The 142327-nt window shown below is 32.1% G+C and overlaps 1 pseudogene across 1 annotated transcript; it reads left to right on the top strand.

Moving 5' to 3' along the window:
• Positions 1 to 38147: 38147 nt before the first annotated feature.
• On the top strand, positions 38148 to 141344 carry LOC143229803 (spectrin beta chain-like; annotated as a pseudogene). The gene is made up of 49 exons (XR_013016078.1): positions 38148 to 38285; positions 40648 to 40805; positions 43506 to 43657; positions 46551 to 46724; positions 47320 to 47492; positions 58422 to 58537; positions 63153 to 63266; positions 64164 to 64351; positions 67241 to 67423; positions 68238 to 68495; positions 69641 to 69779; positions 69970 to 70371; positions 71232 to 71432; positions 73412 to 73528; positions 74722 to 74799; positions 80802 to 80966; positions 81424 to 81626; positions 82756 to 82852; positions 83577 to 83705; positions 88234 to 88284; positions 89984 to 90049; positions 90913 to 91188; positions 91450 to 91617; positions 95215 to 95387; positions 96286 to 96376; positions 96928 to 97074; positions 97774 to 98037; positions 101106 to 101236; positions 103463 to 103649; positions 104430 to 104630; positions 105095 to 105303; positions 109573 to 109777; positions 110877 to 111140; positions 111974 to 112084; positions 112422 to 112666; positions 114260 to 114398; positions 118830 to 118914; positions 119317 to 119408; positions 121141 to 121245; positions 121520 to 121624; positions 126534 to 126667; positions 128720 to 128805; positions 130498 to 130551; positions 131386 to 131505; positions 136515 to 136608; positions 136717 to 136792; positions 137339 to 137442; positions 138991 to 139033; positions 139741 to 141344. The product of XR_013016078.1 is annotated as a spectrin beta chain-like (transcript).
• Positions 141345 to 142327: the final 983 nt, after the last annotated feature.

Genomic DNA, 142327 nt, shown 5'->3' with positions numbered 1-142327 from the left:
ACAAATTAGTAGTGTTAATTGTTGGTCAATTTAATATCTAATTTGATCAACATTACAAGTAGCCAGGAACAAATTATTAGTGTTAACAGATGGTCAGTTTAATAACTATTATGATTAAAAATACAAGTAACTGGAACAGTATTAGTAGTATTAACTGTTGGTCAATTTGATATCTAATTTGATCAACAATACAAGTAACCAGGAACAAATTAGTAGTGTTAACTGATGGTCAGTTTAATAACTAATTCGATCAACATTACAAGTAACCAGAATCAAATTAGTAATGTTGACTGTTGAACAGTCGACTGATGTTATCAACAATACAAGCAGCTATGAACAATAATAACAGTATTGGCTGTTAGTCATTTAACCACCACCACAAATGTTCATGAATCAGATTTGTAGTGTTAGCTATGAATCAGCTTATCAACCATGAATCACATTAATAGTGTAAACTGCATGTCAGCCATTTCACCAATGAATATAGACAATAACACAAGAGCCATGAACACAATTACTAGTATTAAAAACCGTAAATTTTACTACCGAGTGTCAACTGTCTGTCACTTTTGTTTAAATATAATACTTCTCTTCGAAAACTGTTGTGAAAACAATAAGGTTAATTGCTTTCAGCGTACTCTGTTAATATACATATTGTATTACGTGAAGTTAGTGGTAATATTTGTAATCTTGAATCAGATTAACAGTGTTTATTGTAAACGTCATTACAACACTAAGAGTTGTAGGGCGATCGATTAAATTAAAAAGTAATCTATTTTAAGTGTTTTTAAACGAAATACATTGAAAAAAATTTTGGTTTGTTTGATTGTTTAAATTAAAAAAACATGTTTGTGCAATAAGACAAACGTTCATAAAATAGAGAAAAGTGTTTTATGTTTCGAATAATAATAAAGGACGAAGCAAGCTACACAGCAAGCAATATCAGAGAAGACTGGTTGTTTTGTTTTTCTTTTCGTAAATAAACAATATTTATGTTTGTATGTTTCCTTATACTTAGTTTGAGCACAAGTGACTACCAGTGCTCTGCCACCACGGGTATTGAAACCTTGTTTTCTAGCAGACATGCCAATGGGAGATTCGCAAGATTTATGACATCTTCTGTTATTTAATACATTTTTATTCAACTAATAGCGGCCACTGTCGGTCATATGCGCACCAGTTGTCTCACTTTCATAGTTGAAATATTCCCAAGCGAGTAAAGTAGTAAGTTTACGAATTTTTAACGTTAAAATTCGGGGATCGATTCCCCGTGATGAACAGTGCTAACCTATTGTGTGGCTAAAATAAACAATAGGCATAACAGCTGAATTTTTTTAAATAATAAGTTACATGTTAAATTAAGTTACAGTAAAAGTTCTCAAACTTATATATAAAAAAACAATTAATTACGAAGTGTTGAGTGTTATTTTAAAACGAAACGTTTCCCATTAGAGAGTCGAAGGGAAGTAATACTGTGAGCCTTAGATGGAATAAATGGCTACCATACAGTAAGAAAACCACGTAATGCAAGAAGTTTTGTGATGTATTGGTTGAACTATAGTATATCTATTAACACATTTTCTAAAGTATCTTTCCGCTTGTTTTTAAATAGCGTTAACGTTAGATATTATCCCTCGGTTGGACAGCGGTAAGTCTGTGGATTTAAAACTCTAAAATCTGGGGTTCGTTTTCCGTGGTGGAAACAAGAGGTGTCCCATTGTGGCTTTGCTTTGTTAAACAACAACAACGTTAAATAATATATGTTATAAACTACTAGACATTCTCCTTCGTTGCAAGTTTAAACAAATAAACGTACTTCCAATTATTCTACTTTGAGTGTATTCATTCTAACAACCGCTGTCGAGAAGCGAAAAAATCACGTAGTAGAAACATGCGCATATTTTTATATTGACACAAATTTATAGATGCTCAAACTAATTTCCGAAATTTGTTTTTAACGTTAAAAATACCTGTTTACTGTTAGCAGACGATAGGATTGTATAAATAAAAATACGAGAGTTTCCTATTCTTCTTTATTCTACCTGACAACGTTCTCCAATATTTCTCAGATTAACGTAATGAACGCTTAAAAGGTTTTATCTAATCTTACAGACAGTTCAAGTTGACGACGCACGAGGGCCTTGTAGTGCACGTGGTGTAACGAGACATTTCGGTACATTAGCAGTGTTTCGAAGCACGATAGTTATTTGTGATTCAGTTCCGGTGTTTACTGAGAAACATGTATACGGTGGGTTATTCAGCTAGTATTTTTATATTGTCCACCGTAATGTAATGTACTGTTGAATATTACAGTTTGTCGGGAAAAATGGTCAAAGTGCTGAAAAGTAAATTAAATAAAAGATGTTTTTTTTTTATTTACTGGATAAACCAAATAGAAGTTGGCCCCGCATGAGCAGGTGATTAAGGCACTCGACTCGTAATCCGAGGGTCGCGGGTTTGAATCCCCGTTGCACTTTCAGCCGTGGGGGCGTTATAATGTAACGGGCAATCCCACTATTCATTGGTAAAAGAAGAGCCCAAGAGTTGGCGATAAGTGGTGATGACTAGCTGCCTTCCCTCTAGTCTTACACTGCTAAATTAGAAACGGCTAGCACATATAGCCCTCGTGTAGCTTTGCGCGAAATTCAAAACAAACCAAATAAAAGTTTTTCTGCAAGATAAACGTTGTGTGCGGATGCTATGTATCTTTCACTGTTTACATTACTCAGAAGATCCTCCAATACAGTAGATTTCAAGAAATAATGGTAATCAAAGCAGGAGAAGGGGTGGGTATATGAACTACAACATGCATACTTTAAAGGGATAGACGTTTAATACAATATCAACTCCGAAAAACAACAACAACAACAGAACGTTTAGCATCACACAAAAATTGTTTCCTTATGGTACATACAGGATAGCAAGTTCCTCTATAGAATTCCCAGTACATAGCAGTATATCTGCGAATTTATAACGGAAGAACTCGTGTTTCGATACCAGTGGTAGCAGACTACAAATATCTCATTGTACCCAGCTTTCTTCTTAACTTTAAACATACAAACAATCCTGTGTAAATAGATTTATTTACATTAAAAAACTTTACAGGTAATTTTATGATGCAAATAAGATCTATTATTCGACAGCGCATATGAAATTAAAACACAGTTGATTACAATTCATTGAAATATTTAAGTATATCCGGGTTCGGAGCTTCCTCTTATAAGAATTACGTTTTGTTCTTTCTTCAACGTTCGACCCATGTGCTGGCATGGCCAAGCGCGTAAGGCGTGCGACTCGTAATCTGAGGGTCGCGGGTTCGCGCCCGCGTCGCGCTAAACATACTTCTAGCCGTGGGGTGTATGTCAATTCGTTGGTAAAAAGTAGCCCAAGCGTTGGCGGTGGGTGGTGATGACTAGCTGCCTTTCTTCAACGTTCGACCCATGTGAAATAAAGGAAAGCCAGAAATCCTAAACACGTGTACTTTAATCTGTGGGAGTTGAAGCAAATTAAATTCGCGTAAAGTTCCATGTCTATTGATCTCGAAGTACAGATGAAAAATGACAATTTTTTTCTTCTAAATATTTTGACCTTTGGTCCTTGTAAATAGTAAGAAACGCACTATTTCAAATCTGTGTAATTCAGTCTGTAAGAGTTATCGTAAGGTATCATTGCGTGCAGTATCATCTAGATTGTTCATAATATAAAGTAATGACAGGACAAAATTCTTAACTTTACAAACTGTTAAACTTTAATCTCTGTCAAGTCACAAGAAGAGAACATATAATTCTGCATAGGCGATGGAACTGCGGAGTCACTGGAAATACGTGATCTTTTAAAATGGTAGCGAAGAACTTCAATAGGGATTATACTTTAAATGAATAATTACAGGGGAAGTCACAGCTTCAATACTTTAAATGAATAATTACAGGGGAAGTCACTGCTTCAATACTTTAAATGAATAATTACAGGGGAAGTCACTGCTTCAACTTTGAATTTAACGTTCACAACTAATGCGTTATATAAGTTGCTCCCAAAATTAATTTTTTTTCTACCACGTATGCCAGTTTGTCTTCTTTAGACTGTGGGGGTTGTCCAAAGATATCTTTGTGCCAAATCTCATTTGGAACGATGAAAATGTCATAAGATTATAGATCATAAATATATAGTTTTGTAATATTTGTTTTTTACCATGAAAATCGGAGTGGGTGACTAAATTATTTTTTAAAAAAATAAAAAAGTGACTGGGCACATTTGACGAAGCTATATACCATTGAAGTTTCAAGAAAATCACCCCAGAGGTAGAAGAGAGGCGCACAGATATAGAAAAAAAAGTTACACACTCTACGAATGTTTCTGTTTTAATAAGTTGCATTTGTGTGTGTGTGCTCTCTTATACCAAAGACACATCGGACTATCTGCTGAGTTCACAGAATCGAACCTCTGATTTTAGCGTTGTAAGTCCTTAGACTTACCGCTGTACCAGCGGGGAACAAACTATATTTGTCTCTTAAATAAAATACTTTATCACAGCACACAGATAAAGTCACGACTCGAGTGCTACTCTCGGAAATATTGTAGGTGATTTATTTTATTAAAATTACATAAGGTTTGTAGGTCTGAATTTAAATAAATAACCGCTTCCAACGTTAGATCATTACCATATGGGATTTCCAAGCTGTCACAAAGGAGTTTCGAGACAGCACATTCATTTAAATAAATATTTGCTTTATATATGCGATATATTTCACTCTGATAATATTGTATACAGTGTCCAGGGCTTTTTTTATTTATCGTATCTGATTTAGAGAACGTGTAATAAAACAAACATTATACATATGTATACGTGGTTATCTCGTGTACGGTTGGAACATGAAGAAACAACATTTTTGACGATTTATTGTTTTAACTCTTGCTAACGCAAACACACACGCATACCAAAAGAAGAAGATATGTTAAAAGAGATATCATGTCACACAATATCGTCAAAGAAGATTTCAGTTGTGTAAATGTAGGGTTGTTTCTGTACTTTTTAACCCTTGACTGTTTGATAAATATGGATTTCCTATACAGATAAATAGTTATTATAGTTGTGATTTAAAAATACATGTACAATATTTTTGCACAGGTATTATACATGAATAATATTATAAACAGATATTATATGCGAATAATATTTCACAGACATATTACACGTGAATAATATTTTACAGATATATTATACGTGAACAATATTTTACACAGATATCGTATATGAATAGTATTTACACAGATATTATATATGAATAATATTTCACATATATATTATACGCGATTACTATTTTACAGAGATACTACACGCGAATAATATTTTACACAGATATTGTATATGGATAGTATTTTACACTGCTATTATACGTGAATAATATTTTACATGTATAATATTTTACACAGACATTATATGCGAATAATATTTCACAGAAATATTTTATATGTATAAATTTTACACAGATATTATACGTGAATAATATTTTACACTTTTACGTGTATAATATTTTAACAGATAGTTTGAACAGTGTTATGGTTTTATTTTACCTGAAAAATAGGATGAATAATGTTTGGATACATTTTTGTGAAATCGATCACTTACATCGTACTAGCCAATATCTCATTTAATGCACGAAGAAGGCATGGGGCTCAAAGCTGACACAGAGAGAACAAATCAAAATAAAAAATCTCATCCTTTCTACCCTTCTCCACATTCCAAGGTTGGTTGGAATCACTAGAATAGAACAGGGAACTCATAAGGGCCCTATGGGGTGACAACGATCTTACGTCATTCCCCGAGAGTCCTTAGGGTACATGGCTGGTTTAGTGACAATTTGTTTGTTTGTTTTTGAATTTCGAGCAAACCCACACAAGGGCTATCTGCGCTAGCCGTCCTTAATTTAGCAGTGTAAGCCTAGAGGGAAAGCAGCTAGTCATCACCAGCCACCGCCAACTCTATGACCACTCTTTTACCAATCTTGGGATTGATCGTAACATTATAACGCCCCCACAGCTGAAAGGGCAAGCATGTTTGGTGTGATGGGGATTCGAACCCGCGACCTTCAGATTAGGAGTCGAGTGCCTTAACCAACTTGCCATGGCGGGCCTTGGTAACAACTGGTCCAACGATTCGTCAGTTATAAGGGGCACACAAACACAGATTTCTCAATTTTTAAAGATGAGAAGGTAAAAGAAGTACAATATTTGAGACCAAGGTTACTAAGACTATTATAAGATCTCCTGGTGGAAAACGTTATATGTTTATTGCTCTTTAATTTTGGTTCCAAAAATATACTTTTCTTTGTTCTCAATTTTTCGCAAAGCTCTATAAGAGTTATCTGCGCATCTACTAGACTAGACTCACTACAGCAAAGTCAAAACCAAGTTAAATGCATCCATCACGACTCTAGTTTGATTTTGCTGTCATTTATAAGGAGGGTGAAGGGACAGGAAATTAAAAAGCTGAAATTGATCTAAATGTTTAATAATTGAAGCAAATAAAATGTAATAGCGTTTATAGAAGTTTAATTTTATTTTTAAGTAATACAGAACGAATTTACTATACATAAAAGCTGAAAAATATTATGTGACCGATTTGCCTAGAATTTTCAAGGGAGATGGACACCCCTTTTGGCTACGTCTCTGGTTTAAGCTTAAATTTGTAAAGTTTGTGCAGAAAAAAACAAAACAAAAAAAAAACATAGCTCTGTTGATGTCCAATTCACAATCTAGAACTTATTGTTTTGAATTAAGCACAAATACCGCTGAGCCACTGGGGGGCCGATCTAGAATTGTCAATATTTTTATAACAGAACTATTATCTAGGAAACCGTGAGAAACTATTTTTCTGTTAAACATTTATTGTTTTGATATTATGAGTATAAAAGAAACAGCTGTGTTACGAGGATGAATTGTTTGAAAATCTGAAGGGTTTTTTTTTACTATATAACTTCATATATTTTCAGGTGTGGTCTTGAAGTTAACGTGCCATCACTGTGAATCCGAAGGCTCAATGTTCGTGTTCTATTCTCCCAAAAACTACGTTCCACATAATATGGCCCGGGTTGAGCTATAAAAGTAACAGTTAAATCACACTGTTCGGTCACCTAAGAGAAATTCCAGATTTGGGAGTGGTTTGCTGTCTTCCTTCTAGGGATGAATTTAAGGAAATACTTCTGGGAAGTTCTACAAACTTCTAAGAAATGTATGTATCATTGTTATATAAAACTTACAGTTAATAAATACTTGAAGTGACTATTAGAAAAGTTGTTTAAATTTATGGTAAACTTATGCGTTGTTTGTTTGTTTGTTTTTGAATGTCGCGCTAGTAGTCCCTAATTTAGAAGTGTAAGATTAGAGAGAGGGCAGCCAGTCATCAACACCCGCTACCAACTCTTGGGCTAAATCTTTTACCATTGAAGAGTGGGGTTGACTGACACATTATAACACCACCACGGCTGAAATGGCGAGCATGTTTGGTGTGACAGGGATTCGAGCCCGCGATCTTCAGATTATGAGTAGAGCGCCTTAACCATCTGGCCATGTCGGGCCTATATGCGTTGTTAATAAATGTAATACAAATAATTGCATCTACATGATGATATAAAAACTAGCCTTGTCAAATTCCCGTAGATGTTATGAAGTGTTTTGCAACTGGAAGTGATCTGTAGTATCATCTTCCAGGCTAGGAAGTCCCTCATCCCTAATCTCCTGAATTATTAATTCCGAATTTTAATTTCGAAGTAGCGCAGGAGACTTTCGTAGGAGCGAAAATGAAAACATAACTGAGAACTTGCCTTAGCTTCGAAATCTTCTCTGTAGGGGTCAGCGTTGTACAATAATAAATGTGTACGACAACAAATGTAAAAGATTTAATACTTGAACGCGAAAAACGAGTGATTTATTAGTACAAAAAAGTTATCTATCTATAAATGCTAACCAGTAATACTTTTGTGTGTGTATGTGTGTGTTAAAACTAGATATATTGATACTATTCTCAATACTACGGCTAGAGTAGTTTTGGTTAGAATAAGCCGATCATAGCCTTGTTTTTGTTTGTTTAGAAGTTAATAAATAGTATGAGGTAAGGGATTTGTTGTTGTTTTAAGTTACCTACATGGCTCATGCAATTATAAGCATTGTATCATACATATATCAGGCTGATGTCATTATAAACGTTGTACCATATATCAATCAGGCTGATATTATTATAAACGTTGTATCATGTATCAGGCTGATGCTATTATAAACGTTGTATCATATATCAGGCTGATGGAATTATAAACGTTGTATCATATATCAGGCTGATGCTATTATAAACGTTGTATCATATATCAGGCTGATGTTGTTATAAACGTTGTATCATATGTCGAGTGCCTTAATCATCTGTCCATGCTGGGCCTAGAGTGAAAAGAAAGCCAGTGATTGGCAGGATCTACATCCGGGTAGTAAATTACTTTTATAAGTATCTGTAAACGAACTCTATTTATTATCTAGCTTTGAAATACAGTATGTTTAGAGATACAAATTGTAATTTAAATTGTTACGCTTTTTCTTAACTTACCTTTTTTACACCAATTTACGTTCACACAAAAGAAGATCCTCTCCAGGGAATTATGAACTTTATTTTTATTAGATTGACCGTAATAACTTTCATTAAAAATATTTCCTTGTCATCTCGTCGTGTATATCCCGGCTACTATTTAACTCACTTTTCATTATCATATTATGCTTCAAATAACCATTTGCAATCATTGCAACTTTTAAATTTATGAGACAATTAGAGAAAGTGAACAATTATGTTGCTTATAAATATTGTACATAAAATGATCACGTGGCACATTTCTCATTTATCACGTGAACGCTGCTTCATCAGTGACGTGCATAGATAGGGGAGGTGTGTTGGTGGACTCAAGCCTTTTTTCTCTTATCTCCCACAAGTTCCATTCTTTCTCTGTCATACAAATTGTCAACAACTACTAAGACATATAGATTATTCTACGCGTCTCTTACTGTAAGTTATTAGGAAAGAAAACATTATTTAAGCTTCAAAATAAATGAATCACAGGATCATGTTGAAGTTTATTGTCAAAAACATAATTATAATATGCTTTGTTTGAAATTAAGCACAAAGCTTCATGATGGACTATCTCTTCTCTGCCTAGCAAGGGTATAGAAGTTCGGTTTTGTCACATCGGCCCAGTAGATTATTTGTAGTTAAGCTCAAATATGTGCCCTGCCCATCACGGGTATCGAAATCCTGTTTCCAGCGTTTTAACTCAATAAACTTACCGCTTTCTCACCAGGGGGCACCGGCCTGTTAGATTATTTGTTTATTTGTAGCTAAACACAAAGCTACACAAAGGGCTATCTGTGCTCTGCTCACAGCGGGTATCGAAACCCAGTTTCTAGCATTCTAAGCTCGAAGACATACCGCTGGGCCACTGAGAGACGAGTAATGCATTGCTAAGTGTTAATGTAATAAAATAACTTTAGTTTTAGATCTCTAACGTATTTATAAGAGCAATTAAATAGCAATAAAAGATGACCTGTCTGCTTCTTATGGATTTTTACCCTGTTGTGCCAAAGGCAATCCACAATCCCCATGGTCTTCCCCAAAAGATTGCCTTACGATTCTTAAGAAAACCCCCTTTTTTACACGAACCCCTATTATTTGAATACTCTTTCAAATTACTGTGTTTCAAGGAACTTTAACTTCTGTAAGATTTATCACTTTATTAGTATTTCATGATGCTTTAAGTTCTGCTGATACATGTATTATGTGAATAATGTTTTATGTTTTTATGTTTTAAGTTCTGCTGATACATGTATTACGTGAATAATGTTTTATGTTTTAAGTTCTGCTGATACATGTATTACGTGAATAATGTTTTATGTTCTGCTGATACATGTGTTACGTGAATAATGTTTTATGTTTTAAGTTCTGCTGATACATGTATTACGTGAATAATGTTTTATGCTTTAAGTTCTGCTGATACATGTATTACGTGAATAATGTTTTATGTTTTAAGTTCTGCTGATACACGTATTACGTGAGTAATGTTTTATGTTTTAAGTTCTGCTGATACACGTACTACGTGAATAATGTTTTATGTTTTAAGTTCTGCTGATACATGTATTACGTGAGTAATGTTTTATGTTTTAAGTTCTGCTGATACATGTATTATGTGAATAGTGTTTTATGTTTGACTGTCTTGTTCTTGCAGTCAAATAAGTAAATGTTTTATATATTTAAAATATATTTGCTTTATTCACAAAGAAAGTAAAAAGGGCTGGGCGTTATATTGCGGTTCACGTGCAGGTTTGTGTTATTGTACCGTCCAACACTGGAAACTTCATACTAATGATTCAGATGTGAGTACACAGGAGCGACAGATATCAGCTCAGGAGCAGATTCTTGATGACGAGAAACCCACTTGAAATAAAAATATATCTCAGAACGGCTGGTATGGATATTAACTAGGTCATCGTCAGGTTAAGATGTTGTTCTCTCCTTATCAGTAAAATTGTTAATACCCATACCAGCCGTTCTGAGATACATCAAGGGCAGATTGTCTACCCTTCCTCAGGTCAGTATTAGGAACGGACAAATCAGAATTTGACTATATCTAATTCCAGAGTATCGCTGATGCGGTATTTTAGTCATTCTACTCACGAGGTGTAATTCACGTTGAGAATATCAATGGCAGTTGAAAACAAACAAACAAACTTAGTTTCTAGATAATTTGAAAAACGCAAACAAATATTATTACTAGTTTAAAATAAAGTGGGCTAGACTACGCTTCTACATAATATCAGCTTTCTCAGTAAATTAATGCACATTTCATATTTTGTTTCCATTATTAGTTTGTAAATAATTTTAGTCTGTTATCGAATCATTAAACTATTTTTATAATTTCCTTCTTGAAGGTTAGTTAAACCGCTTTTATGTTTTGTTTATTACTGTGTGTTTCTATCTCAGAAGTCTCTCAATAACTCACTTATTAAAGAGGACAAGCTGGTCTGGGAAGAACAGATTTCTTTTACCTAAGTCCTATATCAACTGTAATTTCTTCCTATGCAATTAAAGTGTCGCTAGTTTTGAGAAAATGCAGGTTTTCTTAAACTGAGACACTTTAGTGCGTCACATTTATCGAGAGACCAACTTAATTTTTTTGCTGTTCTCATGCGTGTCTTAAATGCCATTTTAATTTAATACAAGCATTCAAAGGTTTGTCAAATACTAAGATGACGAGGTTAAGATTAGAGTTGAAGTAGAAATAATGGAAATACAGGTATTCATTTTATACTAAAACTTAATGGACCATTCGCGAAAGAATGTCAGCTAGTACGTTGAACAATAAATGAAACATAATACACTTGATGGTATAATGTTTTGCACACAGATTACAGAAAGTTGGAACCATTATTAAAAAAAGAACTCAAAATACGTGAAAGACAAAGTACTTGAATCTGGAAGGTTATGTTTATTGGAGTTATCCACAACTAGTATTAAAGGTTGGGACTCAACAACATATGAAACATGGAACTTGAAACTGAGTTGTTACCTTTACTACAGAAGGTAACAACCGATACAAATTACATGGAGCTCTACAATACACGAAACGCTGAATCCCTAATATTGAAATGTTGCGTTTACCGCAGAAAGTCACAACCCATATCTAGAACTAGAAGTTCCACAACACAGCGTTTTTGGTATCACAGAATGGCCATTAGTCCTTTCGCAACCGGTCAAGGGTCAAAGACCATGTCATCACATTTGTTGACTTCCATTCAAAAGTTTATTGAACTGTTATATTATGAATTTATGTCAATAAGTTTGGAATCAAAATATAGATTATAATTCAAACTTTAAATAATATGCATGATTTAAGTTCTAGAACTAAATATTAAAATAGCACATAAATACAGATTTCGTGAGTCACGTACAATTTTGAATGCAGCACTGTTTAAAATTAGATGTTTGTGATGTCAACATACTAAGCCCATATTGACAAGCTATAATATAAAGTAAAAAACCTCACGTGTTTTTATTTTGCTGAGATATGGCTTGTGTACAGAATCAAACACGATGGCCCTGTTCAACTCATTCCATTATTTGAAACAGTCCTGTATATACTCTTACTGCAGTATACGACGTCTGAATAACCAAACAATAGCTCAGAAAGTCCCTTTCGATCCAAGTTTTCAAGGTTGTGTCTTTATTGTGTTCGAAATTTCATTTTTTTTAAAACCTAACTAAATCTTAATTACTGGGTTTAATAAATTGTAGTGAAGTTTCATGGTATCAGTGTAGTTATTTATGATTTTTTTATTATTCAATTGTGTGTATATATATTTAAGTTATATATATATAACTTAAAATAAAGTTAGTTTGATATCCTACACGGGCGAAATTTTAAAAGGCTAAGCAACCTGCACCCAACAACAACCGAGTGCAAACATCGTATTGAGAAGAAATTGTTTGCTGGACTTCTTAATTTACTGTTCCATATTTTAAAAAAAAATGTTTAATAATTTATTTCTGAATAGTAATAATCTCTCTCTCTCTCTCTCTATATATATATATATATATCACATATGATAATTGAAATGTGACTGTAACAAGCGTTTTTTACTTTAATAATACCATTTGTTACGTTAACGCGTAGACCTTATTACTACAGTAACAATTAGTTATTATTTCTCCAAATCTTCGAGCCTGGCATGGCCAGGTGGTTTAGGCACTCGACTCGTAATCCGAGGGTCGCGGGTTCGAATTCGCGTGGCACCAAACATGCTCGCCCTTTCGGTTGTGGGGGCGATATAATGCGACGGTCAATCTCACTATTCGTTGGTAAAAGAGTAGCCCAAGAGTTGGTGGTGGGTGGTGATAACTAGCTGCCTTCCCTCTAGTCTTACACTGCTAAATTTGGGACGGCTAGCGCTGATAGCTCTCGAGTAGCTTTGCGCGAAATTCAAAACAAACCCAAATCTTCATCATTAACACTAACATTGCTATCAAATTACAAGTGTACTCATCCAGTAGCCAATCAAAGAGAAATAATTTGAGATTTTGTGACAACAGTTGTTTTTGCTTTTGCTTGATTTACTGTTATATATTTTGAGAAAAATAAGTAATAATTTATTTCCAAATAGTAATAATCTATATACAGATATATATAATGTATAATAATAGAAATCTGACTGTATGTTACAAAATACTGGTCCACTACAACGTAGCTAAGACAGGGAAGACAAAAGGTCAATTTTATATTACTGGATACTGACCTGAGTACACATGCACCGTGTCAATGGAAGTTGTGCAACAGCATAACTGGAAGATCAATATAGTGTCATGAGACTTAAGCTACTTGGATTAAACATATGAATTTTCGTGTTAAAATATGTTGTTATTCTAGCATAAAAAAGCATAATTTATATTTATTTCGGAGCTTTTCATGATGGTTACGAGGTTGCTTAAGCGATAGACCCCACACAGTTAGCAGAAAATGAAACATAAGGTCTAACTGAAAACAAACATTTGAAATGTATTTGGGAGATCTTAGATATTACGCAAATAATGTTTGAGACTTTTGGGGTGAAGAATATTTTTAATCATAACATGAAATCACTTTGCACTCAGACTAGTGACAAAACAGACTTTTATTCACAAACAAATCTTTAGTAAAAATATTTCACTAAACAAAGCTGATTTTTTGTGTACGAAATACTTCTGATGTTTACTAAAAGTATACCACATTTTGTGAAAATACACAAGCTATATCAAAAAGTTATAGTGAAGAAAATGGGCCCGGGATGTCCAAGCGTGTTCAGACGTGCGACACGTAATCTGAGGGGCGCGGGTTCGCATCCCGGTGGCGCCAAACATGCTCGCCCTTTCAGCCGTGGGGGCGTTATAATGTGACGGTCAATCCCACTATTCGTTGGTTAAAGAGTAGCCCAAGAGTTAGCGGTGGGTGGTGAAGACTAGCTGCCTTCCCTCTAGTCTTACACTGCTAAATTAGGGACGGCTAGCACAGATAGCCCTCGAGTAGCTTTGTGCGAAATTCAAAAAACAAACTACAGTGAAAAATATTTAACGTATTTAACTCGTGTATTTTATAACGAACCCGTAGCGACACTTTACATTTGTATCAAACTAGTTCTTCATATGAATCAAATACAATAGTATAAATAGTTAAACTGCTTTATTTCTAACAGCATTCGAACGCGCAAAGAACGGCTTTGAGAGAGTATTTGTTTGTTTATTTCCCGTAAAGTTACTAGAGGGCTATCTGCTCTAGTCGTTCCTAATTTTGCAGTGTAAGACTAGAGGGAAAGCACCTAGTCATCCCCACCTACCGCCAACTCTTGGGCTATTCTTGTACCAACAAATAGGGGGGATTGACCGTACATTATAACACCCTCACGGCTGAAAGGGCGAGCATGTTTGGTAAGACGGGGATTTGAACCCGCGACCTTCGGATTACGAGTCGAGTGCCTTAACCACCTGGCCATGGGAGAGTAATTGTTAATTTTGGTATGTAACAAATTTCTAAATTTTGATGTTTAGATAATCGAATCGTTTCCGTTAAAGCTAAAGTTTGTAGTACAATTACTTTCTACCACATGCTAGGAAGTAATAGTGATACATTTCAAAACATTTAATCACATAATATTTGAATAAATAAAGATGCAACTGCTTAATTTGACGTGTGTTTTTCTTATTGCAGCTACAAGCAGTGAGTGAACTGGTAATTCACAACGACTGTATTATACAAAGCATCTATTGTCTGGTATAATTAATGTTCCATTACATTCAGCAGGTTGTCTCTTTTATGAATCAGTCATTTTATAGAGTGTTCACACTTTTAAAATAAGCCATCATTTTCCTCTGTGTTTGTCTGGTTTCTAACAGTTTAACAGCTCTGACAAAGTAACAGTTTATAATTCCAAACCACAGACAAGAACAGGCCACGTAACTATCCAAAAAACAATAAATTATCAAATCTAAAAACATAGTGGAACACTGTCTTTCGAGGTCGTGTGTTTTCACAATAGGACGCTTAATACATACATATAACTAATTTAATCAACATTTCAGAAAAAAATAATCGAATATTGTTGTTTTTTTCCAAGTCGTTTGAAATGTTTGCCAACTAATTTCTTTGGCAAGTGCGTAATGACCAAGCCTAAAATATGATGAATCTACCGGAAACTAAACATCATATTTAATTCTTAAACTATACGAAACATGATAAATTTGATCAAAATAAAATATCATATACAAATAAAAAACAACAACTTAACAAGTCTCGAATCCATGCGACAAAGTGTGCACTGAAGAAACGTAAAAACAAAAGTCGAAAGTACGAAACGATGTAAGATTAACAGCAAAAAGTCGAAAGTACGAAACGATGTAAGATTAACAGTAAAATGCCGAAAGAGTGTTATTCTTATACCAAAGCCACATCGCGCTATCTGCTCAGCTCACCGAGGGGAATCGAACCCCTGATTTTAGCGTTGTAATCCGGAGACATACCACTGTACAAGCGGTGGACAAGTCAAAAGAACGAAACGATGTAAGATTAACAGCAAAAAGTCGAAAGAACGAAACGATGTAAGATTAATAGCAAAAAGTCGAAAATACGAAACGTTGTAAGATTAACAGCAATGCTTCGAAAAATTTCAAGCATTTTCATGTTAGTCAAAATGAAACGGTAGAACATTACAGGATAACATATTCCAAAAAAACTTCAGGTAATTCAAAAGGCCAGAAAAGTTAACATTCACCAACGTGAACTCATCCAATATCACAAGTAGATGTAACAATACACAAAAAAATACACTGTTATATATCATGATGTTACAAAATATCTACAACCGGGACAGAAAACCACAGTTCATCTGTACCTTATTACTGTAGCTCTTAGTAACATGATGACACTCAAACACTACAAGGTGGCTCTGCCTGGCCAGGTGGTTGGAGTAATCGACTCGTTATCTGAGGGTAACGGGTTTGAATCCCTGTCACACCAAACATACTCGTCTTCAAAAACGAATAAACGTGGTATTATTACGAAACTTATTTGGGAGAGGAGAGCCCATGATAGCCCTCGCCTAAAAAGAAATATAGTCGAAAACTATTACTTTTCTTCTGTTTGTTTATTTTTGAATTTCGCACAAAGCTACTCGAGGGCTATCTGTGCTAGCCGTCCCTACTTTAGCAGTGTAAGACTAGAGGGAAGGCAGCTAGTCATCACCACCCACCACCAACTCTTGGGCTACTCTTTTACCAACGAATAGTGGGATTGACCGTCACTTATAACGCCCCCACGGCTGAAAGGGCGAGCATGTTTAGCGCGACGGGGATGCGAACCCGCGACCCTCGGATTACGAGTCGCACGCCTTAACGCGCTTGGACTTTTCATCTGATATTTACACATACGGAGACTTAATTAATCGTACGTAAGATACTAAATTATATTAATCAAATTTACCTTACAACGTATTTTAATTAAAATATTATTTATCATAAAATGATGTTTATATTATTCATACTATAAACACAAACGAAAAATGCGTAAAAATAATAGTATTTTGCATTGACTGAATTTTTAAAAATAAAATATGTTTTCAGATGCATAGCTACGAATACAAAAACGTTTGTATTCACACCTCCACGGCTGAAAGGACGAACATGTTCTATGTGACGGGGTTTCGAACCCGCGACCCTTGGATCACGAGACGAGTGCCTTATCCTCCAGCCATGCCTGGTCGTTTTCAATTTGTAGATGTTGTTGATGTCAGTAAGCATTGTTAAGATAACAGTTTAAGCAATGGTCTTTATTCATTTCTTTAAATTGAAAAAGGATTGAAAGTGTAGAACTTATTCAGCGACATCAGTCTCGAACCCCGGTTTCGATCTGGAGCCCGTCCCGCAAACCATTAGGTCATGATAAACCGTAATTCCTCTCTGTCTGTCACTGAGATAATACTCAACAATCAGCTATGTATATATATATATATATATATATATTTCTGAATTATGTTGCTTTCGAGAACACAAATGAGTTTTGTCCAGTTATAGAATAGACCACTCGTTTTTCATACATAGATAAAATTAGAACTTGTGCAAGTTCTTGGGTTCCATTTAACTACTGGGAGAAGTGAACATAGTAACGATAATATTGAACAGACCATCAAGTGTTATTTTTCCACGAGTTTTTAAGCTGTCGACAAATCGTGATCAATCAAAAAGAACCCCAGTATCGACAAAGAAATGATTAGGTATCAAATCACATTATATATCGTTTAAAGTGTGAGTGAATTAAAACATAAAGCAATGCCGATATAATTAAATTGTCCTTCTTCTAAAGAGCATATGATTTATTTTTTTCAACGATGTTTAGGCACAGTGGTATGTTTGAGGGTTTACACTGGTAGAAACCGAGTTTCGATACTCGTGATGGGCAGAGCACAAATAACTCATGGTGTAGCTTAACTAAACACAAACAATAAAGTTATAAAATTGGAAATATAAAGAGCAAACTTTACACACAATGTCTGCTGCGCTGTATTAACATTTGATCTTCTGTTTTTAATTTGTGAAATATTTTGTAAGATAGAGTAAACCATCTCATCAACAAAACCAGTTATTTACGGTAAACTATTTTCTGACTGGTGCATTTTGATTTGATTAATATATATACGTACACGTAAAGTATTGTACGTCAAGTTCTCCCGACTCGTGGAATTTAACCGCCATAGCACATGCATCAGCTAGCGCAACCCATAACGCATGCGTGAAATTTAGACGTCATGGTGTTGTGAATATATATCACACAATAAACAAGCGAATTCTATCGAGTAGAGACGCGAGAAGTAGGCGGGGCTTTACTAAGTGTGTGAGTAAATTTCAGATTATTTTCGCCGTGTCTCACTTTTCGTGATATGGGTGAGGTCAGGCAAATACGCTTGGGAAAATTCACGTGTAATGAGTGTGATGACATATTCAGGAAGCTGTAAACCACGTGCTTTCCCATGTACGTTAGACGAATTTAAATACAATTCTAATATGACGCATTTCGTATATCCTTCTAATACCTGGTTTTATCAAATTTAATAAGCCAGACTTTACTTAAACACGCTATGTCAACATAAACAGTAGGAAATCCTCAATAGCTGCGGCGGTAATTAGATCTCATATCGATTAAGAGATGGGCTGTGAGTTAAAAGATTGTACTTGAAAAAGTAAAGAAGCAAATAAAACAAATACAATATCAGATTCATTCTTGAGCCCGTGTGTCTCAGCTAAAAATAAAGTAAAAAAGAAATCTGTTGGCATTTGTAATGACACATATTTTTCTTAATCTTTCTATTCCAGACCCTAAAGACAGATTGACAAAGTTACACGAGAACTATCCGTTCTAGCCGTCCCTAATTTAGCAGTGCAACTTTAGAGGGAATGCAGTTGGTCATCACCGCCCACCGCCAACTCTTGGGCTACTCTTTTACCTACAAATAGTGAGATTGACATTTACATTATAACACCCCCACGGCTGAAGGGGCGATCATGTTTTGTATAACGGGGATTTTGGTATGAATTTCATTTCTATCTTAGCAATAGACGTTGGGACTCGTCTTCAAGCCTGCTTGTGTACGTATTGTTTTGTACTTACACTAATGGTTTTTATTTATACAGAATTAGCAATAGACTCGTCTAACATTTATTTCTTATAGCTCTTTACACTTCTGTATCTCTCTTTGTTTCTATATATTAAACCTTGTTGCTACTTTTAAAATCATATAACAATAATCGTTATTAAATAGACGTCAAAATTGCTGATTAACATTTTTATTTAATTGTTTATTAATCTGCTTTAACTATCGATTCAACAAATGCCTTATACCTGCACGTTTGAGGAAATAACATTCTATAAAATAAATAATAAATTACTAATATTTCAGTTTTTTTTAAGTTTAGTTTTAAAGTAAAAGTTAAATTCAAAGTACTTTGATTGAAGTACAAAGAATAATAACCCTGCTTTATTTTGTAACAGGTACATTATCCGTAAACTTCGTAGAATAACCGCTGTGTTTTGTTAATGTGTGGTTCATAATATTGTTGATAACATTCGAAAGCTAGCGATTTGGTTTGTTTTTGAATTTCATGCAAAGCTACACGAGAGCTTTCTGCTCTAACCGTCCGTAATTTAGCAGTGTAAGTAAGACTAGAGATTGGTTGTTTTGAATTTCGCGCAAAGCTACTCGAGGGTTATCTGCGCCAGCCGTACCTAATTAACAGTGTAAGACTAGAGGGAAGATAGCTAATCATCACCACCCACTGCCAACTCTTGGGCTACTCTTTTACCAACGAATATTGGGATTGACGGTTACATTATAACGTCCCCACGGCTTGAAAGGGTGAGTATGTTTGGAGTGATTCGAACCCGCGACCGTCGGATTATGAGTTTAGTGCCTTAACCACCTGGTCATGCCGGGCCGAAAGTTAGCAAATCAATATAAGTATTTTCTTACCGAAACCCTATGTGGTATTTAACAAAACTTACCAAGCATAATTTAACTATACTTAGCAAGCAGAAGCAAATTCTACGTGCTGTTGAAGTAGTATCAAGATAAGAAAGTACATAATTTATGACAAAAGAAATAAATTGATAACTAAAGATTTCGTAATGAATTTAATTTAGCTTTCCCGTTTTTCAACATACTTAAGTTTATTTTAATACAAAAAATGTCCTCCAGAGGGTCGGCAAGATGCCTCTGGACTTGTAATGCTAAAATCACCTGTATTTCGATTTCCCCGCGATGGATAACCCATTATCAGCAGATAGCTTGATGTGGCTTTGCTATAAGAAAACACATGCACATACACATAACCCATTATAAATATTTTCGATAAAAAAAAACAAATAACAACATTACTGAAAAAAAAAGTATAAAAATATGTTAGAAACTGATAGATCTTTCTAAACATGTGCACACATATTTAAAATTGTCATTCTTTGTCTTGATTTCGTTTAGTAAGATATATGGAATTATTTCGCGTCAGCGCGATACCTCATCACAAGTAATAGGTGTTCGGTTGCCATTGGCCAGGTGGTTAAGGCACTCGACTCGCAAGCTGAGGGTCGCGGGTTCGAATCCCTGTAACACCAAATCTGTTCGTCCTTTTAGCTGTGGAGGCGTTATTATGTTTTAATCAATTCCACTATTCGTTGGTTAAAGAGTAGCTCAAGAGTTGGCGGTGGGTGGTGATGACTAGCTGCCTTCCCTCTAGCCCTACACTGCAAAATTAGTATCGGCTAGCGCAGATAGCCTTCGTGTAGCTATGCTCGAAATTTAAAACAAACCAAACCGTTGTCACTATGTTGTTGGGACTCGAATTATGTGGGTATACGTAATTATCCACTGATTGAACGTTATCATTTTAAAAACATTTTCTGAACGATAACTTTCATTTCACCAAAACATTCATTTCGAAACAGATAAAAAGACAAATAAAATCAATTTCAAAATATTATGTAAGTGAAGGATCAATCATAAATGCTTAAAAAATTGTTACTAAACCCATCTTCATGTTCCCCGCTGGTGCTATACGGATTTACAACACTAAAATTAGGAGTTCAATTCCTCCGGTGGACTCATCAGATAACCCAATGTGGCTTTGTTACGAGAAAAACGCACACACACTCATCTTTATAGCAATTGGAATTTATTATATATGTAGGTGTACCTTAAAGAATGTGATTGTGTGTAAAAGAGCAAACTCAGTTCTCTCACCTGTTCTTGGAGTTAGCATGATTTTATATAAGGAATGTTTGGAGACCGGTGAAAGTTAAAATAAGGTTCGTCAGAGATGAAAAGTAAAAACAATACAGGTATTTTATTTCGTTCTCCAGAGTCACAACGTTAAAATCCAGAGTTCGAATCCACGCCGTCGACTGAGAGCAGATAGCACATTATGTAGCTTTTTTATGAAAAATTATAACAGTATATTTTACTGCTGGATTATTCGCGGGCGCTATCTTCAAATCCAATATTGTAATCTACAGTAAATATGGATTTTGTATGGCAACTGTACGTGAATGTATTTCGAGCATTCAACTATTATTATTTTTAAATTTTGTTGTAAAGATTTGGGAGTTTTTTCTTTATGATTTTCTTCTAGAACGTTCGAGTTAATCTCTAAACAAATATACAGTTATGTCTTAGTGTTAGAAGAAAATAAGAGTTACATTAAACAGTAGAATAAAAAAATGTATTATGAAGCCACTTGACAAAGTCCATTTTAAATTCTGATTAGAGATAGCTTTGCCATCTAGTGTTAAAGGTAGTTACTAATTTCTGACATTAAAATTAAGTAATGGAAGATGTCTTTTTAAAACTCTTTAGCTTGTCAACTTTCTGTAATTGTTACCTATCTATTTATTTATTTTTTTCACAATGTTTTCTCCATTTGGTCTGCTTCACTAATGTACTTAACCAAGTTTTTAATGAGAAAAATTATTACTCAATTAATCAAATACTTAAGATTGTAGAAATATGCAATAGTAGAAATAATTATAGGAAAGGTGATGAAAATAGAACAAAATGCAAATACTACAAGAATGCTGACACTTAATTGTGTGAAAACGATCTTCACTAAAGTACAGTCGCATGTAGATAGCTTACAATATGATTGATCATACTATTTCTGGTAATAGTAATGGTGTGAATCCAGCCATGACAAGATCGTATAGGTCAAAGTTTTGAGTCGAAGACAATACTTCATATAAAACAAAGATTACAGCAGATCTCCATGTTTCAGAAGGAACTGCAAGCACGTATGTTATAACTTCTATCATGAAAGTTAATAAATATGGAGAATAAAAACAGTTAATAAATAATCTTAGTCACGAGTAATAGGCAAACGACAAAAAATTTCTTCCACCGTTCTGAAAAGGGTACTTGAAATTGTCATTTTTAATAAACGTAGTTTCCAGAACTGATGTTAATTATCTCTAGATATGACTCTTTTTTGCGAGACAGACGACACTCTAATGCAGTCAGTCCCTCGCTGGTGTAGCGGAAAGTCTACGGATTTACAACGCTAAAATCAGGGGTTCGATTCCCCTCGATGAACTCAGCAGATAGCCCGATGAGGCTTTGCTATAAGAAAACACACACACTAATGAATATATTGGCACTGATTTCACTGTAAATATAGGTGTAAAAAATAAGATACACATTAGTGCGAAATAGTCTCAATGGATTTGTAGCTCCTCAAAAACTGCTATTGTGAAGTTGTAACCACATCAAAAGGATGAACTAGGGATCGAACAATGAAACGTATATTGGAAAAAGTGTCAGATAAATCCAAGACTGTATTGTTCAACAATGACAAGACGTTAGAAGGTGAAGATAATAATGATACTATGGTGCAAAACCAGTGTAACATAGTTGGTGAACTACACAAAACTAATGACACCCTTCAACTGACTACTTACACAGTTAGTGAACTACACAAAACTAATGGCACCCTTCAGTTGACTACTTACACAGTTGGTGAACTGCACAAAACTAATGGCACCCTTCAGCTGACTACTTACACAGTTGGTGAACTACACAAAACTAATGGCACCCTTCAGCTGACTACTTACACAATTGGTGAACTACACAAAACTAATGGCACCCTTCAGCTGACTACTTACACAGTTGGTGAACTACACAAAACTAATGGCACCCTTCAGCTGACGACTTACACAGTTGGTGAACTACACAAAACTAATGGCACCCTTCAGCTGACGACTTACACAGTTGGTGAACTATACAAAACTAATGGCACCCTTCAGCTGACTAATTACACAATTGGTGAACTACACAAAACTAATGGCACCCTTCAGCTGACTACTTACACAGTTGGTGAACTACACAAAACTAATGGCATCCTTCACCTAACTAGTACAGGAAAATCCATCAAGTTATTCCTTCAGAAACACGATTCATATTCCAACAAGACAATAATCTCAAGCGCACAGCAAATGTGGTGAAACGTTATCTCGATGGTAAAGAGACCGATGAAACACTCATAACCGTAGTTTGGCTTGCACATAGTTTGGATACGAAAATCCGTGAAACTTTATGAATTCATGTTAAAATAAGAAGGTCAAAAGGCAATCAAACAACTTAGCTGATATTTTCGGAATGAAACGAGATATTGTCACAAGTGGCAAAATGTTTGTGTCCACTTCTAACTGGCGATCCGCTGGACTGAATATCATTAAACGTGGTATGTGCTCTTAGGATCCATGGGGAGTGAAACAGAGTGGTTACCATTCGGATCTGATCTCCGTTATATTACTCCGAAGGACTCCTATGTCTTCCCTTTGCATTGCATGGGAAAACTAAACAGTTACGAAAATTTGACTTTAAAAGTGAATGAAGAAAAGGTCGTATATAAGATTCTTATTTATATTATTATCGTGCAAAAGATATAAAAGGGAAATTAGTGAGTAGTACTGTTTCTTTATAATTAAGCACAAAGCTAAACACAGGTATTGATACCTCGCATTGTAAGTCTGCAGACATACTGCTGTGCAACTGGGAGGGGGGTAGTGAGTATTAAGAAATGATTAAATATGTTGATAACATCAAACAAAGAATGTTCGCTTGTTTTGAATTTCGCACAAAGCTGCACGAAGGCTATCTGAGCTAGCCGTCCCTAATTTAGTAGTGTAAGACTAGAGGGAAGGCAGCTAGTCATCACCAACCACTGCCAACTCTTGGTCTACTCTTTTACCAACGAATAATGGGATTAATCGTCACATCATAACGCCCACACGGCTGAAAGGGCGAGCATGTTTGGTGTGACGGGGATTCGAATCCGCGACTCTTGGATTACGAGTCTAGTGTCTTAACCACCTGGCCAGGCCGGGCCCAAGCAAAGATAAACAATAACTTATATAGTGATTTGATATTGAAACTTCTGTATCCAAACGGCCCGGCATGCCCAGGTCGTTAGGGTGTCTGACTCATAATCCGATGGTCGCGGGTTCGAATCCCCGTACCCCCCCAAACACGCTCGCCTTTTCAGCCTAGGGGCGTTATAATGTGACGGTCAATCCAATTATTCGTTGGTAAGAGAATAGCGGTTGGCGGTGGGTGGTGATGACTAGCTACCTTCCTTCTAGTCTTACATTGCTACACGAGGGCTATTTGCGCAAAATTCAGAACAAAACAAAAACTAGATTCACCTTAAAACCCTACGTTGTGGATATATAATTAAAACTTTATCTGTTGCTTTTAAACTATTTATACATACGTGATTCAAACAACTCCAAGTTCGTTGTTTTAAAACTGACGCAGAAATATTTTCTTTATGTTGACCCAGAAACAAGACCTTGTTCCACATCATATATGTCGATTCTGCTATAATGAGTCAGAAACTAAAATAGAAGAATTGGATTATTTAAATACTAATTGTGGGGAAACAGAAATATTTCCTTGTGTGTACATATTTATCACATGATCTAAAACAAATACGGTTCTGCCTCATTAGTTATTAAAACTCTTTCCGTTTGAAATTAGTAACACATAAATACTTCAGCATCCACTTAAGTAGGACTAACGAATGGCCAGATCTGTCACTCGTGTTTTATAAAAAGACATTAGGCCAAGAAAGATCAACATGTTGATTGAAGACGTTATAGAAATATTCAGTTTGTAAAACTATTTGTCGTCATTGTATGAGCCAAGTTTTCTTTACACCGTTTTATGACTAAAAAGTTATAATTTCTGTTATTTTTTTACATTTACTTTTAATAATGTGGAAATCAGCTCCGTATTATTTTTTGTAGTTGTTTTACTTGAGCATTTATGTGACAATATAATGTTGTTTTCAATCCTAAAGTTTGAACGAAATGTAGAGCGTCGTAAAGTAACCTTGATTTGAGATTCATTTTAATATTGGTGCTATACAAAAACTGCTTAACTTAATAATATATGTGTTTTCCTATGTTTCATTAGAAAAAAAAACACATAATATTCCGTTATGTGACTTCTAATCTTAGTTTGTCACCAGTAGCCAGAGTTCTATAGATTTGCGACGTTTGGACTTCTTCCAGAAATCCTGGAATAGAAAGCACAGACCCTGGAAACATAGAGTCAAGCCGATGGCGTCAACTTGCAGCTTAAAATGATTGGTTGTTATGTAAAACAGGAAGCAACCATTTCAATTCAAAGGGTTTGAATAGTAAAGGACAGTTGAGAATGCTACGTAGTCTGAAGGAAATGATGGTTTTAAAAACGAAAGATGCATTTGATTTTAATTCCTCGTGTGTCGGTGTGAATACAAGTAAATAACCACGCTGCACTAAACAGTGCACTCAATACGTACAGGAAAACGATTATGTCAAAGAACAAAAATCAGAAAACGATGACACAGTAACAGAACTAATTACGATGGTGACAGTGTTTGTTTACAGAAAGGAACACGCTGTGTTACAGACTTCTAGATCCAATCGTTGTTTACATGAATGTCTTTCTGAGCAGACTGTGTGCGTAAGCCGATGTAACAAAAATGGCTCGATGGCCAGGTAGTTAGGGAGCTCAACTCGCAGTCTGAAGGTTGTGAGTTCGAATCCTCGTTCCACCAAACATGATCGCTCTTTCAGCCGTGGAGGCGTTATGATCTTACGACCAATCCCACTATTCGTTAGTAAAAGAGTAGCCCAAAAGTTGGTGGTGAGTGTTGATGACTAGCTAGCTTCCCTCTAGTCTTACACTGCTTAATTAGAGACGGCTAGCGCAGATAGCCCTCGAGTAGCTTTGCGCGAAATTCAAAAAACAAAACAAACAAACAAAATACTGAAATCTTTATCGTGTAGTTCACCCACATATAAAAACACATAGAGCCATATATATATATAGATACATACATATGCTTCTGTTTGTATTTAAGCACTAAGCTATACAATAGGTTATCTGTGCTGTACCCACCGAGGGTATCTAAACCCGGTCTGAAGTGTTACAGACCTTCGAACTTTGCCACGACCTATGTGTTGCTCTCTTTATCTTCTTGAAGTTCAACATTATACCCCCTCTAGGACACTTCAGATTAATCAGATTGTTTTATAGCCGTAAAAAATACAACTACGAAAGCTATCTTATATAATCAGTCGTTTCTAATCTTTAAAAACTGTCGTAAATACTTGTACAATCAAAGGGTTAGGAACATAGCAGTAACTAGCTATGGAAACACTGAGGTCGAATCTTTTGTTGGATTTTTATTTTCTTTCACTAACTCTTAAACACACACGAATGTATGTATAATTAGAAGCTTTTGCATCAGATCTACGTTTGACTTCGACAGGATATTGATGCGTTCCCCAGTGGAACATCGGTATGTCTTCAGACTTACAATGCTAGAAACCGGAATTCGATACCCGTTACAGACAGAATGCAAATAGCATAGATAGCGCCCATGATGTAGCTTTGTGCTAACTACAAGCAAACACACAGAATATTATTAGCTCTAATTGCGGTGCTGGTTAGGAAAAAATTGAAGCCACCAGGGGCTTTTATTAAACATTACTGTGTTGCTTGTATTAAAGTTATTTGTCAGTTGATTTTTTGTTTGTTTGTTTTGAATTTCGCGCAAAGCTACTCAAGGGCTATCTGCGCTAGCCGTCCCTAATTTAGAAGTGTAAGACTAGAGGGAAGGCAGCTAGTCATCAGCACTCACCGCCAACTCTTGGGCTACTCTTTTACCAACGAATAGTGGGATTGACTGTTACATTATAACACCCCCACGGCTGAAAGGACGAGCCTGTTTGGTGTGACGGAGATTCGAACCTGTGACCCTCAGATTACAAGTCACGTGCCTTAACCATGTGGCCATGTCGGGCCAGACCCCACAAAGGGAAGAGCACATTGTGTATCTTTCTGCTTGTCACCAAACAAACACATTTACTTATAATTCATTCCTTTATATATAACATTATTTACACAACCACGTGAAGTTGCCACATGATTTATCTTCAAAAAACATCCGTTATGACATTTTCTCTTCCAATATTCCAAATAAGAAAATCTTAATGTTTGCATCATTTCTACTTAATTCAATGACAACATGAACCAAGCCTATCGACTAAACGTATAAACACTAATTACAAAAAAATCACAAGGCCCGGCATGGGCAGGTGGATTAAGGCGTTCGACCCGTAATATGAGGGTCGGAGGTTCGAATCCCGTCACACCAAACATGCTCGCCCTTTCAGCCGTGGGGGCGTTATGATGTGTCGGTCAATCCCACTATTAGTTGGTAAAAGAGTAGCCCAAGAGTTGGCGGTGAGTGCTGATGACTAGCTGCCTTCCCTCTAGTTTTACACTGCTAAATTAGGGATGGCTAACGCAGAGAGCCCTCGTATAGCTTTGTGCGAAATTAAAACAAACAAACAAATAAAGCATTTGCGGGTATCTAAACCCTTTTTGTTTTGTTTTTCAGCGTGAAAAGCCTCTAGGGTTAACTATAATCTTATATTAAAATCCAGTTAGTATAACAGTTAGTCAGTTGACTTGACAATATCTGAAATATCTTGTACATAAGTCACAAAAGTTATTTTTATTAATTAGATTAAGTATTTTGAAGAAATTGGTAATGCTCAGAGAATGGACATGATAACAAACAACAGCTCTTCTGTGGGTATCGAACTAATAATTTGATTACTTTTTATTAAAGTATTGGTGATAATGAAACATTATAATAATTGTTTTATATGTTAAGTTTTTCACAGGAAGAAGACGTGTTTAGTATACTTTATTGTCATGTTATATAAAATGGTCCAAAATTATTTTTCCTGTTTTAAAATTTAATAACTTACTAATCGAAGAAATAAGACCATGTATTTTGCAACATCTTGTAGTCTGTAACAGCCGTGTGTGAAACCCATGAACTAGGTCGTTGGGATCGAGTATACAATCATTATAAAGTTATGTATTTGGAGTTGTGTTGTTGGGGTCGGAGCGTAAAAGACACCAACTTGAGAACGTTTACAAGTGGAGTAAATAACTCACACAGACACAGCTGACTACGTATCAAATAACTTCTTTATTTATACACTGTTGTTCATTTCATTCGTGTCGAAACTCTCAAGGTTAATTTTATGATATTATTATAGATTGAATTCTTCATTTTGAAAGTCAAAGTGTTGGCTAATGAGCCTTTCTATTACGTACAATAACATAGATACAACATTAGCTGTATCAGTTAACTCGGTAAATTCTCTTGGTCATAATTTGAATAATTGTGTTTACAGTTCTTCTAAGATATTTTAAAGTGTTAAACGTTGCCTCACTCATCCAAGTTGCACAGTGGTATGTTTGCTGACGGGCCTGGCATGGCCAAGCGCGTAAGGCGTGCGACTCGTAGTCCGAGGGTCGCGGGTTCGCGCCCGCGTCGCGCTAAACATGCTCGTCCTCCCAGCCGTGGGGCGTATAATGTGACGGTCAATCCCACTATTCGTTGGTAAAAGAGTAGCCCAAGAGTTGGCGGTGGGTGGTGATGACTAGCTGCCTTCCCTCTAGTCTTACACTGCTAAATTATGGACGGCTAGCACAGATAGTCCTCGAGTAGCTTTGTGCGAAATTCCAAAACAAACAATGTTTGCTGACTCACAACGCTATAAACCAGATTTTGAAAATCGTGGTGGGCAGAACACGGAATGTTTTTGTTTAGCTCTGTGTTCGACTACGAACAAACAAACTAAGCATTTTCAAACCTTCTGTTTCTTTAACACAGCTAATGTTCTTCACTTTTCTATCTTTTTATATTATACATCGAGTCCTAAGTGAAACATTGTTAGACTATATCAGGAATAGCATACTTACAGATTCCCTAAACTTCTTAGATAATCAGAAAAACGTTGTGATAACAATGTCGTTTTACCGATCTGAAGGGTACTTACCTTCTTCAGCCCTTATCCAGTTGCTCCAAGGACCTTATCTGACTCCATAACCCACAAGACGTTAAGGAAATCAGCTTTCAAAAGAAGTTTTTTTTTTAATCGATTGATACAAGGAGATCTTCCAGCAATAATTGGACTGCTCCATCAGACTATAACCAAATCCATTTATTTCTGTCTTTATTCTATGTATTTGGCAAAGCCATCCAAGACAATTAACTTGAGACATATAGAGACAAATCTGGTAATGCTCACTAGGAGTCTTTCACCACCGTTCTGTTGACTGTTTTATTTACTTTTTGTGAAACGGACTTATTTTGTTATGCATTTTATTGAATTATTGGAGTTTTTTCAACATACCACGTCTGTCTGGTGCGTCCTGTGAATTCTTGTCCTCTGAGGTCACTACTGGAATGTTGTTTATAGTTTACTCCCACTACGAGCCTCGTCCACGGTTCCTTACAACATTTTCAATCTGATACTTTCACCATACTATACATTATAAAATACAAATGTACTTCTTGAAAACCTTCATGTAATAACTCCATTTATTATTTGTATTCCACAAATAGTTCAAGTCCAACTTGGGCCTGACATGCCCAAATTGTTAGGACACTCAACTTGCAATCTGAAGGTCGCGGGTTCGAATCATTGTCCCACCAAACATATTTACCCTTTCAGCACTGGAGGTATTATAAAGTTCTGGTCAATTCCACTATTCCTTGGTAAAAGAGTAGCCCAAGAGTGGGTGATGGATGGGTAGCATAGATAGCCCTCCTGTAGCTTTTGCGCAAAATTAAAAAGAAACAAACAAATAGGTCCAACTGAAACTTTTTTATTGACATGTCAGTAAACTTCTTTGTGTGCACTAATAGTAGTTCTCAGCGCGTCTGATCGATATTCGATTTCAATTAATGTTCGGTACAACATAACCATAGTTTTAGTGGTGATGGCACTCATTATCCTGGTTGTTTAGCTTCTTGTTGTTTGATACAAGTGTGCGACACACAATATCCTTAACATACCACCGTACGCCTTTCCTCTTTACGCTACACCACAGTCACTTATTTGGTCTCTGCAAGCTAAACCAAGCGTTGAATCTTTTTCTTGCACGGTTGTTATTTTATGGGGTAACACTACTAACTAGAGTGATAAAAACATGATAATAAAAACTATTTGACTTGAGCTACAAGTTGTTGAAAACTACATGGCTGTATTTCGTTAGTCATTTAATCAGTGAATTTTAAAATAGGAAAGACAATTTTGGATCACCTGCTGTTTAAAAACAAAATTCGTTTTAATGTATAACGAATGTGATTAAATAAAAGAGATAATATTTTTATATTTTTTATGTCCAACGATAAAATTTTCTTGCTGTAATCATAATGCCAGTTAGGTTAAGTTCAAACTTTAACTCGAAACAGTGATATTTTGCTCGTTCAACCAAGCTGGAATGAGCAAGAAATTTCATTGGCATTGAGTTAGAAGAGATAAAAGTATGGTTGGAATTATTTCAAACTGCTGTAATACATTCTACCACTTCATTCGTTTCATATATAACATTTGTATAAGCTACGTTGACTTTGATGGAATTAGTTAGGCCTAAGTGCTCAAACAACGTTTCAACACTAGCCCAGCACCAAATTAATAAATAGGCCACTGAGGACTGGCCATACAGAAACCTTGCCAGCCACCCCCAGTGAAAACATTTTAGTTCGTAAAATTAGCAAAATACAGGAAGAAATGAGTTATTACTATTGTTCCCAAATATTACCTGGACCTAGGGCTCTACTAAATCTTAATTCAACCTTGCGTTAACCTCACACTTAAATGTAGGCCTAACCACGAACATAATATGCCAGTATAGACTAAGAAACGGTCCCCTAAAATAACTAGTTTTGTTAGTTCAACAAATACATAATTCACCAAGCAATTGAACAATAGAAAACATGCAATAATCTCACTGAATACTCAATAACTTCTCATTAATATCTGATTCGCACTCAAGAAACTCACTGTTTACTTGTATTTATAATTAATTTATCGATGTCTAAATATTAGTTGAAGTAAGTAGATTCTTGCCATCACTGTCATCGTGAATTCTCCAGGTATTCTAGAATTATTTTTATGAACCTGCAATCTTTAGGAATAATTTGAATTAAAACAATGGGAATAAAGCTTGCGAAATCCCCTTTTCCTAAATTGCGAAATTTCTTAATCAATTCTAATGTAAACATAAAAAGATACACTAAACTGTCCATTTACCAAGTTTTTCTGGTGTTTTTTTTCAGGGGTTATGACATACAGAATTGTTGGCATCTTGTCCTTTTTTTCCCTGTCCCTTGTTAATGGTTTTATAATTATTGATCATCCAGAAGTGGTCTCGAAAGGAGATTCGAAATTTTAGCAGGCTGTATTTCTAATGGTAACTTACCAGATGGCCATTCTTTCACTGGAAGGACTATTCTTTTGGATTCTGTAAACTACATCATTGAACTGTTTTGTATTAATGTACAGTCCTTCCAACGCCAACCTAACTTTGAAGTTCATCCATCCTAGTGATATTATGCCACCTTGAGGAAATCTGATTTTATCAGCGTTAACATCATAGTAACATTTCATTTTATCATTATCTAATTTAAGCCATTCCTGGATAAAATCATATATGGTATTTTTACCCTTTAGATTTCACAAGATCTCTTCCAACCATTAATCCCCATGATATGTTAGGGTATTTGGTATCACTACGCACTAGTTACCAGACGTAAATTTATTATGGTTAATAATGAACTCTAGGTATGGATATTTTGCACATATTCTTTTCTGCAAATCGTTACTGAACAAGAAAAAAATATTGTGATTTAAATTATTATCAGTTTTGTTATCATTTGAAACCACACATACACAAACACACACACTATAACTAGGTATCGAAATTTTGTATGAAAAATACGTCGCGAATGTTATTAATTTTATAAGTTGAAATTGTATGACTGGGTTATATGTGTTTAAGAAAAGTATCACAAGGACCAGGAACAAGAGACATAGTATCTGTATAACTACAATATTGTTTATCTGTATAACTACAACATTGTTTATCTGTATAACTACAATATTGTTTATCTGTATAACTACAACATTGTTTATCTGTATAACTACAATATTGTTTATCTGTATAACTACAACATTGTATAAAATAGGTAGATTTCGAGAATAAATTTCATGCACTAGTTTTCTGTAGCAGTTAAGTCTCGACCGTTTTAAACCACCGACTTAAGACTGGATATTTTTCTACCAACTTTCAACTTTAGACTGTTTATAATTGTTTAGCCATAGAAAATTGGGAGTTGGTCGTTTGTGTTTGTTGGCGCAAGTTTCTTACGGAAATATAGCGTGTTTCGTTTTGCATTGATATTAAATTAATTAGTAAAAAGGTGTGGTTCTGTTTTAATCCGAGTGGCTTATCCCTTGTTCAGTCTTATTTCATTTTTGTTTCAGTATAGTTTTTTTCAGTAAGTTTGTTTCATCTTTTGTGAGATTTAGTCCACTCCAACAAGTGTAGTAGGAAGGAAAAAGCAGAGATAGCGAACATTAAGTAAGGAAGGATCCAAGAAGATAATATATTGTATCTAGTACGTTGATGAGAAGTAGGTCATCTCCCGTTTTAAGTTTTATGTTTATTATGGATCTCTGATGCTCCTGCGAGTGAATACTATCTCATTATTGTTTTTGTGAATAAAATGTGATTCTGATTTTTGTGGATTCGTTTCTTGCTTCATTGCTTGAATACACAGTCGTTCGTCTTTTAATATTGATAACACTTGAAACTCAATCACAGCATTAGTTTATTGCAGAAGCAGTTTATCAGTTTGTACTTGATTAACACCGAATACCAGAAATATAAAATTTCAATCAATTAATGAAGACAAAATTTGGCCATGTTTTTCCTCATTGGAAAAGTATTCATCTTCTCCATTCGGTAAGAAAATTTCTAATGTCAATAATGTTTCTCTACTAATTGCTCGAATGATAAAAGTAAAATACAGTTCATTATTTGTGCTAATTAGGGATTCCAGATGAAGTAAAATATTAAATAAAACATTAGAACGGTTCGGAAGAAAGTGCTAAAGAAGGGTACTGTATATTAAAAACAAGAACAGTCACATAATTGTGAGAAGAAGCGAAGGATATTGTGGATAATGTAAACGTATACTCATGAAACAGAGACAATTTATTCAGACATTTATCTTTGAGATAACAAAAATGGCTGATGGGAAGAAACGAGCTAAGAATTAAAAGGGAGGTTAAAAAATGACGATGATGTTTTATACATTATTCCAGTTGAAAACAATTTCACAATAACAAATGGAAACGAGGAACAGGTTAGCTACAACTTGATTAATATGGAAAGCAGATGAGAAACTAAAGTATATAGTGATATGTATAAGGTCAAGGACGTGACTTTAGGTCAGTAGCTATAAGAAATAGGATAAAAGGCGAAAACGAAAAACGTTAAGTGTAGAAGCGAACCAACTAAGTGTAAGAAGATTTTAAAGGGAATACAGTAAGAAGGAGAAGGAATAACGGTGGACATCAAATAACAAGTTAAGTATCTCACACAATATCACAATCAGTAACAATGAGACGATGTTGAACGTAGATCCTGGACTTAGGAGTTGTTGATTCAGTTGTCTTCTGAGAATAGTAACTTTTATACTCATAAGAATACTACGATTTCAATGTGTATGTGGCTTCAGAGCATGACCTTATAATAAAAGAAATCAAAGTACTCGAAATGTACGTTACCCGATCAGATCTCTGAAAGTAAACAACAACAACAATAAACAAACTAAATACTATTTTTTTATGAAATCACTGTTTATTGTTGTTAGTTTCTACTTATTTTTGTAATTCCTCAAGTTTTATTAGACTGACTATATTCTTTTTTCGTTTATTAAACAAAATGCTAAATGTACAGTATATTGTTAATAAGCTGTTTTTCTGGGTTGTATATTGGATATAATATCTTAGTTACATATTTATGATATTTCATATTCTTAAGCTTTTTTATTTCATTGTAAAGCTTTAAAATGAGTTGTTGTTTTTTTGTCTACCACGGATAATTGAACACAAAATTTTAGTGTTGTTGGTCCAAAAAACTTATTTCCGACCCTGAAATTATCTCATTAGTTCTCTGACTTGTCCCTCTGTAAAAAAGTAATTTTATCTCCGATATCAACATTAGCTTGTGATGTGTGTACTTGGCGTTACATATTTGCAAAACATAGATGATTACGTTTACATTTGATTGTAATGTATGCACTTTGTAACTACAGGCATAGCAATTCGTTTTAATAAAAGTGTCTCTATAAATAATGAAATTATCTAACACAAAAGCTAATATCATACAGGTGTTGGCAAGGTATTATACGTTACATTTACATTTTCTTCTATTACTGAAAATCCTTTATCTCTGAATTATATGGTATTATTTAACCGCTATTGTTATATGTTATTTATTATACAAACCTCACATGACTCGGACTATTTCACTTTTTACTTGAGGTTAGCTACAAAATATTTCTGTTGACCATTACAAAATAAAGCAAAGCATTATTAAGCCATATTATTTTTTTTTTTATTATTTGAGTCAAAACTTGGTGAATGGATCGACTCACCCTGAACACCACACTGAAAAACATATTAATTATATTTCTAATGGACACGCCTTTGTCCACAAAATTTCATAGGAGGTGGAGTAGGGGCTTCATTTTAACGACATATTATCTAATTTTGTAAGGCATGAGGTAGATGTTTTGGTTTCATACATGTTTCCAAAGTAATCAATTCAAACTTTACGTAAATTATAGTTTAACACATTGATCTGTAGTGTAAATGTGAACATTGTTAGGCAGTAATATATGCACACTCTGTGGAGATATCGTGAACTACGTAATAATTAATGATGTTGGGGCAGTTAATTTTTTTTAAATTTCGCACAAAGCTACACGAGGGCCATCTGCGCTAGCCGTCCCTAATTTAGCAGCATAAGACTAGAGGGAAGGCAGCTAGTCATCACCACCCACCGCCAACTCTTGGGCTACTCTTTCATCAACGAATAATGAGATTGACAGTAACATTATAACGCCCTCACGGCTGAAAGGTCGAGCATGTTTGACGCGACGGGGATGCGAACCCGCGACCCTCATATCACGAGTCGAACGCCTTAACCCACCGTAGGTGCAACTGAATAACTGAAGTCGAGATTTTCTATCGGAAATAGTTTTGGTTAATATCGAATACATATTAAGGTATTTTACTGAATCTGCTATAGCTTATGTTATTTATCTGAATTTAAAATGAACTCGCAAAAATATTTATTCGAAGGTTTGTTTCAATAACTATTCGTTTTCAATGTCAGAAATTGGTGCGTCACTATAAACAAAAGAAGTGCCAAAGAAACGTAAACACATTATTGTTGAAGAGTAAGGTTAAGGATATTCATGGGAATTCATGAGAGATGCTGCAAGTTATTTAAATATCAATAGTAAAACAGTGGAACACCATATAGAAAAGTTCAAGAAAGTCGAATCAGTATGGATGATCTGAAACAGTGACTTATTACAAGACAGGTGAGATCAATACATTTATAACACTAAAGATGTTTGAAGAAGTTCCTATTCATTAATTAGTATTTCGTTCCACTTTGCAAACATTAACACATATTCTTGAAATGTTATTTTATATATACAACATTTTGATCTTTTCACGCGTTTTTCTTAAGCCAAAGAGGAGATTCTGGAATGTTTTCTAGTGTCTTTCTTGAAGATGTTTCTCAGCCTCAAATATCTTACAGTTCTATACCTTACTAAGAATACGCGGTAATGCCAAATGGTTGGATTAAAAGTCATAGTGCTGGAGAAGAATGAATGGAGGGTTTATGAAGAGACGAAGGGCTTCTATCTGCAATCTCTAGAAACCACGAGCATAGCACGTGCCCAAAGACTTAACAATGCTGCTGTTGATGATTTTAAACAGAAAAATCGTTTTGAAATGCTCTATTAAAAAAAAAAAATGTTATTTACCAACTTCTATATAGAAACAGACAATCCCCAAAGTCAGCACGCAAAAAGGAATTAAACAAGTTGAGCAAGATGAAATAATAATCAGTGACGTCGAGAAAACCCACTTGTAGAGAAATATATATGTAAAAAACGGCTCGTTTGGGTTGATAAAATATTTTAAGTGGAGGAGCAAACAACGTTTCGACCTTCTTCAGTCATTGTCAGGTTCACAAAGAAAGAAAGAGGTAACAAACATCTAACACCGCCCTCTACATTCCGACACTTAGTTACACAACTCCTTTCAAACATGTGGTCAGCTTCCGGTCAGTTACCTCTTTCTTTCTTTGTGAACCTGAGGATGACCGAAGAAGGTCGAAACGTTATTCTCTTCTCTACGTAAAATATTTTCTCAACCCAAACGAGCCGTTTTTACATATATAAGTTGGGCAAGAGATTACAACCGAGTGTGGAACTCTGAGTACTGTTTGTTTGTTGTTTCCACTGTGTGACGATCACTGCCACTGGTGATAATTTTCTCTTAAGTCAACATCAAAGATTATATGTTGAATGGTGCTCCAACTGGGAAAGCTAACTCGCTAGACGAATGCCGAAGTTTATCAAATACTTCATCGAACACATGAAATACAGCGAAGAAAAGCAGGTCGTCTACTCTACGGACGGAATAGCTAAACGTTTTTTGTTTTCATAGATTTTATAAATAATGATCATTTTTTATTCGAATACCTCTACAAGCTTATGTTGTTGTTTTTTATTCACACTGCACCACTGGTTCAATGAGTCTCAGTTTTTGGATTAAGCTACCCTGAGTCAGGAGCAAGTTAAGTCATTTGCTCTTATTTTTACTTAAGCAAATTATATGTGATAATATTTAAGATATGATTATGAGTTTGAAGTAGTAATCAATAAATATTATTTGTTACAAAATATATAAAAAGTGGCTCAATGTGTTCAAGCTTCTCCACAATGTAAATAGTTTTTAAAATATAGTGTGGTGTGGAGTGAGCTACTAATGTTACAAATATAGATAAGCGCGTAATCACTCAAAGATTTTATCGTCGTACGAAGATAGTGGTACAAACAAGTTCAAGACGATAGTTATAACGTTTTGGGCTAAAATCATAGGTTATATGTATGCTTAATTACAATGCTATCTATTTTGCTGAAAGCTTGTTTACTTCAAGCATCAGTTTAAATATATTTTTATTTTTCAACTAGTGTAGATGAAAGAGATGATTACACATTTTCGTTTGTCTTGTTTTAGTATCTAATTGTAGGCGGGTCAACGTTTTGCAGTTGTCAGCGATTTCGTTTTCGTAATATAACTTATATTACAAATCACACACATTTTGCTAGAGAAAGTTGTTTTATTCAAAATAATATCATTATATCAATAGAAAACATTTAAATAGCTTTATTAATGAACAAGTTGAAAAATAATATAACAGCTTGGTCACGCCTTGCTAATGCGCAATGGACAGTCGTAACCTGAATATTCTATTGCTAACTCAAGGACAGTAAACATCAAATGCCGCTGAGGAAGTTATGACTAACAATTGCATATTTGTATTATCGCAGTACGTATAAGTATGTATTACATCTTTTTTATTTTAAATAACCGCTTGTATTAGTACAAATTGGAATAATGTATAAAAATGCTGTAGTGATTTGCATAATACTTTATTTATTATGTATATACAGTTCATAATATATATAATCATTTATCTTAAGTGAAAACGCAAATCAAATGATGAAGCGAATGATATGATATGAACATATTATTCGGAATTTATTCATAGTATTTTAAATTTCTAAATTAATTTGTATTTTTACATCTAAAAATTCTCTAAGCCGAGAAAAGTTTCGTAAAAGCAGACGATCACTTCAACCCCTTTTAAAGTGTGCATGGAGATAAGGTCCGGTTTATACTACGATATTATCATACATAACATAGTTCCCTCAATTCAGACAGTGTAATTAACCACAATGCAGTTAATATTTTTAGTAGTATAATCCAATGTTTTATCAATCAGTTTTATAAATGAATTTTATGTTTAAGAAACTTAATAATTCTTGATTTGAAGGTATAAATTAAATCAATTAATGGGTGTGGCTGAGCTATAATATTATTGCGCCTGAAGGAGGGGCAGCTGTGAAAGCAAACAAGTTTCTTGGGTTACCTGGAGTGTCTGTAGATAGGTAGAAATTTGAGTTGGTAAGATTATTTAATATTTTCCACTCGTACATAATTTTGTTTATTTACGAAATTTTTATTGTTTTTATACAATGGCTCTAGTAGAAGTAGTTTGGTTGTTCTCCATGTGTTTGCAACTTACCTGTTACTGTTAGGGGTAGAATTACTGTGTTCATGACTCTAGGCCTAACTAGGATTGAAATTTTCATTAATAATTGGCAAGCATAGCCAACTGCTGATTGAATTACGCCGCATTCTAAAAGTAAGAAAACAATTTTAATATAGAGGTTTTAGTCATGTTTCAAAATAATATATGACATTATTTATATAGTTCGTTAAAAAAGGTAGGCTTCACTTTTGATCTGAAATTACTAATAGTATCATTAATCCTGTCACTGATTTTTATTTTTAGCCCTACAGTATACAATTTAAAAATACAATTACAATACAAAACAAAGTGCAATTTTAAGTACACACTGAAAAAGTGCACCAGCATATACCAACACAGTGAGCTAAGTTTCTCATGATGTTCAAAATAATGTTGGATAAAAACGCAAAGTTAGTGTCAGAAAAGAAACCTAACATCCAAAATGGTTTTGAAAAGTAGACTTTCCTTCATTAGAGGTTTGACTTGCAGTTTGATAAAGAGCATTCTTAATCAAGACAACACTGTGGCATGTACTATTGTTCGTTCTCCACAGATTCTTTGTTAAAGGTGCACTTAATATACAAGTAGGTTACAAGGCAAGCATCTTCACAAAGGTAAAAAGGCACAAAAATAGTTTTTTTTATATTGATTACCTATGTTCTTCCCAAATGATATTCAGCTTTTACAGAGCAAATAGTACTTTTTTAATGCTAGCAAAGTACATTAACAAACTCCTAAAAACTGTTTTCAATGAACAGTATTCTTTTTTTTAGTAATTATATAATTGATTTTTTTTGCTTTTGTGTAAAATATATTGAAGCTTAAACTATCACAAATTTAAAGTAATAAAATTTAGTGCCCCTTTTGCTGTGAAGACACTAGTAATCTATAGTAAAACTACACAGAGTAAAAAAGTGTTCTGTTTTTGAATCACAGTTTGATTCAAGAAGTATTTTAAGAATTAAATTAATACTGTCATTGTAAAAGCAATTAAATGGAATTGTCAAAATTCACGGTGATCAATGCAAAATAATAAAATACATATTGAACTTAGAAGTGGAAACTCAAATTGTAAGCTTACCTACATATACATTTTTATTAACCATTCCCTAAGCAATATATAAGTACATAACAAAATTATGTATGTCAGATGTCTGGCTTTTAAGGACAGTTACAGCAATTCACTAAATTTGGTTGTAACTACCCCCTCAAAGCAAAATAGGTTATTTGCATTACTAAATATAATTATTTACTAGAAGTTTTATTTTACTATAAAATCTTGATCTTTAAGGATGTTCACAAAAAAAAATTAAGAAATTAAAGGGAAAATAAATTTATTTTCTTCTTTGCTGCAGGTATTTTAGTTGCAACATTAATTTCAAGGACTGCTGTAGTATAAACATATAGACAAAAAGGGACCATTTGGGTCTTCAAGACTGTCTACCCTTTATAAAAGTAAATATTTAAAATCATTGATTTTCTTAAACTTCTGCAAAACATTAGCCTTCAGCAGCAACTCCCTCTACAAATCAGTCACTCTCTTAGAAAAATAAATCTTAAGCTTGTGAACTTGGATTATGATATCCCTTTTTTTACAAAAAAAGCACAAAGAAAGCAGTGGTCTTTATCTTATTGATCCATTAGAAAACATTTTAGATTCAAAATCCTTTTTTTTCATAAGATGTACTAGGCTAAGAGATGTTAATTTGTCCCTAAAAGAACCATTCCAATCCCAAAATTATTTTAATAATCCTACTCTGAATCCTTTTCAGTAAGTTAATATCCTCAGATAAAATGACAAAATCTGTTTGAGGGCTAAATAGTGACATGCATAGAAATAATTATTTTTGCTTTCAATCAATATTACTATTGATACACCTTAGATTCTGTTAGCTTTATTACTAACAATAGAACATTACCTTGATGGCTTGAGTGATTTTTCCACCACTTAACCAATATCTTTTTCCTTTAGTTAGTCACATTATTGAGTGGATGTCCAGATGTTTTGAATGTGATTCTAATTGTAACTCCGATGCAATACCTTGAACTTATTCTATGTAGTTTGTGTTACCCAGATATTTGTATACTGTACCAGTTGATCTAAGTCCTTGTTTGTAGTACATTAACACCATCAGTGTAGCTACAAATACCAAAGAGTTTTTGGTATGTATATCTCTACTATATTTATATAGGCTGGAAAAGTGATTTCTGGTGTTATTATTTCTATTACAACAGAGGATATAAAGCCACAGCAGACTAAGTCATGACCACAGACATTGCAGTGGGGATTCGATGGGATCCCTTAATGCAGCAGGACATGGAGGAGTTTGAGTATGATGGAGGAAATAGTTCTTCCCGACTTTTTGAAAGATCACGAATTAGAGCTCTTGCTGGTATGTTTATATAAATTTTTAACTCATTTGAAAAATTTAATATCTAATATAGAATAATAGCTTTAATTACATGAAATACAAAACAACATGAAGTTTTTCAGTTGCCATTTGTTGTCAGTTTATATATTTGCTCATTTCTTTTAAGTAGAATTAATGCAAATATCCTCTGCTGCAATAACATTAACTTTTTTATGATAGAGATATGAATAAATCTGATAAGTTGCAGAAAAAGTATTTAATAATTTGATGTATCTTTTATTTTGTTTTGTCACACAAGAAGATACTTGACATTTCGTAATTGATATTGGACAATCATGAGCATTTTATTAAGGGGTTGAATGACATTAATTAGACACACTTTTCACTACAGGTCCAGATTACTAACACAAATAAAAAATTTGAATTGTTAAAAAAAATTATCCTATCAAAAGCTCATTATCAATGAAACAGTACTACCTACATTAAGGATTCTAGAAACATGCACCTTTTTGTTTGTTTTTAAATTCTGGCTTAGTATACATTAATTTATATATATGTTTAATTTGTTTTTTCCTGTTCATGTGCAAAGAACAAGTCATAGTATATCACTGTGATTAAGTGATACATTATCTTATAAAAGTGAATCATTATCTTGGGACATGAAACAAGGACTGTGAGGTCTATATGCTGTGGGTAAAACCTGATGTTGTATTGATGAATACATTTCCATATAATAGACTGATTTATCAGAGACAACCAGTGTCTGCTTACAGTGCCGTGCACTATGAAAGATACTGAACATGAAACTCTCCTTTAGCATGAGCTTGGCTCCAAGAAATGACCTCATAATTGTTTTGAGCTTGTTATGGTTTTCATGCTATAACTTTTAATAAGTGTATCTTCGTGAAATGTTGCAGATTATCAGTAAACATTACAAGGCTTGGATGCAAAATATAAGAATTTTTATGTAATGTTTTTCTCATACCTTTTTCTTTTGGAATGTTGACTATCTAACATGCAAAGTAATTTTGATTTTAGGATTAAAAATACTCTTATGCATCAGAAAATGTGTATAATTACCATGTGAAATCTTTATAAATGCCAGATAATTATTAAATCTCTATTACGCTGTAACAATATTTTATCTGTTATTTTCACTGTTGCATCTCTATACAGGTCTGGTTGATTTGACCAACTTCGTAACCACTATAAAAATTCAGAAGAAATATAAATTATGCTTTTTTTCATTATAGAATGTGTATAGGTTGTAACACAAATGTTTAATCTAAATAGCTTCAATCTCATAATATTATATAATTATTTTTATTATATTGAGCTTTCAGTATATCTGATGAACATTACAGAAGTTGCAATGATGTGTTGTACAAACACTTGTTACTTTATCGAAGAATATAAAACTGGTTTTTACAAAGTGACCTGCCTTGGCTGTGTTTTAGTGGACTAGTATTTTGTAAAATACAGTAATATTTCAGTTATCTTACATTATTACTATTTATATATGAGTTTTTAAACATTTCTTAAAACATCAAACGGTAAATAAAGAAGTATAGTAAGTAATTCTCTCTTCTAGAAACAAACATTGTACTTGCTTGCTGCTTGCATAGGCTGCTAAGCCTTATCAAATTTTGCATATGGAGGATGTAAAACAAAATAATTGTTTTATATATGCATTTTAAAATAATCAAAAATTCTAAATTACTATATTAATACCACAGATATCCACTATAATTTATCAATCTTAGTAAATAAGCTGTATTTTGGTCTAAAAAAATATAAAATTTTGAGGAGCTTACTGTTTAAATCTGCCATGCAAAAGAAGGGTTTCACATGTAAATGCCTTACAAAGGCATTCTGAGCTTTCACTTAGTTATTCATATGTCAGACATAAGTAGGTGCAATTTAGCAAGTTTTTCCAGAAATGGACAGAGGTGGGTGGGTCCACTGTATTTGTTTCAGTGCTTGTACAGATATCTCAGCAAATAGAAAAGAGGTTTTTATTTTGTATTCTAGATTATCATTATCAGTAATTTGAGTTCCTAATTCATAAGAAATTATAGGCTTTATATTTGAACATCACAAACATCTAATTTGAACCAGTGCTGCATTCAACACACAACACAAAAATTGAAGTTTATTTTTAAATCAAGAACTTAATTGTGCAATGCTAAAATTTGAATTATAGCAGTTTGATGCTAAACTTACATATATAAGTTCATAAAATAGTAGTGGAATAAACTTTTGAATGCAAGTCAACAAATATAACATGACCTCTCCCAGAAGAGTTAACTTCTGGATGTTTAAAATTCACGTAAGCATTCTTGCATATGAATAACCAATCAGTGCAGCATATTTTATATTGAAAAAGTTTCTCATAATGTAGTTTTAAAAAATATAATTGTTCATAAGTTAAATGCACATTTATATACAAGAAAATGTGTGTCATAACTTGTGTATGATTAATGACTGTACTTTAAATCATGACTGACTGACTTCACATAAATGGTGAACATACTTATATTGAAATGATATTAATCTAAGTGTAATGAAGTGCTAAACTTTGTATTTTTACCATTGCAGCATATGCCAATACTGGTATTACTTAAAAGGAAATAATTGAATTATAAAAACAATCTTTTAAACATTTATATAAACTGTATTTTTGTCACAGTTGTAAACTCAAGTGAAGCATGTGTCTTGTAGGTGAGAGAGAAACTGTTCAGAAAAAAACTTTCTGCAAGTGGGTTAACTCGCATTTAATACGAGCCAACTGCAAGATTACTGACTTGTATACGGACATGAGGGATGGAAAGCTGTTGATGAAGCTGTTGGAGATTCTTTCAGGAGAACGTTTAGTGAGTTCAAAGTTGTCTTAAGCTATAAGCCATGAGTAAATAAGTAAAAGTTCTGTTACCTTTTCCAAAAATTCAGTAAATGTTTTATTTAATTTCTTAATTTGTTGTTGTGCCAACTACTAGCTATCTTGGGTTTTAGATGAGCAAGCTTTAGTTTACCTTTCTTGGGGGAAGGTTGTTTGCAGCACTTCAAGAGGATGCAAGTGTCTAATCACACAGTGTATGTATCAAACAACCACATTACTACCAAGGTAAGTTAACAAGTTATACATTTATTAAGCACAGTACAAATCTTAAGTACTTAACAAATAAACTAGTATCTATTCATAAATGTTTAACTTTATGTATCAAAAACTCGCATTCAAAATAGCAATGTTGTTAATTTCACATCACTCAAGGTAATAATAGTAGTAACAAAGAAAAAAATGAGAAGAAAAAAGTTAATTCTTAAATTATCCAAAATATTAAACATTTCTGAAAAAATATCACAAGTAGTGATCAAGCATGCATCTGTAATAGTCTTTATTTTAATAATCAAGAACATATCCTGTATATTTTTAGTCTAACTTCTTGCTTGGAAGGGGATTTTGATGGACTGCATCTGTCTAAGGATATGCAGACATTTCAAACTGTTGTTGAAGATCTTTATAAGATGGAGATATAAATCTGAGCTATCAGCTTTGAACATGTCCAAAACTTTCTAGTGTGATACAGTCCTTTAAAACCACCTTTCAAGTAACTTAACTGCACTCAACAGACTTTAAACTTTATATCATTACTGGTTTACAAGAGTGTGTGTCACATGACTAACAAGTTAACATTTGTTTTACTTAATCATAAAGGAAAGTAATATTTCTATATCCTTGCTCAAGGAACCTCGTTAATTTCTTAAAATAAACATGACTCTTCAGAAATGTTACTTATTTCTACTTTATTAAAGACATTGCCTCACGTGCAACTGTCACGGAATTTCCTGTGTAGGCAACAAGATTTGAACAAGTTTCTATTCCTACGTGTATTGTACCAGACTGTGATGTTATAGTTGTAATGCTGCAGTCTTCTGTCAGTAGGTTGGTGACACAAAATCACATTTATGTATTTGTTTTTTGGTACTGCTTGTTTTCACAATGTGCACTTATACTTTCCTGTCACTTTGATTGACTGCTTTTATTATTTATTTTTGTTATCTTTATTTGTGACTAAACAATTTTGTTTAGTCCACCTTATTGCAATTTTGTCTTTTCCACAGTCATCCCCTCAGTGTGAATTCCTGTACGTGGTGAGGGGACCTACCAGGGAAGGTTTTGTTCTTTCAGTTTACCTTCTCTGGGATCTAAACATCCATCCACGTGTTTGCTGTGCGTGGCAACCTGTTAAGGGGAGGAGAGGATCCTGGTGGTTGAGGGGTCCAACCCTAACACACCACTTTGGCCTTGAATTCCTGTAGACTGACAGCCTAGGGGTGGCCCCCTTTGGGTCAATTGGTTGGTCCACTCAGTCTAGGGTTAACCAAGTACCAGTGTTTGATGTTCTCAACAGGTGTTGTGGACATTATATCTGATGCTGGTGTTTCTGTATATAGTGCTCACAAAACCCTGGCGTTGCTGCATTGTCCTTGTTTGACGTTGTAGTGCATCCCCTCATAGTGCTCCATGGTGGGTGGGGTCAGTTGGCACCAAAATTTTCCTTTCTGTATTATAGATACTCCAATTAAAAATCTTAATAAAAGTCTATTGGTAAATGACCATGTCTTGAAGATTGAGCAGCAATCCTCACCATCCGTACCACCTGACGTGCCTTATTTTCTTGTATTGCACTCACTTTTTGACAAACCTTTAGGGCAACTGTCTCTCTTTTTCATTCTGAAGGGACTTGCTGGCTCTCCAAAGTCAGTAAAAAAGGTTTGATCTGGTGACATATTGGTGGAAACATCCATATCTCAATGTAGTGAACTCCTCTTGCATTCAAAGGAAATTGGGAATATACCTATTGAGGTTACACCTCATGCTACTTTGAATTCATCATGAGGAGTTATTGTTGAGAGGGATTTGAAGAACATTCCAGAGCCGGAGATTCTCATTGGTTTCTCCACTGAAGGAGTTTCTGCAGTGAGGCGTATCTCCATTCGCGAAAATAGAATTATAGTGCTGACCAGTGTCCTCGTTCTGACATTTATGTCACTATGTCAGCCTGCCACCATTAAGGCAGGTTATCTTAATTGCAGAGTTTGGCCACACATTCCAAATTTAATTAAACAACTTTATTACCAGTGTAAACCAATAATTTTGACATCAAATCATAATTTATAATTTGAATTTTAACATAAGTTTTAATTTCAAAAGGAAAGTAAATTTTCAGTGTTTTTTTTCTTTAGTTTGATTGTTCCATTTCAGTTTTCTTTCTACCTAAGTGTGATTTTCTGAGTTTGTCACAAATGACACTTTTATAGTGTTGATATTGTTAAGCCATATTGTAAACTTGTGATTTCCAATCTTACTGATATTAAACTATACAGTCAAATTCACATGCCATCTCCCGCTAATCACATCCTATATTTCAAAAATGTTTCTTACGTTGCCATTGATCATTGAGCTATCCTAAATTTGATCAAATCAAAGATAGTTTTTAAAATGTATTTATGAAATGCATTGTTGCACTCAGTTGTACAATGAATTGTGAAAATGAAAGGGATGCTTGAACAGTTGTGTTAATTGAAGATTAAGTATGCAAAAATACTTCATTGAAAATGACTTTGGTAACTAAAGGAGGTCACAAAGAGTATGAAAATGATCACATAATATATCTTGATGAAATGTATAAAAAGTTAACACATTTAATTTTAGAAGAAATTATTATTTTTTTTTTGATAACTTATTTCTACTTGTTCTTTTAGCCTAGACCAACTAAAGGTAAAATGCGGATTCATTGTCTTGAAAATGTAGACAAGGCCCTCCAATTTCTAAGGGACCAAAGAGTGCATCTTGAAAATCTTGGATCTCATGATGTTGTAGATGGAAATGCTCGTCTGACACTTGGTCTCATCTGGACTATTATTCTTCGTTTTCAAGTGAAGTTTCTTTCTAATCACTTAATGTGCCAGTGTTTTAATATTCATCCACTTATAAGCTTTGATGTTACAGAATTTGCAATCAAGAAAAATTGCTGTAATCAGCTTAAGAAAGAGATAGAGTAGTGAGACTGTTATCTTAGTTTTGTATTGCATGCACCATTATTGTTATCCTTTAATATCTAAAGTATTTGTTTATAGTTTATATCAATTACAACCTTACCTGCATGTAAACTTTACTAAAAAAATAATGTAAAACTACTGGAAGATTACTGCAAAACATGTTTGATTGCATTTCCATGTTTTTGTGGCTATTAGCAAAATTATATGAAACACACTATATGCATAATATTTTTAGGTATCTAATTTTGTGTAAAATATGTAAACCTTTAAAAACTAACCAGTTGTTTAACAATAAGCTTAGGTTTTATCTGCTTCTATGATTATTTTTCAGATAAGTGCAATAACATGGTTATTAGCATTAAAATTAACTCTGTCTTTTCAGGTATGAGTGGGAAAATCTTAGATATTTTTCCCATACTTCTGTATATAATTATCACATCTTTCTAAACTCATGAATTAATTTGTATTATAGATTCAAGATATCACTATTGAACAAGTTGATAGTCAAGAAACCAAATCAGCCAAAGATGCCTTATTGTTATGGTGTCAGATGAAAACAGCTGGCTATCCAAATGTCAATATACGCAACTTTACTACCAGCTGGAGAGATGGTCTTGCCTTCAATGCTCTCATTCATAAGCACAGGTATATACAATTTTGTATGCTTTCAATAACAGTAACTTATATAAATACTTAGCTTTTTTTAGTTTGGGTAAAGGTGTTGGTAAAAAAAGTTTCACAACTGGGAAATCTACCTGTGTGATACAAAAACTCTTTCCTTGTTGAGTTGTTTTCATGCTGTCAACATGATGCATAGCGTGCAACAGCATACTCTTGAGTTCTTCAGGCTTCCACTTTTCATATGAATTACTGCACTTTTGTAAGTAATATATATATATATATACACAAGTTCTGATTTTCTTATTGATGTTTGTGCTGTTAACTTCCCCTTGGTGTGGATTCCTGTTCGATGTGAGGGGACCTCCCAGGGAAGGTTCTGTTCTGTCTGGTTACCTTCTCTGGGATCTAAACATCCACCCACGTGTTTGCCGTGCATGGCAACCTGTGAAGGGGAGGAGAGGATCCTGGTGGTTGAGGGGTCCAACCCTTAACACACAACTTTGGCCTTGAATTCCTGTAGACGGGCTGCCTTTGGGTGGCCCCCCTTGGGTCAATCGGCTGGTCCACTTGGGCTAGAGTCAACCAAGTACCAGTGTTGGAAGTTCTCAATGGGTGTTGTGGACATTGTGCCTGATGCTGGTGTTTGGGTATAGTGCTCACGAAACCCTGGCGTTGCTGCATTGTCCTTGCGTGACTTTGTAGTGCGTCCCCTTGTAGGGCTCCATGGTGGGTGGGGTCAGTGGGTACCAAAATGTTTCCTTTTTCCTATGGATCCTCCTTCAAAAAATTTAAATAAAATTGTGAAAAAACAGTCACTGGGTAAGCGACCACGTTTTGAAGACTCTGAACAGCAATCTTCAACATCTGTAATACACTTACCTCATTTTCTTATATTACATTCTCTTTTGGAAAAACCTTTAGGGCAATTGTCCCCCTTTTTTATTCAGAAGGGACAAGAGGGACTTGCTGGCTCTCCAAAGTCAGTAAAGAAGCTTCGATCTGGAGACATATTGGTTGAAACATCCACATCCCAACACAGTGAACTCCTCTTGAATTCAAAGGCAATTGGGGATATACCTATTGAGGTTACACCTCATGCTACTTTAACTTCATCACGAGAAGTTATTGTTGAGAGGGATTTGAAGAACGTCCCCCGAGTCAGAGATTCTCGCTGGTCTCTCCACTCGAGGAGTTTCTGCAGTGAGGCGCATCTCCACTCGCAAAGATGGAGTTACACTGCCAAAAAATACCCTCGTTTTGACAGTTACTTCATCACGTGCACTTGCCACCATCAAGGCAGGTTATCTCATTTGCAGGGTTCGGCCATACATTCCAAACCCTCTCCGATATTTCCAATGTCAGAGATTCGGCCACTCAAAGACATCATGTTGTGGTTCCCTGACATGTGCTCGTTGTGGGGGCAAGGACCATGATGCATATGAATGTGACATGGACCCACATTGCATCAACTGCAATGGTTCTCACCCCTCTTACTTTCGTTCTTACCTAAAATGGTTGGAGGAAAAAGAGGTGCAGCATTTGAAAACAATACATAACATTAGTTATCCTGAGGCTTGGAAATTGCTGCCCACCACTCCATCTCGGACATATGCTGCTGCACTTCATTATTCCACAACTACAGTGGGAGTGCAGACAGATCTCTCTGTGCCTCCAAGAGAATCGTTTTCAAAATAACTGAAAAGCCTTTTGACCTCCCTAGTTAAAGACGTTGATGAATCAACTTCCACACCCATCTCTGTTTCTCCCATACTTTCCAACAAACCTCAAGATCCACGTCTTTCCGTTTCAAATACAGGCATTTCTTCTGATACATCTTTTTCTCCCCCCCCAAGAGGCAAAACAATCACTCGTTCAACGTCCTCAGTTACTGGAATCCCCTTCCAATGACAAAGACCTGCCCCATCGACCCAGGGCAGGATCCATGGAGGTTGATAGACCTCCTCCGACTAAGGACAGTAAGGAAAAAAGACTTGGTCATAAACTGAAGGTTTCTCCAGCCACTTCACCTACCTGTTCTTAAAAATGGCCACCTTGATGCAATAGAACTGTCAAGGTTTACGTTATAATCTGGATGATATCAAAACACTGATTGCTTCCTACCATCCTGTTTGTCTTTTTTACAAGAAACATTTCTCAAATCTGCTGATACAGTCTCCATTTGGCAGTTTTCTCTGTACAGAAATGACAGGTTGTGTGATGGTCGAGTACATGGAGGGGTGGCACTATTGGTTGATCAGCATGTGCCCACCCTGTCTTTGTCACTCAACACACCCTTGGAGGCCGTAGCCATTCGTGTTTCCTTGGGTCATACCATCACTGTTTGTTCTCTCTACCTGTCCCCTGGAGAGACATATGAGCAATCAGACCTTGATGCTCTCGTTGAACAGTTGCCATCTCCATTTCTAATCCTGGGGGATTTTAATGGACATCATCCACTCTGGGGAAGTGCTGTTATTGATGGGAGGGGTCATTCTGTAGATGCGTATGCTCTCTGATCACAATCTTTCTCTTTTCAATACTGGTTCTTCCACTTATTTTCATGCACCTAGTCAGTCCTTTACTGCTATTGATCTCTCGGTTTGCTCCCCTTCATTATTCTCCCATTTTTCATGAAGGGTTGACAGTAATCCACTAGGCAGTGATCATTTTCCTATCCTTTTGAGAGAGACTGGCCGTGGTCAATGCCACCCTACCCGCGTGCCCCGGTGGAAGCTGGATCAGGCAGACTGGTCCACTTTCACTGCTCTCGCAGAACTTGATCCTGTCATCGTAAATCAGCCATCAATAGACGACTGTGTGGCAGTGGTAACTGGCTGTATTATACAAGCAGCTGCTCAGTGTATTCCTAACACCTCGACACGTTTTCCACGATATCCTCGTCCGTGGTGGAATCCTGCTTGCCACTTAGCACGGAAGGCTCAAAAACGGGCCTGGGATACTTTTCATAGATATCCCACACTTTCAAACCGTGTCGCTTTCCAACGGGCTCGTGCACATGCTAGGTGTGTAAGACGACAAAGCCACAAGGAATTTTGGATTAAGTTCACAACTAGTATATTTTCTACCACCAGTTCCAAGATCATATGGGACAGGATTTGAAAGGTTAATGGGCACTACAATTCTGTCCCCCTCTCGATCTTGCTCTCTGATGGTCAGGAGGTGGCTAATGTCCGGAGCATCGCTGATACTCTAGGTGAAAGCTTTTGCCAGGTATCTAGCACTTCTGCTTGTTCCTCCACCTTCTTGGCCATCAAGACTCGGGCAGAGCGTTCACCTCATTCCTTTTGAACTGACTGTCTCTTTGACTATAATTGTCCCTTTACACTGGTGGAACTGAAAATGACCCTTCATCGGTCTGCCAGTACATCTGTTGGACCTGATGATGTTTATTATGACATGCTGCACCATCTATCTCCTGCTTCTCTTGATGTCCTTCTGATTGTCTTTAACCAGATCTGGCAGGAGAATGTTTTTCCTGGTGCCTGGCACCAGGCTATTATTTTACCTTTCTCTAAGCCAGGGATAGATCCCAAGATTCCTTCAAACTACCGTCCAATTGCTTTGACGAGCTGTTTCTGTAAGACCTTAGAAAGGATGGTTAATGCTCGTCTTGTTTGGTTCTTCGAATCAAACAACCTCCTCTCGCCCACCCAGTGTGGGTTCCGACGATGACACTCCACCACACACCACCTAATTCGTCTTGAAACATCTATCAGAGAAGCCTTTCTCAAACGCCAACATCTTGTATCAATATTCTTTGACATTGAGAAGGCTTATGACACAACATGGAGGTATGGCGTTTTGCGAGACCTCCATACATATGGGTTACGTGGCCATTTACCCATGTTTATTAAAAATTTTTTAATGGACAGGAGATTCCAAGTTTGTGTGGGTTTGACACTTTCCCGTTCTTTTGTACAGGAACTTGGAGTCCCTCAAGGCTGTGTTTTGAGTGTCACACTTTTCAGTGTAAAGATAAATGCCATCACTGAACAACTCCCTCACACTATTGCGAATGGGCTGTATGTCGATGACTTTCACATCTCATGTCAGTCATTGAACATGAGATATATTGAGCGGAAACTACAAACTGCACTCAATCGTGTACTGAAGTGGACTATGGCGAACGGCTTTAATTTCTCTCTCTCTAAAACCGTGTGCATGCACTTTTGCCGTCAACAGGGTATCCACCCTGATCCTGAACTTAATATCGGTGAAGTTTTGCTGCCAGTGGTCGAAGACCAAGTTCTTGGGGCTTATCTTTGATCGTAAGCTTACCTTTATACCACACTTAAAGCAGCTTCGGGTCAAATGCACAAGAGCACTGAACATCCTCTGTGTCCTCTCTTCTACCAGTTGGGGAGCAGATCGCTGTTCAATGTTAAAGGTATATCGTGCTCTTATTTGATCAAAACTTGACTATGGATCAATGGTATATGGCTCTGCAAGACCCTCGGCCTTAAAGATGCTGGACCCCAAGGACTTTGACTCTGCACTGGGGCTTTCCATATCTCTCCAGTTCAAAGCTTATACATTGAATCTCATGAACCTTCTCTACACCTTCGCCATTTGCAACTATCTTTACAATATACTTCGAAACTTCGTTCCTTAACAAAGCATTCCACTTGGGGATGTGTTTTCCTTCCTCGGTGGGCCGTACTTTTTCAGAAGAGATTATCTGTCATTGCTCCGTTTGGCCTTCACATGCGGGCGCAATTGGATGAATTGGGTCTGTCCTTAGATAACATTGCAGATTCCACAGGTCAGCCCATCCCACCATGGCTTATTACAGCCCCCAAATGTGACCTTTCTTTCAGTCATCTAAAAAAGGCAGATGCTGCAGATTGGAAGTACCATCTTTTATTTAATGAACATCTTTCGAACCATCATTCAGTTTCCATTTATAGAGATGGTTCCAAATCAGGTAATTCAGTGGGTTCTGCTTTGGTTTGCTGTGGTTCAGTAGTTGCGTGCAGAATCCCCTCTACAGCTTCTGTGTTCACTGCTGAACTGTATGCCATATCTCTTGCCCTGGATCATATCGCAGCTGAGCAGTACTCGAACTTTTTCAGAAGAGATTATCTGTCATTGCTCCGTTTGGCCTTCGCATGCGGGCGCAATTGGATGAATTGGGTCTGTCCTTAGATAACATTGCAGATTCCACAGGTCAGCCCATCCCACCATGGCTTATTACAGCCCCCAAATGTGACCTTTCTTTCAGTCATCTAAAAAAGGCAGATGCTGCAGATTGGAAGTACCGTCTTTTATTTAATGAACATCTTTCGAACCATCATTCAGTTTCCATTTATAGAGATGGTTCCAAATCAGGTAATTCAGTGGGTTCTGCTTTGGTTTGCTGTGGTTCAGTAGTTGCGTGCAGAATCCCCTCTACAGCTTCTGTGTTCACTGCTGAACTGTATGCCATATCTCTTGCCCTGGATCATATCGCAGCTGAGCAGTACTCGAACTGCACTATTTATACTGATTCGCTTAGTTCTATACTTGCCTTGGAATCACTTCACGTTAGCTCACACCCTGTTCTCGCTGATATTCAAAACCGACTGGCCCATTTCTCATTAACAGCTACTTCAATCCAGTTTTTCTGGATACCAGGCCATGTTGGTATTCGCGGGAACGAGCTTGCAGACATGGCAGCTAAATCTGTCTGCTCTAGCACCATCACCCCTATGCCTATTCCGTACATGGACTATGGTCTTGTCTTCAAGGCTCGGCTCCGTGCCAGCTGGCAGTCCACTTGGAGTGAGCAACGCGACAACAAACTTTTTCAAATCAAACCCTATATTGGACTTTGGCCATCTAGCTTCCGTAAAGTTCGGAAGGAGGAAGTTGTTCTGACTGGACTATGCATTGGTCACAGTTTTTTAACTCATCGTTTTCTTTTATCTGGAACTGATGCACCAGTGTGTAGTTTGTGTAACACTCAAATCACTATCAGCCACGTTTTACTTTCTTGCCATCGTTACAATTCTCAACGACGGCAATATTTTAAACATATTTTTTCCCAGGGTCGATCTGTAACATTGGACAGTGTTATTGGTGATGGTGATACTGTGTCCACCTTGAAAACGTTTTTAATTTTTTAATGGCCTTTAATCTTTTTAATCTTATTTAAGTGTTGCATATTTCTTCATTACACCTTTTTAATTGTGGTTCCTTTTTTACAGTTTTATTCTCTCTCGTTCAATTTGACATTGGACAATGGCCAGAACATTAAATAACTCGACACCAGGACTGGAAAGGCCAACTTCAGGTGACTAACGCTGCTGTTTGAACTATCCATTTGAACTACTCGTTAGTCATCCTGGCGAGTTGTTATTACACTTTTGCTGCTTGTCATTTCACACTTTTACTACTTTACTTTTTAGTACTGGCCATATTGACTCATAACCTGGAACCAGGACTGGAAAGACCAACTTCAGGTGACTGACGGTGGTTCTTATACTTACCTGTTAGTCTTCCTGGCGGGTTATGATCATTACCATTCTGCTACAGGTAGTCCTTTACAACTTTGTAGACTGGATGTCAACATTGGTTTTTACGCCATTTTCTGTTTTAATTACTGTTTTGTTTTTACCTTCATTTTTACAAATTTTACTCCATTTATTTGACTTTTATCTTTTTACTGGACATTTGGCTACTCATTATTACGATTTTGCTATGTGTCTTTTAAAACTTCTATTCATTTACATTTTGATAATGGCTGCTATGACACATAACCTGGAACCAGGACTAGAAAGGCCAACTTCAGGTGACTGACAGTGGTTCTTTAACATACCTGTTGGTCTTCCTGGCAGGTTATGATCATTACCATTTTGCTAGAGTAAGTACTTTACAACTTCTTTTACTCTGTTTTCTCTCTTAATGTTGTAGACTAGGTGTCAACATTGGTTTTATACTTTTTTGTTTTACCTTCATTTCCTTTTATGTATTTTACTACATTTACTTTATTTTTACCTTTTTACCAGATGTTTGGTGCAGATAGCCTAGCTGCTTTGTGCCATTAAACACTAAATCAAACAAACAAACAAACAAAGCTGTTAACTTTGGAACAGTGTATTCAGAAATCAACATTAATTGTGATTTAAGTACTTCAAACATTATTAGAACTTATGACTTCTTTGAAGGTCTTATTCATGTAGTTTACCTTTAACGTAATGGTGATCCCACAGCTACATTGCCAGGCATTATTGATAATTGTATTTTACTGTAAATTTTGAATATTCTGCTGGTTCTGTGGTAAGTTTTACAGTCATATGGAAATCCGACATGCAGAACATCTGCCATTTCTCATAATTTGAGGCATCTGGATTTTTGGATCAACACAGTTCAGGGAATGCTTCAGCTATCTCCTATGGTGTTGCAACTTGTGGATTTTTGTGTTCATTGTCTTGATTTACATACCATCAAACACATCCTTTCTGTTTTGTGAATGGTGGCTTCACTTCAGTCATTTCCTATGGGTATGCTCATATGGGACATGTATAATGTTTGGTGCTCTGTTATGTCTGTTCTTAAGACATTTTTTTTCTTCCTTTGTATCTTTATCTTTTCACAGATGTAATGTTGAAGGTGGGAAACTGTGTGGGAGCATAAATACTGTTATGGTTCTTGGACTCCCATAAGATACAATTTATCTCATTAATGTTAGAACTTTGGGTTATTCACTGTATCCTGCTTCATATTCCTGACAACCTTCCCTCCCCATTTTAACCATAATTCTATGTTAGTTCAAACTAACAATTCTACTGTGGTAGCTTACATCAATAATCAGGGCAATAATCCTTTTTACAGTCTTTGTTTTCCTGTAGTTTCGTTATTTCTATGGTCTCATCTTCAATGTGTCCCTTGACTTGTAACCTGAGGGTTGTGGGTTCGAATCCCCACCACATCATACATGCTTGCCCTTTTAGCTGTGGGGTAATTATAATGTGATGGTCAATCCCACTATTTGTTGGTAAAAGAGTAGCTCAAAGGTTGGCAGTGGGTGGTGATGATTAACTGCCTTCCCTTTAGTTTTACACTGCTAAATTAGGGATGACTAGCACAGATAGCCCTTGTATAGCTTTGTGCAAAATTCAAAAACAAACAAATTAACATGTTCTTCAAGCCTGTTGTGTTTCTGGTTTAATTAACATTTGACCAACTCTTTCTTGAGATCACTGTTTTCTTTTCATGGAGTGAATACTTTTTGTTTCTCAGGTGATTTGCAAAACCGTGGTTAATTTGATGATTGATGCATTCTCTACACTGATCAAGCAATGTCTTTCAATTTGCTGATCTTCAGTACCAGATTTTAGTTCTCTGGCAGTACATATCCTGAGTTAGTCATTGAAGAACCTCTTCATTTTATGCACTCTGCTTTCTTCCTAATGTTTTGGTGAGATGAGTTACTCAAAGTTTCACCTGCTCAACCAGGGTTTCTACTGTTATGTAAGTTTTCATACAGGATACCAGATTTTTCAAGGATGGGTTAAATGGTATCCATTTCTTGCAGGTGATCTATGGCTGTTTATTTGGTCTCTTTAGGCTGTATTCTTGAGTTTACACTTTAGACATTTTCATAGCTAGTTAATCTCCAAACTTCTCAACTAATCGCTTCTTTCTCTAAAGTCTAAACATTTACTTCAAAACCCTGGCTTATCAGGTTTTTCCAAAGCTGGTTGCAGAGCCATTTTATCTGCCACCTTTAGAAGCCATCAATCGCATTATTCAAAGACATTCAATAATCCTAAATCCCTAGGCATTGTCCTAATTTGGATGTTGGATCACTACTACATTTTTGGCTTCTACCTTTTTTGAATACTTCATAATTTGTTTAATCTATCTTATTTTATATTATTACTGATTTATTACCTTGATGTTTCTTGTATGTTATTTTCTTGGAATGCCTTATACTATAACCTTTTATTATGCCTTCCTACATAAAACTTGGGCTACTAAAGAATGTAAGCACTGTTTTCATATGCTGTTTTATCTAATGTTGCTGATCTTTTGTCTCATTCAGAAGAAATGATTGTATGCCATTTCAGGCCAACTTATTGTTATTTTGCAGATGCCAACTCTTTAAGAGGGTCTTGGTAAAAGTTGTTTAAGTCTTTCAAAGAATCACACACTGGCTAATTCTACAAACTGACATGTAGAATTAGTTCACTTTGTTTATTGGAATGCCCCTATACAACTTAAAAATAAATTTTGACTTGTAGTTCAAGATTCACCATTTGCTGATGCATTTGCAGGCAAGAATATGGAGTAATTCAAATAGATTCTGAAAGTTTTATTTACATTACTTTGTTTCTGGTTTTGATTTTTCAAGCTAGATGAAATTTCTAGCAGTAAGTTCTCTGTTATCTGCTTAATTAATATTTATATCTGTACCTTTTGTTATGCATGGTAATTGTTATAAGGCCCAACACACTTTTTAACAATTACATGGGTATCTAGGAATGTGGAATAATTTGATTTAAAAACAAAACAAGAAGAAACAGTCTTCTTATGATATGAGATTCCATGTGTAAATGTTTTTCATAACTATCCTCCATATGACATTATTTAGCTTCAACTAGGATGGGGAATGCCTTACTGCTTTATATTTATCTTCATTAAGTGTTCCCATTGCACATTCTCAAGTTTTAGAACCCATCATCAGGTCACCTTCATTCTTTTTTGGTGTTTTGACTTAGCTGGCCTTGTCAGGCATGGATTACGGACCTTTAGTCTCATATGTCCAGTTCACTCCAAGAACCTTCCATTACAGGTACAGGACTGTGCATTGCAATCTGATCCTGTCTGCTTCTTCAAAACACTGTCTGTAATCACACCTGAAAATTTAATAGCTCTGCAGTTAAATACATGTTTTTGAAGGCAGGAGGTATCTTGCTAAGGAGGATACACTGTATCTTCATTTGATTTAGTCTGTTATGAGGCTGGTTTGCTCCACTCATTTTTAATGTATTCTTGCAGTTGATCTATTTTGGTTCTGGATTCTCTTCAACTCTTTTTCTGGTCTAGATTGCTATCTTCCTGTATAATAACCCAAACTTTGTTGTTTTTAATGGTTTGCATGAAACTTTGTTTACCTTCATCTCATTATAGGTACTCTGGCATTTTTACTTTGTAGGTAAGATTTTGAATTTTACAGTTTTATAATTAAAATTAATTTCAAACAATTACTTTTTGAAATACATTTCCACTCACCTTCTCTCAACAGAGATATGGTTTCTTTAACAAATGTAGCTAAGAAACCTGAATTATTTCGTGAAAGCAGATCTTATATATGTACTCCTGATACAATTGTATTTAGTCATACATAAGATGGAAGATTGAAGAACTATGGAAAATATATGTACACTTGAATTGTGTTAAAGGCATGCAGAACTTTAGTCATGTTTGTTGACAACATCTCAAAAATCAAATACTTTTCATATTTCAGAGGTAAGTACAGAAAATCATATTGTTATACTTGCAGCTTTGTTTAAATCAAGATTTCTGTTACGTTTCGCAAAATATGGAAAAATGTATTGAGTTTTGATTTTTGAAACAGAAAAGTGATTTGATTTCAAAATTTTATGTACTTTGGATTAATTTTTTTCACCAATTTTTACTTTTCCTGACAGGATTGAACAACGTGAAAGACGTATAACCACAAAGTAACTATCAGAGTTTCCATACAATAATTCTTAATTTGGAAAAAAATTCTTTCATTTCCCAGGAGGGGGCAAGAGCCCTCTGTGCTAACACTGCACTCAGTTTACTCTATTAAATATTGTTTTTAAAAAAAAAAAAAAAATATTAGAAAATGTTCTGACTTTCCATAATTCATCATGTTATGTGTAAGTTATCATTTGCTTTTATTAAGTATTAAAATTTCACAAAGATTTGTCTTTTTTATTTATAATTTTTATTTCATCTCAGACCTGACTTGATACAGTTTGAGAGACTTTCCAGATCTAATGCTATTTACAACCTCAATAATGCTTTTACTATAGCTGAGGATAAATTAGGCCTTACCAGATTGCTAGATCCAGAAGGTATGCATTTCTTGTTCTGAATTTTGTTTTAGATGCATTTTAATGTAATTTTACCTTTATCAAAAATGAGATAGAGCAAATTAATATTATATATCTAGGAGTCTGTAGAAAACCAAATACTGATTAACAGAATTTGTTATTATATAAACATTTTAAATTGATAGAAAAATTTATAAATCATAGAAATTATTGAATTTGCTCTTTCTGATTTTTTGTATAAATATATTCCAAGGTATTCAGAAAATATTCTAGATTTACATTTTCATTTTACAGAGCTAAATATGTAGTTTTTATTGGTTTCTGTGATGCTTTGTATTTACTGTTTTATTTGTGAATTAAGTTTTTGAAAATTTGTCTAAAAGTTAGATCTCTTAAACTTTAATCTTTAAGACCAATTTTTGTAATGTTTATTAAGAAGTGAATGCTTTACACATTATGGAGAATTTTAGATTTTTTGGGAGTGACTGTTGTGGAAACATTTTTGGCTGGCATAAAACTTTTTTTGAAATTCAGTTTGAGGTGAGAAGTTTGACAACCTTTATATCCTGAGTACTTTTGAAAAGCTGAAGTTTCTTCAACAGTAAAATGTTTGTGCTTAACTTGTATGGTTTCATATTTTTGTATTTATTTTGTAATATACAGGGTGTCCCAGAAGTGTGGACCCATACAGACAAATACACAATGTATTCTTAATTTATTTACTATTCTATACCTGTAGATGTACGGTTTTAACCTGTCAACTCTAATCAAACACTTGACAACTTTTTTAAATGTAAAAGTGTGCAAAATTCAAATATGCAAGTTTTAAATGCACTTGCTAGGTGAAAAGGCTTTGAATTTAACTCTGAAGTAGAGGTATCATTATATCCAAACCAAAGTAAGTTTAAAAAATTCCCATTTCTCTTTTAACACCAAAAACTCTTTGTAGATATATAAAACAATTATTATTTTTCTTAAAAACAAAATAAATAGCTTCAGAATAAATAAACTTGTAATCAAATCAGTTAGGTATAATGGTAGTGGGAGAGGGTTAAATCTTGTGTCTTGCCTTTGTGATGTTTTAAACAAATTCACAAAATCATTCATAAGTTAAAAAAATGCCTGGGGTGTTAAATTAATATTTGATGTGATCTTGTGCCTTTTAAAATGAGATTATTTAAAGCTGTATTTAAAAATAGCTATCACTTTATGGAAAAAATGTCAAGCCTAACCCTGTGGCATCAGTGCCTGTTTTATAATTGTCTTGTTTTGTTGTGTTCCTCTAAACAGCCATTTGTTTACTGATTTCAAAAGATTAGCATTTAGTTATTTCCTGATGTTGACCAATGATTTACTCAATGAAATGAAACAATCTTTCAGTATCTTTATTACATTCCAGTTTATTCACATAATATATCTATTTGTACAATCAAATGTTTATTAACTCTCATTTTACTCAGTTCGTTCACTCAGTACTTTTCATCTGCATCTGAAAACATAACTTGCCACTCTCAGAATCATAAACCTGGTTCTCATTGTCTGCATCTGTAACATATGGAATGCCTTATAAATTGGATAACAAATTCTACAGCTGCCTGTGTTAGCCACTGAACCACCTACTGTTATATACTTCATTCCACACAGATCTGTTTGCTCGGTCTACTCAAGAAGTGTACCATGACAAGGAGGAAGCATACTGATATTAATTCCTTATATCTTAACAAAATGTGTCAGCAGCTACACACACATTAATATTTGGTATTTTGTGCCATAAGGGTATTTTCTTTTCTGAAATATGTATAACTGACATTAGACATGTTTATTTAACTTTCAGGAATGTAATGCGTATTTTCCCTATGGGTCCAGACTTCTAGGATGTCTGTATGTTCAGGTTGAAGAGGTACATATAAAAAATATTTGAAATCCTAAATACAGTATCATATTGCTGTTGGTTCCATGATTTTAAATAGCAGTAATGTTGGTAGACAGATCCCAAAGGTTTATACAGTGTAATTCTTAAAGGTAAAATAAGGAATAAGATAGCTCTAACTCATATAAAAATATTCATTATTCTTTAACTGGCAATGCTACTTTGAAATAAAACAAGTTTAAAAATGTTAAGTACAACTTAAGACACAACTAACTTTCTGCACCTTTTAGTAAACATGAAATTCTGTAAGAAAGCCCAAATGACAGTATATTTGTACTAGATGTATTTCAGTTATTAATCAATATGTATAGTCTATGTATGCATATTTAATACAATAATATTAAACTTGTATAATAGGCTAGTTAAAGAATTTTCTATACAGTTTTTAAAATGCATTTGGTTGATGTTGAAATATGGAAAGTATTTATAAAGATTACTTTGAAAAACATAGAAAGAACTGTATATCTACTGAAAGGATAGATGTGCAATAAGTAAAAGTTCAGTGGAAATGAAGTGGTTTATTTATTCACTTTTATTTTTGAGCTGTGTTGTAATATTCAAGTGAACTGTATCTATTTTTTTTGACAAATCTTACTAATTAATTTTGTAAAAATGTATATAACAGTAGCATTAAACTTGCATAGGTTTGTGAGGCTAATGATTAGTTGTAAAATGGATATATTTATAAGCAGTTAATGACAATCAGTTGCCCTTAAAACACTGGGACACCATTTTTTTACTCAGTGTCTATTACTAACTTCGGTCGTAGGAATAGTAATTCTCTGAATGTAGACTCGGTGAATATTAATTATATGACTACTGTGAACTTGTTTAAAATCATTATAGTTTGATTATACTAATTTTTAATATAGTATGTATATTTACAAAAAATGTGGAAAAATAAAAAAATCAGATTTTTTAGTGAAGTGTTTTATAAACTAAAGAAAGCGAATGTCTGTGATTTATATCTAGTCTTTTTTGACTAGTCCAAGTGCAAAGTGATTTTGATATTGAGTTTAAAAATATGTTTCTATCTCAAAAGTCTCATCTCTGAAACCTAAATATATTTAAAATGTTCTCACTGTTATGAGTTGTAAATCACTAAGGACATGGAGCTCACATTATAATATTACATTACCCACAAACTAATTAAAGCAGCTTGTATGTGTGGCTTGTGAAATGTTTTTATTATTACCTGGAACTTTATTTGTTTTTGACTGTTGATGACGCTTTACCCTATTTTTAAAACTAATGGTAGTAATGCACTAAATTTTTATTTGATTATATAATACATCAATCCACATAGAATAATACCATACAAAAATCAGACAGTGTTCCATAATGATCACAGCTTTTCTGGCTTTCTAACTGTGCAGCAAGAGTCATTGCAAATTCATTAAAGCTTGTTGATATGTTTCCTGTGGGAATAAAACTTGCACTAAAAGAGAAACTGATAATTCTCTGCTTAGTAAACAGTGTGATATAATATGTCATTTGATAGATGAAAACTTTGGCATTCTGTTGATTATAAATATTATAAACTTAAAGATATGAAAACTATTAACAACTCCTGAAAGAGAGGATGTGATAAATGTGTTTGGTGATAGGGGCCTGACTTGCTGTTTGGTAATAGGGGCCTGACTTGCTGTTTGGTAATAGGGGCCTGACTTGCTGTTTGGTGGCCCTATAATGAAACAGAATTGAAGGGTAGGAAAATTCTGCTTTGTCTGAGCAATGATGAATTTGTAGTGAGTAATTAACATTAAATTCCATATTTATTGGAGGGGTGGGGAATGAATTAGAGGAGATGGCTAGAGAAAAAAGTCATGTTTTTTCGTACTAGGGAAAACAGTTTTTTTTTTTTAAATTATTACAGTATAAAATTAAGAACTTAAAACTTGTATGCTATTAAGATATGGATCATTAGCTACAAATCTGTGCCATAGTAATTGGTGTAACGAATAAAATGTAACTTAATTAAATTTTGATTGAAAGTTACTAAATACCTTGTTACATGCACAGTAAAGGATGCCTTTGCAGATAGGGCTAATATTGATGATTCAATAATTGGTTATATAAAGTTATATCAGTGTTAATTTGTTTCTGTGAGTAGCAAGTGGTTGTGGAGTAACTTTTGTCCTGCTTGTATCACAATTTTTCTTGTTTTATTGTTTAGTTCTAAAGATTTCCTGCCTTCCATTCTTTTGTAATCATAAACTAGAAGAGGTTTATTTTTGAAAATCCAATTATGTAATTCTCTTAGAAATGTCTGTTGTGATGGTTTGTGCACTTGCAACTTGCTACACTTCAATTTAATTGCAACTAGAAGGTCATGGCTTTCTGTGTAGCAATTTTTATATATCCTCATTAGCCAACTTCAAGCTTCAACATTTTCTTCTTTGAGAACCTAACCATTAAATAATTAAAATCTATGAAAATGTTTTAAATAAATAAATGCACATAAATATTTGTATTTACAGTAATTTGTATTAATTTTTAAGGTGCATTTCTTCTGTAAAAACTGTAATGTTACAATATTAAATCTACATATAATAATGAAAGATGTACTTTGTGGAAGTTCGTTTGTAATATTCTGTAAAACAAATATTATAATTTTGATTAAATTTATTGAGGGTTTAGTTGAAGTTTCACTTAATGTATGGGAAAAGGCTTTACTGAGTTTAATGTTTTCTTTTTATGCTTTAGATGTATTTGTTGATTGTCCAGATGAAAAATCCATCATTCACTTACGTAGTCACCTTTTATCACTATTTCTCTAAAATGAAAGCAGAGACTGTACAAGGCAGACGCATTGGAAAGGTAAGTAACATTTTATGGAATTTTGAATTAATAATTTGACTTTTATAAGTGCTTAATAATATTTAATCACTTCAAATTTAAGATGCTGAGTATCATGAATAAAGTAAGTTGGTGTTTATTTTACCACAATTTTAAGCTGCTTACGCTTGTAAAGTACTTTAAAGTGAATACAGTTTAACATACATATTATAACCATAATTTTTAAGCCAAAAAAAAAAAAGTATTAAAATTAAGCAAAATATTCTGCATTTTTTAAAAAGATCCTAGGGTACAAGCTACAATGTGGTATTATAAAATCTATCTTAAGTTTTGGAGGTGACTGAAGAAGTAGAATCTACGTTGCAGTGGGGATACACTGTTTGTCAGTCTTAACCTCCAATTCACTAGTTTTGCATAAGAAATACATAATTAGGCTCAAAATTAGGAGATCAAGATGTGGGTACTGAAGCCCACAATGTCCCACATCTATATCACCCTTTACTGCTTATGGGAAGGTGACTGCTCTCCCAAGTTAAAATAAGAGTAAAAAAAGATAAAAATAAAATAAGAAAATAAGGCACTACCATTTTGGGGTAAGTAAGATGAAACTTACCTTTTGAAGTTAGCATTTCTGCCCCCAGTATGGTAGACACACTAACACGACATTGAACCATATCTGTGTACTAAGTTTACTGTGACTGTCGTGCTGTTATTTACAGCTCAAGGTGTACATTTGGATAAAGTAGTGCCAAGTTCTTAAATTACCTTATTTATAACTAATATATTATTACTAATAATTCTTTTATGTATGAAGTGTATGTGTATCTTTGTCTACATGTATTATAAGTACGCTCACACAAACACACTTTCAGTTCAGTAATTTCTTTTTTCGTAAAGATGGATTTTTTCTGGTGACAGGTTGTTGGAGAAGCTATGGAGAATGAGCGCATGATTAATCAGTATGAAACTCTGACTTCAGATCTTCTTCAGTGGATAGAACAGACTATTGAAGCACTGTCTGATCGTCAGTTTGCTAACTCTCTAACTGGAGTTCAGCAGCAACTCACTTCTTTTAATACTTACCGCACTGTGGAAAAGCCTCCGAAGTATGTGTTAAAAATGTAGTTTTATTGTTTTCTCCTATCTTTATGTAGTTCACAAGCTACATTATGTTGTGTTTGACATAATCACTTTATATAATTTGCACAGTCATGTTTTTGTTTGGAATGGTTATTTTATTCAGAACTGCCCTATATTATTTTAACATATCCACTGTTATACCATTCTAAAGTTTTCCCAATACTTCATTTGAGTTGAGTCTTCTTGATACTGTAGATCTGGACACTTTTCTATTGTGTATTACATGGCTGTTTATTTTGTGCCTGAGATCAGCGGCAGTTTTCCTTCTGTTCTGAAGGCTACATAAATGGGGACACTTTACATCAGTATCATTGAGCTTATCATGGTATTCTGGCTTTATCTTTCCTGTTTTCATATATACCTTCTTGGTCTCACAATCTAGGGTGTACTTGACAGTGTTTGGGGAGCATCTCAAGTCTGAAGCAGTTCATCAGATAGTCCAACCAGCATCACATAGTGTTTTTATGTGAACTGTTTGCTCTAGTTTTATGTTTTTTAGGTTATGGCATGAGAACAAAAAGTGTTAAACGGTGTTTTTATCAAGGTTAATTTGTGGAGTTGTATTAAATTGATTTCTTCAAGCATACACTGGCACTATGTGCTAGTTTCTTGATAGCATCTTTCTATATAGTTAAGACATTACATGGGATGCCATGACAGTATTTCATATCCTAAATTTGATCAGTGTGTTTATTGAAGCAGAATCATTATGATGGACCCTTGGTACCAAGTATATGGGAATTATAATGAACAAGTCTTTTCACCCTAACTCTTTCAATTGTCAACAGAGATAATTGAAGTATTGTCATAGTGTTGAAATTCTGTAATGGCTTGGAAGAATTAGCCCCATAAAGTGGAAAAAATAACAAATTATTTGCTTGTCTTATAACTTTTGCACAGTGCTGTATATATATATTTAGAAGTCAAAGTGCAGGTTGATTTCTCTGTTTACATTAAAAATATTTTTATTCATTTAAAAAAAAATCTTAAATTTCATTTGTGTAATCTCTTAAAATCCTCTAAATGAATTTCAAATATTTTTACAGTAAAACTTTTATATTTTATCTGTTATTTTCTTTACCTTAACTGTACTCATGTTGGTCAATTTGATTAACTTGTGACCACCAAAACAAAAATTCAAATAAATTACTTTTTCTTTCTTTCAAAAATGACTCCATATTGTAATATGAAACTATATTTGTTTATCATGAATAGCTTTACACTCATAACAGTGTACGTATATTTATACTTAGATTTTATTCTTTTATTGCCCTTTGAACTGTCTAGCTACTGTCCTTATCATTGTAAGTTGTAAATCACTTGATGTAGTTGCAGCTATGCAGTTCACGTTATGCTATCAAATCACACACAAACTACTCGTGAATGTAATTCATGAAAATTTATTATTTTTTTTACCTAATCTAACCTTAGCTAATGTAAAAAGTTTCCTATTTTTACATTTTAGTTACTTTTACAGTAATAAGAGATTACAAATGAAAACAAGAAATAAAGCACTTATCTTTTTTTTTTTTTTTTAATATTAACTCTCAATGACACTTAACTTTTTATACTAATGGTAGTAGTGCACTAAATAATTTTGATTTAATTAAATAATACCAAAATGTAGATTACTAACATGCAAAAAGCAGGCAATGTCCCATAAATATTAGTTTTTCTGGCTTTCTAACTAGGTAGTAAGAGCCATTAAAATTCGTCTAAACTTGTCAGTGTGTTTTTGCATGGGAATAAAACTTAACATCCATAGTTCTCTGTACAGAAAACAATTTCATTTGATATAGTAAAACCTTTGTTTTTTATTTGTTATAAATACCTTTGTTTTTTATTTGTTATAAATACCTTTGTTTTTTATTTGTTATAAATACCTTTGTTTTTTATTTGTTATAAATACCTTTGTTTTTTATTTGTTATAAATACCTTTGTTTTTTATTTGTTATAAATACCTTTGTTTTTTATTTGTTATAAATACCTTTGTTTTTTTATTTGTTATAAATACCTTTGTTTTTTATTTGTTATAAATACCTTTGTTTTTTATTTGTTATAAATACCTTTGTTTTTTATTTGTTATAAATACCTTTGTTTTTTATTTGTTATAAATACCTTAGTATTGAATGTCAGGGTAAAATATTGGCAAATTTTTAAAGAGAAGATACGAGAGGTGGGCATGGCCAAAGGAACATGATTTTCTATTTGGTGACTCTGTAAACAAATAGCATTGAATGCTGTAAAAATTATCCTGTTTGAATGATGGCAACATTTTATAGAGCAATTTGCATTAAATATTGTATTTCATGGGGTGGTGCTAAATAAATTTATAGTAGGGGTTGCATAAAGAAAAACAATTTACAGTTCACACACTAGGGGAAATTCAATTTTCTGTTTTTTTGTTTGTTACTACTGCCTTGTAAAAGTAAGATCTTAAAACTTAACTAATAATCTATATTTTAATATTGATATATGTGGTTATGCTATATTTATTAATATACCATGAAAAGAATGTAGTTTAATTAAATTTTGAATGTAATTTGACAAAACCTTGTGAAATGTGCAGCAACAGATGCTGATGGGTTGTATTACATTTTATAAAATTTTTAATAGAAAAGTGTTGTTACAGTTTTGAATGTTTTCTCATATATTCAATTTTATACATACATGTATACAATCTGTTATTGTATATCTTACATAAACAACCTAAATGGCTAGCAAACTTCGGTTTAAGCCTGTTTTTAGTTTCAAAAAGGTATTTTCACTTTATGTTGTAAAATACCACAGCTTAAAACAAGTTTACTTTCTAAGATTTTCAATATTTTAACTTTATTTCATTCTATATTTACTAGGTTTGTTGAAAAAGGCAATTTGGAAGTGCTTCTCTTTTCTCTCCAAAGTAAAATGAGAGCAAATAACCAGAAACCTTATTTTCCAAAAGAAGGGAAGATGATTTCAGACATAAATAAAGCTTGGGAAAGCCTAGAAAGAGCAGAGCATGAACGAGAACTTGCTTTGAGAGAAGAACTTATTAGGTAAGCAGGTGTTAATATTAAAATTTGTTATTGTGTTATGATTTTTGAGATCAGGAGTTTGTCAGTGAAGAAATTAGTAATGATGTTGCAGTTGTAAGGAAAACTTAAATTTTTATTGTCATTTCCTCTCAGAATATTAACTTTGAATTGATGTCATTGCTAAAGCTTTATCCTTATGGAACTAAACATGGTTAAAAACCTGAATATTTGCATTTAAAGTTGTTTGTTTTTAAAACAATATATTTAATGTAATATTATATATTTCTATCTGTTTCATAGGGATATAGGTAGTATAAACACTAGAAAATTTTCCATTTTTTCTTTTGCCCAATGAGTAAATATTTTGTGGTAATTTGAGAATTTGTTTAGATTAAACACTTCTCTCATGGAAATTGATTTGTAAAACATGCTGATTGTTTATCTCTGAATTTTTTTTTCAGTTTAATTACTCATTATTGTTATTTATGTAGAAGTCTGCTTAAATAAATAGTTTTTATTGACACCTCTTTTTGTTGATTTTTTGCCCTAAAGTTAAACTTATTCTTATGTATAACTTTTAAAAATTATAATTGGCTCAGTTTATATGTTTAATGTTTATAAAAACAACTTTATCTATTGTTTTTACACACTTCAGCAACTTGAAGAACCTAAAAAATCTAAACCCATAAAATTCAATGAATTTCATGATAATTCTTCTGAATTGTAGCTACTTAATACCTCACCATTTTATATCTGTGTTTCCTATTGTGGAGGTGTCCAAATGCTTTTATCTTAGGTTTGTTAGAAAGTTGGTACTTTTGCTTTCAATATTTAGACAGGAGAAGCTGGAGCAGTTAGCAGCTCGTTTTGATAGGAAGGCTGGCATGAGGGAAACTTGGTTGAGTGAGAATCAGAGATTAGTGTCTCAGGACAACTTTGGTTTTGATCTTGCATCAGTGGAAGCAGCAGCTAAGAAACACGAAGCTATTGAAACTGATATTTATGCTTATGAAGAGAGAGTACAAGCTGTTGTGTCTGTAGCAAAAGAGCTGGAATCTGAGAATTACAATGATATTGAAAGAATTAATGCAAGGTAAAAGGAACAGTGTTGTTCTACATGTGTGCATGAAAAATATTAGTATATAGTGATAAAAGCTGTAATAATAAGGTATTGACATGTCAGAATTGTAGTTTTTAACCATGTAGATAATTTCAGTACATTGTGTTAACTAATTTGTATTTATTGAATTAATGGTTTTATCCAAGTATATCTACTTGAGCAAGATGAACTAGTTTGAGCCATTACACAATGAAAGATAATCAATGTGTGTGAATAAAGATATAATGGAAAAACAGCACATTAATAGTAGTTACCACACAATGTAGCCCAGGTTCTTAGTTAAAATTCATGTAAGTTTTTTTCATATTCTTTTTGTTGGATCAAGCAGAACCTGCCAAGTAATATTTTATGTTAAGATGGCACTGCTACTTTAGGTAAGTGGCAGTGCCATCTTAACATTTACTCTATATGATAATTAGTTGAAGGTTCTTGAAAGTTTTTATTGTTTAAAAATTTTTATTTCACATAAACTAATAACTTTTGGGTTTTTGTTTTCTATTTATTCTCACAAATAGCTGAATAAAAGTGTTTAGTTTATGGTAAATAAGTTTCAAAACTAATTTCTATATTGTAACAACCTTACTAATTCTTCTCCATGTGAATAGAAAATCAGTATCATCAGTAGAGCTATCTAATTCTTATATCATAAGGGCATAAACTAAAAAAAACAATAAATTAAAACATTGAAACACAGTCAACAATTTATTATGGCAACTAGACTTGTAAGCAGTATTTGTGCTTAAGAAGAAATGATTGTTTGGAAGACAAGTTTATTTTATAACTTATAATGCTCACTTTTTATGAAAATTTTTTACTAGTATGAATATTATATGTTTTGTCTAGAGAGTATTAGCTTTAATGTTTTTTTATACATTAACTTCTATATCCTGCTTATCTGAAGATAAACTGTAAGTGCATGATATACATACAAGTAAGCTGCAATATGTTCTGTTATTTGCAATGATACTTAAAACCACTAATTAAATTCCATCTTTTTAGGATGAACATTATGAAGTTTTATATAGGGATAAAACTGATCACCCAGTATAAATATGAATTAGTTAAAACTGGATATTTGCTTATGATGCTACTAACATATAATTGTTTTTGATTTTTAGAAAAGACAACGTGCTTCGTTTATGGAACTATCTACTGGAATTGCTAAGAGCACGTCGAACAAGACTTGAACTATCACTTTCTGTACAACAAGCTTTCCAAGAGATGATATACATTTTAGATTCAATGGAGGATATTAAGGTAAAGGAAAAGCCTTTAATTGTCTTGAAGTAGAAAACAAATATCTGATTTGAAATTATAGGGAAACAAAATATAATTGTTTAAAAAGTTGGTTCAGAATGCACTTTGTAAGAAACGCTTTTTTGTAAACAGTATTTTTTTTTATTTGGTTATTAGAAAATCAGTCGTTTATGTTTGACTTTTTATGTAGGCACGACTTTTGACTGATGATTATGGAAAACATTTGTTAGGAGTTGAAGATTTGCTTCAGAAACACAGTCTCATTGAGGCTGATATCAATGTTTTAGGTGAAAGGGTAAAGACTGTAATACAACATGCTGACAATTATATTTCACAAGAGTTTGAAGGGTATCAAGCCTGCAGTCCTCAGGTTATCCAGGAACGAGAACAACAGCTTGAAGCTGCATATTCTGAACTGGTGCAGTTGGCCCTTGATCGGCGCAGCAAGTTAGAGGAATCTCGTAAGTTATGGCAGTTTTACTGGGACATAACTGATGAAGAGTCATGGATGAAAGAAAAGGAACAAATTCTATCACAGGGAGATATTGGACATGATCTCACCACTGTACAGCTTCTCATCAGTAAAAACAAAGTTAGTTTATTTTTAAGCATGTATCTGTGCAAGGCTAAATGTACGATAATGAAAATAATGTATTTTTTATAACTTATTTTGTGATGAAGTATAGACTTTTTCACATTGTAAGAATAATCAAGTTTTTACATTTCTGAATTTTTGCAATTCCCATCATTGAACTTACTGTAAAATCACAGTAACCTTTTTTGTTTGTGTGTGTTTTATGAACGTATGCTGAAATTGTTTCAGTTGTGTTTTCTTTTATTCTTTGCTCCAATTTCATAAACATTAATTCCAAGAATAGGAGGTGTTTTTTTAATAAAAAACTTTTATAATTTTGGTCGACTAGTTTCAAAGGAATGGAATCACTCATGATTTCATATTTTAACTTGTAAACTTGTAGTTAGAAAATGTTATATTATCATAAGATGTATATTACTCTAGCCATTTCTGTATGGCTTTTGAATAAGAACTTTTAATGTCACTGTACAACTTTTTTTCTAAAGAACTGGCTGTAATAGAAAATAAACAATTATATATTCAGCTAGTGTACATTTGTTTTAATGTCAAGTTTCTTCCTTTGTCTTTTTTTTTATGTCTTTATACGTGTAGAAGATCTAAACATTTAATGTTAGAAGTATAGGACAAGCTGTTTTCCAAGAAAGCGAGTAGGGAAAACTAGCAGTTGAAATGCACAACTAAAGTGTTTGTTTTCAGTTACATTAATGCATATTGTTATGTCTTTTGAATTGTAAAACAGGGAATTATACATAGCCTAGAAATAGTTTGTTTTTTGAAAACCAGTTAGAATATTTCAAGATATCATGTTCTTTTAAAATAACTATAAATGTGGTGCTTTTTTTTTTTTTTAATTTTAGGCTTTAGAAAATGAAATATTAGTCCATGAACAACATCTATATGAAATCATAAAAGTAGGGGAAGACCTTATTCATGCAGGTCACTTTGGTGCAGAGAATATCAGAGACCGAATTGACTCTGTTCAAAATATGTGGCAAAATCTTAAGGACCTGTTAGCAGCACGTACCAAGAGGCTTGAAGAGGCTACTAGTTACCATCAGGTAATTGTTTTTATAGTTTGTTCTATCACCTTAATTAATTGTTCTCCTTTATTGTACTTGCTTCCAAACATGGTGTAAGGTTTTGCCTACCAGAACAATTTAGGTTTGTGTTGCTGCTGTACAAAAAAACTACATTATGTTATAAAAAGACCTGACGTATTCTTACATATGTTTTGTTTTATAAATCCTTAATGTATTTGGAGACTCGGTTAATACTAACCTTTCAGGAATTTTCAAACAGTATTGTAAGAAACCTAGGTCAAGTTAACACAGGTGCAACAAAGGACCATTTGGTTCTTCAAGGATTTCCTTACTCTCCCCCTTTTAAATATCCTACCATTTGTTTTCAGACAATATGTTACCCTATTAAATTCTTAAAGTACTGATCTCTTCTGCTGCTGACAACATTTTTGTTAAACTAACACTATTTTAACTAAAGTCTGGTCTTTTTTCAAATCCTAAACTTGTATTCTCTTCTGTAGTTTATGAAATGTGAAACAAAAATGTGGTAAGTTCAAAAAAATGTGAACTTCAAGAAATTATTTTTAATGAAAAACTTTAAAATGTTGTCTTAATTAAGCATTAACAATTAATACATTTTAATCAATACATTTCAATATTTAGTATATATTTTTAACAGGTTTCCCACCATTACATGCTCACAAAGGATCTTCAGTACTTATCCAGCAAGAGCAGGATAAAATACTACCTACATCTGTTAGAAGAAACAGATTAAACATATTTTGAACTTACCACATTTGTTTGTTTCATATTTCCTAAACTTGTGTTCTCTTATTCTGTAGTTTATGAAACAAACAAATGTGGTAAGTTCAAAACGTTTAATCTGTTTCTTCTAACAGATGTAGGTAGTATTTTATCCTGCTCTTGCTAGATAAGTACTGAAGATCCTTTGTGAGCATGTAATGGTGTAAAACCTGTTAAAAATATATACTAAATATTGAAATGTATTGATTAAAATGTATTAATTGTTAATGCGTAATTAAAATAACATTCTAAAGTTCACATTCTAGTTTGCTAGTATGCTAAGCCAGCAGCAAAACAAAAGATTTAGAATGAAGTTCATGAATTTATATTTTGAAGTGCTTATGTTGGAAACTGGAAAATCGAAACTACATTAAATGTAAATCAGTTATGGATGGAATTAGAATATTCTAAGACTGAATCTAATCAGCTACAAGGTAAACATTTATAGTAGAACTACGAACATGACCATATTTTGGTTGATGGTAGCAAATATGTTTCTGATACTTATTCTGATAAGTCAAATTGAATTTAACAAAAATGAGTGAAAAAGAGTTGAAAGTCAGTGTAACTATATAAAAAAAATAAACCTTATTTTTTAAGAAAAGGTATAAGATGAAATAAACATATCTTACCCTTTTGGAATGTAGAAAGCTCATAAAGTTTATGAACTGTTGGTCTACCCAAATGACACATGAAAATAGCATTTTGTTTTATGTTGCAAGATGTTTGTATTTATGGCTTGTTTATCAAGATGTTGTTTTTTGTGTCATTGAAAAAATCTGTGTATCATGATATGTGGATGTTTATAGATTTTCTGAATAACTTGTATCAGTTCAGATAGAAATAATGTACTTGTGGAGTTACCTTCTCTATCAGTAATATCAGTATAATATGTATGCTATAAGTGTTGTGAAAGGTAAATCAAGGTTATTTTGGAAATTTAGGTCAGTCAGCCCTGCTTGCATGCAGTTAGTAATTGTGTGTAGTAATATAGCTGTGTATCTCTTATCTTCACTATATTTTTACTGAATATTTATCAGTAATGAGGAAAACTAGACATTTACTGTCCAGCTTTGTAAGTCTTTACAAAATACTATCATTACAGTCTTAAGTATTGAAAAAAAAAGTTAGAATTGGTACATTAGATCAAGATTTTGTACAAATAAAATCTTTTTTTTTTTTTGCAAGTGATATAATCAAGATTTTTGCAACAGTTTTTTGCAGATGCAGATGATATTGACACATGGATGCTGGACACACTTAGGCTTGTGTCAAGTGAAGATGTGGGAAGAGATGAAGCTAATGTACAATCACTTCTGAAGAAACATAAGGTATCAGCAGTCTCATTCACTCTTCTAACTTGATAAGAAATTTATAATGTTAGGATTTTCATCAGAAACAGTTTTCACAATCTTGGTAGTATCTAATCCAAAATTTTGATAAAACTGAAATAGAAATCCTTATTTCAGTTTTATCAAGACTTCTTGGACCTACTTATTTTTAGCACATCACGAATAATCTAAAGTTTAATAGTGATAGTAGTTTTAATGGATTGATCACATTTTTGAAATTATTAAATGAATATTTAATTTAAATACTCAGATGTGTGAATTTAATAAACAGGTTTATATTCTTGAATTGGTTCAATACATTTTTATTATTATTGTAATGAAGAAATAAAATTCCACTGGATGAAAGTTTGATACTTGAGATTAACTTTCTGCGGATTATGTGAATGCTACAAAATAAAATATTTTTTGTAACTGATATATGAATGTGCAGTTATTTTTATTTATTCTTGTTTTTTGACATTTTCTTGAAATGGAAATCGGGCTAACTTGTACATTTGAGGGTAGGAGAGAGAGACCTGTTGTTACATGTTTAGATCACTAGTCTGTGGTTTCTGAAAGATGAATAGTAAGTAGTTGTATCACATTATGACAACAAGGATAATGATTGGCTAAAATATATAAAACTGAGCATGTATTGAAGTTAAAAGGTACATATTAGTTTGTTTTGTTAAAAAACATTTTGACTTTCCTTCTATGGGCTGTGTGTCATTATGCTCAGAAAAGTTTCTGTAATTCACAAACACTGTTTTTTTGGTATGCAAAGAAATCTAACCAGTATAAAAGTATGAGATTATAAAAATTGTTTGTGTATAATTCAATAAATAAAACGTTTTCATTGAATAAATTTCAACTCTGAAGCAATTTTATAATTGTGTAGAAAAAACAGCTACTAGGTTCATTTTCTATAATTTTCAACTTTTCATGCAATTTGGCCCTTGGGCAATGGGTGCAATCCACAGAATGTCAGAAACTTAAATAATAGTGTGGAAAAATGAGTTATATCTGTAAAGCAAATATTTTTTACACAAGTTTGATATTATTTAACAAATTCCATTGGCTGATGTTAGTGATGAAACTGTTTTTTAAATATTTAATATTTTCAATATTTTATTGTTTTCTTTAATGATTACTTGAATATCTACATCTTTTTTTCTTTTTTTTTCTCCCAAAAGGATGTTACTGATGACCTGAAAAACTTTGCTAATACTATTGATTCTCTACATCAACAAGCTTCTAGTTTGGGTGAACAGGTTAGTTACTTTCATCACAATTATTATAGACTTGTAATTTGTTTTTCATTATTCTGTATCCAGTAGTTAGGAACAAGGGAAACGTGGAAAAGTCTGTGACTTTTATAATATACAATTAGATCCTGAGAAACATCAGGGAATTTTATTTTACAAACACAAAATGGGAAATGTCAGTGAATTTTGTGAGTCAGTGATTCTCTAGGATATGGATGGCAATTAGATGAATCACCATTAGTTCCAAAATTCCATGTACAGGCTAATTTTGTTACATTTTAACATTTCAATATCTGTAATTTATGCATAAACATTGTTTTGTCTATATCAGTCTTTTTGTTTACTGTTTAATTGTAACGGAGTAGGAAGGCAGCTGCAACAGATTACTTAAACAGTAGCTTGGTTCCATCTTAGTATAAGGGCTCTAGACAATGCTTCATCTTGTCTTCATACAACTATGCCATGGAGGATCATTTTAATGCAGACTAAAACCAAAAGCTTTTTAACAAACTGCTAGTTAAAGTTATTTTCATCTTACAGATCTTGGTGTATTAGTAAGACAGTTCCCAAATCAGTAGCTATAGGAGAAACATGTAATTTCCTGGATATGCTACATGATTCACATATCTGTAAATGAAAGGTTTGAAGATGATATAATTGAAATGAACAACTTGGTTGAAAAAGAAAATAATGGCAGCCTTTGTGGTAGGGAAACTATGAGTAGTGATTACACTATTATCTGGCGATAAACCAGTGATATTGGATCAAACATTGTAATAATTAAAATTATAATTTCTAATTGTAATTGTCCTTTGCTCCTACTTCAGTATTACAGTTTCTAAGTTACAACATGGGGGGAGTCTCATTCTTTTTTCTTTTTTATTAACTGGTTAGTGGTCGAGATAACAGCACAAAAACATAGATTGTACCTTTTCTATGTTAAATTGATTATAAATCTTAAGAAACAAACACAATTATTGATATATAATTCCTCTACTTTGTTAGTGTGTAGGAAAACTTAAAAGCTACATTTTAAGTATTATAATAAGTATTCTAGATGTTTTGGAACAATGTAAATGAGATGGTAGTATACCAAAATTTCTTAATTTTAAAACTTAAGAGAAAATTATTAGATTTTGAAGCAAAACAAAATTAAAAATTAGTGATTGAAAGACAGTTCCAAGAAAGCTTATTTTTTAAGCTTATTTAAGCTTAAGTTATTTTATATAATAACTCAAGTTTTTATAATTAATCATCTTACTAATTTGAATAACTATTCAAAATAATAAAGTATTAAAAAATCTAAGAATGAAGGTTTACAGGTATTAAAACAACAAGCAATATTTTTATATATCTTTCAAGTTAGGTAATTTATAATTTTTTTTGTGATATAAATGAAATAGAAAAAAGGTCTTGGCCTGTAGTCTAAACTTTATCCAAACAAAGAAACCCTTAAATATAAGGATTATGTATTAAATTATGAAAAATGTTTGCAGTAATTGTTATTTGTTAAAATTAATGAAGGACTGTTTATTGATAAATTATTAATATACTTTAAGATTAGTTGGTTGCCATACACTAGTTATCTATGGAGCTCCCAAGGTTCATGATGTTGAATGTCTTATGAGAAGATACGAGAAATTAATGTAATGAATTATATGAGTTCTTAATTAAGCTGATACAGCCTTTAATCCTATCGCAATGGTACCATTTTAGAATTCATTTCTACATAAGTTACTGAATTACCTTGAAAATTTAATTAACCCTTTCATTTTGGGCTTACGTAATTACTGGGAATTAATTTTGAATTTCACTTGTATAATGTTATATGTAGTAACTAAGATTTCTTTACATATCCTCCCAAAAACTGGTAAGAGTCTATTAAATGTAAGTATCTTGTGCACAAGAATGACATTATTATAATTGTTCTTACTAAAAGATGTATTTACTTGTTGAAGTTACTTGCACTTACATTCTTAACAAATGGAGTTCAATGTGGTTTTTCCTTAAAGTATAAAATTACTTTTTATTTTATAGTTTTCATACTTCATTTGTATAATATCTAGATCTTTTAAAAAAATATCAAAACTTTTTAAGATAATTGTTTATCTTATTTTTCATTTTCTTTACCATATTATTAATTCTAGCAATTATCATCAATATAAAGTACATATTCTTGAAGATACAAAATGCCAAAATGGAGAATTTTCATAAAATATAAGATGTCATGTGACCAACGAGTTAATTAATTACTTTAAAGGTTTCATTTGAAATAAAAGATATAAAACTTGGATAACACAACTTCAAATTATAACATAATTATAATGATAAATTTATTCATATACAAGTATAATGTGTTTATAATATAAATTTTTGTCATCTAAGTTTTAATTCCTTTATTTCAGAAGAAACAAAAAAAATACTCAAAGTGCAGTTTACTTGTCACAGGATCCACACGTTATGAAAAATCTTCTCTTTGGTCAGTAGGAACCGAGTTTACACACATAAGCCACATAACGTCTTAGATGAAAATGTAGATTTGTATGACCTTTTGATACATACAAAGTTTTAGTTACATTTGCTGAGAAATGGGAATAAATATTGCCAACAATTCATGGATAACCATGTACACCCTCTAAACTTTGTCATGACATTTACAACATTCATGTAGTTACTTGACACAAGTGTATGTAGTTGTTAAAAAGAACTGTTTTTATTATTCTCCATCAATGGTTAATATGAATTCATTACACAGTTTTTATATTGAAGTAGATGTAACTGATTGATGTATTGTTTTCTGCTTGATTGACTATAGCACTCATGGTGGTTTCTTACGTAAATATTGTATAGTTAAAGAGACATAAATTGTATTTAAATCTTACTTTTATATTTTAGTTAATTATCTATTGTATGTGTTAAAAATCATAATTGAAAGGTTTAATAATTTTGATAAGTTTAGTTTTTTTGCTATCTGGATTGTGAAAGCTTATGAGCGTAAGGTGTGTGCAAATGTCATCTTGTTTGACAAATGATCTGCGGAATTTGCTGACAAAGACTTTGAGAAGCTCTGTGAGCATCAGTTGAGTATCTGCATAAATAATAAAAGAACAAGAATTTGGAAGGGAAATTAAAAGTAAACTTAGTGAAAAGATAAAGATGTTAAATTACCAACATAGGAAAAAAAGACTATTCTAGTGAATTTTATTAAGGATTGAAGGTGTGTATGTATTCACATTTGTTAATTTTAAACACTGTATTTTATGTTGATAATTAGAAGAATAGTTAGTGGTACAGTAAAGAAGATGGGAAGTTAAATATAAACATATAATAAAATGTGATACTCATTCACCAGGTTCTAGAGATTATGCAAATGAAATGTGGAAACTTCATACAAAAATCACCTTACATGTGAACTGTTCAAAGCCAAATTGCAAATAACATGAAATAACAAATTTTCATTAGCAAAAGTAAAAACTAAATTAGTTTTTGTAACTACGTGCTTTTAAGAATGTCCTTTTTAAATGTCGAACATTTTTCACAGTTCACAAGACCTAAGTAATTTTCTTCCAACAGATTAGATCTGAAACAAAAGCTAAACATGACAGTAATTTAGTTTAAAAGAAAAGAAAGAAACCTTGTTTGCTTGCTCTTTCCAATTAAGGTGTTCAGAAACCATTCTTTTCCTTCAATCCTGCATGTGAGGTTAAAATACTTGAATAGTTGTTGCAATTATTGAGATTTTCTTTGCAATTGTATGAGAGAAATTGAGACAAGCAGATGAGAAAAACATGAAAAATATTGGAGAAGGTAAGATGAGGTTCTTTTTGTCCAGTGGTGGTTGAGTCAGTGAGGTTGGATTTTTCTGTTTTTATGTTAATTTTTATTTTTGTAATGTTACATAACATTTCTGTTTATGAAATGCTGTTTGTTATGTTTTCCTGTGAGTTGATTTCTGAGAAACATGAGATGAAAACTGAGGGGTTAGAGTTGAGTATGATGTTAGGTATCAAAATTTGGAGATTTTAGATTGCTAAAAAAGGTTTCATAATTGTTGAGAAGTAGGTTTGCTTTATCTGTATCTATTTATTTGTAACATTGTTATGGATTATTAGGTGAAATAGGTAATTGGTTGTTTTTGTTAATAATTGTTTACATTTTCTCCAAAAGTTTTTAATATAATGAATGGAACTGTTATTAAGTGTAGTACATCATATGTGTTTGTTGGTGAGTGAAAGTGAGTGGGGGTGTTATTTATAACATACATGTTACTTTTGAAAAAACTTCTCTTGGATAGTTTGTTTCTCTGTGTTTCTATTTCCTTCTAAGTCTTAATACAGAGCATTTAAGTCACCTGTAATAAGGGCTGTGGTTTTCTTGACATATTTTGATGAAGGTAATCTGTATCAATGTTTTTTTGATTGGAAACAGTAAATAGCTACCATTAGAATCATTATCCTTTTCTTAATATCCCAGATTTTAAATCTTACTCTTTACCCCCCATACAAATCAGTAGAGGAGCAGTCTTTTACTTTGAAAACAGCATAATCAATATAATATCAACAGAGGAAAATTTTAAATATAAATAAAACCATATTTTGCAACATTCACGTAAACAAATGAAATAGATCATTCTGAGAGGGTTAATTAAAAATGAATATACTATTGAAAAAAGCATTTTGATTTCATATAACAGAAGAAATTTAACTTTAAATAACAAGGTGCTCTGTACTAGGTTTGATATTATATACTAACATAATGTTAAACAAGACTAAAAATTTGTGCATAATTATTGATCAAATGAGATTTCCAAAGTAAGATTAAAGATTCATGATTTGAGCCACTAAAGAATCTTAATTTCTCTTTGATAAAGAAGTGTATGGTCAGTTGATATGAAGTCAAGATTAGCAAGTGTGTGTCTTTGTCATCATGAAAAAAGTGGTTTGAGGATTGTCCTGTACAGGTCAAGCCAATATACTTCAGAAGATATATGGATGATACTTTTGTCATGTTAGAGAGGTTAAACATGCTAAGTTTATGTAAATTACCCCAGCAGTAAACATTCTAATATTAAATTCACTGTGGAACTCTTGATATAATTATAAACTTTCTTTTTTAGATTTACTTATTTTATATCAGTGATAGAAAATTTGAATGTGAAATTTTACAGAAAAAGACAATTATAGGATTAAAATTTGAAAGTTTTATATCATTATTTTGTAATAAAAACTTGAAACTATTGGTTCTTCAAACATATGAGATAACCAGAAGATATGAATTTTTGTTTTTCATAGAGATACAAAATGTTAAGGAACTCCTTATGAAAAAATAATTTTCCAACAAATATTAAAATTGAGTTATTCATAATTATTCTCATAAGAGATTCTTCCAGCATTGTCAGTGTGGAAAGTAACAAAAAAAAAAAACTTGTTTTATTATATACAAGGAAGCAGATGACACAGGTTAGAAATCAGTTATCAGAATAATTCACTGGAATTATCCAAAAGTTGTATTGAGGTCTGTACCTAAGCTAGTGTGTAGAATGATTTTTATTTGTTTTTTCAAACAGGAAAGTCGTACCTATTTCTTATTGGGTGTATAATAATTTGTATGATGTCTCCCCACCACAAAGAACGATGATGCTAAAATTCTACATCTTTGTGCTTTACAAACAAACTAGATGTGAAAAGTTTACTTGTTGCAAAATATCTTTTTCCTTTTATATATTAAAGCTGAAATTTAATTAATATAATTATTAAAATATAAAGTATTATTTGCATTGTAATAAAAACAATTGTTTTAAATTAAAATCAATAACTGCAATAATTTTCTATTATCATAAACATAGAGATAAACTGGCTTTTTGTGTTTTTGGTGATAAAGTATCAATAATTAAAGAGCTTTATGGCCCATTGTATTGAAACTTTACCAGATGACATATAAGCAAACTGTTACTTGCTTCTGGTGTGTTGTTATTCATGTGTGCTGCTTATAATTGTCTTATTCTATAGGACCGAGAGGCTCCAGAAGTTTTGGAACGTCTGGCAAGCATTGATCGTAGGTACAAGGATCTTCTAGAACTTGCAAGACTGCGTAAACAACGTCTTCTTGATGCTCTTTCTCTTTACAAACTTTTTAATGAAGCTGATGGAGTTGAACAATGGATAGATGAGAAGGTAAGAGTGTGAAAAGTAAGACTGTTACCAGTTTTATTAAACAATTCTTGAAAAGATTGGTAATGATATGCTTATTTTATGTAGAAAGTTTCAGTAAAGATAAAATGTCTTGATAAAAAGTATTGTTGTTAGTGTGTAATGTTATCTGCATACAGATGAAATGCTAGTTATTTAATCAGTTACTTTGAATTTTATCTACATGTGTCTTGAAAGTTGTATATCTTTTTAGAATGTTTATGAACAGTTTTCTGACTTTAATATTGAAACAACTTCTTAACTGATATTTGATAATTTGCTTTTGTTATCAGTATCATAGACAATTTAGGGAAAAACAGTGAAATGTAGTTATTAAAACAGAAAAACTAACTGTTGTAAAGTTAATAAAACATTAAATATTTAGTGAGAAAAGGTAATTTTGCTTTTAGAAACTAATAGATAAAAATTTATATTTGTAAAGGAAAAAATGCTCCATACAATGGTTATGAGTCAGGACATGGAAGACATTGAAGTCATGAAACATCGGTTTGAAGGTTTTGAACAAGAGATGAACACTAATGCATCACGAGTGGCAGTGGTAAACCAACTGGCTAGACAGCTACTCCATGTTGAACATCCTAATTCTGATGAGATCCTGTCTCGACAAAACCATCTTAATGAAAGGTAAATACTTGCAGTAAAAGTTTGTGAATATTAGGGAATAATTAGCTTTTATGATAAACAAATATATATATTAGACAGCAGTATTATTCAATAGTTAGTTTCAGGAATTGTTATTACTTGATTGTAGATACATCAGTAAGATTTAATGGTATTGTAGTCATTGACAACTATATGACTTACAAATGTTTTCTAATATTATTATTATTAGTAGTAATAGAAGTAATTTATTGAATAATTGAATACATTTATGTAGATGAGTGATTTAAAAAAAATAAACACAAGTCCAATTTAATTGTGGAATCATTCAATTGGCTGTTTCATCGTACAGTAATTAAAAAAAAAAAAAAAAGAACACGTAAATTCTCAAAAAAAAGATACAATTCACAAATCAGATTTCATTGTAATTGCAATGTATTTTTGCATGTTGATAAAATGTTTATTTTTAACTAATTTGACTAGTAAACCAATTCATAAACCTTTCTGTAAATATATTTTATGTGCTTTGTTTGAAGTTCCATTTCACATTTACACAGTTTTCAGTTATCACCAAACCATCTCCTCCTAATTTTTTTTAGATATTGGGATGAAAGCCAGAATTTGGAGAATTGTTTCAAATATAATTCTGGAACATATTAAACCTGACTTCCTATGTTGATATAGTTTCATTGAATCCATGTCCATTCAGGTGTAAGATATATGTTTACTTGATTCTGAAGTTATTTTCACATAGTTCTTCATATCTACAAGTTTTTTTTGTTTTTCTTTCCTAAATTGTTAATTATGTGTATCTTTTGGTACACGCAAATTATTTATCAATCATACTTTACAAGTTAAATGTTGGATAGTAAAGCAAACAAACAAAAAAATCATTTATTATTCATACCTGGATGTTTTTTGCAAAAAAATAAATTGAAGTTAATCTAACTTCAAATAAATAAAGGATTCATTTAATGTTGATGCACCATTCCCATCTTCTCTTATCATAAATCCTGATTCTGCTGAATGTTTAATGGGGCCTAGTTGTAAAGGTTAATTTATGAATCAAAGAGTTCACATTGAGTGCAACATTGAAAATAGTGATATTTGGAATTTAGGATATAAGATGGATCTTTTCATTATTTGTTTCTAGATGGGCAGCTCTTCGTGAATTAGCTGAAGGAAAACGTGAGGAAATTAATTTTGCACATGGTGTACAGACTTTTCACATTGAATGCAGAGAAACAACTGTAAATGTCTTTCATTATAACTTACTTATGAAAAACCCTATAAAACAAAAGTTTAATTTTCTAATTTTTATATGTAACTCCTTTTAGGAATAAATGACAGTTTTTTGTCAGTATCAGTCTATTTAAAACAAAATTGTAATTTAGGACTTCAGAAGAGAATATTATTCACTTTAATATGGTAAATATAAAAATACTGAAAGAATTTACAATGTTAAATTCATTTATTAAGGTCTTAAACATATCACATATTCTCTGAAAATGGACAAATTCAATTACATTTAATTTTTTTTGCTTTTCAGTCAGTGTTAAAATAAAATTCCAAGTACATTCATCATTAGACATTTTATTTTTCTGTTAGTCCTTTAATAACTACTCTCAGAGAAGTCTTAGGATTAGTATTGTAAAGTAATGACTCAGTAAAACAAAGCTTAAAAGGTATTTTATATATTGTTTAGAAGTTGATAAAAAAAACTTGCTTTTTAAATGCAGAATTCTGAGTTTTTATGTTGTGTTAGGTGATTCATCCATCTTATTGTCATGTATTTGAAATATTCAGATACTTATTAAAGGTATTGTTGTTCTAATAATAATTAGATTAGATAGTAGTTGACTATTTTACACATTAGAAGATAGCAGTACAGAATTAGTTACTTATTGAAATTGTTCAAAGTTGTCACCAAAGTTTTCTTGTGTATTGAAATTGTGAGTTTTTATCATATTTTAGACATGGATTGAAGAGAAGACCAAGGTACTGCAAGCTACAGAGGAGCTAGGTGATGATCTAACTGGTATCATGACCTTGCAAAGACGATTAAGTGGTATGGAAAGAGACCTGGCAGCTATACAAGCTAAGGTGAGCCTGATTTTTCAGTATACGATGGAATATTTTTGTATTTTGCTTCTCAGTTCATTTGCAGTATTTAAAATTTTACATTTTGTTATTATACTGTTGTTCTTAAATATTAATACATCAAGCATTTAGCATATTATCTGTTAATAAAATTCATTGTGAAAGGGAACTACCTAAAAATGAGGTTTTATCAACCAAAGCTAAATGTGTGTTATACACGTTTATTGGTCAAGGGTTAATATTGCAAAACTGTTATTATAGAGGTTTATATTGTTTATAGAGTTGTTATTACTTAAGATCACTAGTTTTTGAAGTGCTTTCTGTTAGTTAAAATGAGAATTGTCAATGAATTTAGCGTTTTACCTCCCAGTGTTTTGAGAGAAGATTGAGGAATGTAAGCAAATTTGCATGTACATAAGTGGTAGTATTGGTGCAAGGATATAAGTCATGATATGCAACAGAACAATATAAAACTAAGAGAATAGCGAGAAAACAACGGATATCATTTCTTTTTGGTTCTATCACAGAGATATTGGTTCATTACCATTTTTTGGCCAAAGTATATGGTCATCTTCTATTTGTAAGATTTTGACTGTTTTCCATTTCATCTTCATTGTGCATGCCCTGCAGGAGAGAACATGTGGCAAATAAATGTACAATATAAAAATTCATGAAAGTTATTCTGTACATGGAAGCTGAAGTATCATGAACATTCTTTAACAAATTGCGCATAGTCAAGATTAAGAGTCAGTTAACTTTTTCAGTATTGGCTTTTGATTGGTCATTTTGATTCATCTTTTAATTGTCAGATAACCACGAAATTAACCATACTTTAACTTTTAATATGACGTGTATCTCAACAAAATTTGGTAAGCTTTTAATAAACGTTGCAAGTTTTTTGTACATGAAAATGAGATTTGTTAAGTCAGTATATTTACTAAATATTTTTCTGTAAATATATGGAACCAGGGTCTTGTGTGTAAAGTGAATTTCCTGTTAAGTGTAAAATACTTTATTTTACAGTTTTCAAATATCATTTTAATAACTTCCAAAACATTCTAAATAAATTTCTAATATATTTTATTTCTCAGTAAAATGTTATATTTTGTTATTTTCTCTACCCTAACTTTAAATGGACTAGGTCAATTTGACTGGCCTTGTATCCACCACAAAAAATATAAAATAAATCAAAATTACAATTTTATCTTTCTAGAATGATTTTGTTTTTAAACTGTTTAACCAATTACTCTGCTATTCAAACTGTAACTAAAATAGCTCAAGTTACCGTAGTGTGTGGCATAACACATGAACTACTTGCAAGCATAGCTAATGGAGAAATTATTATTATTGTTACTATTTTATCTAACCTTACCTAACCTGCTGCACTCTTAATGTTTACATTTTATTTGTTTATAATAATAAATAAAACATATACATTAAAAAAAACAAGAAATGTAGTTCTCTGGCCTCATGTTTCTTGCTGTGGGTTGGCTGGTGAAACACTTTTTTTTGTAATTATTGTATTAGTACATTGAATAATTTTTATTTTATATGTGCACTTAAGAAAACAAAATAATAAAATATACAAAGCAAACAATGCCCTATATATTTTCTAATTTAACTATAATTAACTATTGAGCTATAAGTGCCTTAAATTAAATCCTTTAGCTACTCAATTTGAAATTGATGATAGCAGCTTTCTATCTGTAGGTAAAATTCTCAACTGAGGATAACATAGCTGAATGCATTATTTGGTAGAGTAAAACATTTTTCTATTGACTTTAAAAAATGCAATAGTAAACATCAAAGATAATTATTGGCAGTTTATGAAAGAGTTGTTGCATTAGGTGGGCATGATAAGTGGTAATCAGTTTCAAGTGCAAGTGTATAAAAAAAAAAATAAAGAGCCAAGGACTATAAACATTAGACTGGCTTAATATCTATACTGTAATGAATACTTTATGCTATAATTCAGGTAACAGAGATGGGTGATTGGTAAAAATTGAGGATGGGCAAGTCAGAGCAAACAAATGCTATGAGGGAAGATATAGAATTGATTTAAATATTTTTTTAAAAGACATTAAAGCATATATAATGTTAAAATCTGATTTATTAATTATGTTTTGATGTTTTGAATTTTGAATTCAACTCTGTAAAAGGTCTAACACTGGATCCATAGCAAGAAGGTTAAGTAGTAAAATAAAATTCAGTTTAGTGTTTGTTAAAAGTTTTTCAGTTTCATAAATGATGGGTATTTTATAATTTATTCATTTATGCTGAACATATTTTTAATAATTTGATTGGGTTTGATATTTTCATGATTCCATGAACCCTAACTTCCACAAATTAACTACCTCTTTACAATGTGATCAAATTAGTAATGTTTACTGTGAATTTGCTATGTGTACCTCCGTGAAATTTGAAAATCTTTTATTAAACATTACTAGTCTATTATACACAGTCACAATTTTGAAAAGAATTATTTTTTCCCAAATATTTTTGTGAATTTCTAAAACCTTTATTCAGTCAATCTGTGTGAAAGGTAATATTCATGCTAAAAATAAAGTACATTTTTTCATCTTAGTTTTCTCATATTTTTTACATAACCCCTAGAATCTCCAACTTAAATAATGAAAAATTGTTTGTTTTAGTAAAACTTATTCTTATTTTCTCTGATCCTAATGCAAGTTTTGTGAAATTATCACTGTGTACAATAAAATAAAAAGTTGAAAAAAAATGAATAGCACCATTTTTTCTTTTCACTGATTACAGTATTGATCTAAAGTACCAAATTACTCTCAGCTGTTAACCTTTTCACTTCTTTTTCATTTTAATTCTTATTGTTTTTTATCTTAATATTTTAATACTGTACTTTATGGAAGGAGCAGTTATTCTTGACAAATGCAATAAGTCACAGTGGGAGTTCATTAACTGTTTGTTAGAACTAAAGAAAACAACTCATGATTGTGAGATGTTATGTTACATGTGCCAAAGTTTTGTTAGGCTAATGTAGGAAGTTTCTAATTTTAGCATTTTATTTACATTTGTAAAAAATATATAACAATAAATAAAATGTGTATATAAAAACAAGGATTTATTGTATTTCCTGTGTACTTGAACTTGTTTGCACTTCAGTAAAAATTAAAGATGTAAAGATTGTTGAGTCTCACAAATTTAAATGTCCAAAAAAGATTTCCTGAAGCTTTAAAATGTGCATTTTGTAACACAAAGTAGTAGTCAGTAGAACAGGTTGACTCAAAGTTATAATTTATCTAGTTTTATATGTAAGCTATAAAAAGGTTTAAAAAAAATTCTCTTAACGTTTGGAGCATCAAAATGTGATTGCCAAACATTTCATCTGATTAACAATGTATGACTGGAAAATTAAACAATTACTTACAAGATTTATGTAGAGAATAATTTGCTCTTTTTATTAGTTTTAAACTCATCCACAAACCATTCGAAATTAATTAACAAACAGTATTGAAAATTTGAGAAATGGAAAGGGCTTCAATGCAGAGTTTAACAAATTTATTTGTATCTTAGGAAATCAAGAAGGTTCAAGTATTAGATTGTTGTTTTTAATTCTGCATATTTTGTTTCTAGTTTATTGGAAACTTTAAGTGGCCTGTTTTTGATGTTAGAAACTTCTGAGACAGAGAATGAAAATGAAGATGCACCAGTTTTTTAATGTTAAGGTTTAAAATTAAGTTAAAGCTTGGATAATGTATAAATGTAAGCTATGAACTGTGATTTTATGTCAGGTTTATTAAAGTGTATTAATAAAGCTGTTAAATTAAATTTTGAACATAACCCTATAAAAGTCATGACACTTGTAAAGTAGCCAGACCCAAACACATTGGGATGGTTTGAAGAAGCTAGTGTCTTAGAGATGTAGCTTGCATGTCACAAGATATAATCTTGGTACATTTGTCTTCAACTCAGTATTCTGCTATTACTGGTGTATGGTTTGTAGGTTCAGATACGTTTTTAATTTTCATTATACAGATGTTAAACACATCTATTTAAACACAATTTGTGGTTGCTCCAAGTGTATCTACAATGCCACATTTCTAAAAATTAAGTTTTGTACAACATAAATAGATGGGGAATGATTGATCTTTAATATAGTTTTTATGACGATTACCAAATTCCTGAAATTAAAATAATAATTTGAATGGCATATTTTTTGCATATTGAGCACCCGAATTTGTATTTAGATTTTTTTCAAGGCTGCTCATATTTTTAATTGTTTTTATTTAGACAACCAGGGACTTCACAAGGCTATGATACGTTTTTTCTCATTCTGTATATAAACCTACTTTTAAAATTGTTAAAATATTCTTCCAAGCTTAGAAGCTTTAAATTATTTTTGTTTTATTAAAATTAACTTAAACTAAACATGGTACCTACTGGTAACAAGAACACATTCTCCAAATATTAAACTATACAGCCACTTAATAAAGATTTTACTTTTAGGTGACAAATTGTAAGAATCTTAATAAGCACATTAACATTTTTTTTTTCTTAGCTTGACTCTTTAGAACAAGAAGCAGAAAAAATTGAAAAAGAACAACCTGAGGTAGGAAATTGGAAAGTGTGTTTGTTTACTGTTGTAATGTGTTAATGAATTGCTCTAATAACTTTAACTCTCTATACACAAGTTTGGTGGAATTTACTTTGTACTCAGTGTTTATAATACTAATTTAGTAAAATATGTATTTTTTCACAAAATTTGGCAGACTTTCAGTAAATATTACAAGCAAGGTTTTACAGTAGTATTGGTGGTACCAAGTTACTGGTATGGGTACCAACTGGGTACCACCAGTACTGGTACTTGAGTGTTTCTAATCATGTGATGTTAACAGTTAAAAATTCAGTTATTCTTCCCAAGGTGTTTTTGTGGGAATTTTTTTTTTTCACATCAAATCAACTTGTCAATTATCTGTAAACCCGTGTCGTATGATGACTGTGGTAATGAATTGATTGAAATCTAGGCTTTTTATTGGTTATAAATATAATGGAAGTTGGACACAGAAAGATACATTAGCAAATTGTAAATTAGATCATGTTATAGGTAGGTTTGGAAAGTTGTTTTTGAACTCTCAATGATTGCTCTTTAGCCCCATAAGATTGAGGAATAAAAAAAAATATGGCTTCAGAATATCAATGACAAAATTATAGAGAATATTTTACTTTACATTTTGTAGTTTTCTAGGGGTGGACAAAAATATCCAGAAGAGGAGATGGCTCAAAAACAAATATTCAAATTCTTACTATAGGGGATTTTGAGGTTGTTTTTAAATATGTCCTTAAAATTAATATAATGTTAAAATTTGATTTATTATCTATGATTCAATATCAAGTTTGTTTATATACATGATGCTTTAAAAATGTAATTAAACAACTCAACTTCTCTAAAATGTTTTGACATATGTATTTAGACCTGCCTGCATGATAAGGGTTAATCATGTAAGCACCTACCGAACATAGTCAATTACATTGGCACATTCACATTTTATTCCATAGGGCAGGAGTCACGAGTTTCTTATATTGCATGGGGAGATTCATGCATTAACTAAAGTATGAACTCAAGACTAATACATCAAACATTTATTATTCTGTGAAAAGTGAAGCTGAAATACCAGAGGAGGTGACCAGTCAAGGTTTTGAAGATGAGACATGATAACCGATATTATTCTTGATGTGTAATACAGGGTGTTTGGAAAGTCACTGTGCACTTATATATTTATCAACAGACATGTTTCAATATAGAATACAGGAGGTAAATATGAATGACAATTATAAACAATGTTGAAAGTGTCCCCCATTGGCATCAATACAGGCTTGGATCCTTCTTATTTTCTTTCTAAACACTGCTATCAGTTGCTGGCTTGAAATAGACTAAATGAATGCTGTTATCACTGCTTTCAAGCTGCACAGTGACTTTCCGAGCACCCTGCATAAACCAGTGCCAGTACCACTGTTAGTGATGGGCTGGTACTTCGACTGAATTCCAAGTACTGATGGTACATGTAATGGTAATGACCACAAATTCTGATTACAAATCTTAATACAAAAAATTTGACTTTTTTGTGAATTACTTTTAATAGATTAAAAAGTATTTGTCTATGAATATATGCAGAGTCTTTCGTTCTTCTTTTTTACTGGTGTAAGTGATCAGATAACTGTTATCAAAATGTACAGTAAAAAGAAAGGAGTACATATACATAAACTTAAAATGTTTTATGTTTATGGACTAAAATGTAAAATTTTCACAGGAAGCTGAGATCATACGTGGAAGAATTGTACAAATTAAGAATGTCTGGGAACAACTGACTCATCTGGTATGCATTTCTCATTCTTTTAATTTATAAATGTTTGTCACATTGTTTTGTATTTTGAATTAACAATATATATTTCAAACTTTGTAAAATTGAGATTGAAGCTTCATTGTAGATATTGATTTCATTTTTACATTAATACATTGTGGTTACTCAGCTACATATACCGCTGTATGTTCATAAAATATCTAATGTTTAAAAAAAAATTCTTCTGTGTCATTGCTGAATAAATTTTAATATTTGTTATGTATTGAACAGCATAACTCATTGCTTCTTTAGATGCATTAATATTTTTATACAATTTTATATTTTGAGTTAGTGCTTAAGCCTACATTTAAAGACTTGGGTAAACTTGAAGATGTATTCTGTTCTGAGATAAAACATATTAGGCTGTCAAACAGTTTGTCAATGATACAGATATTAGTTTCTTTTGTATTTGAATGTGTATTGGGTATTTGCCAATGAGTTATAAAACAACTTGCATTCTTAATTTTCTTTGCAGTTTATGCAAAGTGAACCTATAACTTTGCTCTATATTTAACATTTATTTTCATGACATGTACAAAAATACAAACAAACACAACCTGGTAAAACTTGTAAGTTTGTATTCATAGTTCTTTGGCAGTGACTAATTCTTTTGTGATTGAGTAATAACATTTGTTAAAACTTCCTTATTGTGGAAGGGTCAATAGTTTATATGCTTAGAAACAAGCTTTATTTGTTAAGCAGGCTTTATAATTCAAACTATTTTATAAAAGACACTATAACTTCTTTTACAGATTTTATTTTTAAAGAAATAGGAATATAGATTAGTTTCAAAATTTATTTTTAAATGATTTAAAGTTCAAATTTACAAACGTCTATAGCTTAAAGATAGAGATTCTAAACTGGAGGAAGCAGGAGATTTACATCGTTTCTTGCGTGACCTTGACTACTTCCAAACTTGGTTGACCAAGACCCAAACAGATGTGGCTTCTGAAGATATACCCTCTAGTCTTGTTGAGGCAGAGACTCTTCTTAGTCATCACCAACAAATAAAAGAAGAAATTAATAATTACACAGATGATTTTAACCAAATGATAGAGTATGGAGATCAAGTCACAAAAGATCAAACTGATCCACAATACATGTTCCTTCGAGAGGTAAGAAACATTAAAAATTAAGTTATTCACTATTGAGACCGCCTACCTTTCTTAAACTATGACTGTTTGATTTTTATTGCATATGAACTAAAATTTTGATGCTACGTTGCTGTTTATATTGATAATCAATAGATGTAAACTATTTCAGTAGTCTGTTAATTTAAAAATATAAATTAATTACAATATTTGTGATAAACAGTTAAACACCATTTGTTAAGGGTATCTGATAAGGTAATTAAAATTTTACTTTGCTTTTTTCAGCGTTTGCGAGCTCTTCAGGATGGTTGGACTGAGTTGCTCCAGATGTGGGAGAACAGGCTTCAGCTTCTGTCACAGAATTTGAACCTCCAGTTATTCCTAAGGGATGCCAAACAAGCAGAAGTTCTTCTCAACCAACAAGAACACTATCTTTCAAAGGATGAAAGTCCTGTAAGTGTTGTTTTTTTATTTACCATTGTAATTTCTTATTTCCTAAAAGTAATATTATATGATTTATATTTCTAGAGTAATAAAAGAACAGCTGATGAATATTTAATGGTTCTAAATATGTATTTTAATAATATTATGGTTATTTGTATTATTAAAGCTAAGATTTGTAATTTGTTGGTAGTAGGAACTGAACATCTGATTTGAATCAAGTGTCAGTATAATTAACCCTTTCCAGTTGAAAGGTCACTTGGATCACTATAAGTGCATGCACAGAACTCAGTGTTAAACAGTTTAGTCCTAAATTTTCTTTTTCTAGCTCATTTAAAATATTCCATTTTTGATTAGCATGTCACTTGTTTTGTGTTTCGAAGTCTTGACACTTGTTTGACTGCAATTATATTGTTTGAACTTGCTAATTATATTGCTCATAGAGTTCTTGAAATCAGTGAATGGTTTTTAACTAGGTAAAAGGCCATTATAAAGAGGAGATCTTGGCCTGTCTTTAATACTTTATTGTTGAGAGTACAGAAATGCTGCATCTAAATTAATTGCACATTTGGAAATTTTGAATGTAGTATAGTTAATAGTAATGAAACAGCCTGAAGATAAGATTTTTAAACATATAATTAACATTTAGAAACCAGACTTTTTAAAAATTATTTTAATGGTGTTTTTTTTCATAGCTTGTGTAAAGTTAAAGGATGTTTAGGTTTAGTTAGAATTTTAGGCCATTCCCAAAATGGCAAACTATTCAAAAAGCTCAAATTATTTTTTATTGAATATTTTATTAAGTTATATGTATTCAAACAACACGCACAAATACAAGAATTTTATAACCATTACATGTACATTGGTCTCATCTTTAAATGTTTTTAAAATGTCATACAATGACACCTAATAGAAGTAATGTTGATAACATTTTGAAGGTAAAATTATCGGTGATTTTTAATATTTTTTTAACATTTCCATTTTTGTATGATTTGTAGAAAGAATCTGATTGTTTCATTTAGCAAAATAAATATTTTATTGAATGTCAAAAATATTTAAACTGATTAGATAAAAAATAACTTTCCAATGCACCTCAAAAAACAATGTATGAACAGACATTAGGAATTATTGTTTTTCAAACTAGTATCACAAGATTTGAAATTACTTTTTTCTTCCCAAATATTTGATACCATATAAAAAGGTTTATACCAAGCTTAAATGCAGTTTGTATTTCCACTATGGGTATATAAAAGGCTAGTTGGGTGCTTTTGGTATCCAAATTACTCCAAAAGGGTTAAGGATTTTTTGTTTTTTTATGTCATCCCTAATGTTTTTTTCTTCGCAATTTGGGTAATCTTGACTTTTCTTTGTATACTGAATAGGTATTTTCTTAAATTGTAAATAATATAATAATCATTCTTTCCATCATTAAGCTTTACTAATTTTTATGTAATAAGTAACAGTTATTAATTTATAAAATACATGACTTCTATTTTGGAGAAATAAGCAAAAAAATCGAAACTGGATTCAAAGAACACAAACACCTTCACACATTTTTGAACACTGCAAATCAAATAAACACAACATAACCAGAGAAAATACCCAGATATTAAATAGGGAAATAAATATAAACAAATACAAAATTAAAGAAGCCCTAATTATACAGCAACTAAAACCAAAATTAACTCTGTATAAAGGAACACCTTTATACCAATGTTGTACCAATTTATACTCTTGTCCCTAAAACGTGTCCAGCAACAGTCACTTGCAAACTCTTAACATGAAGATGACCTAGTAAAGCCAAAAAGTTGTTCTCTTCTTATCAGTAACAGTGTTAATATCCATACCAGCCGTTTTGAGATACATTTTTATTTCACGTGGGTTTCTCGTGATCAAGGAGTAACAGTTATTGACTAGTTATGAGGGCAACAAATGAACTGTTGTCTAAAATTGTCAATCAATAATTGTTTTATTCTACCTTCTTTTCTATTTTTAATTTTAACTGAATTCGTATTAATTAGTGCTGTCACATAATATATTTAACATATATCTTCGAGTTTATGTGTAGATCATGGAAAATTATGATTTCACTTTAAAAATCAAGAATAAATCATTAAGACTTGCATTAACCATATTTGTATTATTATTAATGTTACTAAACAGTGTTTCATTTCTCATTATACATAGTTTTAATTTGTAGGTTATAAAGGGCTTATGCTCATTTTTAGATTATTATAATGCTTGTACAAGCAATAATTAACTTGATTGAGGATTGGGCAACACTGCTTCAATAAATTTATCACTTAGTATAAGATCTCAAAAAAGGACTCTTCACTTGTTTACAAATCACAATAAATGTGTAAAGTACTGATCTCTAACTTCAGCATAAAATTTGCTGGTGAGTTTTCTTGCATTATCTTCTGAAATCACCCTCTATACAGTGAAGTATTCATCAAATACCTTTACACCTCTTGATTATTTTTTCATACTTTTATTGTTTTTATCTGAAGTAAGAGTCTGCAACTCTTCCTGCATGAGTAACTGAAATATTAATGCAAATGATATGTTCACGTTACTTTTATGGGTTTGAGCAAAATTTTGAAATTAGTCTGAAATTAGTGTATGTTTACAGTTCTCTAAAACAATTGACATTTGTACCTGTATGGGCTGATAAAGATTTGATAGCCTGTTTTACACCATCAGATTTTGCCATGTTTGTCCCTACCCCTCCTGCAGAATCAGCTGGGCCCTTATACAAGTTTTTTTATTACATAATTTCTCAGGTATGTTATATTTTATTTAATTTGCAATTTTACTGAGATTTCTTGTTACTTCCATGTTGGTTCTTTTGTTGTCTTCAACTCTGGTCTTACACATGTGGCTTCATTGTAGTTGGGATTTTCTAGGTTATGAGACGGTCCTGTCTCACATTCTTTTGCTGTCTCTTTCTTTTTGGGATTTTTGTATTTTCTTTGGGGATATATTTTTAACCATGTATTTGTGACTCTGGAATCTTGTGTGTAATGTGTGTCAACACTTGATCCTCTTCTATTTGGTTGCATGTATATCATGGTTATGGCCATGACACACACTCTTATTTCTTTCATGTCCTAACCCTTGTATATCTCTCCTTGTTTCCCTTCCAAGAGTTTCTCATCTCTCTATTCAAAGTTGAAGGTCATGTTTCAGACAGTACAAGAGACCGACCAGTAAGTCCCAGTTCAGTGGGAACTTGACTGTATTATACTATTTACCCTGTGGTGATCTTCCATGGGTTTTCTTTGGGCTTCATCAGAAGGTTTTGTTCAATTTTTCTCCCCACCTCCTTTGTTCCTGGTACCATTTTCCTTCCCCATCATTTGGGATCCTACCACCAGCCTGCAGCTGTCTGAGGTGATAAATGTTTGGCTGTTTATTCTTAGTTTTGAAAAAGTTCAAAGTAAAGTGCACAGTATTTTCATCACAGCTATTCTGTTTACTGTACTTCATTTGTTAACTAATATTGTTGTACTTCTTATTCAGCTGCTGTGGTTGAATTATTCATTGTAGTTCTAGCATGTGATTCTGTAAAACTTTTAGTTTAATTTGGCACACCTGTTTTTCATGCAGGCTAACTTGGAACAAGCAGAAAATTTTATAAAGCGTCATGAGGCTTTCCTTACCACTATGGAAGCAAATGATGAGAAAATTAGTGCTGTTGTCCAATTTGCTGAAAGACTGTGTGATGAAGGCCACTTTGAAGCTGACAAGATACATAAAAAAGCAGAAAATATAAATGAGAGGTGAGAATTTAGTTTTGGAGTAACTTGGTTCTTAAAGTTGCTCATCTACTTGTTCTTGTAACTTCTGTACTTATCATTTTGCAATCCCATTTTTGCAATTTCAAATTCTTGGTAAAGTTTATTTTGGTAAATATTTAATCACCAAGTGTATTATTAATGTTGATAACAATGTCATGAAAAACAATCTTCTAAATGTTTTTAACTCAACCTTTTAAAAATGCATTTTGTCATTCAGTTCAAAAATACCTCAAATTTTGAGCTGTTTTCCAAAATTTAGTCTCAAGGCAATAGGTAGAAAGGAAGGAGTAAGAAGTCAAAGTTACTGACATTTTCAGTATTTTTAAATGTATTTTAGTGCACTGTTTATACAATTATAGAAAATCGATCTGTAAAAGTGAACTGTGATGCTGTATTTGGCATTTTTGATCTATTTTCACAATAAAGATTATCATTGAAGATTTTTATTAATATATTCAGAATGTCATCTGAAGCAGATGTATCTATAAAATGTTATATGAACTTGTATAATTCTCTTTCCACAATGTTTTAAAGATGTACAAAAATAATGCATCATGTTTTGATTTCTCTTGTGCTTTATTTTTCTAAAGATTTAATAATGTATATTTGGTGGTTGCAGTTGCTTTGTTTTGGGGGTTTTGCATTTCATGACATGTATTTCATATTTTTCATTGAAGAAAATGATTTAAAAACCTATGAAAATATATATCCACTTGTTCTAACATAAATGTTTTTCCTGCTTAATAGTTTGAAACAACTTCTTTTTATTTAAAATTTTACTTAATGTATAATATATTTGTGGTCATTTTTGGTTGTTATAAGCTGCTTTGTAAGAATGTGATTAAGAGTAGATCTTAATGCCATTACCCTAATGTCACAGACGTAATGCTAATCATCAACGAGCTGCTAAGCAGATGGATAAACTAAAAGATCAACTGGAACTGAATCAGTTCTTACAGGACTGTGATGAAGTAAGTCTAAAGCTAATGTGTGTTTGAATTACAAAAATAGATTTTCCTAAATTTTTACAATCTAGTAATAGACATTTAATAAAAAAATGAAACTTTCACATTAACATTATTTTTAACAAGATATTGAAATGAATTTGTGATTTATATAATTGAAACTTAAGTAGAAGTACGTATATATAATATATAGAAAGTAAATTTCTTTTTATCTTGTTTCTCATCACCAAACATGACCACCTTTTCAGATGTGAGGGCATTATAATGTAATTTTCAATCCCATTATGTGTTGGTAAAAGAGAAGTTTAAGAGTTGGTGGTGGGTGGTGTTGACCGAGTGTCTTCTCTTTAGTTTACCACTGCTAAATTAGGGATGTCTAGTGCAGTTAGTTCTTGATTAGTTTATACAAAATTTAAACCCAAATTGCTTATCTTGTTGCTGCAGTGCAAGATATATCTAGCTGTTTTGGAATCATGAACTTACAGATTATTTTTAAAGACCTGCCATGTAACCTTTTTTTTTTCTTCTGATTCATTCATTATATATTTGTTTCATAGTTTTCCAATTGGATGCAAGAAAAATTCATCACTGCTCAAGATGAAACTTATAGAAGTGCAAAAACTGTTCACAGTAAGTGGACTCGACATCAGGCTTTTGAAGCTGAAGTTGCTTCCAACAAGCCACAGCTTGAAAAGTTAGAAGAGGTGATAAATTAGATGGTTGATTTTTTTTAAAAAATAATATTGACCTACTTTTTAAAAAGGAAATATAAATGATATCAGTGGCATTTATAATAGTCTTTTTAGAATACATAAACGTTGCTTATGTTCATCTCTTGTGTTAGAAGCTGGTACAAACACAAACTAAAGAGTGAATGAAAATATCTAAGTTAATATTGTTCAAATGATATAAGGCAGCTAACAAATATCTTTGAATTTGGTAGAAGCTATAAATACCAGAACATTGTTGAAATATGTTGCTTTCATTCTCATCACAGACATTAAAATAAGAGTTCTTACATTAAGTAAAATTAATTTTTTTTTGTAATCAACTCATTATGTTGTAGTATTTAATAATGTACTGATTTACAATTTTTAAAATTTAAATATACTACAAAATAAACATACTGAGAAAAGCAAACAGCATGCAGAAGCAATTTCTCAGTATTTTATAAAACTGGAAATTAAAGAACAAGTTCTAGTGAAATAAAAGTGCCAAAGATAAAACATGAGTAAAAATTTGAAGAAAATGATATTCCATATTTTTAGTAAAGTATGTAATCTTATAATAATAATTTTGTATTATGTACTCACTAATTTATTTAGAGATGATTCACTAAATATAAGGTGCATAATTGCATGTATTATGTGATTACAGTCATTATAATTTTGTATTTAATGTAGGCTGGCCAAGCACTTATTGCTGAAAAACCAGACATGAAAGATGTTGTTGAACCTCGTCTTGAGGAACTGGCTCAACAATTTGAGATCTTGGAGAGGACCACGAAAGAAAAGGGTGAAAAATTATTTGATGCCAACCGACAAGTCCTTTATGAACAAACATGTGATGATATAGATGGTTGGATTACAGATTTAGAGACTCAAGTTTTGACAGCTGAGACAGGTCAGGATCTCACCAGTGTAAACATCATACTGCAAAAGCAACAGGTCAGAACAAAAACAGCATTTTGTTGAAGAGACATAGCCATATTTTCATATTGATTAGAATAATTTTAGACTTTTTTTCCTTTTGCAACAATGTTGTGTAAATACTCATGAGATAAACCTGTATTCAGTTTATTGCTTGATTCAGTTCTTTAAATAACATAAATATTTGAATAGTTAATGAGAAATCATTAAATATTATAGCATTATAATAAGAGCATTCTATCTTACAGCTGACTAAAGTCAGAATATTATATAGGAAATATTTTTGAAAGTGTGGAATATAACTGAATTTTTCATGGATATTAAATATTTTGTTATTTATTCCACATTTTTTAAACTTTTCAGAAAAATAAAAAACATTGGAATGAAAATGTAACTTCTGAGGAGGTAATTTACCTCTGAAACCCTTGTATGCCAGCCTCTGAGATTTGTGTGCCAGTAGGTATGAGTGAACTCTATCTAAGTTCATGTGTTTAACACAAACTGCACAGGTGCATGGTGACAAGTGGTTATCCACTAGTAGAAGGGGAAGCACAACTTTCATACACATTACCTTCCCTGTGCACTTGCACTTGTGACAACTTCATGTCTTCAGCATTGCATTAAACAGGCTTGTTCAAATTTGTCATGTGAGCTAAATTTGCATTTGTTAATAAAACTTTCATTTTTGTTTTCTTTGGCTTTTGTTTTAAAGTTTTAATTCTTTTCTTGGATTTTTCAAGTGACTGAATTTTATCTGCTTTGTTTGAGTGCTAAGGTTACACACACAGACCATATTTCCACTGTGACTTTGGGAGGTTCATTAACTGTTGGAAATTTTACAGCCTTTATTGATATAAAAATGCCCTCAACCTTCCAAACTCTTTCTGGATATGCTTCCTCAGGTATGCTCTTTTTATTGTTTTTGACCAGTGTTCTTTAATTTTTCCCGTTCTTTACTTCATGAACCCAGTTTTTGGGTTTGATTTACCTTTCTTTCATTGCATGATATTTAGGGTTTGTACTGTTTTCTTGAATATTTCCACACTCGTACCCACTTGCCTTGTCTTCCTTCATGTCTATTACTCATTTGTCCTAACTTAAAATCATCCTTACTTTTCTTTTCTAGATTCTCTGTCTTTAAAATTTCTTTTGCATGCTTGAAGAACAGACCCTTCTGCTTTGCCCTCTACTTCCCTGTTTCCTCTGAAAAGGTTTATTACTCTCTCTTTCACTTTCATCTGTGTCTGTTCTTCTGCTCTTTCCCTCCTTACTAGGTTTCTCCAGTATTGCAACTCACTGGGTCTAGGTGCACACTTCCTTAATGTCCACCATTTTCAGTCTTGTATACGTGGTCTTTGTCATGCTCCTTTTCCTCACCCATAAGATTTTGGTAATTTTCATGTTTTGTAGGAGACCTGAGCTAAAGATATATAACTGCAGTCCATGTTTTTTGTCTTTCACAACTTTGCTTTTCAACTCCTGATCTTCAACTGGTTCAGCCTACATTTACCCTTTTTCTTCTGGCTTCTAGACTTTCCTCTTTTCCTGGTCCTTCCACTACCCATTGGCAGTTTTGTTACTCTCTCTCTTTATTTTTCCAGTGAATATCCAGTTGAGTGAAACTCATTGAGCACCCATATCTCTCTTTGTCAGTTGTTGATCTCAGTTTTTACTGGTGGATGGGCTTTTCATTTTCTCTCACAGTCTCTCCCTCCACTTTTATTCTTTCTCCTCTTCCCATTTTCTTTTCTCCTTCCTCTCAAGGATGAGTTATCAGATCTACTGGCCCAACATGTCCCTTCGTGTGGTTTGTCATTTTTTTTTGCCCTTTGAAAATCAAGGACTAATGTTTGATGATTGACTTATTGTCTTGCAACCAATTTCTGTTTGTTCAACTATTCCAATTTGATAATACCATATATTTCCAATGATACTTGCGACTTATCTGCAGAATTCCAATTCTTCATACACATCCAAATTACCCCATTCTCAAGTTTTTTTTTTTTATTAGAATTGTTTTCCAATTCAGTGTTGTTCCTTTTGATATTTGAATACATAAGGAGCTGAAGCTATGTTTAAGTTCTTTTTCATGCCCACACAATATTAGTATATTTAGGAATTTTATTCAGCTTTTTTCTCATTTGGTTTCAGCCTTCTGTGAGCCATGGAATATTTTATCACCAGGACTTGTGCTTCTTACTATCATTTTACATGAAAGAATCTTTTGTTGTTAGGGAATGTGACTTCTCAGAAGTTCCTTATTCATTTGGGGAAGAGTACACATGTTTCTTCAAGTGGGCCTTGCAAGAACAATTAATTTCTTCTTGGCATCCATTGTCCTTGATTGTTTACCTTTTCTCTCTCTCATTCAAGAACATGTCACAATTTCTACTTCATCCAGCATTTTCTTACCACACCCTAAAGAGATCTCCATTTCTTTATTGGTGTTTTGTTTTGCTCTTGGGTTGGGATGTACCTCTGAATGATGACATGACATTTGACATAGGTTAAAAGCTTGCACCACATCAATGTGCTTAAACGTTTTGATGTTTGTTCGGCATGTTCCTATTTTCTGCCTCTTCAGATGGATCACTTGGTCACGATCCACTTCAAGTTACATGGTCATTTATGACATCAACCATCGTGGGACACCAATTCTTTGGCTCATTGCTCTCAAGCATTGGACCTCCTTTTTTTGACTTATTCCTATCAAATTAATCTTGTTGCAAATTATATGTCAGGAGCTATGAACCTTGTTGTGTACTACTTCTGTTGGTCAGACTGTTCTACTCATGAGCAGATGCATGAAGAAAATAGCATTTGTGTGTGTGTGTGTGTGTGTGTGTGTATCAGAAATCTATTTCAGATTAGGAAAATGTTAATGTGGTGATATACATACATACTTTGAGCATGATACACTGTTGGGTCAGCTATAAGTTGTTTGGGCCTACAATACTAAAACACAGGGTTAAACATGGGGGACAGAATATATATAGTCCATTTTGTGTAGCTTTGTACTAAGGCAAACAGATATAAAGTTTGACCTTGTCTTATTTTTAAGATGTAATTTTTTTTTTTTGTTATAGGTGGTAGAAACTCAAATGGCAGTAAAGTCAAAACAAGTGTCAGAACTTCAAAAACAAGCTGAGTTTCTTGTGACAATGGATCCTGATAAAGGTGGTGAAATTCAGGAAAAGAAGGTCTATGTAGAAGACAGGTAAGATTGAAATGGGTTGAGTCCATATTTATTTAAGTGATAGTGAGGAACTTTTTTGAATTCGTGTGTCTGTATCAGCACTTGATTTTGCAAAAGAACTAAGTGGTTTTAATAGTATGAATAACTTTTATTTCAATAATCTATTTTTGTCAGAGGAACAATTAGTTTATGTAATTAGAAGAAAAGTAATAAATCACATTAACCACAGTCTACTTATATTGTAAGTAGGTTAACAGCTCTTGCCAAATTTCCTTCCAAAAACAGAAACTAGTAGATAAAATTCTTAACATGGCATGTAGTTTCAGAAAAATAAATATTTATTTTTGAGTTATTTAGGTTTTATGCATTACCAGCTTTGAATTTTTGTTCCTATAATTTTATTTTGTGTGAGAATAAAATAGTCATACCAATAATGTAAATAGCATTCAATTTAAAAATATTCAAGGTGTGTAACCTTGAGTAACAGACATATTTGATTTCAATGTGAAAGGCCTAAAATACTTATAAAGACCTTGTATTTGCACCATCAATAATTCTTAAGGCTAACACTTGGTAATCAGCTTTTGTTCCTAAAATCATATTCACTTAGAGTCATAAATCAATATAATGATTAAAATAAATATTTAAACAATTCAACATATTTTTTGGTTCTGTAAAAAATTTAAGTTGCATACCTGCCATGCAGTTTTTTCAAAAGCAAAATTTTCAGGACGTGTAACAACATGGCAGTGCTGTAATATAACTATAATCTTGTATTAAAATTTCAGTTTTTATATTAACTCTGCCTGCTTGAGCATTATTTATGGTGTGTCACCAGGCTTTAGTGACTTGCATTAAAAATGTTGTTTAATTACTTTTTGTTTATGCAATACCAATTAGTATAGCATATCATTGTAACTAATATTCCACATTTCAATAGTTTTAATGTTCTTAAATTTATAATGCAATATTTAAAAAAAAAACACCTGAATTTCCCTTAGCATGAGAAGTGACATTTTTTCTGAACATACTCTCTTCTGCTTTATTCATCAATCCTCCAGTAAATGTGAAATTTAATGTAAATTGCTCACTACAGAATCATCATTGCTCAGACAAACCATAATTTTCATGTTTTAAATGATGCTTGGTTACAGATCCATCAACTAGAAAATTGGAAGTCTTGCCTCACCCACCTGTCACATTTTTTTGGGGGGATTTGTGAATAGTTCTCTCATATGTTTAATTTTATATTATGTACCTTCAATTTAAAACCGAGGCTTACATCTGTCAAATGATGTATTATATTATCTCCTTTTCTAAATGGAGAATTGTCAAGTTTTCTGTTAATACAAGTTTCATTTCCATGGGAAAGTTGATGACTAACTTCAGTGAATTTGCAATGGCTTTTGTTGCATAATCAGAATGTTGGAAATATTTTGAGAATTAGGGAGAGTTGTGTACTTTTTGCATGTTGTTGTTGTATGTTCTTTGTTGCATTATTTAATTAAATTATTTAGTTCATTGCTACCACTAATATAAAAATAAGTAGGGTTAAATGTCATAGGCAGTTGGCATCAGAAAAAATTAAATACTTTTTCTTGTTTTTCATATTTATTATTACTTAAAAAAAACTAAAAAACTACAAAATGTTTAAATGCTGATCATAGATGGTAGAAAAATCTCTGAAGTGCAAGGAATAACTTTAAGATGTTGAAAGAAAAAGTTTTAACTTTAGAAAGAGCTGATTTACAGTCTAAAATATATTTTGTACTTGTTTTATTGAATTTCACTTCAAATTCAATTAAATAAAACAGCTTAACAGAAACAACTTAATATTAGTAGTATATAAAAAAAATTAAATTCTGATGTACAAGTTCAAATGAGTTCTTTATGATTTTACCTTCAGGGGAAGACAAAATAGATGTAATACTGAAAGGGATATCAAAATTGTTTTGTACATTTTTTTTTGCTTAAGCAAACTCACAGCATGAGTACATAGTGATTTAACCTCACATCATGTAAAGAGAAATTGGTATTGTTTAATCTAAATTTAATTGAACTAGACAAGTCAATGAAATATGTAGAATTTTTTATTATTTGTAGTAATTGCATATATCAAGTTAGGTTGGTAAATGTTCAAGAATTTGTAAAATCCATTTTAAAACTAATCTCTTTAAGAAGAATAGTGCTGAAAATATATAAACCTACCTTTCAAATGATATTTAAAATATGGTTGTACGATGATAGATTTAAACGGCTTGAAGCTCCTCTACAAGAAAGGAAATCTCAGCTTCTGAAGAAGAAGGAAGCCTACCAGTTTCGTAGGGATGTGGAGGATGAGAAATTGTGGGTAATGGAGAAGATCCCATTGGCTCTCTCAGCTGAGTATGGAAACACTCTCTTTAGTGTGCAAATGTTAAAAAAGAAGTACCAGGTAAGATAAAAACATGAGTAATTATGTTTCACTGCTGTTTATGAATTGTAATTTTATAACTCAAACTTTAGGAACCATTACTGAACTTTACGGGCATCAGAGGAAAACAAAATGGTGTAAATTTGTTTTCTTTTGTTTAATTCTACAGTTATATCTTGCTGTTTAAAACAAAAGATGAAATAACATTTTTTGTATTGTTTTTTCATCATCGTAATTCTTAATATAACATTTTATGTTTAAAACTAAGTACTAGTATATTTATGAGGAATAAAGTAAGGGAAATGTTCGATAAAACTATGCAAATGCTTATTCTGTATTATGAATATGATATGAAATAGAATTTTTTGTTGGATAATTAGTATTTGATTTTTAAATTTTTTTCATTTACTTTGTATGTTGTCAGCTGAACTTTTTCTGTTTGTTATTCTTTCTTAGAGTTTTGTGTAATTGTATGGGCTCCTTTATATGTACACAACTGATTCTACATACTTGTTATACAATATGGTAATTTGATGTAATTTTCAGTGAGTAACTTTATTTAGAGATAATCTTTTCATGGATTTATTAATAAGGAAATATCTGTGCAGATAGATGATGAGTAATTTGCTGTAATTATAATTAAGTATATATCGTGATCAAAACTTTCTTATCATTGTACCAATTCATACATAGATGTATGATTGTTAGTCAATTATTTTATATGGAAATTCTTAAAACATTTATGTTCTTTTTATTCAATTTGAAACAGGTAAATACTTTGTACTTTCATTTGTTTTCTAGTCTCTTCGTACAGAAATAGATAACCATGAGCCAAGAATTATGAATGTTTGTGGAAATGGGCAAAAGTTAATTGAAGAAGGCCATGAAGATGCTGAAGAATTTAAGAAACTTATTGAAGAACTTCTTGATCTATGGCAACAACTAATTAATGCTATGGATATTCGTAGAAAAAAACTTGAAGAATCTGAAAAAGCACATCAGGTACATGTGTATGTTTTATAGCATTAGAAATAACTGTAAATTACAGATTGTGGAAAGAGTATATTCCAAATTATTAGTTGTGTGATATCTTTATTTGCTATAATTAACAGTATTTTGAATGTATTTGCTATTTTTAGTTTTTCTATTTATTCCCTTGGTTTTAAGCATGTTTATGCTGAATTTTCAGGCTGTCTGTAGTTATTTCTGTTTCTTTTTTTGCCTAAGGCTAATGGTCCATCTGATTTTACTAGTTCTGTGTAGTTCTAAGGTGTATCAAAAATTTATCTTTTGGTATATGCTTTAGTAACACTTTTAAATGTTAACATGTTTTGAGACATGTTTAACTAAATATTTTGTTAATTGAATTATATTAATTTCTTTTTCCTGTAAATTTTGTAAAGTGAGTGGAAGTGTCAGTAAGTTAATTGTTGCCAAGTATAAAAATTGTTCTGGTATGTTTGCAGTATTATTTTGATGCATCTGAAGCAGAAGTCTGGATGAGTGAACAGGAGTTGTACATGATGGTAGATGATCGTGGTAAAGATGAAATTAGTGCTCAGAACTTGATGAAAAAACATGAAACCCTGGAAAATGCTGTTGAGGATTATGCAGTTACAGTCAAACAGTTAGGAGATGTTGCAAAACAGCTTATTGCAGAGAGTCACCCAGATAGGTAATCAAAAATTATTTTAGAACTCCTGTTATCCTTACAAAATAATCAACAGAAATGTATATTATCATATATTTTTGTCTTTTTAAAAAAATGCAATATTAAATAAATGATGGAACTTGATTTCACAAATTCATTTTTTTGAAAACCCAGAGTTGTGTTTTATCCTAATATTTCATGTATAAATCTGGTTTTTTTTTTCATACAAATGCCTACAAATAAAATCATATTTCTGTGTGTTATAAAAGTGGTTATAATATTTGTAATATTGAATTTCTTGGTTAAGAATACAGAAGTTATGTTTGAAATCAAATTGAACCTGTCTTTCAGTTGGAACTTGCAAGTATTGGTCATTATTAATTTTTGTATTGATTGAGTGATTATATATTCAAATGTGTGTGTGTGTATATATTTTAAATTTTGCTCTTTTGTAGTAATTAAGTAATATTTGAAGTTCTTAAATACTTTTTAAACATTCATTTTTGAATCATTTGCATAAAAATAGTAGTTTTGGGTTTTGTTTGTCAAACATGTAATTTGATTAGGCTTAAGCAACTATTATTGTTTCATTCTCTAAGTAAAATTAAAATATCAAATGTATTTATTATTGATAACATTTCTGGTTGTGTAACAGAATAATTACATCCTTTGTGCATTTGTCTGTGAGCTTTGCATGTTACTAGCCATTAGCTAAATCTAATTTAAAATTCACATTTAATATGAACTGCCCTTGTTTCTGAAGACATATGACAGTAGCCCTCTACTAGTATGAAGGCAGCACAACCTCCATGTGCATTAACTTCCCATGACACTTGCACTTGAAATAACTTCAGTGATGTTGAAAACCAAATTGTAGAGAAAAATACATGTAAAAATGGCTCGTTTGGGTTGAAAAGTTTTTATGTAGAGGAGCGAACAATGTTTTGACCTTCTTCAGTCATAATCAGGTTCACATTGTTCAGGTTGTGAACCTGACGATGATCAAAGAAGGTCGAAATGGTGTTCACTCTGCTACATAGTGCTTTCTCTACCCATACCAGCCATTTTTTACATAGATAATCTCCTCCAACCCTTTCCCTTTGATCAACATCCTTTCTTCTCAGTTTGTAAATGGCCTGGAGAACAACAAATTTACCTGACTATCCCTCTACTTGGGTTTTCTTTGAGTACTTCCTTATTAGTTGAGGGAAGTTTTCAATCTTCTGATCTGTATCTGGAAGTGATTTCTCTAGTATATTCCTCTTTTTTCTCTTTGACATTTGTCTTTTCATTCTTTCCACTTTTTTCTCCAAGAAACCAGTTTTTCAAATTATATTTTCCTTCCTTCCTTACCTAATATTAGTGTCATACTGATTTTGTTCCCAGTTTTATACTCCTACACACATGCTTTGTTTCTCTCCTATTCTTGACTATTTTCTCCTGAACACCATCCATTCTTCCTTTCCCTTTTTCAGTTTTCAGTCTTTGTAAACTCTTTTTGCATGTGAAATTGTTTGAGGGATTTAACTGCACTTTGCTAAAGCTTTCTGGGGAGTTGTCTTCTACCATTTTAGCATGTTCCCCATCTGTTTTTTGTACTTGATGTTTCTGCTGCCTAGACTTCTTGGGTTGAGATGTGCTCCTCACTACTGAATACATGCTTTATTTCATATCTTCCTGATATTTATTAGGCTCCTTTTCTCTACCTGGAAGACTTTGGTAATGCTTGTTTCATTATACACCTGGGTGGAAGTAGCCAAGCATCAGCCCTCATTACCTTCCCAAGTTTCTTTTTCTCAATGCTACATTTTGACTTTTTCTTTCTTCTTGGCAGGGTCATTCTACCCCTACCTTTCTTTCCTACTATATTTTCCAGTTTTTGCTCTTCTTTGTCTTATTATTTGACATTGGGTTTTTGCTTATCTCATCAGTGACTATTCTACTGCCCACTTCACCAGCTTTTGCTCTCTGTTTTCTACTAACATAGGGTTTTTTCATTCATGGTTTCTCTCCATTTCTTTCCTCCCCTCTCTTGTCCCCATTTCCTTTTCTTTATTCGCCATATTTATTTTCAGCAAGACATGGAATTGATTTGTTCTCTAATATTTTGATCAAACACTTCATACAAAGAGAAAATGCAATTTATATGGGTGTTTTAATCTCATATCCTCGTGATTTCCAAGTGGTTCTGAATTTAGTGACTGGTTATCATCTCTAAACCATTGTGTTGTCATTCCATAGTTCCAACTGGAGAAATTCTTTCTCTCCATTGGTCATTTTAAACTGGTCAATGGATAACTAAGTATGCCATGTTTGACTCCTTCCTGTATATCCCATATACCCAAGCCTTCAGATATTTTTCTTTGTTTTCATCCATTGGGACCAAATCTTATTATGTGCTCTTCAACTCATTATGTCTTCAATTGATTTATGAGGATCTTCATTTGCCACTTTCACAGACTGTGACTGTATTTTCATTTCTGCATGGTTGAATGGCTTCTACATGCTCATTCTTGGTATATGCTTTTCTCTTATTCCTCACTTCTTCTGCAAGAAGCTGCTTGGTTGGGTTTAATTGTCTCATTTTCTAAGTCCTTTATCATACCTACACATATTTTAGTACATATGGGTGCTTTCTTCTATTCTCATCTCAGGCAGGTTCACCCTTCATCTCTTTGCCTGCAAGCTATAGAAGATCTGGTAACTGTGGTTAATAACAGTGAATATTATATTTGTAATCATGCACTGTGAATTTTATCAAAGTTTGTATTATTTTTATCTTAATATTTTCTTTGGATTGTGAATTTTTTAAAATGTTGCTGTATGAAACTATTTGAATGAAATATTAACAGTTATTTAAAATGAGGTATTGATTTATTTTTCGTAGGTCCAATTGTATGTGTTGTGTGTGTTCTGAATTACATTTGAAAAACAATTTTAGTATACGTCTCATGGGGGATAGAAAGTTTGAGAATAATAGTTCTAGTATTTTTATAAACATTCTTTAAGTGACTGAAAAACAAAGGCAGCTAGATTTATTTTTCACTGTCTATGAATAGAAAATATATGGCATCTGAGAAAATTATTACAAATAAAAGTTAAACATAATTTAGTACTAGAAATGCTGTCTTGTACATTAACTTCATTGACCAAAACATTTATGTGCCACCTCCACCTCATCGGTTCAGCAGTGAGCTTGAAGGTTTATTTGCTAAAAACTAGGCTACAATACCCTTGGCGGGCACAGTGCAGATGGTTGATTTTGTACCTTCATGGTTATTTTCTGCTGCTGCTATTTTATTTTGACCTAGTTTAATTTTACTATTTTTTTATCTCTTGAATGAAATGCCATAGTTGTGCTTGCCAAAAGAATAAGGTTATTTCATGAAATAGACCAGGCTCTGAGTGTTCAGATGAAATTATCCACTACTGTGTTTTAAACCTAAATTTGGTGACATAATTTTTAAGTTTCAGAGCTAGGAAGCAAACTTTCTCAATATTACATATGCATTAGTCAGAATATGGAAAGGAACATTATCCTTTCAAAGTTTTTGCAATTGTTTTGCATGTTTTGATAACCAGTAATTATATAAGTGTTTTAGTTAATAGCATAACCTTAATTAATTTGATGTTCAATGTTCTAAATTTGCATAGAAGTATTTTTCAGAATGTAAAGCATGTACCATGATTTTGTTATACAAAGTTACATTCAGAGTTTATTCTAGAAAGAAAAGGATTAATATAGTGATTTTATATTTTTTCAACTTTTAATTTTACCCTAATTTGCTACTTTTGCTTCAGTGAATGTTAAAGTAGAGAAAATAACAAATAAAATGTAGTTTTTACTGAAAAACATACTTCAGTCATTCATTCAGGAAGTTTAGAGGTTGTGAAAATGAAATATGGAAATTGTAGGATGGAAAATTTTTATTTTTAAAATGAAAAAAACAAAACACCTTGTACCCAGACTAACTCAGTAATTCACAGAAAAATCTTTAGTGAAAAATACATATAAAGAATTTTGACGTAGTTTTTTTGTACAATATATTTGTAACATTTATTAAAAGTCTACCAAATTTTGTGAAAATACACTATTAAATTTGGAATTAATAGTAAACATTGCTGTGTGTAGGGATAGAGAGAAAAAATTTTAATAGATCTGTTTAGTATACTGATGTATGTTCATTCACATTTAATTTAATACTTCAGTTAATCTGTGGAACACTTAAGTACCAAGAATATAAATAATATCTTATTTGAAACCTTTGATACTCTGTGTTCATATTCCTTCAGTGATCAACTTGCAATTCGACAATCTCAAATTGACAAACTTTATGCTGGACTTAAAGACCTTGCCTCTGAGAGACGTGGTAAATTGGATGAAGCTCTTAAGCTCTTCTCTTTGAACAGAGAAGTGGATGATCTGATGCAGTGGATAGCTGAGAAGGAAGTTGTGGCAGGGTCTCAGGAACTGGGACAGGATTACGATCATGTTACGGTATGGTAGAGTTGCAGAATATTAGGAACTAGAGAACGATTTTGAAATTTTGTTAGGAGTTTAATAGCCACCTTTTTGCTTTTCAGCTTAGATTATTTCAAAGCCAAGTTTTACATGTATTACTTGTAGTCTAAATGTAAATAGATCTATATCACTAACATCTCGCAAAGAAAAATACCTTTATTTTTTTTCCCATAGAATCTATTTGTGTCATAAATTAATAAAACAATATCCTTATTTAGTTGGCTTAAAGTTATTCATGTTTGGTCAGCAGAACTTGTTTTAATTAGAGCTCGGTGGTGTGTAACTCAATCAGTATAATTGATTAGTGTCACAGAATAACTGATCATTTGAAATCAGGTTGAAATTGACCAATGTCATGATAATAATCAACTAATTGAAATTGGTATTTTTAATTACTCGTACTATTGCCACAATGATTTCTCTATTTTCAATTAATTAGAGATTGTTCAGCTTAATCAATTATTTGACAAATTGATTAATCAAAATTATGATTAAATTGATAGATGTCATGAAAATAGTCAACTAAATGAAATTAGTGTTTCCAGTTATTATTTTCAGTTATTCAGCCAGGATGAATTTTACATAAGAATAATTGATTAATGAGCTGATTATTTATCACTTTCCACTAATTGACCAGCTCTAGTTTTAAAACAGCAATGTTTATAATCCAATAATTAGTTACATTTTTATGTCACCATTAAGTGAAAATCATTCTCTAAATAAATGTCACTGTCAAGCATGATTTCTTTAGCACAGTTGTTGGATATAACAATTTTATTACATTCCTTCAGAAGTTATTATTTATATAATGATTAGAAGTATTAAAACAAAAATTCTTTAAAGTTAAATTTGTGTTTTTATTTTGAGTCATGAAAATAATGCCTAGCTTTTGACTTTTGCTTGTATAAATAGTGACCTACATTAATAATAATTTTGAGTTTATGAACACAGGATAACAGGTCAGCCATTACTTTTAACTTTTCAGATCATTAACTGACTGTTAACTGTAAACCTGAATTTTTATAGAGGTAATTGGTCTTCAGTAAATTAATTAAAGAAAGTTCTTGAACTTTAGATGCTTCGAGAACGATTTAAAATATTTGCTCGAGACACTGAACATATTGGAAATGAACGAGTAACAGAATTCAACCAAAGTGCTGACAACCTGATTAACTTGGGTCATTCAGACAGTGCCACTATTGCTGAGTGGAAAGACAATCTAAATGAGGCTTGGGCAGACTTGTTAGAACTTATTGACACAAGGACACAGATGCTAGCAGCTTCATGGCAGCTACAAAGATTCTTCCATGATTGCAAGGATGTGTATGGTCGCATTGTGGTAAAGATCTTTATTTTTATACTGATGTGTTTTGAATTGAATCCATTTCTTTAGAAAAAGAAATTTCCTTGTTTTCTTTTATGTCAACAAAATTTCACACCAATGACATCACATTATTTGTAAAAAGTTTTAAAAAATAGCAACATTTTTACCTTGAAATTCTATATTAAGTTAGTGTGAGTGGTGTTTCATTCACTTATTATCTTATTTAATTTCATGTAGAAGTGGTTGTATTTTATCTGACTATGATGGGTCTGTGAAGGTAATTAGTATTCCCAGAAGTTGTATTAAGATTATTTTACTTACACTGTTAATATGTTGTTGTGTGTATATTTTCCAGCATCATTTATCATTTCTTGGCACGCAAACTTTGTGTTAATATAAAAGTAAAATTTACCAATAAAATACTTTTATACACATGTATAAGTTATTTTTGTGATAATATTGTATTTACAATTCATTGTAAATACTTTAGTATAAAAGAAACCCACATATTAAAACAAGGTAATAAGATATAAAATGCTGTAGCAGTTTGAGTAGTGCTGTATCTTTACATGTGAAACTTATTTAAAAAAATTTTTTTTTAAACTAGAATTGTAATTTGTCTTTTTCACAGTTAAACTTCATGTACCATGAGCATAATAAACAAAATATATTCAGCTTTAATACATAAATCTGATTTTAGGTTTAACCATATCTTAGTTTACTTTAGTTTAGTTGACACATTTATCATATCTCATTAACTAAAAGGTTAGTTACTTAGAGTGATAATAAAAATAAAAACAAAGATAGCCGACAGATTTTAAGCTTAAGAATTTTCCAATTTCTTCAAGGAAAAACAAAATGCTATTTCTGATGAATTTGGACGTGATGCTGTTAGCGTGTCCAATCTGCAAAGAAAACATGCAAGCTTTGAACATGACCTACAGACTATTGAAATAGCAGTAAGTAAATTTTTCACTCATTGTTAGTTCTCAACTAGTTTCAAAATATCATTAAAGTGTTTAAACAAAGTCTAATAAAACATTTTCTTTGCAATTTACAATAGGTGTCTGATTGTAATAAAAAGCTGATAGAGTTGTACTGATGAAGATTTATTGCACATGTAATGAGGGTTACAGATAAAGTTAAAATATCATTACCATTAAAAGTAATGTAAATAATGTCTGAAATGGGTATTTCTTCTGTGGAATGTAAATGAATGCAATTAAATTATTACTTCTAATGGTTAAAAGTGAATCATGAAAGTTACAAAAATTATTTTTTATTCAATAATTATAGGTAAAACAGATCAAGGATGAATCTGAGAATTTACAAACATCATATGCTGGAGAAAAAGCTCAAGAGATTGTTGGGCGGGAATCTGAGGTTGTTAATGCTTGGCAAAAATTACTTACAATGTGTCAAAATAAACGTGTGAAGTTAGCAGACACTGGTGACCTCTTCCATTTTCTTAATATGGTGAGAGACTTGATGCTGTGGATGGAAGATATCATGAGACAGATGAACACAACTGAAAAACCAAGGTTATTAAAACTGATGTTTTCTATGTGTTTTATATTAATGGGCATTGAAGTCTTTATATCATTTACTACTTGGTAGGATATACATATTGCATCATATTAAGTTATTTTATTTTTTAATATTTTAAAACACTATCTATGAAAAGCTTACAAGGATAAAGTGAATGAAATCACTCATTTTACTTGTACACAGGAGAACCTAGGAGTAATTAGTTATATTAATTGCAGAATTAACATATTCCCTGCTAATGCTAGTCATTTGTAATACAGATATTCATTATGTATTGTAAAATGTGTTTCAGTTGTGCTGCCACTGGATGTCACAAGTAGTAATGGTAGTACCAGCAAAGGCAAGCTTGATCAAGTGACACAGCCTGCTCACTTGTGCAGAATTGTACATTCCTGTGTAAATTCTTATTAGTTTTCAAAATCAGTTGATGAAGGAACTAGTTTTAGTACTATGCTATAATGAAGGGGTATCTTGTGTCTGCGGTGGATTTCGGATGCATGTTGTCAGATTTACTATCCAATATGAAAAATATCAATATGGCTGGTTATCATGAACTAGATATCCAGAATATTATATCATACCAAGCTACGTTTTGTCCAATCCCTGATTATTGCCACATATGTTTAATTCAGCCTTTTCAATTGTCATTCTAGATAGAAGTGTATCTAAATGTGTATAGGCCATAAAATTCTAACATTTAATATTTAACCAGTAGAATTTTTATCAATTTTTATAATTTTACTGCCTAAAACATGCAAATATATTAGGTTTCACTGAAAACACTTTTAATATTGGTTTAGGAGATTATAGAAGTTATGCAAATGAAATGTGAAAACTGTATAAGATCAAATGTACTTTTATTCTGAGCATGAAAATCATGTTGCACTCAGACTGGCTTGGTAGAGGCTTAGTAAATCCATAGAGAAATCTTCATTAAAAAAATACTGTATTGAAAAACCTAATTTTTGTGTACAAGAGACTTGTATTGTTTTACTAAATGTTTGTCACATTGTATGAAAATACACTTGGTAAATTCAAAGCTATAGTATGTATATTTTCATGGTTACTTTGGTTAAAATAAACAAGGTTACGCACAAAGGGTGTTGGATGTTATAGGATGATTTTCAATGTCTTATATGGGGTTTGTGTGTAGTATTTTTGCATAAACTTTTAAACAGGCAAGCAATCTTTGTGATTCTTTTCTTCTATTAAGAAAGTTTATATGTTTTTAGGTTGCCAGAGTACTTTAAGAAAAACATCAGTTAATAGATATTAAATGTTAATTTTGGTACCAACAAGAAAAGAACCCAGTTTATCTATGTTCATGAAAATTGTAGTAATATTCTTACCTAGTTGATCTGTTGAGAGTGCTAACATTTTATCTGCTGGTATGAGCATTATTGTCTTGTTATTTCCATTTATTTATATTATTACACTGTGCTATTTATATATTGATAAAAACTATTTGAGAAATGTGATTCTGTTTATTTTTCATTGGCATTCAAGATTGAGTTTTGTGTTATCCTACTTTCTAATTGTAAACTTTGTGCTATGATTATATAGTAATTCTGTAACTTTTATTATAGGGATGTTTCAGGGGTTGAATTGTTGATGAATAACCATCAAAGTCTTAAGGCTGAGATAGATGCCAGAGAAGACATCTTATCTGATTGTATAAACCTTGGAAAAGAACTACTAGCTAGAGGCCACTATGCATCAAGTGAAGTATGTTGCATTTGAATTAAATCAAAATTTGACCTTTTATTCATTGTTATTAAAATTTGTACTTACTCAAGAAAAAATATTTTATTATACAGTGTTTTGATATTTCATTAATTTTTATGTTAAACATCTCATGTAGAGATCAGTTCCATGACAGATGAATTACGTTGGATGTGCTATAGTATTTTTTAAAGTTAGGAGTTTTAGTAATGTGTGATTAAGTTGCCTAAACATCTGTTTGTCTATTATTTGAAAGAGAATATCTGTTTATCTATCAAGAAGAAAGTTTTGAGTTAAAAACAAACACTAATAGGTATTAAGGATAAAGAATTTTTTTTTCTTAATTGGTACACATTAACATTTCACAACAACTCGGAAATATTTTGGTAAATGTTTCTTGTTGGCTCAGTTCAGGTGGTGTTTTTTTAATGATTTTGGAAATATTGTTTGTAATATTGTGAAATATTTGTTTTTAAATAGCCAAGATGTTTAATTTTTCATTTTGATCTAACATCATTTAAATAAATACCAGATGCTACATTGTTTGAACATCATTTTCATGATGCTAAGTAACCTGTTTAGCTGAAGGTTTGTGATGAGTTATTTATATCTCTAAATACAAAATGGTCTCGCAGTATGCTCTCAATCCTGACGTACTCTTCAAGCATTGCTTAAAAATATTTCACTACAATTCATCAGTCTTTATACCCCATCATTTTTGTTCTGTTTCTGAACATGCTAATCATGTGACTACCCTCTACTGATTATACTGTGCCATTTATGTTAGTGCAACTGGCTCCCTCTACTATTTTAGAATAGTTTTTGCTGTGTCAGTTGGCATTTATAGCATGTGTACGTGTGTTTTAACTTCTCCATGTGACTACAAAAATTTGATTGTGCTTGATCACAAACTTTACATGAGTTTCAACTTGAAGTTTTGTGTTCTTGTGTTTGATTTCTGCTATCCAAATATTAATGGGTTTGTATAAGTTACATGTTTATTACAGATGATGAAATTTCTGCAACAGTCAACAGTGGTTTTGACACAAGTCCCCTGTTTGATTTCAGGATTGATGATATATGCTGAAAAAGTAAAGGGTTTACAAAGGAAAATTCATGTCTTACATTTTTTCCTTTCATGTTATTTTTTTGAGGAAGGATAAAACTAATGAGTGGAAATTTATTTGTATGGCACCTTCTACCTGTTAACCCCCCCCTTCCTCCATCTAATCTTTTAGGTTTGGTATTGTTCTTTTCCAGAAGATCTGTGGTAAGTTTTCAGCATGCATCCTTCACTTCTAGTAAGTACACCCATGTTTTGTGAGTTTTTATGTGAGCTTGTTTTAATTGACCTAATTTCCTCATGATACTTTAGGGTTTTTTGTTTTTTTGTGTGTCCTCTGCTCAGTTTATAGTAAGATAGGTTTTTCTAATTATTTTACTATCTAAGTTACATTACTCAAAATTCATATTTTGAGTTTGATTATTACTTTGTTAGTAGTTACTGTTTGAGTAACTGTCACTTCAGCCAATCCTGTGGGTGTGTTGGTTCATTATTTAAACTTATTTTGCTGTTTACATTAGTTTGTTTATAAGTTGCTCTTTCTTTATTACTAGTCATATGTAATTTGTAATTGTTAATTTTTTATTCTCATGTTCCTTAAGGTGGGTTTTACTTTCGTGTCTTTTGCCTTATTGGTTCTTTGAATAGACTTGTAAGTTCAATGTTTGTGTGTTTTTAAGTTCATTTATCATTTTTTTTTTTTTATTTTAGGTGTTACTGCTTACAAAATGAACAATAATGTTTGTAACTGAGAAGCAACCTCAAAATTCCTTTATTTAAGTTTAACAGCATTCTGTATTTTCTCTACCTTTAGAAATTTGAATTTCACTGCAATATTTGCTAATTAATTGAATACATATATCAATTAACAGTTAATAATCTGAATTTGAAAAGCATTTAACCCAGTCACAATTAGTTACTAACTTTCTGCATAGCCAATGGAATTCTTGATATATTCCATTTCAACAATAAAACTAGTGGGTAGAATTGTTTGAAACTTCATACAAGCTTTCATAAATGTACGTAATTTATGAAACATAAAGCCTGTTACTTTTCCTAAATTTAATTTCTCTATATTATGATCATTAATATCTTGGAAAATTACATTATGATTTTCTGATTTGAACTTCTTATTTTTAATATATATTATTTTAAAATCTCTAACACTTTTTATCATGCATAAAATACAGATTTTGTCTATTTCTAATTTTTTAATAATTGTGTACTTTCCTTATGGTTTCAAGTTATATACGAGACTGAAAAGAAGTTATTAGTAAACCTGAACAATAAATGTTTTTATGTTTAAATAGAATTTCAAATTTGTTTCATTATAACTGTATTTTTATTTATTGTGTTGAAAAACTGTGAGACAAACAGTGTGAATTTTGTACATTTGATGTACATTATGACACTTGTTGGAGGCTGCTCTTGTTCAGTCCAGTGTAGGTGCATTTGAATATTACTGTAGATAAGATAGTAAGAAAGTTGTTTATTTTTTGAACTTTCAAATGCATATATTTCAACACATCCTTTTATACTATTTCGTTATACTAACTTTAATTGCCACTACTAATAAATATATGTAATAGCTTACCATACATGTGTGGTTTGAATAACACTGCCTGACTCTAGTTGCATGGATATGTCTTGCTTTTAGAAATCACCAAAGAATACAGACACCATAAGTCACAAAGAAAAATCACTTTACAGAACTTAAAGGATTAGCTCTGGTCACTTTGCTCTCCTTATATGAAAGATTTATATTGAAATTTGAAACTTACGCTCTTCACTGTATTGACATCTCAACTGTGAGAATGTCTGCTTACCCTGTATTGTTGACATAAATGTGTTTGTCTGTTTCACAACCAACATACGAGTTTTACTGTTGTCACTTCTATGTTGGGTTTTAAACCCTTTGCAAAATATTAGAATAAACTTTATATACCAGTTAGGCTGTTTTAGTTGTAAAGCAACAACAGAAGTGTGGGTCTTACTACAAAGTAAAGATGGTAAGAAAGAAAAATATAAAATTGGTATGTAATCACAAAAGGATATCATTCCAAATATAAATCATGTTTTTATTATGAAACAAATATAAAATTGTTAAATTATTGAATGTAAAACTGCTAATTTAAATGCAAAAGAATATTAAAATCACAAACATTTTAGTTCAAAAATTTAAATTTAATTTAGTCACCACTTTCTAGATCAACTTCTCTCTCAAAAATATATCTATTTTGAAGTAAATTTTTGATATAATGATTAACACAAATAGATGTACAATATAGCATAATTTAATGTACTATAGAAATATAATAAAAGATGCATATTCCATGCAGTTTTATCCAGAAGCAAATTTTCTAAGGCTTATAATAAAAATAAAACTGTTGACCACTACTAAATACAACCTTTACATTAAATGGCAGTTATTATAATAAGCACCACCCATTTTTATATTGTGAAATCCAGAGAGCAACATTTCATTATGTGCTTTGCTTATCCTGTGATATGTGAAATGGGAAATGCAACAACTGAAATAACATGGTAATAAAATTGACACCTTTGACAAGGATTAGTTAAAAGTTTTACACTTGAGATTTAGCATGTACAAATGCTGTTTTACAAAGAAAACAAACTAGAAAAATATTTTGATACAAATCATAGACAGCAGAATTAGCAATAAAGTGGAAGAAAAAAGTTCCTTAGAAGGAATGTATTTATTATAGTCTCAAATGTATTTTGGGATTTTTTAAAAATTAAAATTCTCTTCAAACTTCACTAAATAACACAATTTAGTACAAATAATTGAATGTTATGCTACTATTTGCAAAAATAAAATCTGAAATCCAATAAAAGATAAGTTCTTTTACTTTTTCAAATCACAATTGTGATTTTGCTCTCACAGTAAGACAAAATGGCCCTGATAGGCAAGAGGTTAATTTATAGAAAGTTGATGAATATTTATGTGAGAAGTATTAAATAAAATTACAATTGTTATGCTGCAGAAAACTTAAACCAAACAATTGAGACACTTAAATGACTAACAAATCTCAACTATTTAGTCACTCCATTTTGTGTTTCTTGTCAAATTGACCTTGATTCTATTCCCTCTTCTGTGGTGGTTGAGCATTGGTTGGAGGACTTGTATTGTTAAACATTGTCACTTGATCCCTGAGGTTGGCACAGCATGAACTGCTCACTATGCACCTTCTCTTTTAAACAAAAACAAAACATACACACATAAAGTAACTTGGAAAGCCAGCTCAAGTTCCTTAAGTATATTTTTTTTAACATAGAAACTATACAGATAAGTTTTATATTAAACTGTTAGTTAATAGTAACTTGAATAATTTCTTGTCTTCTCTCTGTAGATTAAAGAAAAACTTCTGGCTTTAACAAACCAGAGAAATACCATGATGGAGAGGTGGGAAGAAAGATGGGAACATTTGCAGCTAAGTAAGAAGTATATTTTGTTTGTGTTTTGTTATAAATATTTTATTCTGTGACACATTTATTATGAGTATTTTGTTATACATTTGAAGTTTTTGTTTCAGTACTGTATTTAAGAAATCAACTATTTCTATAGAAATGCTAAAACAAATGCAAGTGAGATTGTTTGTCATGTTTGCATAGGAATTAGTATATTGAATACTTGATATCCAGCTATTCTTGCATGCACTGAAAACTGAAATTAATTTCATCTACTCACTGAATCTGGCAGTTTTAATATAAAGTTTGATAAATTTTATAGTTAAGAATAATTGGGAAAATATATTTTATATATTCTATGGCACTTCTTTTAATGTTTCTAAAATGATTACTCTCTTGTTTTCTATTAATATTTGGTTTTTCTTTTAGTCCTGGAAGTTTATCAGTTTGCTAGGGATGCAGCTATTGCAGAGTCTTGGTTGGTTGCCCAGGAACCGTATCTTCTTAGTCAAGAACTTGGTGTGAGTTACATAATCTTAAGTAAAGAGCTAAAGGGTTATCATTCTCTACCCTTTAGCTTATTTTTTAATAAAGACTAGTTGGAACTACTGAATTAATGTAAAGTTTTAAAAATAAGCTACAAGTCCACATATCAAACTGTTTGTAAAATAATTGTCTGAACTAGATGTATCAAGCAGGTGGTAGCACTGTGTGTGTATGGATGACTCACGTTGTTTGTTCAAATCGTATTCTAAATATTTCCTCAATAGTTCATTAGAACTTTAGAATATTTAGTGTTTTCTTTTTAAACAATATTTATGTGATTATAAAGTCAAATTCTAGGAATGTCTGTAAATATCATAGTATAAAGTTTGATGATTATTTGTTTGTACCACTGTTTTTTGTTATGCAATAATTCAAAAACCAAAATAATAGTGTCAAGCAATTTCACTGAGGTGAGATAGTTTCAAACAGAGTATCTGCTTTTATAAGTATTAGTAGTTTTAAAAAAAATCATGATTCTAATGTAAACTGTTGTTATTATCCCTTGAAGTTAGCTTTTTCTAGAGGGTGAAACAGGAATTACCAGCCAATAATAGATGGACAATAAATATTACAGTTGGAACCTTATTTTCTTTAGAAAGTGGTTATAAATACAACCTTCCTATGCTATGTTTATCGAAACATTACGTTAACAGAATAAAACTTTAAAAAAAGGAAATAAACGTAGGGATGGCTAATATCAACACTTCAAAAACAAGATAGTGATAAAATGTACATTGTCCCTACACAACAGAACAGGTAAAAATTAACATGTATAACTTACATCACAACTGAGTATCTTTTTTGTCTGTTAAATTCTACTCTGTTGTGTGTGATCTATTATGTTACTATATAGTTGAAGGAATGATACTAGCTCTCCTTACATTCATGTCCTTTTTTGAAAAGTTTTCCTTTGCTTGTCTACCGTTGCAGTGACTTGCATAAAAGCTGACAAACTGTGCTTACTGGAACATGTAAAGACTGTTTCATTGTTTTACTACAAGATCAGTATGCATGCTCGTGTTATTATGTGCATATCAAAAAGTTTTTTTTGTTAAGTATAAATTAAATTGTAATTAAATACTTTGTAAATTAATTTTAAGCTAGAGTTGAAAATTTTATCTACATTAAACATCTTAAGGACAAGATATAAGAGTTAAAAGTTATATCTGTATTTATGTGATTTTTGACTGCAACTAATCCTTCAAATTTAAATTAGTAAGAAACAATTTATATCAGTTGCTTTAACATAAAACATGAACTAGCTATAGTATATATTGTTTGTTTATACATTGGAACTCAACACTTTATTTTAATGTAATTGTATTTAAATAGTATGAGTTTTAAGGCTTATTTTGTTTACATGTAACTTCATACTAGACCATTATTATTATTGACTATTTCAAGCTAGTTTTTATTTGTAGTTTAAAAATGGTTTTGTATTCAATCAGATCAGTGATGAACTAAAAATAACAAGCTGATAATATATATTTCAGCTAATACTAAGAAAATAGATGCAATTAAAAATCTATTCTCAAATGTATTTGTTTTCTTTACTGTCTAAGTAGGCTATTAGCCAAATAGTGCCTATTTCATTGCTTTCATTTGATCGTACGTGGAAAATTAGGCACAAACATGCATGACAGTATTGAGAAAGCAGAATTTTCCACCTTGTAGGATAATTTGAATAATGATACGGTTTTATTATAGATGACTATTGATGAAGTTGAGCAACTAATCAAAAAGCACGAGGCCTTTGAAAAGTCAGCAGCAGCACAAGAGGAGAGATTTGCAGCTTTGGAGAGGCTGACAACAGTAAGTTTGTGTATATCTATAATACTAGCCAACAATCTGTTCTTTATAAACACTTGTCTGTGTAATTAAAATCATGGTGATTGCCATTGTAAACATCTTATAGATAATATTAATGTTTTAAAAAATATTGTAATTTCTTTCCAAGCTGATTTCAAATTAATATATGTTTTTCTAGTTTACTTATATTAGATCTTATTCATTGTAAAAGCCATTTCAACATTTATATGTAATTGAACTTTAATATAAACCTTAAATGTTATCCTTTTGCTCTAAGCTTGAATTGAGGGAACAAGAACACCACATCATAGATCAAGTGGAACACCGTCGAGCATATCGCGCTTTGGATGATCATATGCGTCACTCTGGCTACTATGAATCGGTGAAGTTTTAGTAATTAAAACAAACATGCATGTTGCAGATTGCTCAGTCATAGCTTGGGTTTGTGTAGTAAATCTACTAACATGTTTGGACCAACAATAATAGTGAAAGTATTTTTAATAAATTTTCAGCTGCATGTTAGTCTAAGAGTGTAAAACAAATCCTTTTTGTGGGTCTATTTCCTAACTGATGTTTCTATATGGGCTTGAAAAACAAAGTATAAACATTGTTTTTTTATTGCATTATGCAGCAAACATGCATTTCATATGTTAATTTTAAACTTTTGTAAGATTTGCATTTTTATATTCCAGAAATTTGGTCTGTAACTTTAAAAACATCAACATAAATCATTGACTGCAGGGCTCATTTCTTTTTCATAGCAATTCCTGATCATTTACCCCTGTTTAAGGCTTTTTTAGTACCTAGTTTCATTTTTATGCAGTTATAGATAAAAGGATTTGTACATGTACAATATAATTGGATTGCATATTTTTAAGAGCAAAATGTTTTTCAAATATTAACTTAAAAGCATTTCTGTATTGTTGTTATTGAGTAACTTTTAATTCTCTACACTCATTAATTTACAGAACTTCTGGGCTGCTTTTATTTTTATTTTTTTCAGTACTTGCCATGTTGTTGAGCTTCTGTCATATTTGAATTTGATATAAAAGTATTAATTGATTTTTTACATCTGGTAAAAAAAAACAAACAACTGAAACACTAGAAACAAATACCTTAATACTATTACTGATGAGTTTACTTTATATATCATTGGGAAGAATATGATGCTAAGAAATCATTCTGGAATTCTACAAATAATTTCACAAATCTTTTAAACAACCTTGAACCACTTGATGAAAGTAATAAGCATTCAAGTGTAATATATTTTTTTTTGTTATTGTTAGATAATCTAATTTACATAACAATGACCATCAGAAGCATATTGTATAAAATATCTACTGAATTATTAAAACTACATGACTTTGTTAATTTTATCAATTTGTAGCTAATTATGTCCAACAGTTTGTAACTTTGCTATTAATTTTCATAAACATTAATTAAAAAAAAAACTTATTAAAGTTTAGTTACTCAAATCTCAACTACTTCCACATTCTTTCTCTTTATGTATTGGTTATAATTGTGTTGAAGAACTGCCTACACATTTTAAATCAGTTGGTGAAATCAGTAAAAACAGCAACTGTAAATAGTGAATACTACTTGCAGGGTTTGTATACAAACCTTATAAAATACTTAAGAAGTGTTTTTTTTTCTTTTAATGGCCCTTGAGAAGTAATCTTTCTTGTATAATTTTTCTTTCATCATATTTTGTAAGGAATCATGTGCTTTGTATACCAATGAAAGTTCCAAATCTACAATCTAAAAGATATTGAACATTATAAGGCTAAAAGAAATACTTCACCCACATTTTTTAATAATGATGTATAAAACCAGGCTATAGGTTGTGATAAAAAGTGACACTGTGACCCTCTTACACTTTGACATTTCCTTGTCATGGAAATACGACAGAGAATCAGTTTTGTATTGTTGAAAGTTAGAGATGTACTGTTACTGATATTATACACCTGTTATCTGCCAAACTTTGACCTGGGTAATATCAGCTATCAGAAAATTCATCTGATATATTAATAAAACTGATTTAAAAACAAGGAGAGTAGTTAACATGCACTCCAGTAAGCTTCATAAAACTTGCATTTGCAGTCAAGATTTTAAAAATGGAAATTTCCCAATAACACTAATTTTAATTATAGATTGCATAACATATGATGTCACTGTCTCATTTTTTTTCAATATCTTGTATGTGAAAAATGTATGTTTGAATCTGATTAATTATTTATAAAAGTGGAATGTATAATAATTAATATTTATTTCAATTAGTTTGTATTTACTGTTCATAATCAGTGGTAGTGAGAAAATGTGAAGTGAAAAGTTCCAAGCAATGACATTAATGGGAATGGAAATGTTGAGTGTTTTGGCTTCAAGTCGGTTGGAAAAATCCACAGAAAATAGATGCAAAATAATAAGTTGTCATTTCAGTCAGGAGTGACTTGTAAATCCACTATACAAAGACTTATAAAAACAAATATAGTACTAGGTGTATAGTTTATGATAAATTTTAACACTGCCAGCATGCACAAGCTTTTCCTGTTGAACTACATGCATGGAAAAAAGCAGACATCTGTTATTTCAATGTCCATAATACAGTGGGCAAATATTATTGGGTTCAGTATTATTTTGGATGATTTCTAAGTAACCTAGTCATTTTATATGATACACCATGTTAATGCAATTGGTGATTGCCTTAGATGTTTTAGGATTAGAAATTTCCCGTTAATCCTGGAAAAGCTTTAGAAAATTTTTCATTGGTATTGTTGCTTCATTGTTAATTCTCTCACTTGTAGCAGTGAAGGACTGGACTTAATTTCATATGTAAAGTAGTTCTGTTGTAAAGCTGGTAAAGTGACAGTACTAATTAACACTATCAGCACATACTCTGAGTTGTGACAATGGTAATGAGTTCTATTAACATTACAGGTATGTCACATAACTGAGTTTTAGTGCAGATGGAATTGAGTTTTCTAAGTATTGTAGTGTAGTCTTTCTGAGTGATAAATCAAGATGTGTTACCATAATATTTAGAACATTTTTTATTAGATAAACTATGTTAACTTGTTTAAATTAAGGATACACAACTGTATCAGGTTGTCCAGAAATAAATGTTGTTTTTGAACTGCAAAGTTTGGAAAAGTATAAACCAGTGTTGTACAACATGCTTTAATCAAAGTAAGCACCAGTTGCTTCAACACACTCTTGACAACGTGTAACAATGATGTTTTATGCCCCTGTTGTATAAATCAGTTTCTGTGGTCAGTGAACTTCCTGAAAGCTTCTTCTGCAGCTGCCTGGTTTTAAAAGCATTTATTATTCAAAACTTTGTCAAAGTGCTTGAAAAAATGAACATCTGTAGGGGAAGGGTCTGGGGAATAAGATTGATGAGGCAGAACCTTGATTCTCAATTTGTTCAATTTTTGGAGCATCATCCTTGAGAGGTCTCATAATGCTGATTTTGTTGATTTTCAGTCAGCTTGTTGAGAACCCACTTATCCAAATTTTTGTCTTTTCAGTCGCACTCAGGTGGTTGGCAATGCTTTGAATTACATGTGCCTAGCTCTTCTGCAAGCTAACATACTGTTGTGCAAGGGTCCATCTCAAATATTTTTCTTAGTGTGTTTTCATCTAAGAATGGCTTACTTACACAACGTTTGTGGTCTTGAGTACTTTCATCTTCATGTTGAAACCATTGGAACCAATGCTAGACTGTATGTTCAGTAACAAATCCATGGCCGAATGCCTGGTTGATGTTCTGTGTAGTTTTGGTACATTTTTGTCCAAGTTTGAAGTTGTAGAGGAAAATCATATGAAACTCCTTCTTGTCTATGCTGCCTTGGGGGTTGAAAAACTTACTCTGAGTTAAAACAGACAAGACACCTTGTAAGCGATAAACATTGGACTAAACCAACCAACCAATAAGTTATTCAATATTCAGTTTTTAAATGTCATTATGAGAATTCCTACATTTATTTCTGGGCAACCTACTATTTCGAACCATCATCCATCATGGTGACTAGTTAGTACCCAAAGAAGGTTTAGACTAATCTAAATTGCAATTTCTCAATTTGTATGAATTTCATTATTTTTTATTTTTTTTACTTGGAAACCTAAGAATACTCTTTCTCCATATATAGCCTCATACTTGTCAGATTGAATACATCATAAATATACCATGTTTGACTCGACACTTTTTCATGAAGCTATCTACTGTTGCCACAGCATTCCAATTTTTTTTTTTTTTTTTTGATGAGATTTGTTTGAAAGAACTAATGAAATAATGTTACTTAAGCTTTGGTTTTTTTATTTCTTTTGTTTTAAAAAGAGCCTGTTGTGAAATTTTCTAAAATTTTTGTTTTAAAAAGATTTGTGAGGGAAAATGTTACTGGAGTTTTATTAAAAAAATATTTTGGATAAGATAAAGTTCAAGTCACAGTAGATTTATTTTTTTGGGAAAGAAACATAGAACTGCTACTGATTGTAAATATAACTTTACAACTTAACCATATATAAAAAAGGTCTGTTAAATATTGGACTGTGAATCCCAGTTGTGAGTGTAATCATGGATAAGTAATTAACTGTCTGTTGTTTCCTTTGTTGACAAATGACATGCTATTTTGGTGATTAGTTTATGTGAAGGATGAGCTTGTATTTATTAAAATTTTTATAATAGTGTCACATTGCAGCTACTAAAATCCTTACTGCTACCTTTTAATTGTTAGTCATTTGACCACATTAATAAAATTAATAATATTAATTCTACAGTTTAACCTGTTTTGTTTCTTTATATTTATGTGACTAATTATTTCTACAATTGTGTACTGAAAGGTTAACTTTGTTAACCCATAAATGAAAACCTGGAACACACTATATGTGGTTTTTATTCATGTGTGGGTATATACACTTAAACCTGCAAATGTGTTGTTATTTAGTTATTATTGATTAGAATTTCACATTTCAGTAACCAATTTATGGTAACGTGGTTTAAATATTAAAGTTGATATATTAACTAGACAGGAAATCCATTTTATATTTCATGGAAACTGTTAAAATGCCTTACAAATATACATTTACTGATGTCTTAACTAGTAGTTTAAGAAAACTGAGTTGCTTTTTTTGTTTTGTTTTTGTAGTTGTAGAAAATGAATAATACTTTAAACACAGACCTATAGCTTGCATTACTTTATCACTTTGGACAAATTTATAAGTATTAGTTGATTGTCATTTAGAATGTACAAGATTGTTTCTCAACATAACTGCATTTTTCTTGTTTTTTTACATAGTTTGAACTAAAAGAACAGAAACAAAGAGAAGAGAGGGAAGAAGAGGCTGAAAGGAAACGACAAGAAGAGCTTGCAGAAAAAACAGTTGAGGAGCAAGAACCAGCAGTTGAAGAACCAGATTCTGCTCCTATAAAGTGAGATATCTACAAAATAACATGTTTTTTAAATTTGTCAGTATAGAGTAATATAAATAATTATGGAAACACACACACTCAATTATAATTATATAGTGAATATATTAATGGCACAAAAGATTATTAAATAAAATGCAAAACAAAAGCAAATGACTTCTAAAATGTACTGTTTTTTTGTATGTGTTGTTTGCTTTACAGCTTTACATGTAGTATTGCATATTTTAAGGCCTACTATGCAGTTTTTTAGTGTACAGTTATAGAATGTTGTATCAAATGTCCTGCATTACCTTCTACAATTCAGCCTAGTTTTTCAATTCTCAATTGACTTTTTCTACTTTTATGTCAGTTCACATAGTCTCCATGTTCAAATTGGGATTTTTGTACAGACCAACTATGATCGTGAGTGTTCCATATGTTAATTTACTATCATAACATTGTTTGACCATATATGTTGTTTTTTTAGGATTAGTGCTTTGTTGGATAATTAATTTCTGCCTGATAAACTTTTTTTTTTGGGAATCATATGATGGATCACAATCTACTTATTAGCAGTGATGTTACCATCACTTTTGTGTAGATTACTAATGCTGTTAGCTAACATACAGCCTCAGACTTGTATGGATCCCTGTAATTTATTTTGTACATTAGCTGAAAATAAGGGATTTAACTTGTATTCTGCCTTTATGTTTTTTAATCAGTATGATTTACATAGGTTTTAATATTAAAGAAGTATTTGTTGTTAATCTCCTGAGACTAATAGTGCAATCGAAATATTTTGGAACTGTTTTTTTAATTTAACACAATTATTCATTATCTTTAGGTACAAGTGTAGGAACTCACCATGGTACTAATATTTTATTTCATCAACAGATTGGAGGTTACAGCAAAAATTGCTAGAAAAAATTAGTTTTGTGTTCATTCTATTTGAATGTGGTAACATACCCATAATATTCCCTTTTATTGCCTTTTTTTCATCACTGTTTCCATGATTAATGCTAATAATGTACATAGTATGTGTGATTTTTAGTTGAGAAAACTTTTTTAAAGGCAAAGTTTGTCAACATCAAATAAATCATCATATTCTAAGTTCTTAACCATGATAAGAAGTGACTTTTCAGTGATTTTAATTTGAGGCACATTTTTGGCTTTTGTTTTGAATTTCACACAAAGCTACATGACGGCTGTATGTGCTAGCTGTTCCTAATTTAGCAATGAAAGGCTAGAGGGAAGACAATTAGTCGTCATCACCCATCACCAACTCTTGGGCTACTCTTTTACCAACAGATAGTGGGATTGACTATAACTCCTCCATGGCTGAAAGGGCAAATGTTTGGTTGGATGGTGATTCAAACCCTTGACCCTAACTACCTGGCCATGCCAGGCCTTACCAAGGTTTCTCAACCTTTTGTACATCAAAGTTTCATGCAGTAGTAAAGGCTCAGGTCTGCAGTTGATGACTTGTTAATTTATGGCAGTCACAGTTATAGCTGCACAAAACCACGACCTCGGTAAGCTATTAGTTAAAAGTAACCGTTGTATACAGTGTAAAGAAAAATTATTCTGTTTATAGAGTACATGCACTGTTTAAAAACTTCTTTAAGATCGAATTACTTCATTGAATAACCAGATTTTTGGACAACTCTGATAATTTTCTCAGTTTGATCTAAGAGGTTTGCAGCTGTTAATAAGAATTATCAAAAGTGTCACTTAGACTGTTGGTCTCTATGCTAAACTTACTGATACTGGTCATATATGTAGTTGATTTGTAACAGATTGACTTCTACTATAATACAAAATAAACCAATTTGTAATGATACAGAGTTAGTAATCACTTGCATTTGAGTGAGGAAAGATAAAGTGATTAATGTGCTCTTTAATATAGAATTCATAAAGGATTTGTTTAGTGTGTCTTGTTTACATTAAGCAAAATGCATTTTACAGAGGTTGTAAGAAGCTACAGTGAGTTCAATGTGTTTTATTAGTGAAATGTGTATCTAAACTGTAAAAGGAAGTGGTGCATCTTTGTGACATTCAAAGTATTTTGTTTTTTAGGGAAGAGGCTGAGGTGTCACCCGTGGAAGAAAAGGAAAAAGAAGTTATTGTGGAAAAGGAAACAGTTGTGGAGATAAAACCAGAAGGTATGTTTTTCTTCATTTGTTGTTTATGCTTATTTCTAAGGCATTTGAACAAACTGAGGGTATCATTTTAGTGCAAACACATTCACACTTGTTGATGTGTAAATTTGAAACATAAAATAAAAATAAATTATCACCTGTGTACTCATTCTGGTTCTTGTAAATCTGAATATGTTGGTAAGCTATGTCTTAAAATATGAGCAAATGAAACATCTGATTTAACATGTAGTAATATTTTTTTCTTTTGAGACATGATTCATATGGATTATGGTATTAATGAAACATTTTAACTTTTTGAGACTATTAGTGTAATGGAAATATTTTTGTAATCAACAGAAGAATTATTTTTTCAACTTAGTACAACTGTGGTAACATACCATTCTAATGTTAAGTCTTATTTTCATCAGTGGGTTGTAGATAAAGGTGTAAACCTGCTTGATCAAATCAGTATTGTACATGACTTTGTAAAAACATTTTTTATATCACATTTCTTGTTTATTTCTAAAACTAGTTAAACATCATAACAATTTGATGTAATAAATATTTTATTCTGGTTAATAACAGTCAAATTTTTATTGCCAATATTCTTAATAACATAACTATGTATTAAAATCTTCATAAATTAAAATATACTCACAATACAAAAATCATGCCAGGCCCAATATTTACTAACTTCACTTTTCAAAATTCAAAGTTTTTAGCTTAAAATAAGTAGTCTTGAGTGAAGAATATAACCTCAGCATGAGCAGTTTAGGAAAAAGAAAAAGCCATTATGGAAAAAACAAAAACAAAACCTTCTGATGCTATCACAGACTGCTTAACAACACTTGCAATACTCTTAATTCTAACTTGAAATAACTTAAACAAGTATTACACATAACATATAGCTCCCTAATCTCTCAAATGTCCTGTTTCAATTATTTTTATTTATAATAATTTTCTACCAAATAATGTGATTGCAATTCATCATGTGCTTACTATTGGCTGTAGACAATATCTTATGAACTTGTTTACATGTTGTAAGATAAAACCATAGTACCACCTGCTACTCTGTCTCACATCAAATATATGTGCTAGAAGTGTGTTGGCATTTTCCATATAGGAATTCAAAAGACAACTGAGTAATAGATGAGGAAACAATATGTGAAATATAAGCATGATAATTAAAAAAGGAATATCACTTTACAGAGAGAACAGATGAATGTTAGATTATTGTTCTTATGTATATAATGTTTGTATGTATACATATACTGTTTTGTGTGTAATGACTCTTGCTCTATAGATACATAACCTAATTCATTCTCCATTAAAAGTGAGCAATAACACACTTTATATACTATACTTGGTTGAACCTGGTGATATTGCCTTAGTTTATTCTCTTTTTATATGGGCTTGGAAATGTGGTGGTGGAGTTATGTTATCACTAATTTGTGGTTTAGCTTTAGAATTCTTTATTTGGAAACCTTTCTTTTGGCAAAATTCTTGTTGGTTGTGGGTCTTTGTTACTCGGTTCTAAGAATCAATGCTTCAGGTAAGCCTATTCTGTATTTCTTTTCATAGCTGTGTATTCTTTTTTTTATTCTTTGGCTTATGCATGGGCTTTCCTTGAAAATACCTGAATGCCTGTATTTTCCTTCCTTTGTACTAACTTTAATTATATAATTAATTAAAATGAGAGTTCCCTGTACCATACAGCTGTGGCAGAGACATTTCCACAAGTTATCACAGGTTCACAATCAGCACCAAGTAGTAAGTATTTTTTTTTTTTACAGTCATGCTGTAATTTTTAAGAATATTGAATACAATTATTCATGTAATTCAACACACCTGTGTGATTTTTTTAAAACTTGTGTTAACAGAGAGAAACAAACTTGCACACTTTAACTTAGTATATCTGTTAAAGTAATAATCAAAAAATAAGTATTAACATCACAAGGTATGCAAATTAGGATAGTGAAATATAGGGGGGAAGTTGTATTGTTGGAATATAAGAGACTTGACTAAATATTTTGGTTAGTTCTTTATAGTGACTGTTATAATAGGCACAAACCTAAAATTATTGATTATGATACAGTATGGAATCCCACAGTTAAAGACTGGTTTAAAAGGAAGCCAGTAATATGAGGGTTAAAGTTCTTGGAATTTTAGAAGGTCAGAGTTTCATATGTGTTATCTTTTTAACAGTCAAATATAACTTCCTCCAAACAAGAAATAAATTGCAGCCCTTAGCATACTGGTACTTAAATAATACCTTTCAGTTTATCTTATTAAAAAATATTTTTGTAGATCAGGCTTGTATTAGGATTATTGTTTTCTAATTTGACAATTTAACTTCTTCTTAGTTAATGTAAACTGTAATTTTTATTCTTAGCTTATTTTCAAAACAGTGACAAAGTTTGGTAGGAATTGAATCTAATATCATTTTACTGTTTACCTGTTCCTCTTGTAATTCATTTGACCCTAAGAAGCTACCATGGTAAGCTTAAGTCCTGTGTGTTATCTCGCTATTCCTCCTACCCTTTCTTTAATGATGATAGTATTTTTCTCCTGCATGATGCAACTAACAAGCATGATTTTTTAAAGCACCATTTTCCGAGAAGGAAAAGAAAAAACGAAGATCTCTTCCTAGATCTCCTTTTAGTAGCTGGAGGAGGAAGAAAAATTCATCTCTGAATGAGACTGATGCTGGTTATCCCAAGAAAGGTATAGGTATCTTAAAAACCACAGATGGGTATAAACTCTCATGGTTATTCAGACTTCTTGAAGACCCAGAAGATTGTTAGTTGACTAAATTGTAAATCTAATTCTAGTACTCATTTCAACTTGGATGCAGGTATCTTGTAAATCTGATGGTGGTCCTAATCATTTCATCAGAGATGTAGGTGTCTTATAAACCAGGAGAAGGTTGTGTTGACTAAATGATATGCATTAGATATGTTGGCTATATATGACTGTCTACTAGGAATTAAAATAAAACTGATGTAATTAACTAGATATGACTTCAGTGTTGTCCATAGTTCAGATATATATACTTCCAAAATGGTCTTTCTTTTACTCACACAAAGATATCTTGATCCTGGACTGTTCTCTAAACATTGCTAAAATGTTTTGCTAACAGAGCACCTGTATTTCATGCCTTATCAATTTTAAGCACATTTCTGAATGTGCTAATCATGTGACTACTCTCAGCCAATCGTACTGTACCCTCTATACTAGTATAACCAGTTGCTTCTACTCTTGCAGAATAATGCTTATTCAGTTGGCAATATAGTGTGTAAATAATGTGTTAACTCACTTTCCAGCTTGATCACAAGTTGGTCACATTTTCAACTTCCTGTTTTGACTTCCTGTGTTTTATTTTCATTGTTTCTACTTGCTTGTTTTAGAAATATTTCTGTTTTTCGAATTCTGATTTGTTCATGTGCATTCAAGATTTAATTTGGCAGATGATGAAATTCTAGTGACAGTCAACAATTGTCTTCACAAGTCCATGGGTGTCAGAGTCGAAGATGTCTACTGAGGACGTACAGGCTTTATTTATTGGTTCATAGGAAGTTCCTATTTTATGTTCGATTAACAATCTTTTAATTTCAAATTACTCTTTGTGAAATGGTATTGCTACGGAGCAGAAGTTTCTTTTTACTCCACCTTCCAAATTACTGCACCTTCATGTAATCTCCTGGGTTAGGTATTGTTCTTTTTCCCAGGAGATCTATGGTAAGTTTTTTTCACTGTGTATTCCTCACACCTTGTAGGTATTTTCTATGAACTTGTGAGGCTTGACCTACATTCCTCACATAATAATTTAGATCTTTCATGTTGTGTGTGTGTGTGTTGGTTTATTATTTATTACTTTTACTATTTACATTAGTTAGTTTGTAATTTCCTTTGTATTTACTACTAGTCTCACCTAATTAGGAATCAGATTTGAGTCAACATTTTGTTATTGTTAAATGGATGGCTTTTCTTTCTATATATAGATTTTACTTTTCTGACTCTTGTTTTATCGGCTTTCTAAGTGGACTTAAGTTTGATATTTATTTCTTTTATTTTCTAAGTTCATTTAGTTTTGTGATTTAGGTGTTACTTATTGTTTCATGTTATAGGTTGAATTTCAGTTTTGCAAGTTTTTTTGTTCTTTTTAACTTTCTAGAAATTTGTGGAATCTACATACTTTCTTAGTTTGTTGGTAATTAATACTTTCTCTAAGTATCTTTAGTTTATTTGCCTTTTTGGCAACAGTTCACAACATTTCCATGGGTTTTGTCTTCATTTCTGCTCCCTCTTTTATCCACTTCCTAGATTTTCCTTTCTTCTCAGGATTATAAATTTTCCAGTTATCTTCTTAGTCTGTTCAAGACACTACTCAAAGGGATTGTTAAACCCACTGACCGAGGGTTTTTCTTGATTCCTAAGAGATTTCTAGTTTGTGGTCAGTCAAGGAGACTACTCTCCATACCAACATCTAAATGTATTTGGTAGTTTGTTGGGCTCTGTACCATTTCTTTCCACTTCTGCAGAGGCAGGTAGTTCTGGTTCATTCTGACATTTCCACTGTTGTCAGCTGTATCACCAAGAAAGGAGGTTTGTGTTTCCACACTTTGGATCTCCTGTATTAGGACATAGACCATGACATGATGACATGACAGTCTGAGTGTGTCAGTTTCCCAGAATTATGAATATTGTGATCAGTTACTTCAGTTTATTTCAGTGGGCATGTTCTCAGCTAGATACACTGCATATATATGCATTTATCACTCACTAGATTGCTAAAATTACTTTTTACTCTCCAGTTCTACACACCTCAGCTTATAGGATGGATGTGTTGAGTCCAAAGTGGATCACTATTCACCTGTATGCCTGCCCTCCAAACGGTCTTCTTCCTGTCCATACCACTCCTTGTTGTGTTCAGCTAGTTGCTCTATACTGGCTGGCTCAGACATGGTTCTCTCTGCTCTGGCCCTTATTGGAGCATCAGATCATGCCCTTCTCTCTGTTCCAATTACTCTTCTAACAGCCATGATCCAGTGTAATTCATTCCAACATCACCAAACACCATCTTCATGCATGACTTTTGTCTGGTACCTTGTCTCAGCTTAGAAAGTCATGCCTTGTATAGTGTCTTTCCTTGCCCACACCATTTGATCTTCTACGTTGTCTGTATGTGAGATGTGTTGGTCTTCCTTCAAACTTTGGTCCACCCACTATGGCTTCCTCCCATTCTGTCTTTTTTTTTTTCCTCATCTGTCCTACTTCTTCAGTGTCAGCCATTACTAGTTATAGGGTTACTCTGTAGAACGTCTTCTATTTATCCTGTTTTCAGAAAGCCTTCTTCTCCCCAGTTATTTTCCTCCATTTCTATTCTTTTCAATTGCCTGGTCCACCACATCCCTTTGTTCTGCCAGATTGAGATTTTAGTGCAGTCCTTCATACCCTGTCAGGTTCTCTTTTAGAACTCATTGTAATGCATTTTTTGTGCTATCTTTTCCTTCAGACCTATTTCCTCCTTCTCTTTACATGCAGTCATTATCATTCTGATATTTATGGTATTTCTCTTATGTTATCCTCTATCTAGATCAGATCTTCCCTGATTTGTCTTTCCTCCAGACTCCCTAACATGTATTGCCTCCTCTTTTCTTCTAGTAGAACACAGGATATCTTGTAGATTCCAGTCCCCAGTTGCTGGAGTTCCTCCCAAGTGGATTTTGTATAAATGTTTACCCACTTGGCAGAAAAAGGGCTGTTGTTGCATTTATTGCTGTACTGAATAAAGATTATACAGTAAGATAATATTCTAGATTCAGGGTGCTCCCCCTGGATGTTTTTGCCCATTCAAAGTACACTTGTTGACCAAAACTTTCTTATGCCAAGTACTTCCACTGGATGTTTTCTTTCCAAAAACATCCAGATATGGCATAATCAAAAATACCCCAAAGCACTTTCTCTGTGTGTTTTTTTCCTCAAATGGACTATACTTGGCTTAATCCTTTGTACCCAGAATGCTTCCCATGGGTGTTACCTGAGGCAGACTGTGCTTGTTGATCTCAGTACCTTATACAAGGTGTTTCCACTGGATGTCTTGCATAGTTTGACTGCACTTGACATACTCTGTTACCCAAGACACTACCCTTCAAAAATATCTACACAGGCCTGTTGTTGCTTCCATATTAGACTTTCCATATTTGTTAATACCATGCAGTTTCAAATCATGTTTATACAGCACTTTTCTGCTGATGCAATGCTGTACATCTCTTTCCTGAATGCATTGATGTTTGGCAGTTGAGTTCTTGTATTAAGTACTGGCAAAGTAATTGTTTCAGTAGTAGTGCTATACCACACAGGTGTGCTTTTTTTTTTTTTCATATTCTTTCACACCTGTTCCTTCAGTTCATTTGCTTTTCATTTGGTTGAATGTTGATGTGCCTTCATTGGCCCCTTCACATTTGCAATACAAGACTCTCAGAAGTGAATATTATTTTGTGACAGTAAAGGAAGTTAGCTCCAAAAAATTTTAGCAGTGCTTAGATGGCAGTTCAGGATCAATATAGCTTTGGGTGAGAGGATGCAAATACCTATTAGAAATACATTTTTGATGTAAGAAAATGTTAACATATAAGTAAGTGTTGGTACCAGGTAATGGCTGTGATAACTTAAGGATATTACTTTGGTTGACCTTTGTTTCATTTATTTGTTAAGACCTCAATATCAAGCAATTTTGTTCTTTTGTCATTTTTTTCTTGCCTGTGTATTCTTAGCTCATGATCTAAAGAAAGGTTATTCATTGATGCAAAAGTTCATTTTTCCTTTTGCAAATTGTTTCATCATCAGAAAATATTGGTATGCAGTGAAATGTGTGATAAAATTTAACTTCATTGAATACAACCTGATATAAGCTAATGATGTACCTAAATTAAATTTGTAGTAACATCTTTAGTTATTTGAAATTATGGTAACAGTAAACTTGATGCTAAAACCAGTTAACATTTGTTATGGTTAAGTTTCATTAGTTCATCACCTGTGACTCTCATGTTTTATGTAATGGTGAATAAAAAAAATCTCAAGTCCATTTAATTTGAAGTGTTTGATAGTGTAACTTGTCCTTAACATTTTACAATTACCAGTTTATTTAATTTTATATCAATAGTCATATGAAATAATAAAGAATTATATAGTTAATTTAAAACATTTGAGTCTTGCATTGTAGGTGTTTTGTCGTTGACTTTTATATTCTGTCAGTGAAAACAATCCAAGTTTGATTATAAAACTGTGATAGTTTATACATATAAACTTAGAGAGTGTCAAAAATAGGTGTAGCTTTAAAAAAACCCGATAAATGTCAAACAAATTTGCATTTCAGAAACGAAGGCAGTATTGCAAAATCTTTTGGTAAGAATAGCAAAAAACATCAAATAATAAATATTTTAAGTTTAAAGGTTTAATATCCCATAAGTTTAGTTTGATGCAAACATAAAAAGTAATGCTGCATACCAGCACTTCTTTTTGGTATCCATTTTGAAAATGTTTATTTTGTATGTTATTAATGGTAAACTTTTTCCAGAATGTGAAGTTAATTAAGAAAAGGTTGCAAGTACTTAGTTATGTATCTAATGTTTTTCTGTTGACATCCAGTTAGGTCTAAATAACTAGTAATACCATGCATGGAAAGAGTGTATGGCTAAATACAAATCTCTAAATAAAGCCATTTGTTTCAGAACATATGGGTCCAGCTGAAGAGGGAATTCAGTTTGAAGGAATGCTTGCTAGAAAACATGAATGGGAATCTACCACAAAAAAGGCCTCGAACAGGTCAGTTTATGTGTATTTATACAAATGTTGTTAATACATAGATTGACTACTAACAGCTAAAGGATTTAATTTCTGTTTGTCTCTTAAAAACTACATTTATTTTAACAGATCATGGGAAAAAATTTACATGGTGCTCCGAGGAAGATCTTTGTTTGCATATAAAGACCAAAAACACTTTAAACAGGTTAGTGAACTAGATTAGGATATTTTCTTTGAGTGTTGAGTTCTTTCCAATTATTTATGTAATAAGTACACACACATTCGTGCATGTGTAAGTAGTGTATTATGGCATTCCAGAGACTCATTTATAATCTACAGAAAATCTAAGTCACATCTTTGTCTTAACTTTTGTAGAAATAAGCACAGTTACAAATTTCATTCACAAGAAGATACTCCTTAAGCCTTAAAAAATGGAATCTTGGTATCAATCAATTTGTGGATGATGCCGGTAGTTTGAAATCATTTTACTTTAAAGAAAGTTTCCTTGAAATTTCTGATCAAAATTTATGTATGAAATTAATCCTTATGCTTTAAAATAAATACACAAAATGAGAGCTACCTCTCATTTTCTTAAATATACAACATAAGAATATTTATTTGCTCTTTTATTTCTAATAGCTAATTTTAGTTGCAAAAAAATATGTAATATCAAAATTTTTTCTACAGTTAATATAGAAATACACAGGCATATTTGATAGTTATTGTTTTATTGATGTTTATATTTAATCAGGAACCAGAAAACTATTTTCATGGGGAACCTCCAATTGATCTCGAAGGGGGTGGAGCTGAAGTTGCCTCTGATTACACAAAGAAGAAGCATGTTTTTAGACTGAAGTAAGTATAAGTATTTTCTTCTACTGGTTTTATATACCTACACATCTTCCTTATATTTTAAATGTAATACTATTATTATCAACTATGTTTTTTTATCCTTCTATGAAAAAGTGTTATAGGATTATTTTAATATGTATCGAATTAAGTTAATGCCACCCATCATCTTACTATAGTTTGAGAGAAATCAGTTTGTTTGACCTCTGACTTGTTTTAGACTTTTTCATTGGGACCTATCAAATATGGTTCAATCAACTAGAAATGTGTCAAGTTATTTTTCTTTTAAGGTGCATAAATCTCATAACTCCAATCACTGCAAAATATGGGGATGGCCACTGGGGATAATGATGGGATTTCTTCAGTTTCCTGTTTTGTTTCATGGAGTATACTTGATGTATGTGCTTCTAATCATTACTGGCATAATTAGGACAAGAACAGAAACATGTTCATAACTGGTAAAACATTAATTCTACAGTTATGTTTTAATTTTTAAATCCCATCGGTCATTTGAGAAATCCCTAAGCAGGTTTCTGCATACATAGCTACAAATCCAATGAAGATTTAGGCATGGTGAAACAATGGTCATTCTCTATAAAAACAATAAATAGATCACATAAATGATTTGCTATCCTTCATAAACCTGTTTACAATTAGACCATCTGCTAGTAGGTCTAACAGCTTGAACAAACTACTACATACATTCTTGACTCTTGTTCTTTTCTAAACTACTAAAGTCAATAATCGTCTAGCAGTTCTTAATGTTTCCTTCCTACCAGACAACTTACTTAAAATTGCACAGTCTTAGATTATCTTTTCTTTCATTTCTTTTTTCATGGTATTGTTTCTTAGCCTTGAGATATCCTTTCAACATATGTTATCTGTGCAGATTAATCCATCAAACCCCCTTGATTTATTATCCAGATTTTTGTTGAAACTGTAATTGGTCATGTGATCATGTTTATCCTGTAGTATATATTTATTAATAGCTATTTGTATTTGAAATAAATAAATCCCATAAATTTCTTACTCTGTTGAATCATTTTGTATTTTATAACAGATCAATTATTGTGTACAAGGGTGGCTATGGGTTCCTAACTAGGGAATAATTAAGTAGTAACCCTATGGCAGTAACAAAATATGTATTTAGTTTGAAATGCTATGTGAAAACTACATATTAAAATTGTTATAGCAATGGAATAACATTAAATAAATGTTTGTTAGATCACAATGATATAAGAAAAGTAAAAGCAGAGTTGATTACTGAAATAGGTACTAGTTTGATGATGTTTTTCTAACAGGAGAATACTATAAACACCCACACGCATACATGCACGCACACCTAAAAGTAGGTAGAAATAAGCTCTGTATCTTATGGTCAGGATCATATCAAGGGCAGTGTGAATGTTGCATTTTTGGAGGCTAGGAAAAATTGGATTATTTTGTGGACAGGTGCTAAAGGTTTAAATCTTACACAGGATCATAGCAATGATCAGTATGGCCTTGATTATAGTATAATAAATAATGTTAATTAACAGGATATCTTTTCTCCAGGTTACCTGGTGGGGCAGAATACTTGTTCCAAGCAAAGGATGAGGTATGTATTTCAATTTTTTAACCTTAATATTTTATAATGCTATGAGTAATTCCTATATAATTTTTATTTGTATAATTTACAAAAATATTCTAAAAATTATATTAGTACAGTGATTTTATAACTGACAAATACAGTAATTAATAAAATAAAAAGCATTATATATATATTTGTAACATTACCTTCACAGTGCATAACTTAAAATACATGGTTAGTGAAATTATGATGGTTATAAACATAAATTTGTGAATTATGTTTATTCAGTTTCATTTTTAGCTTTTGTTTGTTTTACGTTCAGTTAAACATGCAGATTTTGTAATGATTCCCACATCTCGTAGTTTCTGTAATTCTTGGAGCTCACGCTAACACATTTTATCATATTGCTTTAAATTATTTATTATCTTGTTTAATACCATTTCTTAAGACTTGAGGAACACAAATTATTTTTTAATGTGTGTACAGTTGTTGTGGTATTGTGACTTATAAATGTCTAAATTTTTACATGTTTGTGTACTTAATATATTTCATTTTCCATTTCCTGTATGTAGTGGAACTCTGTGTTTGCCTTAGGATTTTGTTTTTTTAAAATAAGGATGAATAGTTTGGACTACTCTATTAACAAAGTTTTACTTTTGTACTAGTTTGACAGTATTGTACACTTGGAATTGTAACATTAAATTTGAGATGGTCTTTGTTTGTTTCTACCATAGGAGGAGATGAATGAATGGCTTCAAAAGCTCAGATTATAATTGGAGAGAGAGAAAGCTCTGCTGGTCCTTCCCGCTCCCAAACACTTCCTGCCAAATCTGAAGGAGAGAAAAAGGAAGAACACAAAAAACGAGGATTTTTCACGTTGAAGAAAAAGTAATAGGTTTTTTTTCCAGTTTTTGTTCATCTTTGTTCTCATTCTGGTAACTGCTTTGGATGCAGCCAGAAGAAACAATTTCTTTAAATAATGGTCTTGTGGCTTTGTTAAGAAATTGCTCGTGCTGGTTAAAAGACAGTTTGCTCAGAAAGCAGAATTGACATTTGGTTCTGTTGGGTTTGTAGTACCACTTAACACTTGTGGAATGTTAACACATTTTTTACTAACACTAAATATCAAGGTTTTGCTTGCTTGTTTATTGTATGCATGATATCACAATTTGGGAAGAAGCCTAATTGTATGGAAATTGAAGGACCACCTATTGACCCTTGGCTCTGGAGTAACAACTATCTATCCCATGTAGGTAGTATAAGAGAACCTATTCCCTCCCAGCCAGTTACTGTGGATGTAGGAGTTAGGTAGTTAGCTGTTGAGTGTGTAGGCAGTGTGCCATTAGCAGTTACCACATTCATTTCACAGCCCTCCTCTTCTCAAACGGATGCAAATTGAGAAGAACTGGTTTGTGGAAATCATTATCATTAATCAGAGCAACTTTATAAAATTTGAAGAATTATTATCAGAATTATTATGAAATTTATTGTATTGTCAGTGTTTTATTGTTTTTATATTGTTTTCAGAATTTAAATGGTTTAGAAATATATCTTTGTACTGGAGGATTTTACTTTTTTAGATTTATAAATGAGGTTTTTAGTGTATAACTTCTGATTTGTAATTGTTTCAATTGTTCTTTAGCTATTGAAGCATTGAGTCATCATAACTCTGTAGTGTTTCATGGATTGCCAGTAGTCAAGTCAGACAAGGAGCCCTTTTTTACCTAGTGATATATATAATGTATACCTGCCAAGGAAATTTGTTATTGGGTTGTCTACGTAACTGTTACTTGTTTTTTTTCTTCTAACTGTGACAATTTAGCAGTTGTAGGCTGTAGTTGTTTTGTTGTTGTGTTCTAACACAGCTTTTTGGTTCCATTAGAGACCTGCCATTTTTTTACTGTAAACTGGAACTTCCATGTTCTTCAACTAGCAGATGATATTGATAAAGAGAGCAGCTAATTATTCATTTATAGCATACTAAATCTTTAAGAATTTAAGTGAGGTGTTAAATACTAAATCCATCATGGAAATGGTAAAAAAATTAACATATTTTGATATTGTTAAAAGTCATGTTCATATATTATTATATCTATGAATGATCAATGAAAATAAAATATATTATTGACATTGTATAAAAGCTATAAATTTTAGGAAGTTATCAGTTTTATGTGAAATGATTTAAAACGTTATACATACTGTTATTTCACTTGAGAAAATTTATGTGGAATGGCTTAGAAGAAAGTCGTATCTGGTCAGCTCTGTTCTGTATGGTTGTCCAAACAAATGTGCTCAGAGCAGCTTGTGTGTAATAAAAATAATTTTTTCTTGTTGGTAACCTCTTGGTATTTTCAATGTTTTTAATGAACCCCACACAACAACACCTTAATTATGATTGCATCAGCTTGCTCTGAAAGACAGTGGAATGTACTTTTAAGTTCAACAAAGATGACAAACCATAACAATAGTTTTCTTATGCACTTAGTGACATTTATTGGTACGTTAACAGAACATTGAAGTAGTGTCAATAAACTGTGTATTTTACCATGGTGTTTGATGCCATAAACCAAAACCGTTGCTGTGGAGACAGTCCATTGGAAATTATAATAAATCTTTAATGTATATCAGTAAACATGCGTTTTTGAAACAAAGTATTTGATAACTGATTAAATTATAAATAAGTTATATACCGTATTACTTCGAATTTGAGATGCACCTTTTTTCAGATTTTTCCGAACTAAAAATTAGTGTGTTTTTTAAATTCGGGGTATTATTTGTCACTCTTCAAAAGTCTTGTAAACATAATTTTCCTCGAACAACCAAGATTTTCGAAAAAATTCTGCATTAATAAATATATTGGACTATATGTTAAAAAGAACTTAGCTTAGAAAGACTAAAACCGCATGTTCAAAACGTCAAATTTGCTGATGTTAGCACCTCTAGTGGTGTAGTTGGATATTACCGCCCTCAATCCTTGTCTGACTTTCCTGTTGCTCAGACATTATTTTATCGTGTTTTTTTATTGTTATTGTTTTTTTTTAACCAATAGAAAAACGTTTTAAGTACGATGCCGGATTTTAGAGAGAAAAGTTATATTGTGCGCTGTAAAGACTGGGAATCGTGCAACCGGTAGAAAGTATACAGTGAATGAGACAAATGTACGTCGTTGACGTGATATGGAAACCAAGTTGTTTTTCTGCAAGAAAGGTACAAAGTCATTTTCTGGTCCAACGAATGGAAGACATCCTGAAACTTATGCCATGGTTTTAACATATTTCAAAGAGTTACGAAATAAAGGGCTGCCTGTAACAAGAGTAGTCT

This window comes from Tachypleus tridentatus, chromosome 10, assembly GCF_004210375.1.
Source record: "Tachypleus tridentatus isolate NWPU-2018 chromosome 10, ASM421037v1, whole genome shotgun sequence".
In the NCBI taxonomy this organism is placed as follows: Eukaryota; Metazoa; Arthropoda; class Merostomata; order Xiphosura; family Limulidae; genus Tachypleus; species Tachypleus tridentatus.
Note: the sequence above shows the minus strand (reverse complement) of the source record. Positions and strands in the feature narration are given on the sequence as shown.